Source organism: Panthera pardus, unplaced genomic scaffold, assembly GCF_024362965.1.
Source record: "Panthera pardus isolate Hobbes unplaced genomic scaffold, ASM2436296v1 HiC_scaffold_6, whole genome shotgun sequence".
NCBI lineage: Eukaryota > Metazoa > Chordata > Mammalia > Carnivora > Felidae > Panthera > Panthera pardus.
The window spans coordinates 67,701,722-67,845,900 of NW_026526991.1; the positions used below are offsets into that span (position 1 = coordinate 67,701,722).

The window sequence follows — 144,179 nt, forward strand, 5'->3', positions numbered from 1 at the left end:
GAGAGAGAATAATCTTTCTAAATTCAAGTCTATGGTCCATATTAGAGGCCATCCCATTGACAAATTTAAACTCCCTTGATGGCGGGCACCTTGTCTCTGTTTCTCCCAGGGAATTCTCCGAGCCAACCACAGAGTTTAATACATGGGGAGCTTTCAATAAATGTTTTATAAAGGAATGGAAGAATTAATGAGCAGTCATATGATACTGATCAAAGTTGCCAATGACCATGAGTAGCCTCCTGGTAAATGGTAATATTTTTCTGCACTTACAGCGCTGATTTTGACTGATTTTTGCATCCTGACATGTGGGAAGTAGATGAAGTACATTAATTTCTCAACTGTAAGGTCCAAAGCTAAGCTGTGTTTTACTCATATGCAAGTCAACACAGACTGATGAGGTAGAAAAATTTACTCCTAGTTCAAAGAAATCTGACTTCAAAGCAAGTTAAACTTACTCTTAAGTCAATCTTCCCACATTCTTCCCACCAACTGCAGAAGATGAAATGTCATTGTTCACCGATAGGACTTAAATTGAATTAATTAAATCCATCCATTTTGGTGATTATAAACTATAATCAAACTTATAACAGAATATTAGTTTATTATCTTGCTGTTTCACAATTATCTTGAGATATAGGAGATGAAATGACTGTCTTTGGGGTGAGCTTTTGTTTCATTTTATTCTGAAAATTCTAAGATATGTAGATTCACACCACCTAGAAGTATTTGCTCTGAATTTAATATTTTTGTTGTACAAGGTCACCAAGACACATGATAGCTATAAAGAAAGTAAGTTATTTGGAGTTGAGGAAGCAAAATACATATAGACAAACCATAATATATATGGTTATAACTTTATATGGTTTTACTCATCATATTTCACTCTACTTCAAGTTAATCTATTAGTAAACTCTGGAAATAGAAAATGCAAAATAGGAGATGTTGGTGATTTGACTTCTCAAAATGCTTAGCTTGCTGAGAAAGTTTCAGATAACTTTTAGGCATAGCACATCTAAATTAAGTTGGTTTCAACCCATTGCCTGTGCCTTGGATTGTTGCCCAGCACTTTCTCTAGGGTTTCTGGAAGATGTTGTTTCTTGCCTTTTTAAAAATAGTTGAGATATGATCAAGAAAAGAGTAGGTTTCCATTATTCTGAAAAAAATGTAGAAGCAAAGTGTTTTCCTCCCCAAAGTGGGGGGGAAAGTTGTTTGATCTCAGTCGTTCTACTTGATAATTACTATCTATTTTGTTCTTCGGTGTTTTTCCTTCTTTGTTTTGGCTTAAATCTCTTCATAACTAGTGACACTTGCTGGTTTCCTTCATTATCATTCATTAGATAGTTTAAAAATTACATGAACAGGGGTGCCTGGTGTCTCAATCGGCTGAGCGTCCGATTTAAACTCAGGTCATGATCTCACAATCTGTGAGTTCAAGACCTGCATCTGGCTCTGTGCTGATAGCTCAGAGCCTGGAACCTGCTTCAGATTCTGGGTCTCCCTCTCTCTCTGCCCCATCTCCCACTCATGCTCTGTCTCTGCCTCTCAAAAATGAGTAAGTGTTTAAAAAAAAATAGAATAAATTACAGGAACATCATTTTTTAAATATCAAATTTAAACAAATTTAAACAAATTCTCAAAATAAATAAATACTTAAAAAAATACAGTTGCTCGAATGAAAAAAATAAATGGTCTGAATAATGAAAGGGACACCTAGAAAAGTTGATAATACAGAAAGTAAATTCAAGGAACTCTGAGAATATACAGACAAAGAGCCAACGAAGAGGGAAATAATAGTAGTACTTAACAATTTGAAATGTCATTTACATTACTTAAACTATGGTTATATCAATATTTTACTGGTAGAATTAGATACTCAGCTTGGAGTTACAGAGAAGTAAATAGTTATTGTCATTTATATTTTTCTAAAGAGACTCTTTCACAGGCGCAAGCCTAATGAGTTCACTTTTAATTTTATTCTGGAATCTTTCTGCATTCATATGCAACTGCTGATGTTTCTTGTATCTCAAGTCCTCCTGTTTCTTAGAACCATTTTTTACTATAAATTGAATATTTATATCCTCCCCAAATTCATATGTTTTAAACCTAATCCCCAATGTGATGGTATTTGGAGTTGGGGCCTTTGGGAGGTGGTTTTGTCATGAGGGCAGAGCCTTCATGCCTGGGATTAGTGCCCTTCAAAAGGGATCTCAGAGAGTTCCCTCACCAATTCTGTCACATGAGGTTCCAGGAAGAAGCTGTCAAGACCCAGGAAGCCTGTTCTCACCAGACACTGAGTGTGCCAGCACCTTGATCTTAGACTTCTCAGCCTACAGAGCTGTGATTAATGAGTGTCTGTAATTTATAAGCCACCCAGTCTATGGAATTCTGTGACAGTAACCCCAACTGACGAAGACATATTTTCTTGGTCTGTCTGTTTGAATAGCAATGAATGCTATCCTTTCTTAATTCTCGTATGTTCAATAATGCCTTGATTTTGCCTGCCCACTTAATATTTGTCTGGGTGGAGAATTCTAAATCCAAAACTTCAGAATTTAGGAACCATTATTCCATCGCTACATGTGTAACATCTTTTGTTAACCTGATTCAAGTACTCTGTAGCTAGTAACTTTTGTCTGGAAGGCTTTTAAGTTTCTCTCTTTGTCCTGGAGTTCTAACATTTCACAAGTATGTATCTAAATGCATTAATTGTTAATTATTCTCGACACTTAGTAGGGTCTTTCAAATCTTTCTTCAGCTCAGTACCTTTTTCTACTTTTGTTTCTCAATTATTTATTTCCTTTTATTCATCCTGTTTTCTCCTTTTGGAATTTTGATTAGGTGGCTATTGGACGTCCTAAAAATCTGCTGTATCTCTTAACTTCTCTCCTATTTTTAAAATAGGCAATAGAGAATATTAGTTTAAGAGCAAAGTCTCCGGGGTCAGATTTCCTAGATTTTAATTTCAGCTCTGCTGCCCCAGTAGCTGTGTGACTGGGCATGTTACTTAACTTCTCTGTAAGTAATAATAGTTCTCAGCTCAGAGAGTTGTTATAAAAATTAAATATGTGGGGCGCCTGGGTGGCTCAGTCGGTTAAGCGTCCGACTTCAGCTCAGGTCACGATCTCGCGGTCTGTGAGTTTGAGCCCCGCATCGGGCTCTGGGCTGATGGCTCAGAGCCTAGAGCCTGCTTCCGATTCTGTGTCTCCCTCTCTCTCTGCCCCTTCCCTGTTCATGCTCTGTCTCTCTCTGTCTCAAAAATAAATAAAACGTTAAAAAAAAACAAATTAAATATGTAACAACTAAAGCACTTAGAACAGTCTGGCACATATTAAGTACTACTATTATTTCCCTCTTCGTTGGCTCTTTGTCTGTATATTCTCAGAGTTCCTTGAATTTACTTTCTGTATTATCAACTTTTCTAGGTGTCCCTTTCATTATTCAGACCATTTATTTTTTTCATTCGAGCAACTGTATTTTTTTAAGTATTTATTTATTTTGAGAAGAAGGAAGCATGCACACTTGTGAGCCAGTGGGGGAGGGGCAGAGAGAGAGGGAGAGAGAGAATCCCAAGCAGGCCCTGTGTTGTCAGCATTGAACCTGCCCTGGGACTTGATCCCATGAACCTTGAGATCGCGACCTGAGCCGAAATCAAGAGTCAGGTGCTTGACTGACTGAGCCACCCAGGTGCCCCCCTGGCCCTGAGCTGTTGTATTTTTAGGTGCAATAATATCTGTCCCATTTTCTGATTGTTCCATTTTCATAGCAGCTTGTTCTCATTTTTGGTAGCAAAAACTTTAAGTTTTTATTTAAGTTCCAGTTAGTTAATACACAGTGTTATAATAGTTTCAGCTGTAAAATATAGTGATTCAACACCATAGAACACCCAGTGCTCAACACAAGTGCACTCCTTAATCGCCATCACCTGTCCCTCCCCAACCCCGCCTACCTCCCCCAAACTCAATTTTAATATTAATTGTTTTTTGAAGTATAAGTTCTTTTTTGTTCATCAAGTTATCTCCTCTTTTCTAGAGTATTTCTTCTGTTCATCTTGGTCTTTCTCTTCCACGGTGTGGATTTTCTTTAAATGCCTGGTGACCCTTGATTTCCTTTTATTGTGTATGGATGTTGGTAGACACACATACTGAGCTTGGGTTTCCTTTGTAGTTGTGTTCGATCTGGCTCTACATCAGTCCGAGTCCAAACAGGAAAACAAAAGCACATTAAACATGGTAAACATTCACATAGATCACAGTTAATACAGACATTTTTTACAAGAATTTTGGAAAGTCTGGAGGAGCAAAAGACAGTAGAGTCAAGTTACTTGAAGATTAATAACTATAGGAAACTGTGACCATCTCTGTTTTGAGGAGGCAAAACTTTACCCAAAGCTAGCTCGGATGTGCTGCTAAGGGTCCTGCTGTTGAAGCCCAGCTGTCTGAGCAGGAACCCGGTAATCTGATCTAAATATCCCCCCTGGGACTGGGGTCGGCAAATTTAAATGCCTACAGGGCTTGGTAAGCCTTGAAATATATGAAGCAGGTGGGCTGGTGGGCCTGAAACAGCGAGGGTGGTAGGAAATGCACACCCAGCCGAAAGGCATTTGCATGAAATTTTGCAAAATATTACGGCTGTCTAATAAAACTGATTTTCGGCTAGATTCTATATCTGCCGGTTTCCACTCTCCCAACATATTTTAAATATTTACTTTACAGGACAACTTATTTTCAGGTTTACCAAAGGCCTAATAACGCACACCACAGAGAGTGAGTTTTACTATTATCTGTAGAGCTGGATATTAGCAATTGGTGTCCTACTACATTATTTTGTTAGATTCATATATCGTAGTATGATTTGGGTCATACTGGTGAAAACATTCAGTTGGTGTTTTTGTTCAGCTCTTTTGAGGGTATAGGAAAACAATCTTGTTCCTTTTAATATTTTATAGTCTGCTTTTTGTAGCTCTGTCTGACAAACATGAGCTGGAGTATCATTACGTTTTGGATGCCTCCCAGATATGAATATCACTTTTCAGACCATAAAAGGAGTGACAGGATCCTTGGCAAATGGACTAGGGAGGACTGAACCTCAAAAGAACGGACTTTATGCTGACTGAAACAGTGGAGAAAAGGAAACAAGAAAAAGAAAAGTGGACCTGTCATACGGCCACCTGAATTTTCCCAGATATTATTAAGTTTATGGGGGAAAGACTCACACCAAGACCAAGCAATTACCTTCAACTCTAGGAGAAATGAACCAAGATGTTTTTGTGCCTTAATGCATGCCAGGCTCTGTACATTATCATTTTGTTTTTGTCAAGTTAACCACACATTTGAGCCCATATTATGGATGGAAGCTTGAGGCTCAGAGAATTTAAGCACCTGACCAGTTAAACAACTATTAAGTGCCACCTCTGCTATTTAAACATAAATCTGTTTGATTTCAACCCTTGGGTTCTTTCCTCTACACCATACTATTTCTTTATGAAGTCAGAAGTTAGTAAGAGATTTCAGAAGACCATGGGGAAACTCTCCACAAAGGAGCATTTTTGAGAGCTGTTTTCCCTTGACAATGTATTTTTTTTAATATTTTTTAATGTTTATTTTTGAGACCGAGGGACACAGAGCATGAACGGGGAGGGTCAGAGAGAGGGAGACACAGAATCTGAGGCAGGCTCCAGGCTCTGAGCTGTCAGCACAGTGCCTGACGCGGGGCTCGAACTCACAGACCGTGAGATCACGACCTGAGCCGAAATCAGACGCTTAACCGACGGAGCCACCCAGGCGCCCCTTCCCTTGTATTGTATTGAGACAATGTATTGAGAAAGTGTTATAAATTTTAGACATTTTACTGGTTACTTTGCAAGCAGAGCAATAAATGAGTAAAATTATTCCAACTTCATATCCACTTGGGTAGCTGTTGAGCCAACCAAGTCAGGCGTTGGTGATGACCCGGCAATCTTTGCCCTGTTCCACAAATAGAGCAGTGATGACTCATGTGCACAAAGTTGGTAATAAACTCACTTGCTCACGCATGCACCCTGAGCTGTGGTCCCCAGTGACTTAACGGGTCTCTGAATGTTGACAGCCAGCCACATCTAAAATCGCAGCTAGGAATAGAAGGGAACTGAGAAATCAGATACTGTGCTCTACTTCCAGAACCCTCACCGCACATAATGGAAAAACCAGCACAGGCCTTCAATAGGTAGCTGAAAGACTGAATTCTGGGCTGGTGGAATTAACCAACCTGAAAGGTGATTGTTCAAGGGCCAACTGATCCTGTGACTTGAAGTAAGTAAGAGGCCCTGGAAAGCCTGGCAGTTCATGAACACTGTCTGGTCGTATTCCCTCTTAAAATCAACATGTTGATATGTTTCTGAGCATATAATGGGCACTGCCTAATACCCCTAATTGCCACTTAGTGTCAATCTTGGGCTTATTCTTTCTGTGTGCTTTATGATCCCTTAATTGGTTGATTAGACCAGTGCTGGCTGTGAAGGAGGTAAGTTAGTGTTGCCTTCTGTCTACTCTTGAGACTAGACGTCAATATCCACTACCCTGCGGAGGCCACACCTTGATTTTTCCTTTGCCGTATCTTGTTTTGAAATCAGATACACCTGGAAAGCCCTTTATGCTTGTTAATATTAACTCAGAAGGTCCTAAATAGCTTCGCAACGTCCTCTCTTGCCTCTCTCTAATCCAGGGGTCCTCAAACTTTGGCATGCACAGAATGCACCTGCTAGACTTGTTAAAACACAGACTGTAGTGCCCCAGCCCAGTCGCTAAATCTAGGTGGAAGCCCCAAATTACGCATTTCTAGCATGTTCCTAGGTTATGTTAATGCTACCAGCCAGGTCATTCTTTGCGCACCAACCAGGTACTTCAACTCTGCTCTGGAACACAGATACCTAGCCTTGCAGAAACCCATCAGGAGACTCAAGGCTTTGTGAAAAGCAACACTGAGGAAAAGCCAAACTCTGTTTTTCCCCCTAAGTGGGGGAAAGCCACAACGACCCTCTAATTCCGTGGTTCTCAAAGTGCAGCTCCCCAACCGGAAGTATTAGTGTCACCCAGGGACTTGCTAGGAATGCAAATTCTCAGGCCCCACCCCAGACCACTTGTGTCAGAAATTCTGGAGGTGCAGCCCCGCAATCTCTTTTCCGAGCTCCCCAGAGCTTGTCGTCTACAAGGCAGAGTGGCTTTTAATTGAATTTTTTATTGTGGTAATTGTGGACTCACATGCAGTTGTAAGAAATATTGTGGGGAGATTTCTTGTACATTTTGCCCAGCTCCCCTGAAAAGTAACATTTTGCAAAACGATAACTCAGTCATAACTGAGGTTTTAACATTGATACAATGCACCTCTTTTATTTGGAATTCAGCGGCTTTCCTTGTAGTAATGTGTCTGTGGTGGGCAGACACGCATGTGCATATTAAGTTCTATACGGTTTCATTACCTGTGTTTATTGGTGCATCAACCACCACAAACGAGTTCCAACACCATAAAGACCCTTCGGTTCGTCCTTTTTTTTTTAAATTTTTTTTTAACGTTTATTGATTTTTGAGACAGAGCATGAACGGGGGAGGGGCAGTGATAGGGAGACACAGAATCTGAAACAGGCTCCAGGCTCTGAGCCGTCAGCTCAGAGCCCGATGCGGGGCTCGAACTCACGGACCGCGAGATCACGACCTGAGCCGAAGTCGGACGCTCAACCGACTGAGCCACCCAGGCGCCCCTGTCCTTCTTTTTAAACTGTTCCCTCTAGCACAGCCTGCACCTTCCTGGTTCCTAACCCTTGGCAGTCTCTCTTCTGTTTTCCATTCCTAATGTTTGTCATTTCAAAAATATTATATAAATGAAATCATACAGTATGTAACTTTTTAGGATTGGCTTTGTTTCACTCAGTATAATTAGCTGGAGGCTCATCCAAGTTGGGTGTATCAATAGTTTGTTCCTTTTTATTGCTGAGGAGTTTTTAGGGGGAGTATGTAAGACAGTTTGTTTAAACATTCCTGTTGAAGGACATCTATACTGACTCCAACTTTTTGGCTATTACAAAGAAAATGGCTGTGAACATCCACAGAGAGGTTTTTGTGTGAGCATAAGTTTTCATTTATTTGGGGATAAATATCGAAAAATATACTTGCTAGGTGGTATGTAGTTACATGTTTGGTTTTACGAGAAACTCCCAAACTACTTTTCAGAGTGGCTATACCAATTACATTTTCGCAGCAAAGTGTGAATGATCCAGTTTCTCCACATCCTCACCAGCATTTGGTGTTCTCACTATTTTTTGTTTTAGCCATTCTGATAGATGTGTAGTAATACCTCACCAGAGTTTGAACATACATTTCCCTAATGGCTAATGATCTTGAACCTCTTTCCATGTGCTTGTTTGCTATCTGGATATCCTCCCCAGTAGCATGACTGCTCACGTCTTTTGTCTATTTCTAACTGCATTATTTTTTGTTGTTGCTGTTTTTGCTGTCAAGTTTTAAGAATTCTTTACATATTCTAGATACAAATCCTGTGTTGGTTGTGTGGTTTGAAAAACTTTTTCCTCCAGTCTATAATTTCTCTCTTTGTCCTCTTCACATACATTTTCGCAGAGCAAAAGGTTTTAATTTCGGTAAAGTCCATTATCTCCTTTCATAGAAAAATTGTCCATAGTGAGGTTTTTTTTAAAAGTTTTTTTTAATGTTTATTTTGGGGGGGGGGGGCAGGGGCAGAGAGAGAGGGAGACACACAATCCAAAGCAGGCTTCAGGCTCCAAGCTGTTAGCACAGATCCCGACGTGGGGCTCGAACCCACAAACCGTGAGATCGTGACCTGAGCCGAAGTCAGACACTTAACTGACTGAGCCACCCAGGCACCCCATAGTGAGGTTTTTTTCTTTATATTGTGGTAAGATACACATAACATAGTGACCTTTCAAAACACCTTTCTACAGTGACCCTTTAAAACACAGATCAGATTATGTCGCTTCCCTGTTTAATACCTTTTAATGGGTACCTATTGTCCTTAGGATAAAGTTAAAATCCCTAATGTGGAGTAAAGCCTTCAAGAGTGAGGCCACTCTTCTTTGCACCTCAGCCAAACAGAACTGCTTTTAGTTCCTCTAAGATATCTGGCTTTCTCTTTCTTTCCTCTGGGACCATATTCTCCTATCTTCTTCCCTTTACAAATTCAGGTTTTAGCTGCTATACTGTATATTTTACAGCACAAGCATCAATACTCTCAAAGCACTTCTCACATGGAGTTGTAAATGCACATTTTTCTACATTCCCCATTTGCTAAGCTCCTTGAAGGCAAGAGCTATTTAGTCATTGCTGTCTTTCCTTTGCTTGTAGAAATGCCTGCCACACTATACGGCTAGACCTAAGTCACTAACCCCGGTGAAATACAGCCTTCCTCACAGGACCACCCCTCAGGAAAAGAAAGCAAAATCTAACCCAAACATTAGCCCCAAACTCAACATCACCCTCATCCTATCTGATCAACTTTCAAGACGTTCTGAAGTTACAAAGCAGCCTTTATTATTGAGCGCTTGTGTGTGGCATGGTATTTTTTTTGGCAAAGTGTTTTATAATTAGCTTGTTGATTGTTTCTCAAAACCCTGAAGGAGAAATGTTCCCTTTCTGTAAGAGATCAGGGAACTGTGCCCAGAAAGATCAGAAAACTGCACCTAAAATCGTATGGCAAATCATTAGCCCTCACCACAAACTGGTTTTGTCTACTTGGCTTTGACCCTGATGTGTATTGGGGAAATCCATGGAAACCCAGGGAACACCCAGAGGGGGGTTATCCAATATAACTGTCTTTTTCAGGCTGTTGACAAAAATTGAATGATTATTTTAAATGTCTGTTGAGTGTACGAATCGAACAAATACGAGCCTACTTTTTTATGTGGAATGAGTATTCCTGTTTAAAGAGGTAGGCTTATTATGAGTCCTGCTCCTCACTAGCTTACTGAGTATTTTCTAGTTTATGGACTAGGTCCCGCAAATTAGTATAACCCTATACGATAGCTTCTATAATTAGTATTAGTATAACCCTAACCCTGTAGCTTCTATGACATTGGAAGCAGAGAAAAATCTTCACAATTGGCAGTAGTTAATTTTCGCACAATTTAATCTGGATGTCTTCTCTACTAGCTGAGTGGATTTAAAGATGGACTCAAGCCCTCCATAGCAAGCCCTCACAAAAGGAAGAAGAGCCCTCCTCAAAGAGAGTGGTAATTCAGGAAGAAAATTCAGAAAGAAGGCTGACTAGCTCATCCCCCACACGATACCTTCTAGTATCTTCTAGAAGTTCTAAGGTAATATAGTTTGAAAGTCTACACAGTCTCCCTTGGGGTGACTGTGTTTGGGCTGACTGCAGTAGTAGGCCTCCTTGTTAGACCAAGGCTTGATTGTTGTTGGATCACCGTCCTTGTTGGATCACCATCCTTGCGTTCTTGCCAGAAGGACAAGATCTAAAGAACAGATCTGTCTCAAAGTATCACCCAAACCAGTGAGCCAAGTATAACAGCAGCCCCAGCCTGCCACAGGCTCAGGTCTTGGCCTGCATCTATCTCTCCGGGCAGGACCTGCTCATCTCTGGTTGATCTGCCCCAGGACTATTGCATCAGCAGCAGAAATTTACATCCAAAAGACATATTTTCTCCCCAATCCACTCAGAAATATTATAGGCTCAACGATTTTATCTTGATCATGAAGACAACATTGAACTGATCCTGAGATTCAAAACATTTTTGTAGTCTGGATTTAGTGACCAATATAAAACTGTTGTTCACTTATTTATTCAATATATACTTACTGAGTACTTCCTCTGCTCCAGGCGCTGTGTTTAGCACTGAGGATAGAGCAGTCAAAGCTTACAGTATGGCAGGGGCAGAGCCTAATATTAACCAGTCATACGAGAGCACACATACATCCTTTAAAGCCAGCCTATGTATGTAGCACTTATTCGTTATAACACCATTTATATCTAAAACAGTTTCCTTAAAGTACACACACAGCACATTATATAGTAAACACTCCATTGCAGTGCATTGCGGGTGCGTGTATTTCCCCCACGCTCAATGAGAGCCAGCTCAGCCGTTGGAGCATCAGCCACCAGGCTGCAAAGACCCTCAGCCTGTCTGTTTCTCAGCAGAAACACCGGGCTGCCTACATCCACGCAGAGCTGAATTCTGCCAACAACTCGCATGAGCTTGAAGTGGGTTCCTCCCCAGAGCTTCCAGACACCTTTGACTTTATAGTTCCTGGATCAGAAAACCAGTCAAACCTACGGGATTGCCACAGAGCTGTGGGATAATAATTAGCGTTGCTTTGAGATGCTGAGTTTGTGATAATTTGTTACAGCAACAGAAAACTAATAAAGGAGTAAGGGCGTGGACACGAATCAAGACATGATTCTGGAATTGTAACTAGGTGTTGGTGGAATGGACCACACAACAGTATGAGAGAGACGAGAAATGGTCAGAGTCTATATATTTTGAAAGTAGAGCCCGAACGATCTACTGATGTGGTACATAATTGGGAGTGGTTGAGGGTGACTCCGGGCTTTTTGACTGAGCAGTTGGAAGGATGAAGTCACCTGTAAATGGAGCAGTGTGCAAAGATAAATTTAGAGAGGTGGGGAGGCACTGCATTATGCACAACTTTCCTAGTTACGTTAAGAATTTTGAAAGAGAGTAGATCCGAAAGTTCTCATCGCAAGGGGAAAATTTTCTTTGTTAACTGTTTGAGTTGATGGTAACTTACAACGGTAATCATTTTGCAATATATGCACGTGAAGTCATTATGCTGTATGTTTAAACTTACCCAGCGTTGTATGTCAATTAGATCTCAAAAAAACTTAAAAAAATAACTTTTGGTGTTATCTTAAAAATAAAGGAAAGTTAACGAATACTTTTAAGGAGACAAAGATTACAATCAGATCTGCATTTTAAAAAGAGCACTCAGGAGCCCCACAGTGGAGAAACAGATGCAGTCAGGTACACCCATCCAATGTGAGTAGGTAACTTACACAGTTAGGAACGGCAGCAAAGCCAGGGTCCTCCAAGGTGAGAGCAAGGAGAGCCTCCCAGCTCATTAGAACAGAATTTCTCACACGTAAGTAAGAAGATGAGAGACTATTTCAAAAGGAAAAATCCTCAGAGGCAACCAAGATTTATTAAAACTATTTTAACTACAACATTCCTTAAATATGTAATAAAACTAGGCACAAAGAATGCATAATCATAATTCTTATACCACTATAAAAGCAAATAAATTTACAAATTAAACACTGAGAAACATACCACTCAAACTTAGAACGTTAATACGCTATTGCAGAAGAAACTGTTTCACGGAAACTCAACTGCCAAAGCTTGACTTAACAGTTGAAAGATGCAGTCTGTCTTTTTTTTTTTTTTTTTTTTTTTTTTTTTGGCAACAACAATACAAAGGCAAACACCTGCTCTCAAGTGTGTTGTAAGAAATGATGTTACTAACATCAAAATTTTGCTTGCTAGTTGGAGAAAATCAGATGTCATAGCAGTCAACATTTTGCCACTGGACAACCTTCAAATGGCGTTTTTAATGAGGCACCACTTGATAGTTCTGTAAAGTTTACTTACTGGCATCAAGATGAGATAGCATTGTAATATCTGTAACATCTTAGAAATTTTCATTAATATGACATTTAATAGTCTTGTTGAGCATTCATCATCATATGTTTACCCCTCCACTCACTAACAATGAACTATTGAGAAGAAATACATATATGAAAGTGGAATTTTGTAACACATCTGCTTACAACACCACACAGTTCCTTCAAATTTAGCATGCCTATATGCAAAAAAAGGAAAACTACAAGGACTAGAAAGGAAGAAACAAAATTAAAATTATTTGCAAGTGATGTGATTTTGTACAGAAACACCGCAAAAGATGCTACAGAAAATTAGAAACAGCAAGAGAGATGGGGGCCTGGGTGGCTCGGTCAGTGGAGCGTTCGACTTCGGCTCAGGTCATGATCTCACGGTTAGAGTTCGAGTCCCATGTTGGGCTCTGTGCTGACAGCTCAGAGCCTGGAGCCTGCTTCGGATTCTGTGTCTCCTTCTCTCTGCCCCTCCCCCACTCACTCTCCATCTCTCTCTCCTTCAAAAATAAATAAACATTCAAAAAAATTTTTAAAAATTGAAATAACCAGAGAGCTTTTATAGCAAAGTTGCTGCCAATAAATGTTGGCATGCATTTCACATGCCAGCAGCAGTTGAAAAATAAAATTAAACAGACACTTTTTAAAATAATATAGTTTTGGGTGCAATTGTAAATGGGATCGATTCCTTGATATCTCTTTCTGCTGCTTCATGATTGGTATATAGAAGTGAACCGATTTCCGTACATTGATTTTATATCCGGTGACTTTGCTGAATTCATGTATCAGTGCAAGCAGTTTTTTGGAGTCTTTTGGGTTTTCCATGTAGTATCATGTCATCCGCAAAGAGTGAAAGTTTGACTTCTTCCTTGACAATTTTTGTTGTCTGATTGCTGAGGCCAGAACTTCCAACACTATGGTAAACAACAGTGGTGAGAGTGGACATCCCTGTCGTGTTCCTGATCTTAGGGGGAAGCTCTCAGTTTTTCCCCATTGAGGATGATATTAGCTGTGGGCCTTCCATTTCGGCTTTATGATGCTAAGAAATGTTCCTTCTATCCCTACTTTCCTGAGGGTTTTTATCAAGAAAGGAGGCTGTATTTTGTCAAATGCTTTTTTTGCATCCATTGAAAGAATCAGATTGTTCTTATCCTCTCTTTTATTAATGTGGTATATCACATTGATTGCTTTGTGAATATTGAACAAGTCCTACAGCCCAGGAATAAGTCCCACTTGATCATGGTGAGTAATTCTTTTAATGTACTGTTAAATTCTACTTGGAGGCATCACAATTCCAGACTTTAATTACAAAGCTGTAATCATCAAGACAGTATGGTACTGGCATAAAAACAGACACAAAGATCAATGAAACAGAATAGAGAATCCAGAAATGGACCCACAAATACATGGCCAACTAATCTTCAACAAAGCAGGAAAGAGTATCCAATGGAAAAAAGACAATCTCTTCAGCAAATGGTGTTGGGACAACAGGACAGTGACATGCAGAAGAATAAAACCACTTCCTTATGCCATACACAAAAATAATTTCAAAATGGATAAAAGGCCTAAATGTGAGACAGGAAACCATTAAAATCCTACAGAAGAAAACAGGCAGCAACCTCTTTGATCTCAGCCACAGGAACTTCTTACTAAACATGTCTCCAGAGGTAAGGGAAATAAAAGCAAAAATGAACTATTAGGACCTCATCAAGATAAAAAGCTTCTGCACAGCAAAGGAAACAATCGACAAAACTAAAAGCCAACATATGGAATAGAAGATATTTGCAAATGACATGTCAGATAAAGGTTAGTATCCAAGATCTATAAAGAACTTACCAAACTCCTAGCACCCCCAAAACAAATAATCCAGTGAAGAAATGGGCAGAAGACATGAATAGACACTTTTCCAAGGAAGACATCCAGATGGCTAACAGACACATGAAAAGATGCTCAACATCACTCATCATCAGGGAAATAGAAATCAAAACCACAATGAGGTACCACCTCACACGTGTCAGAATGGTTAAAATTAACAACTCAGGAAACCACAGATGTTGGTGAGGGTGTGGAGAAAGGGGAACCCTTTTGCACCTCTAGTGGGAACACAAACTGGTGCAGCCACTCTGGAAAACAGTATGGAGGTTTCTCAAAAAATTAATATAGACTACCCTACGACTAGCAACTGAACTATCCAAAGGATACAAAAATGCTGATTCTAGAGGCACATGAACCCCAATATTGATAGCAGTACGGCACATGAACCCCAATATTTATAGCATTAAGGCACATGAACCCCAACACATTTATAGCACTATGAACAATAGCCAGGTTATGGAGGGATCCAAAATGTCCATCATCTGATGAATGGATAAAGAAGATGTGGTGTATATATATATATATATATATAGGAGTATTATTCAGCAATGAAAAGCATCTTGTATTCCTGCCATTTGCAACAATGTGGATGGAACTAGAGGGTATTAAGCTAAGCCAAATTAGTCAGTCAGAGAAAGAGATATCATATGATTTCACTTGTATGTGGAATTTGAGAAACACAACAGATGAACATAGGGGAAGCGAAGGCAGAGGGAAGCAAACTGTAAGAAACTCTTAAACACAGAGAACAAACTGAGGGTTGCTGGAGGGGCGGTGAGGGGAAATGAGTTAAATGGGTGATGGGCATTAAGGAGGACACTTTTCAGGATGAGCACGGGGTGTCATATGTAAGAGATGAATCACTAGGTTCTACTCCTAAAGCCATGACGACACTCTGTGTTAACTAACTTGAATTTAAATAAAACACATAAAGAAGTATCTAATATCAAAAATGACATAACATAGGCAAGAACTTTCTGGATAAATGCATAAAATTTTACCGAATGATGTTTAAAGAGGCCTAAGAAAATGGAAAGATAAACGATGTTCATTGAGTGGAAAGTGCAATATTTAAAAAAGGTCAATTCTCTAAATTGATTCAGTGAAATACTAACCATATATCCAACATGTTTTTCTTTTTTGAAAATTAATAAGCTAATTATAAATTCTGCATAATGCAAAGAGCTGAGAATAACTAAGATACGTTTGAAGAAAAAAAAAGGTGAGATGACAAGTAGACATCGTTTACATAAGGTATTATCAAATTAAAGTACATAAGCACACATTGGTGCAGGCAGAGAAAAATAGACCAATAATACAAATTAGACTTCCCAAACAGATACATTAATATACAGGCTGTTGAAATAAGATTGGGGTAGTATTGCAGGTCAACAGGGAAATGATGATTTTCTTTTCAATAAATCATCCTGGGAAATTGATGATCCTTTTAAAGAAAAACAAAATTGAGTGCACTTCTCACAACATAAATAAAAAATAATCAGGTAGATTAAAAATCTAAATGAGAAAGCCAAAATTATTAAGCTTTATAAATGTAATAAAACAGACTATCTTTATGACTTCAAGGTCATAAATTCTAATATTAGTCATAAGTAAATAAAGGTCAACTGCAAACTGTAAATAAAAGTCGCCTTGTAAATATTGTATAAAGTGCATAAACCACGTAAGATGGTAAGATCGATGGACTTAATTACACTAAAGTTAAGAGCTTGTGTTCATCAAAAGACACTGCACAGAGTAAAATGACAATCCACACACTGGGAGAGGATATTAACAAGCCATCAACAAGATGGGAGAGACTAGTGTTTTCTCTCGAGAAGGACCCACATAAAAGGAGATGTGATCATTACCAGCTCCAGGCCTTTGGGGAGGTAAGGTGTGAGCACTTCAGGAGATGCCTGTTTCGGATAACTGTGGCAACACTTGTCCACACCACCTTCTGTTAATACAGAAAGGACTCTGGTGAGCACAAAAAGAAGCAGCCCCCAGGTTGCAAGGGAAATGATGTCACCTGGGGGTTATTTCAGCGATGTGAAGGAGGTAAAGCAACTGTCCAGGAAAGAAGTTGAAGGTAAGAAAGATTGAGGCTTATGGTGCAGGACTTCTAGAGGTCCCAGGGGTGAGCGGAAGGGGAGGGAGAGGCTCAGGTTTCGGTTAACCGATAGGATATAGAAAACAGTATGGAAAGGAGCCCTCAGGAGATGGCAGGTGACCAGAAGACGCCTGCCTGCATTCACCTGGCCCCATAAACTCAATTAGGAGGTTTAACGGAGGAGGTGAGCGCCAAGATTTAGTAGGATTTGGCCATGTCCTTGAAGTAAGCCCAGTGAGTATAGTGGGAGCCGGGTGCGATCTCACTGGCGGTGGCTGCTCCTGTGACCGTAGTCCGGTTGGAAAAGATGCCCAGCAAGTGTGAAGCTGTAATCTGTCAGTGGAAGATAGAGTGGGGCCACCGGTGCCCCAGTGTATTCTCCTCAGGAATGGGTGTTGTCTTACGTATACTTTAAGGGTTCCCTCAGGTGCAAGCTGATAACTACTGTCTTCCTTTTCCTCTTTCCCACGATGAGATAAGCTTAACTTTTAAAATATCTCATTTAGGCTTTGGCAGCTGAGCCATTTAATCTTGAAGGTGGACATTTAAAAGTGTAAGTAAGCTAATGATTTACTTTGGGTCAGGAGACCGAGGCTTTAGATTAAATAGCAAATGTTGGCTAGTTCTGTTATTTGGGGAGGATATTATAAGAGGTCCTATGGTAATGCCAGATAATATAACAGAATGACTTAAAAAGAATTTTAGGGGTTCCTGGGTGGCTCAATTGGTTAAGCATTGGACTCTTAACTTCGGCTCAGGTCACGATCTCACGATTTGTGATATTGAGCCCTGCGACCGGCTCTGTGTTGACAGTATGGAGCCTGCTTGGAATTCTCTCCCTCTCCCTCCCTCTTTGCTCTCCCTTCCCTGCTCTTTCTCTCTCAAAAATAAAATTATATTAAAAGAATTCTATATTTTAAGAGGTGCATAATACTACAAAAAGGCTTATGGGTATAACTGGACACGTGGGTAGCCTTATTATACCAGCAAGGGTTTGTAGCTGTAGACGGCAAACCTTGAAGAATTTTGACAGAACAGAAACCCATGAAAAGGAGCACAGATCGCTCGGGACCAACTGAAGGGATGAGGCAGAGCCCTGCACTTGCCAGCAGGGGGCAGCTTTTTCTTCTCCATGGAAAGGAATCCAGGAGCTCCCTAAGGCCTTGGGTGGGGAATCTGGTGCAGGGTGACAGAGCTAGAAAATGCCCCTGTTCCACGGGAGGGCTGGTCTAAGTGAGCCGTCACTGCCCCCTCTCCGAGCACTGCGGCCTGTGGGGGACAAGGCGAGCGTGGGCTCTGTCCACGCCACTGGCTCTCCTGCAGCTGCTGCAGCCAGAGAGCGCGTCCCCCAAGTCTCTGTGGCCCCTGGACGGGGGCGTGTTGGAGACCCACGCATTCCTTCTGGCCCTCGCTCCAAAGGAGGTGAGGAAAGCAAGTGGCTGACCTACTCAGCTTTTGTAATAATCAGTGTCTGAACCACCCGACCAAGACTCAAAGGTGAGGAACCTCTCAAACACAGGAAAGGGGTTCTGACACTGGGCAACTGGCCACAACACTAACTTGTGACTGTTTCCTGTCCTTGTTGGCTTTTTAAACCTTTATTTGGATTTCACCCTGGCCTTCTACAGCACAGGTGACACGGAGCCTAAATGCAATAGGAGGCTCTGGAAATCAGTACGAAGTTAAGAGGATCGGCCCACGTATGAGTGGGGCCCTTCACTGGAAGGAGAAAGTATTTTGCAGGAAGTGGCGGTGCTTCAGGTCACGGATATGCCTTCTATTCACACGCAAGGAGGATGACAGTGTGACAGGAGGGGCCCAGAAACTGAGGTGTTAGTTTAAAATGAAAGAAATAAAATAATAATAATAATGAAAATTTAAAAAAAATTTTAAATGAAAGAAATACAGGGGCGCCTGGGTGACACAGCCTGTTAAGTGGATTAAACATCAACTCTTCATTTTGGCTGAGGTCATGATCTCACGGTTGTGAGTCGAATCCCCACATGGGGCTCTGTGCAGTCAGCAGATTGGGATTCAGTCCGTCTCCTCTCTCTCTGCCCCTCCTCCCCTTTCTCTCAAAATAAATAAACTTTAAAAAAAAAATGAAAGAAATAGAATATGATGAAGTTGAACTCGACTTCTTATTTAAAAAAATTTTTTTATGTTTATTTATTTTTGAGAGAGAGAGAGACAGACAGAGCACGAGCAGGGGAGAGGCAGAGAGAGGGAGACAGAATCTGAAGCAGGCTCCAGGCTCTGAGCTGTCAGCACAGAGCCCAAGGCGGAGCTCGAACCCACGTACTGTGAGATCATGACTTGAGCCATGAGATCATGACCTCAGCCGAAGTTGGAGGCTTAACAGACTGAGCCATCCAGGTGCCCCCCAATTTCTTACTTATTAACATTTGACCCTGTAATGTTATTATTGCTGCACACACACATGTGGAGACTGCTACACATATACACATAGGTGTAGGAGCATATATACATATAAACGTATGTAACTGTATACCTAATGTAGATATGTACTAATATCCATCTTTGTAATTGTTTGCTCTTCACTTTGCTTTTGTTTTCTCACTTTGTTTCATATTTTGCCTCCTTCCTTTCTCTTTCCTCCCCCAGTACTATTGATCCGACCGGATACCATAGGCAACCGAATTTCAACTGTAAGCCACATGCCCTTGATCCTGGTTCAATTCAATTCAATGTAATAAACATGTATTATTTGCCTATTAGGTGAAACACATACAGATATTTTTTAAAATTCAGTGACATATCTTGTCTCTCCTTGTCTCCCTCCTTACAGCTCATAATAGATTGTTTTTACAGGAGATATCTATCCGGGGCAGCACAAACAAAATGAATGGAGGGAGGCAGGCAAGGTACATACAAAACAAATGAACCAGTTATCTGGAAACTATTAGTGAGATAACTTCTCTTTGTCACACTCTCTTGTTTTCTTATCCCTTAATATCTGAAGACACCCTGATTTTTGTACACCACTCACTAGCAAATTCGAAATACATTTGGAAATCACTACATAGACGATAAAGCCTGTGGGTAAATTAAATAAAGCACTGCTTCCAGCAAGAGAAAAACCTAGGAGATGCCGGTTTTATTTCTAATTCTCTTCTCCAATATTCGGAAAATATATTCTCATAAAATAGTGAATGATACGAAGAAAGGTGCACAATAGATGAAAAATATGTTGTGGGGCACCTATAATTTGCAAGAATATAATTAAGCTGTTATTGTTTAAATATGCTAGGTAAAGCTGGAGTCAATTTATTGGTAATATACTTTTGAGGCTCAACCAGGTGCCAATGCCCTGGGAAGCCAACGGTTCCGGGTTTGCCAAAGCCCAGTGGGGAGGGATGAAGGACTCTCGAGAATCTAATGAGGACACAGTTGTGTTGTTTTTAATCTAAAAATCTATCCTGTCACTTAACGGTCCTGAAGACCCAGATTGGCTATTGGTACAATCACTGTGAAGAGAAGATATTTCTGCAAAAGGAGATCGTTGCTGGCCATGTTAAAAAGAGAATGATGACTAACAGAGTCTAAAGAAAAGGGATTTGCTTTTTGAAAGCAAGTATGCGACACACATGGCCAGCTTAAAATCAAGTTCTGGCACTTGAATCTGGAAACCTTCAAAGCAAAAAGTATGCACAGTTCTGCTCTTGTTAACACGTTCCCCCCGACCCCTTTCCTGCAACACTTCTTCCTAACCTTCAGCAGGCTTTCCAGCCCCCTACCCAGCTCCGTCTCCTTTCTGAGCAAATGACCTTGCCTCCTACCCTTCAGTGAAAGCAGTAGCACTCAGGGCCCAACCCTCCCAGAGTCCCAACTTTTGCACTGACGTAAATAGGTGAGTAATTATTTGCTTAATGTCTGCACATCTCCCCTGCCCAGTGGCAAGCGCCCTGAGATCAGGGATGGAGCCTGTTCACCAGTGTGGCCAGCACATGGCCCGCCTGGGGCTCAAAAGGTATCTGTTGAATGAATGCATGAATGAATGAATGAATGAACACACTTCCTTCCCCCTCATTTATCAGTTTTTGTTTTAAAAACAAAAGTTGTGCTTTTTCCATAATACATCCTCGTGGTAAAAACCAAACCAAAACAAAACAAAACAAAACACGCCAGAATGGTACAGAATCAGACTGAAGAGAAGACTGAAGTCACCCTCCTGGGGAAATTCCTCTGGCTCCCTCCTCACCTCCCCGCCGGCCTCAAAGCTCACCTTCCCCTGCACCCAGATTTCATCCTCTTGATGTGAGCTCCCCCAGGAAACCCTTCTCCTCCACGTGGACGAGTCAGGGAGGGGGGCTTGGCAGGGCCTTTCCTCAGGGTGGCCAAGAGTTGCAACAGCTGAGGGTGAAGGCAAGTAGTGCGGCCAAGGGGAACAGTGGCTGGGCGCCAGGGAAGCTAAATCAGTCATCAGATCTTAAGGGTGAGAGCAGGCTAAAGAAAATAAGAGGCAAAGCAAAAGGTCAGGGCAATGCAGCAGGAGGTCAAGAATGTAAGTGCAAGCGGAGGCCAAGGGAGAGGGTCCAGGGCCATACAGATGAATGGAGGAGGGAGATCAAGAATGCATTTTCTTTTATTTTGGGGTGTACCACGGGGTTGACGACGGCAGGCCTGGCATTCTGATGCCTCTTTAGAACTGCAACCTATTCATTATCCCCTCTTTCTCCAGGCCACTGTTTCCAATTCCTTTCTCAGGCTGTAACGATGCTACGCCTCCTCACCTAAAAACAAAATAAACAAAAAACCCCTCTCTCAACCCTGACTCCCCTTCAAACTACCACACCCGGTCTCTCCTCTGCCAATTCGGGACACATTTCTTGAAAGAATCTCCCTGCCTGTAGTCCTCTCCGCCCACTCACTGCCCAGCTCAGTTGTTTCTGCCTCCTGCACCCCTGCTTTGCTGAAAACCGGGCTTTGCCAAAGTCATCCTTGACCTTCGTATGGCTATCATTAGATACAGAGAATGTGGTTTTGTTGCCATCCGAACTGCTCTTTGGAGCTCTGACCACCGCCTCCTCATTTGGCCTCTCTGACCTACCCCAGCCTCCCAGCCCCACCTCCCCCCACTACTCTGCTGGTTCCGCTTCTCTGTCTCTAGCTCATCCTTTCCTTTGTGAGGCTCTCCACTCATTTTTGTCTATAGCTGCCTATGGACATCAGGTAACACTGCGTGATAGACAGCCGGCTGTGGGTGTCGGCCCATCCTAGAGCCGTTAACACGGTGAAGCTGCTCAAGCACCCGGCCTGGAAACGAAACCTCTTCTGCATTATTGTCCAGGATTGATTGCCCTCCACCGATTTTCAATCCTTTATTCCCACATCGGCTCGCCACCTCCTTTTTCTTACAAGAAAGCATTCTTTCCAGTCATTTTGTCATCTTATTATGGTTACCATTCACTGAGCATTTGCTATTAGGGTGTTTCACTCTCACTAATTGATGCATTAAGTTGTTTCTTTAGTCTGCAAATATTTACCTACTCTTACTATGGTACAGGCGCTGTGGATGTATCATTTCTAGTGATTACAACTCACTTAGAAGATAGCATATTGTCGCTTGAGAGGCTGACACTGAGGCTAGCATTTGTCACTCCTGGCTGACGCCCCAAGAACACTCAAGAGGTACAACAGGAATTTGGATTCACAGCAAGTGAGTTTGCTAAGATTTAACATACATTTTGCTAAGATACCAAAAATTAATAGTCTATCTCTCATCAAGCATCTTATGCCAGGAGCTTTCCTCTCCTTTATCTTATTATACAAGTGGTATCATTAGCTTATGGCCTGATGTTATTTTTGAAACACCTCATTTATTTTTTTTAATTTTTAATTTTTATTTATATTTGACAAAGAGAGAGACAGGGTGCAAGTGGGGGAGGGACAAAGAGGGAGAGAGGGAGACACAGAATCCGACCCAGGCTCCAGGCTCCAAGCTGTCAGCACAGAGCCTGACGCAGGGCTCGAACTCACGGACTTCAGATCATGACCTGAGACTAAGTCGGACACGTAACCCACTGAGCCACCTGGGTGCCCCTTGATGTAATTTTTGAAACAGAGGAAGGAGAGATCATAGCAATGGACACCCCGAATGCCACAACATTATTATCGGCATTATCACGCTTGTTTCTGCATGGTCCCAACGAGGCTACCTATAAATCATGTAGCTTGAGATTCACTTATTTATTCACGTCCTCATTAGATCTTACAATATATTTGTAGGGGATGGAGAGGTGGGAAGATCAATTTTAATCAAATAAACAAGAGAGCATATTATTATATCTGAGGAAAGTCCCGGGAGGAAAAGATACAAACAGATATTAAAGAAACTTGACTCGGATTGGGGGGGTGGGGTCAGGGAAGTCTCCTAAGGACATAACATGTGAGTTGAGATCTAAATGATAAACAGAAGTTAACCCCATAAATTGGTGAGTACTTCATAAGGAGGGAACAACAGCACATGCAGAGGCTGTGGGTAGAATAGGCGTATTGCTCTCTCTCTTTTTTTTATGTTTATTTATTTCTGAGAGCTTGCGCGCTAGCAGGGAAGGGGGCAGAGAGAGTGGGGGGATGGGGGATCCAAAGTGGCCTCTGTCCTGACAGCAGAGCCCATTGCCAGGATGGAACTCATGAGCCGTGAGATCACGACCTGAGCCAAAGTGGACACTTGACCAACTGAGCCACCCGGACGCCCCTAGGCATATTGCTTTCACAGCCTAGCTGCTGGGGCATAGAGTGAGGGTCACAGAAGAGGCCGAGAGGAGTAGCCTGGGCCGGACTACCCTGACCACGCAGCATTCTTTTTCATCTTAAGAATCAGAGTCCAGCAGGATGGGGTCTTACCAGATTTGTGTTCTGAAAATCTTCCTCTGGCTGCTGTGTGGAGAACCTGCTGGAGGCCCCAGGAAAGACAGAGGATAGTTGGGAAGCTGTTGCTACAGTGAGAGAAGTAGATGACACCTTAGACTAGCGTGGTGGTCACAGAGGAAGAGAGAAGTCCCTAAGTGTGATACCTATTTGAGGAGGCAGAATCAGTAGGACGTGCTGACAGAGTTAGAGAAGTAACAAAGAATAAAGCGCCACAGTTCTGTACGTGTCGGAGACGCCTAATCGCATGAACGATGGTGCCATCCACTGAGATGGGGAAGAGCAGTTGGAGGACATCACGGGTTTGCTGGGTTATGTTAAGATGGAAGGGTCTGTGGCACAACAAGGTGACCTCTGGATGTACAAGTCTGGAATTCCAAAGAGAGACCTGGGTTGAAGATAGGAAGTAAGGAGTCATCGGTGGAGGAGACAGGCAGGAGGGGCTGCGGGATGAGAAAAGGTTAGGATGGAAACAGCCAGACTCCACCATCCAAAGGACTCACTTTCCCATCATTTAAAAGAAAAACATTCTCCGAAGAAACTTAGCTACTTCTTAAAATAAAATTTCTCTTAACCAAATTTTAAAACACTAACATAAGTAAGAAGGTTACAAAAAAGAAAGGAAACCCTGCACCTATCTGGTCCCAAATGAATCCGTAATGTTTTATTTATTTAAAAAAAAAAAAAACCCAAAGCATGCAAGATATTGACGTTTGTTTAAGTCGAACAATGGTTGCTTGTTATATGTCTCCATAATTTTCATATGAATGAAATATTCCATAATGAAACAAAAACAGTGACAGTGAAATTGTTCCAGGAAATAAAGCCGAAGCCAATAAAAATTCAGGCCAGAAATTAAATACAAGAAGCAGGTAAGGGAAAATAAAGGATTGGAGATATGGCCAAGAAGCCCCTTGGCCTCAGTAGGAAAGGTGTTGGCTTAACCCAAGAAGATGTGCCCTGAAAGATACTGCTGATACGTGTGTAGGAATTTCCAACATTATAGAGACCATAACACATAAAATCTTGGTTCTGTTTACATTTCAGGATAATGGGAAGGAAGAAGTTGGCCAATACTATTTGTTTGGGCTGCACGTAAAAGTCATTAGTGTGTTTCATGAATAGATGGTACTTTTGTGAGCCCTGTGTATGCAAGAATATACTTAAAATTTGGAAGCGAACTACGTCTGAAATAAGACTAGTGATTTATAAGTGATCTCTAATCAGAAATGACTTTGGTCGTATGACAGGACAATGAACCACTGTCCCCCTCACCTATATCACCTACTACCACAACCACCACCATCTCCACTACCCCCAAGAAAAGGTAAGGGAGGATTGTAGAAGGATATCACCTTTAAAAACTTACTCTGGCCTTTATATTAAGGGATATATGGCTCAGTAATGAACCTCTTCTCACGGTACCTAAATGACTACAAACCCCATTGTTTTGGGAAACTATGCTTGAGAGATGTGGAGACAATTAGAAAAAGAAAGAGGCATAGCCGTAACTCTCAAGGGTGGTGTTATTTCAAAAGCAACTGGGTATGGAGTGCTGTGCCTAGTCCCGATTTTTCTACTGTACTCCATGTTGTCAACCCTACCTTGGACCATCCTGTTGGACTCACCCCCATGGGGTGACTCTAGTAGTAAATAACTCAGACTTAGGAAAATGATTAATGATGACTGGGTCCCCTGAACTACCTTCTGGGGAAAGGGAAGGTCCCTAGGGTGAGGGCAATCCCTGGAGTATTGAAGGGACAGCTGTACCATCGACATTTGAAGAAGGGAGCCCTCCTCCATGCTTCATGGGCCTGAGGTGGAAGATCCGTTACTCCTCGTGTGATGGCTATGAAAGGTTTGATTTCTAGAGGAACCTTTTATTTCAAAAAATCACAGTTAGCATATAGTTGTTTTCCCTTTATATGCTCTAGCTCCCTTTTACTTTCGCCAAGACTTCAGCAAAATCTGATTAGCCCACGTAACTGTGAGTAGTGATGTTGTAGCGGGGCAAAAGAGGATGGCCCCAAATGGAAGTGTTTCTTCACTTTTGGTAATGGGTTGAATAGTGTCCTCCAATAACTCATGCCCCCCTGGAGATTCATCATGTGATCTCATTTGGAGTAAACCTTTGCAGGTATACCTAAGGCAAAGATCTTTAGAGGAGATTACCCTGGATAAGGTGTGCCCTCAATCCAGTGACTAGTGTCCTTTATAACAGACGGGAAGGAGGAAAACATACAGATGAAGAGAAACGCCTATGTGAAGACAGAGGCAGAGATTAGAGAGACCCATCATTAGCCAGGAACAGCAAGCATGGCCCGCAGGCCTCAGAAGCTAGGAGCGGGCGTGGAATTCATTCCAGAAGGAACCAACCCTGCTGAAACCTTGATGAGAGACCTCCAGGCTCCTGAACTGTGAAAGAGTAAATTGCTGCTGTTTTAAGCAACCCGCTTCGAGACGATTTGTTAGAACAGGCCTAACTACCTGCTCCACAAATGAAATGAAACTACCACACCTCCACAAATGCCCTGGCGAGGGTGGCAACATTTGTTTGAGAGTGACTGGGGTCCTTGAGTTTCGGGCTGTAAAGAGCAGGAAAGCAGGCAGCAGCCTGGGACCGAGAGCAGAGGACGACAGAGGAACCAGTGGAAAGTGAGCAGCCAAGGAGACTGCTTAGAATGGACATAAGTGAACTCCCCCCACTTGCCCACCATGCTGGAAGGAGGGGAGCCAAAGGGACCAGGGATACCTGATGCTTGAGCTCTATCAGAATCCTCTTCAGGTACAGGAGTGTCCCTGATGTCCTTGACTCCTCCTCTCTTCTGACGACCTTCAGACTTCATGCACAGTGGGGCCATGCATCTCAATGTGTCCACGTTCGTGTCGTTCTGACGATTACAAATGACGTGGGCTAAAGCAAGCTTAAATTCCTATTAAGGTCACACAAAATGTCTTGGGTCTTGCCAGAGGATGAACTGTCAAGTGAAGCCCCGTTTTTCTCACTTAAAACAAAAAACAGCTTTAAAAACACCAACAACAAAACAGCTTTATTGCGATAATTCACCTATCATGCAATTCACTTAAAGTGTACCATTTCATGGGTCTTAGGATACTCACACATTTGTGCAGCAATTACCACAATTTTAGAGCATTTTCATCCCCGCCAAAAGAAACCTCCCCACCATATCCGTAACCCCCACCCCCATCCACAGCTGTCCCCTCATCCTCGCTTTCTCTCTTTTCTGGTTGTGGATGGCAAAGCAGATAGCCCTGAGGGTAGGTGGCAGCCGCCCTTAAGAAGAAGGCAGCTTTAGCATAAAGCTCATACCACAGGAGGCAACACGGAGACACAGAAAGCTTTTCAAATCAAAGGAGCCAATTATTTAAGCCAATCTGAATTGCATTTTCTGTCACTTGTATGTAGCTAAAAGCATCTTCACTGATATAATGACTAATGATGAAAAGGGACGAAACACAGTAAAAAAGACGCAGGATTTGGATTTCTTGTTTGGCAACTCTTTTTTTTTTTTTTTTTTTTAAGTAGGCTTCACGCCCAGCGCAAGACCCAACGTGGGCCTTGAACTCATGACCCTGACATCAAGACTGAGCTGAGATCAAGAGTCAGATGCTTAACTGAGTCAGCCACCCAGGCGCCCTTGGCAACTATTTCTGATTGTCTGCCAAGGGCCGAGCACTTTACACGCATACTCTGGCCACTTACTATCAATGTGACGTTAGGCGAGTCTTACCCTTTTGTACCTCTGCTTCCCCGTCTCTAAAGGAAGGGATAATGGGAAGGGAGGGAATGGACTTAATTATTTTTAAAAGCCTCTTCTTGCTCTGTTGTGTAGACTTCATTTTAAAAATGAATAATATCACCCCTCAAGCATTGTTAATTCAATCATCCATTCGTTAACTGAAAATAATTGGAAATCTGCAATGTACTGAGATTAAAAGGATAAATAAGACATGGTCCCTGATCCTAATGAGTCCATAGTTATTAGGGAGATAGATATGGAAGCAACTAACTGTAATGAGTGCCACAAAGGATATTAAAGATGGAGGTCACGAAGCATGGTGGCGTCTCCGAAGGGAGTGAGGGTCAGGAAAGGTTGCAAAGAGTACTGCAGTACTCAGTACTCAGTACTGCAGATGAGTAACAAGTTTAGAGGCAGATGGTGGGAAAGACAGCAAGTTATTTTTATAGATGTAAATGATATACATAATATGAATATATATTACACGAACATATCTAATATAAATATAGATAAGAGAGAGAATAGATTTAGAGAAAAGACTTAATTAAAAATGCAAATGTGAGAAAGTATTGGGAATCAATGACAGCAATAGGAACAGTAATATTAGAAAACCTAATGTTTACTGAGTATTTACTACATCAGGCACTATTTTATTCCATTTTAGGTACTGTCTTCCCCCCCCCCCCCCCACATAACCTCATGAAATACACCATCATTCCCCTAATTTTACTAAGGGAAGCACAGGGAAGTAAAGTCACTTGCTCAGTTGGAAAGTGGTGGCACCAGGCTACAAGCCCGGGGGGGCTACCCAGAACCACTGCAGTGCGCAGGTATTCACGTAGGATTCTCCGAATGAAAGATAGGCAGACACCGTAGGGGAAGATTCTTTTTAAAAGTTTTTTTTTATTATTATTATTACGTTTCTTTATTTTTGAGAGGCAGAGAAAGACAGAGTGCGAGTGGGAGAGGGCCAGAGTCAGAGGGAGACACAGAATCCGAAGCAGGCTCCAGGCTCCGAGCTGTCAGCACAGAGCCTGACGCGGGGCTCGAACCCATGAACCGCGAGATCATGACCTGGGCCGAAGTCGGACGCTCAACCGACTGAGCCACCCAGGCGCCCCTGAAAGATTCTTTTTAAACTAATAAGGTGTATTTGATCCAACAACCAGTGAAGGAAGAGTAGTATTTAGAAATAGTTGGAATGTGATGGGGTAAATAATATTGAAGGGATAATATCAAAGGCATAGGCCGGGGATGATAGAGGCACTGATGAATTCTCCCGGTGCAATGTGCTGTGTGAGCCTCCTAACATGGGACCTGGAATATGGGACAATAGAGCTTTTATCTCATGAGGCAGCGTCAGAGCAGGGTGGACAACGTGCAAAGTGCTGGCCCTGGTGCCCAGCACATAGGAAACAGCCAGTGAACAACTATAGGTTTATAGAAGTTCTTGCTACAGGATGCTCTTCAGTAAAATCAGCAGATTTAATGAGAGAATGTACAGAAAAAGCCCTTTGGGGAAGGATACGGTGCTCTTCAGAGACGGTTTCATTACTATGACTGATTAAGTGGCACTTACAAACTAGAAACCTTGTTTTCCACAGGTGTTCATTCACTTCATTTATCAACAGAAGCAAGTCTCTCTTTTGCAGTCATGAATTTTCTCCTTCTAACTTGGCAATCACTAATTGTAGCATCAAGATGTTTTCAGATGTAGCTCCATTGTCAAGTCACTAAGCAACCGATTAACTGTACCTGAACTATTTTTTTTATTTAAAATTTTTTTTTAGTTTATTTAGTTTTGAGAGAGAGAGAGAGGGAGAGAAAGCAGGGGAGGGGCAGAGAGAGAGGGAGGCACAGAATTCGAAGCAGGCTGCAGGCCCTGAGCTGTCAGCACAGAGCCCGACGCGGGGCTCGAACTCATGAACCGTGAGATCATGACCTGAGCCGAAGTCAGCACTTAACCGACTGAGCCACCCAGGCACCCCAGATACCTGAACTATTTTAAATAAACCTGTCCGGTGAAAACACATTCTGGTAAGTGCCCCTCAAGGAGTAAGAAAAAAATATTCCTCTAAATTGAAACCCAAACTCTTACATTTTTGCAATGAAATATTGTTCTGTGGGACTCTGGTCCGATGGGAGAGATTCCTCTGGGGTCTATGTTAACCTTGGTCTGTCAGCAAAACCACGCTGCCGTGAGTCTCCATCTTTCATGATTCTTTGAGACTCAGGTGTTATAGACTGAACGTGTTTCCCCAAAATTCATCTGTTGAAATCCTAACCCACAATGTGATGATAATCACCTTGATGATTATGACCTCATAAATGGAATTAGTGCCCTTATAAAAGGGACCCCAGAGAGTTCACAAGCCCTATTTCTGCCTTAAGAGATCACACTGAGGAGTGGGCAGTCTGCAACCGGAAGAGGGGCCTCTGCTGGCACCTTGACCTCAGACTATAAATCTCAGAAATAAATTTCTAGTGTTCACAAGCCATCCAGTCTGCGGCACTTTGGTATAGAAGCCTGCATGAAGGCATCAGGTTAGGACACCTCTCACTCCCTCCTCCCCCAGGTGACATTCAGGGTCTGGTTCTGGGCATACACCTTAAACTTAGCACGCCTTGGAATCTTGAGATGTTGCAAAAAAAACCCTGTCATTTCTATTTTCACTTATGAAGAGCAGCTGCTTTATAGAGAGAATAAAGTTAATTTGCAAAACCCTTGCCCATTTTAATAACAAAAAGGAATGTAAAAAAGAACGTAGAGGATAGCACATAACTAAGTAGAAACAGATGGCAGTGAAAACAATGTCACTCTAGAGGAACTTAAAAAAATTTTTTTAATTATTTTGTTGGTAATTTGTGTTATGGAAATTAGAATAACAAAGTTTTTAATGTGAAATTAAGCAAAAAGACAAATTCACCCAATGTCTCTTTCTGCATGTCTAATACATAAAGTCATTAGACAGAACTTAACATCCTAAAAATTATGGTTTTTCATTCATAAATGTTCGTAAATATTTATTGCCAATTTATCCTAAGATACAGTGTTGGATGTACCACCATATAAGCCTAAATTGAATAGAGGACAAATAATATTATCAGATATGATACAATGTACGACATGTAATGTAATACATAACATGTTATAGCATTTGTTACATAATGTATATTATGTTATTTACATGATATATACATATATACACACATATACATTTATACATATGTGTTACATATTATATACATATGTACATATATATGTATATATGTGTAAATGCAATCTATCAAAGTAACAGAAGGAGCTGGTTCCTTTCTTTTAAAGTGCCCCAGTCACTTCCAAGTAGGTCCAAGGGGACACCTCACACGTTTCCACAGACCAATCACTGTGGTCTGCCTCAGTCAACATCCTGTTCCTCCTTTCCTCCCCTGGTACCCACTCCACCATACGTGTTCAAGGAGCCATTTGGAAAGCTCAGAGGACATCCTGGCCCACATTCACAGGGTGGAATGAATACCAGTGTCTCTCAGGGCCCAGATTTGCAGGGGCAGTGGTGGAAAGAAGGGACTTCTCTGTTCCTTGGGCCCTGGGCAGGAACAGAGACCACACCAGCCCCCCTGTCCTCCTCCTCTTCTAGCTCAGCCTCTAGCGCTCAGGCCATAAAAGCCTCCCCTCCACACACATACATGTTAATGGCAGGAAATGGGACAAGGGGCAGGATGGGAGAAGGAGCTGGGACCTGGAAGCTTCCAGACTGATAGCAACCAAGCCCAAAGCATGACTTTATCAACTGCTGAACCCATGCTTGGGATATGTTTCAGCACGGGAGAAAATAAAAGAGTTAATACCTATCCTTATCAAACTATTCCAAAACATACAAGAGGAAGGAGAACTTACAAATTCATTCTATGAGGCCAGCATTGCCCTGATACCAAAACCAGGTAAAGACACCACTAAAAGTGAGAACTACAGGCCAATATCCCTGATGAACATGGATGCAACAATTCTCAACAACATACTAGCAAGCTGAATTCACCAATACGTTAAAAATATCATTCGCCATGATCAAGTGGGATTTATTCCCAGGATACAAGTGTGGTCCATTATTCGCAAATCAATCGGTGTGATGCATCATATCAATAAAAGAAAGAATAAGAACCATATGATCATTTCAATAGAGGCAGAAAAAAGTATTTGATAAAGTACAACACCCATTCATGTAAAAACCCTCGACAAAGTAAGTTTAGAGGGAACATACCTCAACATAGTAAAGGCTATATATGAAAAACCTACACAGCTAATCTCATCCTCAATGGGAAAACCTGAGAGCATTTCCTTTATGGTCAGGAACAAGGCAAAGATATCCACTCTCCCCACTTTTATTCAACGTAGTACTAGAAAGTCCTAGCCACAGCAATTAGCCAGTAAAAAGAAATAAAAGGCATCCAAATCAGTAAGGAAGAAGTAAAACTCTCACTATTTGCAGGTGATATGATACTATATATAGAAAACCCCAAAGACTCCACCAAAAAATGGTTAGAACTGATACACGAATTCAGCAAAGTTGCAGGATACAAAATCAATGTACAGAAATCTGTTGCATTTCTATACACCAATAATGAAGCAGCAGAAAGGGAAATCAAGGAATCAATCCCAATTGCACAAAAAATAAGATACAGGAATAATCCTAACCAAAGAAATGAAAGACCTATACTCTGAAAACTATAAGTCACTGATGAAAGAAACTGAAGGTGACACAAAGAAATGGAAAGACATTCCATGTTCATGGATTGGAAGAACAAATATTGTTAAAATGTCTGTACTACCCAAAGTGATCCTTGGTACACAATTAATGCAACCCCTGTCAAAATACCAACAGCATTTTTCACAAAGCTAGAACAAACAATCATAATGTTCGTATTTGGCTATCCCAAATAGGCAAAGCAATATTGAAAAAGAGAAGCAAAGCTGGGAGCATCACAATTCTGGATTTCAAGTAATAGTTACAAAGCCGTAATCATCAACATAGCATGGCACTGGCACAAAAATTGACATATAGATCAATAGAACAGAATAGAAAATCCAGAAATAAACCCCTAATTATAGGGTCAATTAATCTGTGGCAAGCAAGAAAGAATAGCCAATGGGAAAAAGACAGTCTCTTCAACAAGTCATGTCAGAAAAAATGGTCAGCTACATGCAAAAGAATGAAACTGGACCACTTTCTTACACCATACACAAAAATAAATTTAAAATGGATAAAAGGCCTAAATGTGAGACCTGAAACCATAAAAATTCTAGAGGAGAACACAGGCAGCAATCTCTTTGATATCAGCCATAGCAACTTCTTACTAGATGTGTCCTGAGGCAAGGGAAATAAAAGCAAAAAGAAACTTAAACTATTGGGACTACATCAAAATAAAAAACTTCTGCACAGTGAAGGAGACTGTCAACAAAACTAAAAGGCAACCTATGGAATGGGAGAAGATATTTGCAAATGACATATCCAAAAAGGGTTAGTATCCAAAATATACAAAGAACTTATAAAACTCAGCACACACACACACACAATCCAATTAAAAGTGGGCAGAAGACATGAATAGATATTTTCCCAAAGAAGACATCCAGATGGCTAACAGACACACGAAAAGATGCTCAACATCACTCATCATCAGGGAAATGCAAATCAAAACTACAATGAGATACCACTTCACATCTGTCAGAATGGCTAAAACCAATAACACAGGAAACAACAGGTGTTGGTGAGGATGTGGGGAAAGGGGAACTCTCTTTCACTGTCGGTAGGAATGCAAACTGGTACAGCCACTGTGGAAAACAGAATGGAGGTTCGTCAAAAAGTTAAAAATAGAACTACCCTACAATCCAGCAATCACACTACTGGGCATTTACCCAAAGAATACAAAAATACTAATTCAAAGGGATACATGCACCCCTTTATTTATAGTATCAGCATTATTTACAATAGCCAAGGTATGGAAGCAGCCGAAGTATCCATCGATTGATGAATGGATAAAGGAATTTATAACATACATTATATATATATATTAAACAAAACAAACAAGCAAAGGGAAAAAATAAAGGAAAGACAAATTAAGAAACAGACTCTTGGGGTGCCTAGGTGGCACAGTTGTTTAAGCATCCAACTCTTGCTTTCGGCTCAGGTCATGATCTCATAGTTCATGGGTTCGAACCCCACATCAGGCTGCGCACTGGCAGCACAGAGCCTGCTTGGGATTCTCTTTCCCTCTCTCTCCGCCTCTCCCCTGGTCTCTCTCTCACTCTCTCTCTCACTCTCTCTCAAAATAAATAAACAAACATTTAAAAAGAAGAAGAAAGAAATAGACTCTTAATTATAGAGAACAAACTTATGACCATCAGAGGGGAAATGAGTGGGATTAGGTGATGGGGTGATGGAGTAAAAAACAAAACACTCCACAAAGCTCAGAACCTGGGATTGAGGTGTGACTTTGTCCTTTACACATTCAATATTGCAGAATATTGCAACACATCTTTCCTAACATACTACATGCTGCAATATGTCAACATACGTTGAAGCAGAAATGCAGGGAATGACTGTAAATCTCACTTCCAAACTGACTTTACCATTTTTGTTTAAGGTGTAAAGGAACCCCTGTTTTTCTTTCTGTAAATGGAGGTACTCAATGTCCCATGTTTGGGGTTTGTTCCTTACTGACTCACTCAGATGCCCCCTCCAGTTTATAGTCAGACTTTTTACAAGAACCAGAACCTTTTTTCCTCGTGAACTCTTCGTGGCAAGTTGAACTAACAGATCCCTGCCTCTCCTGCCTCAATCATTAGCAGAGGGTCCTGTATCAAAAAGATTCCATAAAGCTTGATCATTCCTTCCAGACAGCAAAGGGAGAGGCCACTGACAACTAACGTACTATGACGTTTACTGCAATGTGGCTGAATCAAAAGCACCGTGTTGCGGGTGGGATGAGATTTTCTATTCTTCCTAAAGAATCAAGCAAAAGGAAAAGTAACTCTGGTCATCCCTAGGTGAGTAAAGCACGTCTCTGAGACGTGTTGATTCACAGGGGACCAAGAAACAGACCGGCCAGCCCATGGCTCTTACTGGCAGGGAGACAGAACAGGGAATCAGAATCCCACATTATCTCATTTTGGAGAGAGGAGCTTGTCTGCCTCTGAAGAGGAGTCCTTCTAGCTACCCGAGATGGATCTGCCCCTCCGCTCTCTCAAGCGCACCAGTTCAAACGCGGGCATGGGCTTCGCATGGGCATACAAATATGGTAAAGTGACTACTGTCTTAAGAAACAAAAACTTTCCTCACACTCATCCTCAAGAGTCATTTCCTCAGGGAAGTCTTTCCCTGCCCCCAGTGCAGTCTCTGTCGTTTTATATTTATTTGTGTCGCACGTTGAGTAAAACGTTTTCTCTTGCCAAATTATAAACTCCACAGGGATTATGTCTGTTTGGCTCACAGTTCTGTCCCTAGCACCCAGCACCAAGGGGGGGCACCCAATAAATGTCCACTAAATCAGAAGATGAGCAGATACAGACAGGACTGGGTTTTCTGAGGGAGGAGATGGAGTCACCAGGATTGAATGGAGGGCTCTCTGTGCGCAGGCAGAAGCCAGAGGGGAGGAGAGTCTCCAGTGAAGGCAGCAGTGGAGAAGCTTTGTGTCAGGGCCTTCCTCTGTACAGTCAAATTTGTCACAACTTCAGCCTTCAAACTTCCACTTCGGAATACTCTTCTGGGATGTGCCTCACTCTTCAGAATTTAACATATCTACATAGTCCTGTGTTTGTGGCTGTTGAGAGCTGGCCAGGTAGGGCTGCCTCAAAGGGAAAGGCCCAGACCTCCTACTTTGCTGAGAGTCTCATCAGAGAAGGGACTGGAAGGGCACTGCCCCACTGGGAAGAATGGAAGGAAGAACCCCCCTTGGTCAGTGGCCTTACATGCAGTGACACAGAAGATGATCTCAATATTGAGTCTTAATGTCCCATATAGGTCAGGAATATCCTCCTTCCAGAATGACATAAGATAGGTCCTCAGTAACACCAAATTTTAAGACCAATAATTTCCAAAGTCATCTTCATGGTGGTATTTTAATTGGAAATGCTTTTTGATAAAAGCCCATTCTTTCAGTAAATTATTACTCAACTTTTCAACTTCTCGAAAACAAAAACAAGGGAAGCATCAATGGATTTACCCCTCCGTTCATTTATTTATTCAGCAAATACATCTTGACAAAAACAGCTACAGAACTTACAGTCTCAAGAGGAACCGTGCAAACAACCTATTCTTCAATGAGAAAGAATGAAGCAATACTACAGCATTGGGATGGCCAGATGCTAGAGGTCAATGCGGAAATCAGCACATAATTCTGACCTCTTTCACACCATCTCTCTCCTCCATTTGAGCACAAGTTCAATGCTTTCATGGAACTTTGCAAGTTTTGTTTTATTTCAGATTCAGTCTTCTGAAAATTAGGAAGTAGATTAATAATAGTTTCCTGCCATCCATCTCTTCAGAAGGCAAATAGGACACTGGAGTTTTGTTGTGGAGACAAGGGAATAAAAGAACACCCACAAGCTATTCGTTTGTAGAATGTAGATCACACAGGACGCGAGGATCAAATAGTCTGCCCTTTTGTACTAGGGATGAGCAAACAGGCCCAGGGGAATAGAATAAAATTCTGGGGTAATTATAAGAATTCTTCACTGACAAATGATATGACTGTTAGCATTTTCCATTTGAAAAGGGGTATGTGGTGTGACTTAATTAAACTTTTCAAAATAACTCTATGAATAGGTACAAAGTGTTATCCCCAATCACAGATGAGAAAACTGAAGGATAGAGAGGCTGATAACTTGCCTAATTATCGTACAACTAATAACTAGTTATTAGCTAGTAAGTGTCAGAGCTGGAATTCAAACCTAGGGAATCTGGTTCCAGAAATCAGACACCAAGTGTTTGGGGCGCCTGGGTGGCTCAGTTGGTTAAGCGTCTGACTCTTGATTTGGGCCCAGGTCATGATCTCACTGTTTCATGAGTCTGAGTCCCACATCAGGCTCTGCACCAAGAGCATGGAGGCTGTTTGGGATTCTCCCTCTCCCTCTCTCTCTCTCTCTGCCCCTCCTGCACTCTCTCTCTCAGAATAAACTTAACAACAACAACAACAACAACAACAACAAGTGTTTAATTTGTTTAACTTTACATGTTCTGTCTCTTTTAAATTTGGAATTTGTGCATATATTTTTGTACATGTGTATATTGGACTTTTGTACATATATTTGTACATATAAATGTATTTAATGTGGTAAGTCTCATTAGACATGTCTGGGTTTTGGTGATAAGTCCTCTCATCTGATTTTCCCAGATAAAGCAAATACGAAGTGAAGACTGACATGACTAAGTTACTAACTCTTGGAGGAATGTCACAAAGGGTAAAATTTGCGTCTAGAGTAATTTGATATCATTTTCTCAAAGCCGTCATGCTACTGTGTTACCTGGCGACATCAAATCAATGTCAATCTCTGCTCAAACACCAGTTGTGCAAAACATGTCAGCATTGCTGGTAGCCTGGCAGATTTAATCATTGTCTCTCTGAGCACCAAAATTATAGTGGGACACCTAATCATCGTGCCTCTCAACTTTGGAGAAAAAAACAAACAGAAAAGATACAAATTATCAGTAGGGACAAACAACAGGTGATTTTACTTAATAACTCTGAAATAGACAGTGTTTGTTACAATATGCAAATCACAGGGCATCCTTCATTCATTCTCTCACTCGTTCGACCTCTAGCGACTGAGTACCTAGGTATCCGATGCAATGGAAATGCCATGAACACAGATAAGAATGAGATTGGCTGCTGAGGAGCTCAAAGTCTAATGGGGCCAAATAATGTATTATGATCTATCTCTGGAGACCAGATGAGGGCAAGTTTAATCATGGGACAGAATGAGGAGAGCTTTGGAGTCACGTATACCTGAGTCCTAATTCAGATTCTGCCTCTCGCAAGCCACTTAACTCAGACTCAGTCAGAGAGTTTTCTCATCTGAAAAGTGGGGATAAAAACATCCACCTCACAGGGTGGTTGTAAGTACTAAATGCCATGCCCAAACATGCTGGTTCTCTTTTTCTACCCTTCTTAGAACTCTACCCCACTCCCACCCCATGTCCCCAACCTACCAAGAAAAAAGAGAACTGGAGGAGTTGAGAAGGGTTTCTTTCATTCACTTAAGTGGCGACATTGAACAGTGAGTAAAAGGTGAAGTTGACAGGCAGAGCCAGTGGCAAGGGATTCCAGAAAGTGGGCATAGCGCACTCAAAAGCTCTAAGGCATGGAAAACCATGGTATTGGTGCTGGGGGGTGGGGGGCAGTAAGTGGTTTAGAATCAGGGCTGTGTAGACAGGTATAGTTGATTGGTGCTTTGAGTGTCAAGTTGGAAAAGGAAGGTGGTGTGTTTGGTAAATACAACTGGTCGGGTGTCTGCCTGTAATGCCATTTCCAAAGGCTGACTTCCCTGGGGCTGGGGTTGAATGCTGACCACACAATGCACAATTCTCCTCTCTGAGCTGCCCATGTGCAACATATGGGCTCTGCTCTCCCTGTCACCTCCTGGATGGGACCTCGAGTCTGGTCCCTAACATCCCAATATTGGCCACTAGACTTGGATCTTCTAGGATCCTAGATCTAGTTTGATATTTCATTTTGAGATCCAGATGCTAGTTGTTTCATCAGGTGGGAAACTGAGATGGTAAGTGATCTATTCAGGTATCTTCTTCCTAGAGCCAGTAAGAAATAGTAGCTCATTTAGAGAGCATAACACTAAAAAGAAACTCAACCACAAATATAATTCCTGGTATTACTCAGTGTTTCACATAAATCAAATTCAGATTCATATAAAATAATGTCATTATAAAGACATTAGAATTTACAAAGGCTCATGCAATTATGCTGAAGAGATCATTGCTTTTATAGTAATTATTTTAAAAATCATAATAGTTTCGCTAAGCATGCCATTTAGGGTTGACTACATTGTAGGCAGGAAAACAGTTATCAGTCTTAGAAAAGAAAATGCTCAGAAGTAAAGGGAGGTGAGCTGTGGGAGATATTGAATTTTAAGCCAGTGGTTCATATTCCAGTCTGTCAATTATTAGCTCTGTGTCTTTGGACAAATCACTTAACCTCATTTCCCTTTCTCGCTGAATGGGGAAAATAATACTTAGGTTATTTTAGTACCAAGTACCATAATATACATTAAGGTGCTTCATAACCTAAAGTCAGTTTAGAATCATAATAATTATTAATTGGGGCGCCTGGGTGGCGCAGTCGGTTAAGCGTCCGACTTCAGCCAGGTCACGATCTCGTGGTCCGTGAGTTCGAGCCCCGCGTCGGGCTCTGGGCTGATGGCTCAGAGCCTGGAGCCTGCTTCCGATTCTGTGTCTCCCTCTCTCTCTGCCCCTCCCCCGTTCATGCTCTGTCTCTCTCTGTCTCAAAAATAAATAAACTTATTAAAAATTTTTTTATAATAATTATTAATTGGAAAAACAATCCATGTTAAAAGTCTACTATCAAAGAAAAAAGTTTATACGCGTCTGCTAAAGTCACTGCTATCAAACTTCTCAACAATAGTCTATAAACCAAGGAAATTTAGAGTCTTGCCACGGGGTGTTTGGATAATAACTGTGTTCTATTTCCTTCCTCAGGCATTCATGTGTGCTAAAATTTGGCAATGGGTATACTCTGGATCATCAGACCTGAGAGATATTCCCCCCAAAGGGCTCTAGTCATGAAAAAATACTGCGTGCTCCATCCCAACCTAGAGAGACTGATTAAAACTTCTGAGGAATCCCACAAGAACTTTCACCACAATGTTTTCCAAACTTATGGGAGCAGAGAACTCTGTTTTCAAGTATTAATTTTGGTTCAAAAGAATATATTTGGGGAGTATTTCCCCATATAGACTTTTCTTAAAAATGAAAGAATTCCCAACTAAACCAATAACATTCTTAGGTCAATATAATTTCAGAGCAGAGAGTTTCCATCGAGTGAGCTTTGTCCAAATGGTACTAAATGCTATCTGCCGCGTAAGTTTTTCTTGATTGCAAACATTTCATTTGTCTCCATCCCTAGGTGAGTTTTTAGTGTTGTCTGAAAATAACAAGTCAGGAAAACAATGTGCCAAGAAATGTTCTCCATTTTTCAGGAGACTGAGTCACCAAGAGCTTAAGTGACTTGGCCAAGGTCACATAGCTGGTAGGTGGTGGCTCTGAGATTTAAACCTAAGCTAACTGCTCCAGAGCCAGTGAATGATTTGACAACAAATCAGAATGTGTTTTACACTGTGGTCCTGCAGGTGTATTCATGTCGCTGGCGAGGGCTGCTTCTCATTGTTTCCAAGACTGGTTGAGAACAGACCTCGGAAGATTGGCAGGAAGATTCAACAGAGCCGTCAACGGCTCAAGGTTTGGATTGTATCAGGGAAGATAAAGCGTTGTCAGTTGTCTCGTACTATCCAGAAGTCTCTCTGAGCTCTTCGTAGACTCTGATGATGGACCGTAGCTCCAAGGGACGACACGCTTGGACCTTGTTCAGCACGGCACCGATTCACAGATGAAGGCAGCTCGTTTCACCTCAACCCACACCTGACATTAAGAGTTTATATAGGTGGGTAACCCACAGGACTCCAGCAAATTCGGCAATGAAACACCATTTTTTATCTTTTCTGTACTGAGATATGGATGCCAAGAACTGAATAAGAAGCTGTTCATTACAAAGTTGAGCAGTGGCACAGTTAACTAGTATCTGCCTTACAATTGCGTGATGTCATCTTCATCTGGTTGTCTCTGAAAAGGCCTGTCATTTTAGAAACCTGGGTTTTGTCTTTTTTTTTTAAATTTTTTTTTAACGTTTATTTATTTTTGAGACAGAGAGAGACAGACCATGAACAGGGGAGGGTCAGAGAGAGAGGGAGACACAGAATCTGAAATAGGCTCCAGGCTCTGAGCTGTCAGCACAGAGCCTGACCCGGGGCTCGAACTCATGGACTGCGAGATCGTGACCTGAGCCGAAGTCGGACACTTAACCGACTGAGCCACCCAGGTGCCCCCTGGGTTTTGTCTTTAGTAAGCATTAGGCAGAGAGAAATGTACGTCCGTCTTGATCTCCCACTAACCCTCTCTCAAGCCTACCAATTTTGACAGTTCAGTAGCTTTACAAAATATGCTTATGTTTATTAAATAAGAATCAGCGGAAAGTGTGGTAGTATAAAGATAATGTAGTTTCAACAAGTTTAAAGGGACCTGAAAATTATTCTGATGTAGTCGAATTTCTCAGAATGGAAATTTCTTGTTATGACAAACTAAGGAGGTATACTAGGTGGGCGGTCAGGTGGGCGATCATCAGCTTTCATAAAACAAGGATTTTTCTAGATACTGATTTTTATGTATGTTTCGTGTCCAACACAGCAACCCCAGTGAAGGTATTTGCTGCATCATCCTTCTATTGAATTTGCATTGTTGCGCGGTTTTAGTACAATTCGATGTGTCTGGCCAGGTCAGAAAGCAATTTGTGTTGCCTGGTGAGTTTGCTGCACTGTGGAGTCAGATCGCCATTGGAGAGTATCTTTTTCCCCAAAGAACGACACATGAGTACGAAAATAAACACAGGGCTATGAACAAATGGGTTACAGAGGCCTTCTTTGAAATAAGAATTTTGCTTACCATCAGAAAATGGCTTTGACATGAACGGTTTTCCTTGAAATGGCAGGTTAATGCCTTTAGTGAAGAGAATTAAAATTATAGTGCTATTTATCATATCCTAATTCCTTCTCCATACATACTGAGGGTTATGCGTAAATTGAAATCCCAGAAAAGAAATTGCCGCGAAGATCGCCACTCATAGTTAAATACTACCAAGCCACCCCCAGCTTCACTGATGCATGAAGGGGCTTTAATGGTGACTGACGGGTTTTTCATTTATACCCCTTCCTCCATTTTTCCCCCCTTTTACGTCAGGCTCAGGTTCGACATCCCCAAACCTGGAGGCAGTTTAGGGATACCTACCCGAAAGACTTTTTTCCTGACTTCGAAGGGAAGATCAACATGCATTTCTGCATGTAGGGCAGACTCAACAAATGCAACCTTGACTATTGAGGAGACTTCATTACAAAACCACAAACAACCAAACAACAACCGCGAAAACCCGAACTCACACCAAGGTATTCTCCGCTGTCGGGGACCCAGAGAGGAGGGAGCAGGGGCCGGCGGCTCCCAGGCTTCACTCTTGCGGGACAGCTGGGCAACTCAGCCCACCTGGGAGGATGCTTCTGTTTACATCTCAGGTTGCCGCCTGGCGATTGGTGGCTGGGCTGGAAGGGAGGGTCCTCAGGAAAGGCGACACTGGGGATGCTGCCCCCTATCACATGATGGAAATTTCCACTCTTTAGAAAGGCGAAAAGAAAAGAAAGGAGGGTCTCTCAATCCACCCTTTTCCTATACTTCCCCCGGATCCCAATCGGCAGAAGTAGAAAACGACTCAGGTGAGTGACACTTTTCTAATCTCTGCTAGACTTAGAGACTTGTCAGTGTGCGAACTGGTGGCTGGATCCCAGCCGGTGTTGGTGTGGGTGCGCGTGTGTGATTGCGCGCACAGGGACACGCACGCGTGTGAGGTCCGTTTGCTCAACCTTCTGGGGCTTAGGTTAGGCATTGCGGCTCTTCGTAACTTGTTTGTTGATTGACCCTAATTCTTCTTAGATTTTCTAAAGGATCATGCTTTGGGTGGGTTATTGCAGGCTAATGACCGATTGACTAGAAATTAAGTAAACCAGGGCATACAGAGGTAAAGGGAACTAGCTGGGAAGGCTCGTGTGTGGCTCTCTTTGCAAGAGAGGTGGCGGTTCCAAGGTAGCCCATTCCCAGGAGGCGGGAGGGGGTGGCTGGGGCTTGCCCTCCCCCCCCCCCCCCCCCCGGATTTCCTAGGCCCTTGGGATTTCCAGTTGGGTGTCCAGCGACCGCCTTGCACAGCGGTGGCCCTGCCACCAGCCTCGCTCGAGTCGGGTCGGCTTGCGATCAGTGCTGGCAAGTGCTACCCAAGTCGCGGGGCCGGGGCCGGTGTCCTCAGGGCGGGGACATTGGGTGCTGGACCTAAAATAGACCCGTTGTCCCTGACAGCTGGGCTGCTTGGGCCAGGCCAGCACGGTTCCCCTGGTGGGGGGCTGTGGCCCCAGGAGGAGTCCCGAGAGTGTCTGCTTGAGGGGAGGAGGAAGGCGAGAGCCTTGCTGGGTCTGGGGGCCCTGACTGCGGGCGGCAGCAGCGGGTTCGAACACTGAGGCCGAAGTTCCGACGGAGGTGTCCAGCGCCCGCTCCAGGGGACCGGAGAGCCCGGGGCGCACAGGAGAGAAGGGAGGAGAGGTGCAGAAACGCGGAGCGGGAAAGGCGAGTAGAATCGAGGGGACGTCGAGGGGACATCAGAGAGAGGGGTGAAGGCGAGAGGCGATAAGAGGCCAGAGCCCCGGAGAGCGTGAGGGTTGGAGGGAAAATGGAGAAAAGAGAATGAATGAGAAGAGCGAAGGGAGCGCACACGCAGGGAGCTCCTGGGGGTGACCTGGGAGCCTCGGAGTCCGGAGTCCGAGAGAGGAGAGAGGTGACCGGGGGGACGAGCGGGCTGTGTGCTGGGAGCGGCACGGGGAGTGGCTTTTCACAGGCAGTGGCACCGGTGGGCGCTGCGCCCTGGCCGCTGGCAGGGGTGGAGGCGCCGAGGCACGCGGTGCACCCCTCGGGGGCCCCAGCTTCTCTTAGCGATCCAGCAAGGACAGGTAGGGAGAACGCCCCTCCGGTGCCGTGAGCACCAGGACGGCCCAGGAGATGCGTACCCGCCTGCTGACTTGGTCAGAGAAAGCGATAAACTAGGAAGCCCAGCCTGGGAGGCTTGGTGGCTGGTGTGCCAGGGTGGCACCGGGCAGTGACGGTGCAGTAGTTGGGTCCTTGAGAGACTCGGCGAGGACCTAGAGATCCCGAGCCTCAGTTCTAAGCCGAGTGTTTAGAGACCTGGTCCTGGTTTCACCAGAGGACGGAGTGTGTCTGGATGTCAATTTCTCAGGGCAAAAGTGCATCTCTACCTGTCTCCGGGCATCTTACACCCTGAGAAAAGAGGCAAAGGGGTAGCTGTGGCCCTGAAGGTATAAGCAGACCCTGGCCGCCCAGGCGCGTCCCACAGACACCTATTCGCCAGGGGCCCCTCCCCACTCCTCCCCCCACCCCCAGCTCCTGGGCCGGCTTTCTTTGTTATGCATTTGGGAGCGGTGCAGCTTCTCACCCCTGGGGAAGGAAGGAGAGTTGGCCCGTTTCCCAGTTTACTGCTTTCTTATATTCGTATTTGCTTCCCGGCAGCGCAGACACAGTCATTATGACTGAATTGTCTTACATTGTAAAAAGAACACGCTATGCCTGGATCACAATCTCCAGGGCCGGTAGCTAGGGCTCTACTTTGGGTTTGGTTCAACTTCGGTTATAGCCTTTTATAGAACTTAATTTGGGGGTGAAGTGGGGGGGATAAGCCCCACTGCAAACAAGTCCCTAAGGAGTCATCGAGGTTGGTAGACTCTCTCACTTGGAACACAAGAAGTGTGTGTGCGTGCACGTGCGTGTGCACATGTGTATGTAGCTTCGCAAATGCTAACACATGAAATCTACAGAAAATCCACAGTCTGGGTAGAAGTTTGTTAAGGACAGAGAAACTGAAGACTATGTGAACTTTGCCAAATTATTGAATGCCATGTGTTCAGAGACAGAAAGCTTTTATTGGGTTGATTCTGTCACAAAACACTAAAACGAAGGGAGACTGGTGTAAGGGGACAAATGGTTTTCAAGGCTGCAGGGATGGGTGAGTATGTAATGCAAGGTGCTCCAAGGAGGCTAGTCTGTACTGGATTAGTGATGACAATGACTTACACATATATATCCGTTATTATATTTATTCTGTTTTGCTTTTTTATGTGAAGTCCTCATAACCACCTTAGGAAATAGACTCTATTATTATACTCATTTTACAAAGCAAGATTGGGACATATACAGTGCAGGGAACATAGAACCTCTTTGGAAGTCCTATTTGGGCAATTACTTGTTCTTAACTCTAAACGAACAGTTCTCTTTCACTTTGGACTTTATCAGGGGCAGAACCGGACAGGTGACTTTCAGGGACCCAAAGCTGGCTGTTTGGCCTGTTACAGACCAAACCGATGCTAAGAAAGCCAAGGCATGATCATACAGCTACAGACTGAATCTTCGCAGGCCCAGAACTAGATTTTTTCAATAAGTGACATTTGAGAAATGCATAGTATGCCTGTGGTTACCTGTCAGTTTATCAAATGCTGAGGACGAGCATGATAAATACAGCTGCTGTGGACTTCTGTGTTAAATGTTTTTCTTCTTTCATGTCATTGCCATTGTTTATTTCCTCAGTGTTTTTCAGGCATCTATTTCTTTTTCTTCCCCCTTATCTTTTGTACTGACTTACTAATATTTTCTAACTATTGTTAAAAACAAGGGGCGCCTGGGTGGCTCAGTCGGTTAAGTGGCCGACTTCGGCTCAGGTCATGATCTCGCGGTCCGTGAGTTCAAGCCCCGTGTCGGGCTCTGTGCTGACCGCTCAGAGCCTGGAGCCTGTTTCAGATTTTGTGTCTCCCTCTCTCTGACCCTCCCCCATTCATGCTTTGTCTCTCTCTGTCTCAAAAATAAATAAACGTTAAAAAAAAAATTTAAAAACAAAAAAACACCAAGAAGGGCTTAATTTAATTTTTACTCTCCAAAGCAATGACTTCTATGAAAAAAAAAAAAATCAAAGGAATAATGGGGTTTATGGCTACTTATATATTTTTGATATCTATCAAAATAGTACAGTTTGGTTTTTTTTTTTTTTTTTGAATGTGCTTCATGTATCACCTGAAGTTATCCTCCTTGCCACAACTGCCCTGGGGACATCTTGTAGGAAGGGTAAGGGGCGGGAGTAGGGGAGAGAGAAAGAAAGGAGAGGAGAACTCTGTTAAGAGCCAGACTTTTATAGCTAAGTCCTTATGTTCCAAATGTGAATCACCTTTAATCTTCACACAGACTTCCATGGTATAGGTGTTTGTTATCTCCAGTTTACAGAGGAGGAAACTGAAGCTCATAGAAATGGAGGAAAGAGCCAAGGGTCACCCAGCTGGTAAGTGACAGTGCTGGCATCAGAACTAAGTCCCTTCCGTGCCTGAGTTCCTGCCTCCATTTGAGCCAGCACAAAGAAAGAGGACTAGAAAAACCAAAACTTAAGGAAAAAAGAGGTTTAGAAAGATGTTGCACCATAGGGTAGGATATGCACGATGGGAGAAATGAACTGCCAATTCCCTTTTGTATGACTGCTAACCTTCTTCTGGTCCTCCTTCTCCTATTTTTGTAGTGACTTAATTCCATTCGTTCATTCCACAGTCACTGAGTATCATTACCTTCCAGGAACCCTGTTAAGGAGTTTCTTTTATCCCTGTTTCCCTAACACCTACCACTGTCCCGGGCAAATGTGCCCAAGAGATGTTTGTTGAATAAATGAATTAGTCTAGTCAAGGAAAGAATAAGCAAGTGAACAGTCACACTAACAGCATGTTGATGGCCAGGAAAAGTTCAGACTGGAGTATGGCACCACTGAAGCTGGCTTAGGGAGGGGGCCAGAGAACATTTCAAGACTAGGTAACACCTGAGCTAGGTTATGAAGTAGAAATAAAAGTTAGGCAGGCAAAGAAGTGAAGGAAGTGGGAGAAGATTCTCAACAGAGACCAGCCTGAAGGGAGAAAGGAGAAAGTGTGAGCCACTTAGGGAGCTTAGGAGTTCAGTACTGGGAAGTGGAACATGTAAGGGAAGAGGCTGGGAGGGAGGAGTGTCCTGTGAGGTCCTCACTCATTCTGTCTGCAGGGGTCCCAAAGCTCTGCCTTGCCCTTGCATTTCAGAAGTGAACTGTCCCAACAAGGAACAAAATGACTGAATACAGGAATTGGCAACACATTTTATTATTTTATCATTTGATTATGGTCATATAATAGAGAACTATAATTTTTTAGACTCCTTATAATGTTAGGGTTTGAAACACTGTGCTCAAATGGAAAGACCAGACTTTGGTGTCCTCTGTATGGGAAAATCAATTATTTTTCTAGTTCTTGAGGGGATATTCCATTTTAACAAAGATACAATTTACACAATCACAAAAAACTATTTCCAAACAAATGCTTTTCTGTGTTTTTCTGACGGGGAGGGGTAGCTGGGGAGGATTTGTCTCCTTATTTTAGTTTTTAGTGGTTTTATTTATTTTACTGTGTTGCAGAAGAGTCTGGAAGGAAAATGTATTAAAAAAAAAAAAAACAAAAAAAACCCAAAGTGAGATAGGGAACGGAGTGACAGTAATGATGTCAACCTCCTAGCTCCAAAGTAGATGTTTATGCCAGTTTAGATTCTGGCTTTTGATAACAGACTTGGAGAATTTAACTCCCACAGTCTCTTGTTTTGTTAGGGATCTTTTATGCCAGTTTTTCATCCCAGGCTCAGAGGTCTGCCTGCCTCTTCACCATTTCCACACTTGTAAAATACTGTTACTCAAACTCTTCTTATTTGGAAGGGAATTCAAAGGGTAAATGAAATCTACAAATAATCCAAAATCTAATTTCAGTTAATACATTAAATCCTCGACTTTTTAGCATTATATCCCTGGGCAATTTTTTTAATCTTTTTGAGCTTCTCTACAACTACAAAATTGAGATCATAATAGCACCTACCTCATGGGATTGTTATGAGGATTAAATGAGTTAACACATGTAAAATGCTTAGACTAATGCCTGACTCATAGTGAGCACTCAATATGGGATTGCTATTATTGTTAATGTTATTTATTCTGCCACCCAAAGCATTATTTGAAATGCTAACAAATGTCTATATGTTCTTTGACCATGTGTTTTCCTCTGTCATAACTAAAATGAAGGAAGCAGAAGAGAGGAAATGAAAAAAGGGATAAATAATAAACAGGATGGTCCAGCCCAGAATAACATCACTCCCTGCATAATAAGATTGAAATGTTCCCTTATTTCCTGTTGGCTATTTGCCCTTATTTCTCCTGATAAATCTCGTGTGTATCCGTCATCAAAATGAACATCATCTCCAATTCCCTTGTTTTCTCTTATTTTTGTCTCCATGGTGCCTCACACAGTGCCTGGCACAAACAAATACTCATGCATGTCTGCTGAAGAAAGGAAGGAAGGAAAACCTGTTGTTTTTTTAAAAAAAAAAACAGTATTTAATTCTTTAAAAAAAATTTTTTAACATTTATTCAGTTTTGAGAGAGAGACAGAGTGTGAGCAGGGGAGGGACAGGAAGAGAGGGAGACACAGAATTGGAAGCAGGCTCCAGACTCTGAACTGTCAGCGCAGAGCCCGAAGCGGGGTTCGAACTCAGGAACCATGAGATCATGACCTAAGCCAAAGTCGGCCGCTTAACTGACTGAGCCACCCAAGCACCTCAAAACAACTTATTCTTCAAGCAAACTCTTGAAGCAACTCTTCAAGCAAGCATGTTTTCACTGAAATATTAAAGGCTTTTGCAAAGTGAATTTGTGCCTTACTGACCATCAATGTAAACCTTTTTAAATAAATTACTTATTCAGTGTGCATTATTGCACACCATTAAGCATGCAGGCAGGGAATCAGGGCGTGTGGACAGGAACCCCTGCTCCATCATACAGCTGGGCTTCCTGGATTCAGGTCTTGGTTCTATCATCTGGATGTGCTGGCTTCCAGTTTGGCTCTCCCGCTTTCTACCTGAGTGGCCCAGATAGAGCTAGTTACTTAACCTCACGGCTTCATTCTCTTCCTCTATAAAATGAGGGAAACGTTTCCCACTTCATAACGATTTCATGAGGATAAAACAATTATACGTGGCACATGGTGAAATTTAGGAGTGTTTGTTAAGCAGCTAAAGAGACTAGTTTTCGAATTCGATGTAATACTAATACCAGCCTTATAGAATTCGGGTGATGATACTGCACGGCACATTATAAATGGTAATGTTACCATGACTATTGCTATTATGGCAAATCCTTATTTCTATGTTTCTGCTATGAGGAGTTGGGGCCCTGACGTGGCTTTTCCATTTTTTGGTCCATTGAAAATCATATTGATTCTGCCTTCTGTTTCAGGGTAACTTTTCCTCCCCACCCACCCTGTGTTTGTCCTGTCATTTTGCCTTGCGTCATTCATGCGCTTTTCACACTGCATACTCCTCAGGACAAGGACTTTGCTCTTTGTTTTGGCATAATTTCATACCACTGGGTACACTCATGGCACTATAAAAATGTTAAAGAAAAAAAAGAAAAAAAAAAAGATGTAATCCCCCCAAGAGGCAACTTTGGCCACCGCTGTGTCTGCAGTGTTGCTACTCGGAGTGCGGAGTGTGCTGTCCAGAGCATCTCTGGCAGTGGCCGGTGGCTTATGGGCGACGCGCGTCCTGCTCAGCCACCCCCGTTTGCGCGCTGGGAGCATGAGCTGGGTCGCGGCGCCAGGGAGGACTGCGGGAGGCCACCACGTCAGGGACAGGCGCTGCTCACGACTTTGCCTGCTTTTGCTGAGACTTCACTAGAGAAACCAGGCGAGTGAGGGAGATGGACTTGGAAAGAGAAGTAGAAAAAAAAAACTGAAAAAGGAGGGGAGAGGGAGGGCAGCCCTTTCTGGTTTTTAAGAAAGGTTTCCTGCATGCGACATGGGGCTACCCATGCTATAGTCTTATTTTCTGGAATTTCTCCAAATGGGAGGAATGTGGTACATAGATGCCGAATGTTCTTATGAACTGTATGATCAAACTGATCTTGATTGTTAAAGTGGTCTAACTAAAAACATTCGTGTTTCCAACCTTGCTTCATGAATGCCTGAAAAGCAATCCTATGCTTCACAGCACGACATAAATGGAGCGATTTCATTATAGTCCAGAGAACACATTTCATCACTGTGTTACTCCTTTGTGGTTTTTGAAGCAATTCTTTAGAAACAGCACATTTAAAAAAATCTGACACTTTTTTTTGGCATGTGTCACGACGCTGTATGTCATTATACTTGCTGTACAGAGGAGTCCGTGCTGTTGGTGGACTTCCATACATTTAAGCTTCTTATTTTGAAGTCATTATAGAGTCACAGGAAGCTGTAAAGGTAGCACAGGGAGGCCCCATACACCTTTGACCCAGTTTCCTCCAATGGTTACATCTGACAACTTCCGGGCAATATCAAAACCAGGAAATCGATGTTGGTACAATATGTGTGTACAATATGTATAGTTTCCGTGTCATTTTATCATGTGGACAGATTTGTGCAGCCACCGCCAGAAACAAAACCTAGAACTTCCATGACCCGGATGACCTCCTTTGTGTGATTCCTTTATAGCCACACTCACCTTCTTCTCCCTTTCCCTGACAATGAGAGGTTTCCCATCTCCCTATTTTCATTGTTTTGAGAATGTTACATAAGCAGAATCATAGGATATGTGATCTTTTTGCAGGTGATTTTTTTTTTTCATTCAGCATACCATTCCTGAGATCTATTCAAGTTGTGTCAATATTTGGGTCCTTTTCGTTGTGAAGTAGTATTCCGGCTGCTTCGCCATATTTGGTGGTGAGTTTTCTTCTCAAATGATGGACTTGTCTAGAACGCCAGTTGGATTAAAGGGATACTGAGGGTACTTGGGGAAAGTGTGAGGACAAATTTGGATAAGTTTTTAACTTCAAAATGACATGTGTGTGTTACAGGGCAAAAAGATGTGTATAAACTACATTTTTATGTAAAACAGGGATGACTGGCCAACTGGAAAGGAGAAAAGGAATATGGCAGAAAAAAAACTATGAATTTAGACAATAAGATATAAAACATGGCACTTTTTAAGATTTCTACACCGATAGGATTATGTGTTCTGTGCCTTTATCATTAGTTAGGATAACTCTGGTTTCTTGAAGCTAATTTTAAAAATGCTTCTGCAGTAGGGATTTCCCTGCCAGTCTGTGCTCAGTCACATAGCTGATAACTCAGGGGGCATGGCTGGAAATGACTGAGTGGCTCTCCAGTTTGACAGGGGTCGCTGAGAGTCAAAATAGCATCTTTAGCCCCAGGGCATTTATCAAGGGTCCTGAGATTGTCAGCATTATACTCTTCTGGGCATTCACCCCATCTATCAGTGGGGGGAGCATCTCCCAGAGTTCACTTAAGTCAGGTTTTTTTGTTTTTTTGTTTTTGTTTTTTAATGTTTCTTTTATTTTTGACAGAGAGAGAGAGAGGGACAGAGAGAGAGAGAATGAGAGAGCACAAGTGGGAGAGGGTCAGAGAGAGAGAGAGGGAGACACAATCCAAAGCAGGCTCCAGGCTCTGAACTGTCAGCACAGAGCCCGACGCTGGGCTTGAACCCACAAACTGCGAGATCATGACAAGAGCAGAAGTAGGACATTCAACCACTGAGCCACCCAGGTGCCCCTCTAAGTCAGGTTTTGAAACAAGGATGTTCTTCTTCACCTGAACACCCAGAAGCATCGGGAACCTGGACTCCAACAGCTGTAACTAGCTCAGGGAAGTGCAGCACTTCTGAATAGTACTTAGAAGAGTTAGGCTTACACCACCCCCCCTTTCGTTGGCACCTAAAGTTCTCTCCCCCCGCCCTGTCCTCCCCAAACAGTGGAGGGAACAAATTATCTACCAGCATCTGAAAGTATAAATACCCATTTGTGTTTTTAGAATTTCACACTTTTCACAGACATATTGTCATTTCACAAAATAACAGTCTAGAGCCCTGACTAGATCCAAGTCTAACTGAAGGCATCATGCTAAGTCACCAATTTAATGATTTCTGTTACCAGAAACATATTCCTTATTCCAAACTCTGCCAGAGGATAGAGGGTAGGTACAGGATGCTGGTTCCAAAGCATAAACATAGATGGACTGTCATAGCTAAAATAATTTAGAACTCCTTTTATAGGCACATCTGCTCTCCTGAATCTTTCAAAATGGGGCAGAATCTTTGTACCATCTATGTAATTTATTTTATTTTGTGTGAATGTTAGATACCTCACATCGCTTTGCAGGCTGTTCTGCTGGGTTACATCTCCTTTATGGGGACCCTAAGGTCCCACAGCCTGTGGTAGGACAGAATGCAGCCTAGCAATCTTGAGGGAGTGAACACTCTGTTGTAAGTCAGGAGACTGAACAAAAGGCTTGCTGAATTTTGTTCACCTCTCTTGCTATTATGCTATTACTTTTTTTTTTTTTAATTTTTTTTTAACGTTTATTTACTTTTGAGACAGAGAGAGACAGAGCATGAACGGGGGGAGGGTCAGAGAGAGAGAGCGAGACACAGAATCTGAAACAGGCTCCAGGCTCTGAGCTATCAGCACAGAGCCCGACGCGGGGCTCCAACTCATGAGCCGTGAGATCATGACCTGAGCTGAAGTCGGACGCTCAACCGACTGAGCCACCCAGGCGCCCCGGTATTACTTATTTAACTAATGATGACAGTCATTCCAAGGGTGTGATGTGAAATGCAGACATAGACTACGGTTCCCAACATTGCGGATTTTGGTTTTTTTAAGGGATAACTGAGGGGGTTTGTTTGTTTCTTAAACTCTTTCTTTAAAGCGAAAAAAAACCCAGAGCTTTTCTGAAAGAAAAATAGAAATGCCTCATGTACTATATCAGTGTAGACAAAACCCAAACAGCTGTACAATTACTTTTGAACAATTTTGTAATGCTAGGGCAGTATCCACACTTTACAGAATGACACCAAATATAATGGTTTACATTATTCTTTATACCAGAATTCCGTAAAGTTCAAACTCCTTAACGTGGCCGTCAAGGTCAACCTCAGCCAGACTCTACACAAACACTCCATGTGAGCTGCAGTAGACTCCAATTGTCTTGGTATTACTGGGGCCAAACTTCTGATCCCATTTCTCCTGCCTGGAACCACCCTCCTCTCTCTGGCGTCATACCATTATTCCTCTATGAAACCTGTTCCATTTGTCCCAGTTCCCATGCGGAGCCCTCCAGTTCAGTTCCAGGTCTTGAAGACAGGTATCCTGTTATGAATAGTGTCCAACAAAAAAGTAGGTACCCAGTAGTGATGGAATGTTGTCAGGAGCTGGGCTCTGCAGTCAGATGTGGGGGGTGGGGGTGAGTCCCGGCTCAGTCACCTGTTCACCAGCTTTGGTCTCTGGGTAAATTACTCAGTCTTCTTGAGCATCGGTTGCCTTACATGTAAAATGGGGATAATAATACTACCTACCTCAAAGGTTAGGGTATTACTGATTTGATACATGTAACATGCTTAGCATAGGGCTGGCTGTCATGTATATGGTTACTAATGAGAACTTTAAAAATGAGCTTTCAGACTTTACAAAATTAACAGGCTTATGGTCTGAGTGGAGGATGCAGACTAGAAAACTTAGTAGTTCAGGCTTCTCTGTGTCTCTCAACCCTACCTGCTGTCATAGGAAGGGACAGTGTCCCTTTATGCCTATCAAGGAAGGCAATCTCTAATCCCCGCCCACTAAGATGGAACTCAGAGTGAAGCAGAGAGATTCTTTCCTTCTTAGATCTAACATAACTATGTGCAGCTTGGCATCGATTTTATTTTTAGTAAGAAGTGATCAAATGATGAGTACATTTCTATGAAGGGAACAAATACTAGATGTTGACTTCAAAGAGTAATGAAAGTAGTCATCCATCCTCGAAGCTATTACCAATACAATCTGTAGCCTTAGAAAAGTGAAAAGTTCGATGAATTAACCGGTTGTTGAATCTGCATAATGCCAAATTAGTAGGTTTTCTGATATTCCCTTACAAACTGGTTGATATTTCACTGAAGCGTAGGTTCAGTCCAATCAAGGGCATAATCATTAGTGCACTCTGTGTTCACGGGTTTCTAAACAAACCCTTTTTGTGTCTTGAATTACAGATCTAAAAATGATGGGTTCAGTCCACAGCATGCAATTACAAACAGAATGGGGATACTTTAAATAAATAGCAAAGTAGATTAGTTTGGGATGGGGTGGGAGGGGGAGAGTCACATACAGATTCTGATTTTATGTTGTTCTTGGGGCCATACCTTAAATACTACTTTTTGCCAAGTAATAGAAACTCTATGTGTACAAGTATTGCAAATAACAACCCCCCAACCCCGAAGATGTCCACAAAAATTTGGTGAGGTGCACATGTACACATGGATATTTATAAATTTCACAGGTGTAGAAGAGAAAAATTCTGTTCAAAAGTCTCATTTGTTGGGGTGCCTGTGTAGCTCAACCGGTTGAGCATCCAACTCTTGATTGATTTCAGCTAAGTCATGATCTCATGGTCTGTGAGATCGTCCCACCTAGCGATTCTGTCTCTCCCTCTCTCCCCACTTGCTCTCTCTCTCTCAAAAGAAATTAAATATAAAAACAAGTTTCATTTGTTTAGCTAAGGAGATAGAAAAACTCTTACATAATTAGCACAGTGTTCTGGTTCAGAGGAAGTTATACCTATCATGGATTGTCAATTTTCAAAAAATCAGAATACAGCAAGATCCATTTTAAAATTAGAATTTTACTCAACATGATTTAATCTTTTGTTGACGTCATCAATAATGGCAAAACTCAAAAATGCTAGGTAATAGGAATTTCTGGTTAGTTGAAGGAATTTAGAGTATCTTCCTTCTGCTTTCAACCTTTTGGTAGGAATACCAAGAAAAACATATGGAAAAGTTCTAAACTAGGAAACGTAAACCTTTTTAATATGGTTTCTAACATATTCCGAAGTAGAATATAGACAATGATACTGCATCTTTGCAAAACTTCAACAGTTATTAATACTTGTCTGTTATATTTCATCCATACCCATATCTTTCCTCCCTGTTACCCTTACCACAACCATTACTACATTATTTCCAAGAGAATCCAAGTCACCAAATAATTTGATCCATACATGATTCAATATGTATCTCACAAAGATAAGTCTTGAAGAATAACCAAATCATCATACCTTAAATAAGCCATTTTCTTAATATTACCAAATTTCCAAGCAGTGTTCATATATGTCTGATTATCTCTTTATTTTACTCCTAGTTTGTTTGAATCAGAATCGAAATGGGCTTCACACACTCTTTGGTTGATATGGATTAAAAGAGGTTTAAGAGACAGACATAAGTTCAGCCAATCCTCATCTCTTTTCTCACTTGCAATTTATTGGACAGTGAAACCAAGTCATTTGTCCTATGAAATTTCCCATACTCTGAATTTTGTTGATTTCCAAACTTTTAAAATGTCATCCTCAAGTTTTAATAGTCTGCCTTCTTTAAATCTAACCCTCATAAAATTGCTTCTCTCTCTTTTAAAATGTTTATTTATTTTGAGAGAGAGAGAGAGAGAGAGAGAGAGAGTGAGCGGGGTGGGGGGGACAGAGAGAGGGAGAGAGAGAATCCCAAGCAGCCTCCACAGCACCGTCAGCACAGAGCCCAACACAGGACTCAAAATCATGAAGAGCGAGATCATGACCTGAGCTGAAATCAAGAGTCGGATGCTCAACCAACTGAGCCACCCAGGCACCCCTAAATTGCTTCTCTTTTAAAGAAAAATTATACCTTGTCATTCTTTGCCTGTTTCTTTGAGGATCCTCCAGCCTACATTTTGCCTAATTTTGTCCAAATATCCTTCATTTTAATGCCTATGATTTACCTAACACTTCTTCCTGATAGAACCTGTCCAACCTGGAATGCCCTTAGGTCAGATTTCAAAATGTGTACTGGCCTCCTCACCCAGGTGCTTACTCAGCTTTCTCTGTATTGTCTCAAGACATCACCAGTAAACACTAGGTTGCTTTGAATTTAAAAATCATGCCACATGGATCCTGAGAAACGTAACAGAAACCCATGGGGGAGGAGAAGGAAAAAAAAAAAAAGAGGTTAGAGTGGGAGAGAGCCAAAGCATAAGAGACTGTTAAAAACTGAGAACAAACTGAGGGTTGATGGGGGGTGGGAGGGAGGGGAGGGTGGGTGATGGGTATTGAGGAGGGCACCTTTTGGGATGAGCACTGGGTGTTGTATGGAAACCAATTTGACAGTAAATTTCATATATTAAAAAATAAAAAAAAAAGAAGTTAAATAATATAAAAAAAATCATGCCACATGACTGCTTTTTAAAAAGTCCTTTTTGATTACGACATATACAAGTATATTTACTAGGAAATTATGTATTTGGGATTTGCTTTAAAATCATAGGGGAGTAAGAGTAGTGATTTGGATTCAGGAAGACTGCCACAGTTGATAACTGTTCAAGCTAGATAGTGCATCTGTGACGTTTCACTACATTATCCTATCGACATTTGTATAAATTTGAGGTTTTCCATAATAAATGACATATACTATATTACCCAAGCTAAATAATGAAACATTTTAGGGGCCTATGTTGTGACACCTTTGCTAAAAATCATCAAAAAAATCATGCCTAAGGGGGCGCCTGGGTGGCTCAGTCAGTAAAGCGTTCAACTCTTGATATCCGCTCAGATCATGATTCACAGTCGTGAGTTCAAGTCCTACATCAGGCTCATGCTGCACATGGAGCCTGCTTGGGATTCTCTCCCCCTTTGCCCTTCACCTCCTTTCTCTCTCTCTCTCTCAAAATAAATAACATTAAAAAAAATTGTGCCTAAGGAACACGCACTTGCTTATCCTATTCCGGAAGTCTGGTTTGCCTAAAAACAAATCAGTTTTAAAGTAAAATGAAATCATCAGATAAGTAATATTTAAATAAAATGGGGACATGGTTTGGAATGATTTGAAACAGGACTCATGCGGAGGTGCTTCATAGGTTTTGTGGTCTGTCTTAAGACTCTGGTGTGGTAGAACTCACTGACGTGCCCCTGGAGCCTACTAATAGCTAACGAAAGACTCCCAGAAGAGGAGTGAACCAACTTATTTGATTATCCCATAAAAAAAGATTCTAGGATAGATTATGAAGGTCACACTACCTCTCCCTGCTACTATGCTAGAGGAACGTGCAGGTCCTATTTTCCAAGGTGAAAAGTCAAACACAAACTTTTTCAAAAACCTATCAGCTTTTAACTTTAGTCGGATTTCTCTTTATTTTGTTCAATTGTTGAAAAGAGAACTTAGCACCTTATGCTTACATTAGTCATATATACTAGGAAATGCCTTTTAAAGGGCATATAGCCTTTATCAATAATTTTCTGTTAACTAAATGTAATACAAGTAAAATAATTTATGATGGCATTTATTTTTTTTTTTTAATTATTTTTTTTTTTTTTAACGTTTATTTATTTTTGAGACAGAGAGAGACAGAGCATGAACGGGGGAGGGTCAGAGAGAGAGGGAGACACAGAATCGGAAGCAGGCTCCAGGCTCTGAGCCATCAGCCCAGAGCCCGACGCGGGGCTCGAACTCACAGACCGTGAGATCGTGACCTGAGCTGAAGTCAGACGCTTAACCGACTGAGCCACCCAGGTGCCCCGGCATTTATTATTTTTTTAAACTTACATCCAAGTTTATAATCAGCCATGCAACTACAAAACTCTCGTATATAGGGACCTGCTTCATTACATCTTTTCTGAAGTTGCATGAATTTAATCCCATACGGTATATACGAATTCCCAGGCAGTCCAGTTGAGAATAATTAAGGGAAAGAGTAAGAACTGAGGCTGAAAGTGGAAAGGAAAGGAAAACGGATGCACAGTAAGAAGAAATGCTTTTGTGTGAAGGCTTGGAACACATAAGTGGAACATAGGTCCTAGGGTAAGGCTTGCTGGGTTCTCACTTTGAGGGGAGGGAGCTACAAGCAGCGTGAAGGGGGGCTGGCAGCGTGTGTTCATGTCTCAGGTTAGAAATACCTGCTTCGAGAGACAGAGGAATAGGCTTCAGAAATATCTACTCCTCTAGGCCTAGTATGTTACTGAAAGGCTTCCAGAAGTTTCTCCATCTCAAGCGTCTGTGTTAGTCCTGTTTCTGGGCCCACACTGAGAGATAGCAAGCAGGAGACAATGCCTCTAATCCGTAAGATCAGAAAGACATTAGACATTTTATTAGAATGAGGTCATACACTGAAAACGTACCCTGGTATATGTAGATTTATATACAACAAAGCAGTGGGAGTTTGCAATTGTTGGAACTCTGGAAGAGGCCCTAGAGACATTTTCATGAACAAAAGGTGACAAGTCTAAATTTAATTATCCTCATGATTACCAATTTAAAATACGCAATAATATCATTGGTAACACTTTTACTTTTATGAGTATAAAAATATTATACAGAGTCACACGGGCTTGGCTTGACCCTAATCCCAAACTATATCTTCTCTGTAAGCTATTAAGTTACCCGACCTGGAATTCTCCTGTCACAGACTAAGAATTTGATCCTCTCAGCGGGTGAGAGGTTATTCTGCACTCAGATCCCCCAATGCCTCTGAGCTGTTACTTCTTACATAGTCACTTTTTGAAACATTTTTAATCAGAATTGAAATAAAAAGCCAATCATAATTCATCCAGCAAAATTATTATTTATGTATCCATTTCTGAATTTGCAGATTTGTAAACATTTTAAATTTGGCAAAAGATTTAGGAAAACAATTCAGTAGCCCATGTGAGTACATTGTTATTACTCCTTTATTCTCCACCAAAATTAGTTGAGAAAAATAAATTAGGAAGCACACTTTTGAGTAGGGACAGGACAGAAATAGTCAAGTGGGATGGGCTTCAAATTCCACGGGACTTTGGTCACCAAATACACTAATTGAGGCCAAAAGAAGGCCCAGTCATTTGCCCATCAGCCATAAAACAAATAATTTTCTCACAATAAATAAAGAAATGTTTTACATTTGCTCCTTAGAAATTGTTTGGGGTTCTTTTTGGATTCTGTGGGTTTCACTTTTAACAAACTCAAACTTGTATAGAAACTATCAGACAAAATAAAAATAAGGCATATTTATATGTCATGCGTTTAATAAAATGATAGTCATTAGCCCAAACTCTTACACTGCTGTGGTTGTGTCTTCTTTGCCAGAGTCCCTATTATGCAGCCCAATATACTAAACCTTTAAGATTCTTTTTGAGGAAAAAAAAGTAATGAAAAGTACTTAGGAATATTCTAAGTATTTCTCAGGATTATCATGGTCTCCTATGAAAATATCACTGCATACATTTCCATTTTTCCAAATATCTAAACTATCTGTACATCTAACATACTTTTTTGAATGTTCCTTTAATAAAAAAAAAAAAAAAAAAAAAAAAAGCTCTCCTTATCGTAGAAACACATATACGCTTTGTGTTGCAGTGGTTGCTATGACAAGTCTGTATATTTTATTAAATACCAGACCAGAGCAAACAGACGTTGCAACAGAGGTGGTGCTAGGGGCATCAAGACCTTGTCAGCATGTCTGTTATAAATATATATTTTTTCAGGGTTTCCTACATGTGAAATGTTAACTCTGTAACAAGGTTAACACAAGACAACAAATGCTATTGCCCAAATGGCTGAATGTTTTAAGGGGCCCTAAAATAGGAAAGAAAATGAAGCCATTTCTTCTGGAGATCTGTGAATATTATAAATAACAAAAGTTTGGAGACCATTCCTGAAATGGCCAGTAGGCCTAGAAATTCAACTTGCCAACTGGTTTTCAGCCAAGAATACAGACTAAAATTTTTCAATTGCGGTTTGTACATGACCATTATTCTTCTGAATCAAAAATAATCTCCTGCTTAAGAGTAGGTTCTCATAAAAATTTTAAGGACCTAGGCTATTTTATGTGGTTCACTGATTTAAAAATATACAACCACCACCAACAATAAATAATATTTATTTAGTCCTTACTGTATCTCAGGTCCTATTCTCAGCTCCTTACATGTTATTATCTTACTTGGGGAAACATAAAGCATACGTATGCCTTCTTTAATCAGTTACTGTTCTGTGCAAAAATAAGGAAGGAACTAAAAAATAAAAAGAGGTCTTAATTTACCCATCTACCTAAGACATAAAGTGAGGGCATCTCCATAAGATTCACAGAGTCAGAGGGGGAGACAGATGCCCTCTGAACACCAAGAACCCTTGAAAAACTGTTTTCTTCCCCCATCTAGTCAATGCAGGCATCCTCTCTTATGTATCAGTTGTGCCAATTATCTTCAAATGATTTCAGTGACCACAACATGGAATAACTGATGGTGGTTAGATGAGATAATGCAGTGCTTTAAAAGAAAATCCTTTCCTAAACATTTTAGGTGAGAATGCATGTGCCACAAAGCCATACGACCTCCTCTTTTTCTGCATACTAAAAGTGAATCTGTTTATACACCTAAATATTCCTCTTGGGGATATCAAGACATCTGTGACCACGTATATAATAAAAACTGAGTGCTTTTATTTGCTGAAATCCCAGGAAAAAGAATAAACAGAGCCCTCAGTTTTTCACTCCAGCTGGAATGATTCAGCTTATTGAGGTCATCATGAGGAGATTTCTCTAAGACATCTGAAAATGTGTTTCATCTTTTTGCCACATATTTCTCAATCCTTATATTAGTGTAATAAAAATAAGTTGTGTCGGATATTTAAGAAATATTTAAATAATGTTTCTTGTGATCCAAAACCTGACCAGAACACACTTGAGTACAATCCTAGGGAGTCTTTCAACAATTCACTCTGGCCTCCTCATTTTCTCTTCTCTTTCATTACTTAGCTCTTGCTCCTATTGTTTCTCTTCTTAAAGGGGCATTGGCAGTGACAATGGCGCATGGGAGTGATACAAACATTGTGTACTTAACAATTGCCCCAGGCAAACCAGCGTATACATTGGGCTGTAACTAATTCAGCAGATTCGTTTTGTTATCCTACCACCAAATAGTGGGGCTGACTCTTTTTTTTAACTAAATTTACCTTTTACCTTAAAACTTTTTTTTTTGTTGTTTTTTTTAATGTTTATTTATTTTTGAAAGCAAGAGAGGCTAAGCATGAGCCCGGGAGAGGCAGAGAGCGAGGGAGGCAACAGAATCTGAAGCAGGCTCCAGGCTCTGAGCTGTCAGCACAGAGCCCGATGTGGGGCTCGAACTCGTGAACCGTGAGATCATGACCTGAGCCGAAGTCGGACGCTTAACCGACTGAGCCCCCCAGGTGCCTCCCTTATGACATTTAAACTGGGTTGTTGAGACCATGAATCTTAGTAGTCTGGGTAGGTACTACCATAATGACACCTAACGATGCCTAAAGATATCTATAGTCATGTAATAAATATACTTCAATATTACTGTTTTGGAGGACAACAGGGACTTGTTCATGTCAGTATATTCACACTGGTGTGGAAACAGCTCAGTATGTCAGCAACTGGAAGAGCAACTGTCTGTTGTTGTTTTTTTTAATGTTTACTTATTTTTGAGAAAGAAAGGGGGGGAGGGGCAGAGAGAGAGGGAGATAGAGGATCTGAAGTGGGCTGTGCGCTGACAGCCCGATACGGGGCTCGAACTCACAAAGCATGAAATCATGCCCTGAGCTGAAGTCGGACGTTTAACTGACTAAGCCACCCAGGCGCCCAAAGAGCAACTATCTGAAAGGGGAAGAGGTAGAAAGGAAGTAAAATACCAGCGTACACATCACCAACTTCCATCAGCAGCACACGGTCATTCACATTTGTACCCATACCACCTAATGGGTAAAAAAAAAAAACAACAAAAAAAATCAACAACAAAAAAACCTGGTATGTTTCCCAAATAGTGTTAAGAATATTTTATAAGAACACTAAAGATTGTAATCAAATGTTATTTTTAATGTCTATAAAGCATTCTGTATGAAAACACCTGCATGTATGCTTTCTCATTTCTAACAAAGACCGAATTAAACTGGAACTCATACAGGATTTGACAGCACAGTCTCAAAGACTTCAGTTCAAATTCTAAGCAGTTGTATCCAGGTGAGCCTCAAATTAACGAGAAGGAGCCTATGTGCATGCTCGTAAGACTTGTTCGTGTTGAAGAGATGTAAAGATGGAAGTGATGGGGTCCTGTTTGATCAAGAAGCTGCCTCAGAGAGCCCTTCATGTTGCCTGCTTGCTCAGCCATGCACTGATTGATAATGATGAAAAGGATCTTGCAGCTGAATCAAGTGACAACGATTGGATCAGAATTGTAGCTGAGGAGAGTAGAAATTATAGTTGAGAATTCGTAGAAATTAGTATTAAAACTAATACTAGTATTAGTATTAAATCGGTATTAGAATTAGTATTAGTATCAGAATTAGTAAAAATGCCCAGCAAGATCTCAAATCCCAGAGTATAAGCAAAATGTAGGTCACTTCCTTTGGCATTTGGAAAATGTGTTCTCGGTATATCTGTGGGTCTTCATGTTTTGTTAGTGTCACCAAAGAAATAAAAAATAAATAAATAACCCAAAGCCAAGCCAAGCCAACCCTCTCCCTCACCCAAGTCTACCAGTACATTTACATGTTTAAACACTGGCTCTGAGGACAGGTTCAGGGGTAAATATGTACCATGGGGCTGTTCAGCTTCACAGGTTGGTTAATGTTAAACAAACACATATTGCAAATCATGTCTTATTACGAGGTTGTTTTCTGAGATTCCACGGGTCAGGGTCAAAACCTGCCATTTTCTAGCTTTTCGACAGGGCTAATCAATAGTGTAACAAGTGGAATAACGGTCTAATTAAACAGTGACAATACACTTCCAAAGCAAAGGTGTCGAAACTATTTTATGATCAATCAATTTTGCTAATGTCCTATTGCCCTTATAAACAGCAAAAAAGAAAAAAACACACCTACCTTTTACATTTATAATGATTAAATATCCATTATCTCATTTACCTCTCAAAGTAACCTGGGATAATGGTTTCTGTTAGACCAGTTTGAAAGAGAAAATTGAATTCCAAAATATTTACGTGACTTTATCTGCTTATTCAACAAAGATGTATTAAGTGGGTGATACTGGGTTTTGAAGTCAGAGACAATTCTTTAAAGACACAAATACTCACATAATGTTTACCATGTGCCACTCTTCTAAATTCTCTACAAATATGAACTTAGTTATTCCTCATAACAGCGGTGTAGGGCAGGCACTATCATAACCTCCTCTTTACAGATGAAGGGCCTGAGGCAGGGAAGTGGCCAACTTTCCCCAAGTCCGACAGCTAATAAGTGACAGAAATTGGATTTAAATCCAGGCATTCAAGCCCCAGAATCTATACTAGTTGACCCTGTGCTATGCTGAATAAGGCACAGCATCTGCTCCCAAGGACTTTCAAAGTCTAAAAGGGCAGACATGTAGACAAACGTGTCAGTACAGTTCGCAGGAAGCAGAGGGCGCGGAGGAGGGATGATTAACTCTAACTTGTCCAGAAGCTCTCAGCTGGCAGGCGGCAGAATGGGAATCAGATCCAAATCCATGAATTTGGACTCCAGAGTCCGTGTGCTGTCCATTTCATAGGGCAGGCCCATATTTGATAAAAGGGTTTAGAATGACAATAAGAAAGCAATGCACTTATAGGAACATAGCATGTGAACCAAAGGATAAAGACCATGCTTCTCTAAATAGGAAAAAGAAAGCACTGTGGTTCCTAACAGATATAAGATACAGGTATACAGATCTCCCTCTCATCATCTGTGTAATACATACATGTATAATACATACAACACATAATTTAATATATATGTAGATACCAGCAGAACTCTCAAGTATATCAAATCAACTGCAAAATTCCTCAGTTATTCTAAGGCTTGCAGTCACTCAGAAAAAAAAAAACAACAACAGATATTCTACTCGAAAGTAGGAGAAAGGCCTAAAGACATGGAGACAGTGATGAGCATCATTCTGGGCATATAATAGATATTCAGCGATTACTGGCTGACTGATTGATTTACTGAAAACAAGAAAGAAAAAGAAAAAAGACTAGAGATGATGCATTCTGTTGCTCACCTTTTAACCTTGCTGAAAATTTTGATGAGAATTAGGTAAATTGAAACATTTAGAATCAGGATTTCATGTCAACATACCAATTTTATGATGGACAGGTCTCTATTGGACAACCATTTTGATATTTCTTTGACCACTGTATAAGCGTGGCTACCAACTATTTACATTTCTATGTTTTGTAGTCCAAGCAGTGGCAAAAAGAACTCCACAGGAAATAAATATTTGGCCAGTTTGTAAGTGTACTTGTAAGTGTATTTTTGGCACATAGTAGTTGTATTTGTAAGTGTATTTTTGGCACATAGTAGGTCCCCAATAAATGATAATGTGAAGTTCATTTGCTCTTCCCAATGGTCCTGTTATTATCCCAAGAATTATATACTTTTTATAAATGAGAAAATGAAGACCCAGAGAGTTTACCAATTTGTTGATAGTTCCCATAGCTAGTGAATGATGGAATTAGAACTTGAACCCAGATTTCCCGAATTGCAAATGTCAAGTGCTAGCATAACAAAGGAAGAAGAACTTGTTCAGCCATTCAGATCCTTTTGGGTATCAAAAACTTTCTCCAGGTAGACTGCAAGGGATGAATAGGGATCCTTTCAAGACAAAAATGTGAAGCTCTTTTCAGGCCTCCTATGAAAAAACTAACGTTAAAAGTCTTATGCAAGATTCAAAGGAAGTGCCATCAGCTTTAAAACTTAAGAGCACAAGCACAATAATTTGAATCTATGTGATTATCTTATGCACATGTAAATATCAGATCACCCATAATTAAGAAGTATCAGTCTTTAAGCTGTTATTTATCATACTACTCTAGATGCTATAAAAAGGAATTTGAATATAGATACTTACAAATTAAGATACCAATATTACTGGATAAATTACTCATAATTATGCATCAATCTTTACTTAGATGTATTTTAAAATAATTAAGTTTAGATATGTTGAACCTTAGATTCTAAAATTAAAAATAACCTTCAAATAGCTAGGAAAGAATAGAAAGAGTCAAGATTTCTATAGTTAAAACTTCAATTTCTGTAAGACTTGTAATTAGCTCCTTTCTCATGTATTTTACATGATATGAAGCAAAATACCTATAAACCTAAACTTTTCTGCTCTTAGCCAAATTATATGATAACAATCCTGATGGTCTAAACACAAAGCAGAGGCCCCAGCCCACCTGAACACTTTCTCCAAGAATGTAATGCAGGCAAGAACTGCCCCAGGCTACCCTAGTGGTGTGTGTGTGTGTGTGTGTGTGTGTGTGTGTGTGTGTGTGTGTTTCCTGTTTGCAATCTTTATTATCACAATTTCTAACACATTTTCTTCACGTATCTGAAGTGTCCGCACTGTTCGGCTGCTCTTTTTTATAAGCTCATTTGAACAAAACAACAACAGAAAGACAAGGCACCCAAAGCCTGGTGAGATCCCACCTGCTACCTCTCCCATCGCTTGCCTCCAACTTTGCTGCTTCTTGCCTCCTTTGCCTTTGCTCATGCTGTCCCTGCGCTGGTGGTCTGCTCCCCATCCCTCGGATCCTGGCCAGCTCCTGTTTATTCTTTTAGTCTGAGCCCAGCTGTCATCTCCAGGAAGTCCTGTCCATCTTTCTCAAACTGAGTTGGGTGCCACACTTATCCTTCCCCTCAGTTCTTACAGGCATCTCACCTACTACCTTACAGTGGCCTGACCTACATAAGCAGTGGATTCCCTTGAGAGTCCAGGGCTTCAGAGACTGGATCTTCATTTTTTATTGTCTCTGTTGCCTTAGCCCCTCCCACAAAGTCTGGTTCATAGGTGTTCAATAATGAGTGAGTAGATGAAGATAACTCCTTCCACTGTAATAGAAATCGACTATCTCACAGCATTATGCTAGAAATAGTGATGTCCATTTTTCTCCACAATATTTTGAGATCTATTAGCGTACCTCCTGCTGGTGGGGAAAAAGCAATCCCTCCTTTCAAACAAACTGGACATGTATAATTTTGTCTTGACTCTAAATAACTCATAAGTGCCCATTCAGAATCGAAGATTTTTCAAGAGGGTTGATTATTGCTGGTCAAGCACCCAAAATACTCTCACCAGAAATAGACATTTATCCGGGATAAAGAATTGTTACAAAACCTAGGAGAGGAACTCTTCATATTGTTTTTGTCTTTAATACACGTTTATTGTTTTTCTTATGGTGAAAGTAATCCCTAATTTTTAAAGATTATTTGCAAATATTGATGAGAAAGAGATTATCCATGTTTCCCCAACTGGGAGATAACCACTATTCGTATTTTGATAGGTGTTCTTTCAGGCATTTTTCCTTTGAATCTGTTTGTGTACATATATGTAAGTTTAAAAACACAGGGATCATATTACTATTAGATTTTGTGATTTGCTTTTAAAACCTATAGTTACAATTTTTGCATACCTTTATTATTCCTTGAATATTCTTTGAACACATGACTGGTAATTATTGCTTTATATTCTGGGAAGGCAGTTCTCTATAAAAGGACTAATGCATATAATATGAGCATTCGCTTTACCCCACCTTACCATTGTCTCTGAGAAGAACAACTCAGGAACTATTGCATTTTAACATATCACAGGATCCATCAATTGAAATAATTATTACAATGTTTCCTGTTGCAACCTCATATATAAGTTCCAAAGAAAGGTTTTGGAGGCACAGATTGAAATCATTGTCCTTAACAGAGACTTTCATTAATTCAACATTTATACAGTGCCTATTATAACCCAAGCATAGGCTAAAATTAATCAAGGTAAGCAAGCAAAAGAAATTGTTTACAACTAAATTGGCTGTCTAGACATACTTGAATCCATCCCCAAACCTCCTAAACCATCTGACTGAATGTCCCCCCTCTGCTGCTGTCCTGCTAAGTAAGGTCAAGACATTTACTTTACCTGAGTCAATTTTCCTATATTTAAAGAAAGATTGATGCTACCAACTTTACACCCAGCTTTCCAGGAATTATAATTCCTCGTTCAAGCCACCCACAAAGTACAAAAAAACTCAGGTAGTCTTACTGCCGCTGGGCACTGGTAACCCTTGTAGCAGAGAGGATGAGTGTATCAGTCTGTAAGCGCCCTGCAAAGAGCTCTGAGCCTGTGGCCCTGCCCTGGAGTTGCTGACAGCCCAGCAGGAGAGATGAACATTCCTGGCAGAAACCTGCACCTCATTTACTGCACAGACCTGACGCAGGAAATCCTCCGTGAGAGACTCAGGTCCGTGAGAACTGTCATTGTCAACTGTGACAGATCTCACTCTGCTCAGATTCCTTTGAAAAACAGTTTGTGGTAGACATGCACACTTTATTTCAACATTGAGGCCAGCCTGACCATATCGCTTGTTAACAGGGACACTGATTCCTTTACAGCACAAGTTCATGTCCTCACCTTTTGGGAGCCCCCTTCCCATTAAAGATCCCATTGAGTGTTCTTCTGCCTCCTTACAGCCTATTGGGTCACAGCTCAAGATACTGTTGGGAGTCCAAGTTCAGGCAAGATGGCACCAGGTTTACAATCTCCAATCAATGATAAAATTACAAAATCAAAATGTCTAGAAAATGTTGTGGTAGAGAATTTGCTTTTAAAGGAAAGGGATGGATGGGAATATAAAGGAGAGCAATGGAACTTACTGTGCTGTGGCCCCCAAAGAATAGTTTTTAAACCCTCAATTGCTCTTCATTAGAAAGGCAGTCAACTCAAGCTCCCATTGTGTTAATACTGCATTCTGTACAAAGAACTGAGATGAACAAGGTGATTTAGCTGGAAGTGTTGTTATCATTATAGTTCTACATCACCTTCCTTCCCAGGGCTGACTCCTCAAGCAGGCATTGTAAAGGGTAGGACTCATTCTTCAAAGCAAACTTTTAAAAGCTCTAATTTAGCATTTAGAATTTCGGTATATTATTTTAAATCGTAACCAGCCATAGCCTCACAGACCTTGTTATCTTTTACCCCGACAGATCTGCTCAGGCAGAAGTTGGAATGAACTTTTGATACTGTTTTCTTTGCATCATTTCAATGTGGGATCAAAAAATAAAGATTGACAAGAATTTGAGTTGCTGAAAAGACAAATAGCAGAGAGCAAAAATAACAACATGAGCTGTCTTCTAACTAGATTTTTTGTTTTTTTGTTTTTGTTTTTTGGGTTTGTTTTTTTATTTTTGTTTTTTGTTTGTTTCATTTTGTTTTTTGGTTTTTGTTTTTGTTTTTTGGTCAGCTGAGGCTAAAAGGAATCTTCTATTTAGGTCTGTGGCAAAGTCTCTTAAATTTGTCAACCTGCTCCAAACTTGTTTGCTAATTTTGCAACATAGTAGTTGACTATGCAAACATTTCCAAAACATTCCATTGTATAACTGTAAAGGTGCTGTAGGCTGGGTTGAAAAGAGGGGCAGGCCATCAACTAAGTCACTTTCTCAGAATGCATGGGTCATTGCATTTTTCTTGGTCAGGGATTTTTTAGAGCAGAAAAGCAAGGTCTCTTCCAGGGGCCTGGGCTGGGAAGTCCTTTGAGGTCTCTTATTTGAGAGTGTTTCGAGTTTCTGAAGGTATCCCCAAATGAGGCTATTGAAAGTCGTTTGTATGGTATGTGGGTTTAGGTGTTAATTTGCTAAATAGACACGTTGATAATGTACTACATTTAATAAGCCTGTTTTGGGCTTTAAGTAAATTTTTAAATATATTTGGAGCCTTAAAAAATGGAAGTGGCCTAAGATTCGATGGATATGTGACAGGCTGTGCTGAAGGAGGATTAGACAAACATTAATCTTTAGTTCTTTTTTTTTTTTAAGTTTATTTATTTATTTTTCAGAGAGAGAGTGAGTGAGGAAGAGAGGGCCAGAGAGAGGGGGAGAGAGAGAACCCCAAGCAGGCTCCAAGCTGTCAGTGCAGAGCCCGATGTGGGGCTTGAACTCACAAACCATGAGATCATGACCTGAACCTAAATTAGGAGTCGGATGCTTAACCGACTGAGCCACCCAGGCGCCCCTTAATCTTTAGCTCTGCGTCTGCAATTAATTTGGCATGTGGCTCTTTGGGGGTATTCAGTTTTATCTGCCTTTATTCTGTATTTTTTATTCTGTGAGTTGAGGTTAATAACTATAAAACCATAGAAAAAGACACCTACAGCAATACCTAAGCTTTCATCATTCTGCAAGTGATACAAAGACTATTGTAGCTCAAGTATATACACAGTCAACTCACCTTCGGGATCATAGAATTCTGTTATTTGAATTATTTAGGAAGATTTCTGTAACATTTCTGTACGGAATTTTTTTTCTTTCATTTTTTTTCTTGTGTCCATATTGAGAGATAAAATGAAGAATTTGGAGCGCCAAAGCATGACGTCAAAAAAAAAAAAAAATCACAAATTCTCTTCAACACTGTAAGCCTGAAAATGAAAATCCAGAGGGTAAAAACTCCATCAAAAAGAAATAATCAAGATCTTGTTTCTGACTGCAGTTGTCCTAGTATCTATTTTTAAGAATGACTTGGTAAATCAGGTAGACATTTACCCACAATACGATAGGAAATAGTTGGATTAATGTAAGTGCCCATATTTGGAAGCACTAATATTGACTGTAGGATGATGGACATATAGTCTCGGGACTTGATCTACTTTATTAGAGTTTGAGTTTATGAAGCTAAAGGCTGAAAATGATAAAAAAAAAAAAAGTAACTTCTTGGAAAATAAGGCATCACAAAAAGAACGTAGTTCTTTTCTGCTCTAAAAGAGTGTCACTTTTTTAGCAAGGATAAAAAGAAAGATGAGAAAAAGGTAGGTGACCTAAAGAGAAGTTAAAACAGGAGAAAAGAAAAGGAAGGGAATGCAGGTACAGACATGATACAAAATTATTAAAAATTAGGTAATTTGGTTTCTTCTTAGTCAATACTGTTTCTACCCTCTTCTGCCAGTTTGGCTATAATCAGATCATATTTCCAAGTATTATTTTGTCCCATGACTAAAATTAGAAATTTGGGTGCAGTTCTGATGAGAACAAGAGGTTATCTTTCTCAGTGTCATTGCAAAATGCCATGATGGTCTGGCTAAGGCATTTTTTTTTTAATTGTTGACTCATTTTGACTTGATCCAGCTGGAACTTTCTGAGGACAGCACTGAAAGTGGAAATTTTAAACAAGATAATCAGTGATTTTAAATATAAGCAAGAAAAATTTTAATTCAATGTATAGGTAGGATCTGAACTTATTTTGAGCCAACAATTTTGTACTTTGAATAGATAACATATTGGGATATACGCTCTAAGACCTTCTCTGTACTATCTGAAAATGATAGCCATAGATGGATGGATGAGGTGCCAAAATGGATGCGTTATCACCATGTAGTCTCTTCCTGTATATAAAGAAAAATGAAGATTGTATTGCAAGTTTCTTGTTTTTCATAGGATAGTCACATAAAATTCATGGCATGTATGGTGAGCTAGTAAGAGTGATAAATCGGAACAGTAGTATAAGAAAGAGTCAAACCACCAGTGACCTTGGTTTAAATCCTTTCCATTTGCCTTTTCTTCTGCCATTATCCTCAGATAGGTAAATACCACCAAAGCCAAACTATCATTCAGCCTCCTCACTGACCTCCGTGTCCCTGCCTCCATCTCCTCCTTCTTCCTACCTGCCTCCCCTTCCTGCTGATTTTATAATTTTTTTTTTCAGAAGCCTTCAAGAGATCCTTATCATTAAAATTCTGAGCTTCTTTTACAGTCTGGACTATTCCATTCTATGCCTTTTTTTTTTTTTTTTTTTTTTTTTTTTTTGCCAGAACACGCTTTAGTCTGTTTACAGTTTTCACCCAGGATGCCTTTCCTTTTTCTTTCTACCTATTGGGATCTCATGTGGACTTTGAAGGTCCTCCTCAAAGTCCATGGGCTCCATAACTCCTTCTTGGATGGTTTCAGTCCCAGGGGACTCTTCATCTTCCAGAGTCCTGTGCAATTATGCTGACATTAACTGTGTTATAGTCTGGGAAGTCAGGTATCCCTTCATGTGGACATATCTTATCCCTTGGGTCCCCTTTCCCCTTAACCCACGTACCAAGTCTCCTATATCTGCTCCTGGTAACACTTATATGAATTCCTTTTATGAAGGATCAGTTAAAGTGTTTGTCATCTTCTTGCCCAGACTTGCTTCATTTTTCACTACCCACAGATTTTTCATTGTATTCACTTTTTAAAGTCGGTACATATTCTGGTTCATTACCTCTTCCTAGAGTGGTACTGGAGCCAAATCAGAGACTAAATGAATATGTTGCATTTGCCATGCTTTAAAAATCAAAAGAGCAAAGACCTATTACCAAATGTATATAAAATTACATCACGAATGATTTTAAGAAATATGTAGAACATGAAACTATAGCGTTAAGTCTGTTTTCCTGATGAAAGGCAAGTTACAATGAGTTTCATCAAAAGCAGACTATATGTTTTTTCATTAATTGAAATACCTAAACATGTCAAAAATTGAGGGAAGAAAATAGTCAAACAAGCTCCCAAGCTGTTTTAATTCAGCTAACTTTTATCAAATTAATTTTCATATGTATATATTTGAGTTTTAAGTCAGTGTTAGCAAAGTTTGTGATAAGAATTTTGCAATTAGAATAGATTCAGAAGAAATATAGACCTCTCTTATGTGTGTTTTTTATTTTAATCTAATATGCTAGTTTACTATAATTTAGCGTATTTGAAGAAGATCTGAATTATAAATGAAATCTAAACTAAAATTTTAAGAGAGGTAAACTTTAGTTATTTATACATTTATCTCTATCCTTTTTAATATGAAGATACCATGGAATGAAATTCACATATTAGATTTTTTTTCAGCTGACCCACTATGAAATGGAATGTTACTAGAATACAGATATTTAATCTTCTAACAATTAGTGCAGGTTTTTGCTTGTTTAATCTTATACTCATCTGGTAACTTTTCAAAAAGAAAAATCTTAAGTTGGAAAGATCACAGTTTAAACAATGGAAGTGCTTTGAAAAGGAATAGTCTTTAAATTTTTCTGAAGTTAAAATTAATATATTTGTTATAATTTTTCCCTAGACCATAATAATTTTCACAAAAAAACAAATCTACAGAGTGATTTTGAAAAATAAAGAACAAGCTAAGTAAGACACAAATACAAGCCAAGATACCATATTAAAGTTAATAGACCAAATGGGCACATTTGAAAAGGAAATTAGAAAGGGGTGAATGGACATTTTACTTAAGCTGCTGCAGGGCACTATTAAGAATTTCTTACTCAAAGAACAATGCTTAGTTGTGTTTTTATAGAAATAGAGAGCTGACCCATGTGTTGTAATCTAACATTTCTTCTGATTGGTCATCAGATTGTTCACTCATGTCATAAATATTTAAAAGGCAAAGAACCCTGAATTCTGGATTGATTTTTAATCTTTTTTTCACCTCACTCTGATATGTGTAATTGATACATTTTCATAACAGAACAAATTATATGCCAACACACTTTGACTTTCTCTAATTTGTGGAAAGCCAAATAGATTTCTTTGAAAAGGAGGAAATGCTCATTTAGAAGTTCTTTACAAACTCCAAACAGGGGTGCCTGGAGAACTTATTTGGTTGAGCGTCCAACTCTTGATTTCTGCTCAGATCATGATCTCAGGGTCGGAGGAGCCTGCTTAAGATTCTCTTTCTCTCTCTCCTTCTGCCCCTCTCTCCCACTCGTGTTTTCTCTAAAAAAATTTTTTAAATAAAAAACTCCAGATAGCATTGTGCTTATTCAGCACAGTGCCTTTGGAATGGTAACAGTGGTAGACAGAGCTTACGATTTTCAATCTTGCGGTGCCTTAAGTAAGTTGGTGCCATTTGGAAGTGTCTGTCATTCTATAGAATTTCCTCCAAATAAGCCAGAAATTCAAATATATTTGAATATATATCCCCTATACCTAATATTTTCTATGCATTCTGATTATAATGCTTCAGTCAACAATCAGACTCCATAACTATTATTATTGTATTATTATGCTTTGGCTTCAGTTCATACACCTAGAAACATCAATTTTCCAAAAGCTTTATCAACCGACTTATATGATCTTCATACAGAATGAGAGCAGTCAAGATAAAACTTTCAGTAAATGAGTATTTTGCTGTATAAAAGCCAAAATTCTACAAACAAATAGAAATTGGTGTAACTGATGTTTAATCCAAATGTACAACAGTCAACTGAGTTAGCTGCCTCTTTTTTTTTTTTTTTTTTTTTTTTTTGAGAGCTGACGCAAGTTGGACAGAGGGAGACGTTGGGGCAAGGTGGTGGTGGTCTGATTGGCCTGTCTCATTCACGCCCACTGGTCTTTAAATCATTGTCTAGAGCCCCAAAGGTTCATATAAGTCAACACTGTCGCAGGGGTCTGCCATTTCAAACAATTCCAGAAAGATCGCACAGGACTGGATAAATAATTAAGGTAAAGTTCTTTTTACATGAATAGTTGCAGTGTTAAGATAATGCTTCCCTTCTTCTTTTTATGGTGTTGATTATTTATTACAAATCAGATGTTTGAAAATAGTACTTGGGCAATTCTTTTCTCATTTAAAAAAGATAAAATTGGAATTATTTACCCATATCTTGACTGCAGCTTTCTTTTGCAGATAATTTTAGGTTTGAGCATAAAATTAGGACAGTGGATAATAGAAAAGAGAAAAAAGGGTTAGGTAACAAGTATTTAGTTATTTACATCTCCTGGTTAACCACTGAGTAAAGAGTTGACATAATTTGTCTTAGTAAAATTATAAGGTTTTAGAAGTACATTCCAAATGCTATAACATTAAAGATTTTCCTTGTCTTGAAAACAAAAATGCCCACAAAAACCAATGAAAGGAGGAACATCCCATGACTGCAGCAGGTATCAATGGCTAAGAGTTTGGGCTGCACCATTGGTAAATGCAAAAAACACAGTTGTGTTTTACCTTGCTTCTTATGTGTCCATTTTAATGAAGGAGTATTTTTAGAGCAAATTTACTAAAAGAAACTGGAAAAGTGAATAGAATATAAGAATATATATGAGAATAAGAATAGAAACATAGCTTTAGATTTTGAAGGACTAGAATCAATGATCTAAAAATAAAGCTATATTCCCCAAATTTATCAATCAGATGGGGGAAATTCTCCATGGATTTAAGTATCTGCATATTTTGGGTATCTTGCTGAACATCAAGTAAGGGTCTCACCTAAATTCCCAGGTGATAGCAAAGAGTGTTTCCTAACTCATTGAAAAAAGTATTTAAACTGATGATATATATCACATTCATGGTCAGTTGGCTGAAAGTTTGATTTTTGACACACTGAAGAAATTTAGGTGTGTTTTCTAGAAAAGACTACCATTTATTTTATAGGCCAAGCCCCTCCAGTTGTTCAGATTTATATTTAGATAATGTTTTCAGATTTTCTTGAAAGTCTTTATTTTTCTACTCCTATGAAGTATATCAGTAAGATTTAAGTACTGAGAAATGCAGTTTTGAGGACTAAATTCTTGAGTTTTCTATAACCATGTTTTAATATGAGTTGTTTTACAAAAAGTAAAATAAATTATTTTAAAACAGTACCTCTGAGGGTGATCTAGTATCTATTATGAAGGATGTTGACATTTTAGAATTTATTGCATCCACAATTCAGGTTCTGAAATATCATGCTTTAATACATGAAGCATACAGAATTCACTCTGATATATCATATGGAACAGATCTTTCTACATTCCTGGAAACTACTGTTTGAGGAAATAGGAACTGAAACTTATGCACGAATATAAGAGGCTTCTTCATGTTTAAGATGATAGAGAACCTCTGTTACCATCTAAGAACAGAGCTAGAAATGCTATTTTGCTTATAAAATATAAGAAAATAACATTTAACACATTCAGATTTTATGAATTGTCCTTTATATGATTCAAATGACTGCTTTATGCTTATATCAGCAAGCATTTAATCTTCTTACAAAAGGAAAAGATCTCAACATAGGGTTATTTCTTTTAACTTTTCTAGTTCTCCCCAGGTACTATTTCTAAGCTATGGCTGAGTAGGGGAAAGGAATGGAAATGTTAAAATATTAGCACCAGCAATAGAAGTAGTCAAGTAAACAGTTTTGCTGTCATTGGCAGTTTCTTTTCTAAGAGGTACCTCAGACTGAATGATACCAAATGCTTTTGTGGAAGCTAATTTCTGTGAAAAATCATGCCACAGACTAACAAGCCATCTGACTGTCAATATGTGACCAGAAAGACACCGTTGGGGAAACTGTTTAAAAGAATCTAATATAAATAATGTTAGATTGACTCCATTGTTAACGCTGTATTCATTTACCTGAGGTACATTTGGGGTGTGGATTTAAGTCCATTGCTTGGATGCAAAGATCATTTGGCTCTTAGAAGTTGTATGACCAGCTACTTCCCACTTGCTCAACCAAAGGGTAAATGAGATGTCAGGCTATCTGCTACCTAAACCTAGATTTCAGGGTAGATTCATCAGAACTTGGCATGAAAGACTAGACAGACTGGATGGTGGGAAATGCTCTGCCAGTGCTAGCTTCCTTTTCCCTTTCCCTTATCAGGTAAAATAAATGTTTACAGTCACTAGGAAAGGTCATAACTTTTGCCTCTTGACTCAAGGACAGTTTGGCTTCCCAGATTTGAGGTCTTTCTTTGACGTTGAACTACATAAGTAACACACAAGTTTGCTTTTCTGAGAATCTTCCAGCCTGCATTTTTTGGGCACCTATTCAAACAAGGCACAATGTTTAGTAACTAGAATTTGGATATAAGGAATCAGCTATGATGACATTTAAGATAGCACTTAATAAATGTGAAAAAACAAAGCCTTCTAATAGTAATAGTATCCTAAATACCTTCGTTTCAAGTTCTGATTTTGTATCTTCACGAATGAGTGAAGCAACAATGCAGATGACCACCCCCCCCGGAATGTTTAGTCCATTTCTGCAAAGTCTCTGTATCACAGAGAAACTTCCCTTCATTGAGGAGCAAAGCTAGACTACAGAAAGTTCTGTCAAACCAAATTTGATTTTTCTTTTAGAATAATTTTGAACATTCTTTGTGCAACGATGCTGTTCTTTCTCGTGATGACCAGAGGGAAACACTTCCATGCCACTTTGAAATATTAACCTGTAAAGGGGTAGCAAGAATGCATACTTGTAACTATGAAGGAGAGCATATACGGTTGCAATGGCCTTAGGAGGATATAATACGAGGCACGGTGCCACATGTGCTGGGAATACGTAGGTTCCCCACGCTGTTCCCACTTTCATGAAGCTCGCCACTTAGTGGAACAGACGGTTCTTTATCAAAGAATCACATAAAACGTAAGTGCAAAGTGTGATAAGTAGGTGAAGGAAAGGAGAACCTACCACAAGAGCGTATAACAGGGATCTAGTTTAGATGGCAGGCCTCTCTGACCACATTTAAAGATTTCCAGATTCTTTTAACTTTGGCAGACACCTGGGTTTAAGAATGTGGGAAAGAACATTCCAGGTGGAAAGAACAGCATGTTAAAAGGTCCCGAGGTGGCAAGGAGAAATGAAAAGGGCCCAGGGAATGAAGGGAGGTATCGTTCAATTTGGGCCTAAAGAGCAACATGTGTGTTCAAGTAGGCAGATCTCTGTAACGTAGTAGGAAATTTGACTTGATTCTAATGAGTAATGAAAAAAATCGTTTTTTTTTTAATTTTGAAAGAAGGATTGATAGGACTTGGTGATAGATTGGACATGGATAGAAAGATTCAGGATAGAGAATGAGAGGTGTCAATACCTGTTATAGCCAGATTCTTCTTGTGAGCAATTGGGTTAATGACAGTGCTGTGTACTGAGATGGGGGCAGGAGAATGTGTGTCTATGAACATTTTATTCTATTTTAATGTCACATATAATGTACCGTATATAGTATATTACATATATTATATTTTTCAATCAAGGTATATGCCAACATCATTCTTTTCTGGTCTGCCCATGCAATGATTCATTGATTGTTCGAGAAGTAGCTATTTAGAGAAAAAGTGAAAATGTAAATTATGTTTTAATAGTTCAAAATCTGTTTTTTCTACTAAACAGTTCATCAGCTACAGCAATTCTGTCTTAGTCGTGCTTTATCTTTCAGAGTTTCTGGCCCACATTTCATTCTCAATATTTGTTGAATGAATAAATACCATCTGTAAAATACTTCCACACTGAAGTATAATCATGTTAGTAAACTTTAATAATTATGCACTGAGTGTTTCAAAGTATGTACTTTCTGCTACAGGCACATGATGCAGAATATTTAGTTTCTCATGTTCTAATTCTTTTTAAATTTTGCTCTTGGCTGTTTCCTTGAGTGGCCAGTCATACAATCTTTAGAGCTAAAGATATGAGATAGGAAGATGTGTTCCAGCTTTTATGAGAAGATATCCCTTCGCCAGGACCAAAATCAGGATTAGGGGCCAAAATCTTAAACCACTAATTCATACTTCATGGGCTATATTATCTCATCTTCAAAAGAGAATGTAATGATTTATATATGGTACAAACAGCACGAGATTAAGTCTCGATTCCCATATTTTTAAGGATACCTACCTTGCTTACATTTTTTCTGAGTTTGGAGAACTCTAAAGTCCTCTTTTATGAAAACTGTAGATATACATATAAGATGCTATATATGTTGGCATGCTGATAAAAATAGCAATTAAATTCTGATTATTAAAAGAAAGAACAGGAATTTACTACTACTCCGTGCCAAACTTTGAGGAGCATGATATCTCCTAAATCCTGATAGCACTGCTTTGTGGTAAATAATATTACCCTCATTTTACATACGGGAAGACGCAAATGTCAGAAGTTAGTTACTTCGGCCAAGATTTATGCCCGGTTATATTTATCATCAGAGCCAGAGTTTCTGTTCCTTGTTAATAGATATGAAGCTCTATAACAGTGTCGGCATGTGGTAAGTACTGCCGCATTTTATATACTTTTTTATATCAGGTTAGCTTAATATGAATAAAATCAGTGAGGTTCCTTTGAATAAATATGCAATGAAATGGAATTTAACTGAAGCCCCCAGGCCTACTGCCACATATATTCTGGGAACCCCCTAGAGGGGTTGACTAAAGCACAGAATACAGTGCATTCCAGGTACCGTGACTCAGCTGTGCAAACGGCCTGAGGCGGTAGAGAACCTGTTGAGTTCCTGCAACTGCACCAGGGCTGATGAAGCTAGAACACCGAGGTGGGGAGGAGAGGGAACCAGAAAAGAGGGTGAACCCTGCAGAACCATGTTGAGAATTTAGATTTTCTCCTAAGAACAAGGGGGGGGGGGGGGACAGGAAAGGGTTTTAAGCAAATAAATATGATCCAGGTTTTGTTTTTAAAAGGTCACTCTCGTTTTTGTGTGAAAAGCAAATTGAGGGAGAGGAGAGGCAAGAGAGGGTTCAAGGACAGGGATTAGGACTGTTACAGTTGACAGCAGAAGAAATGATGGTAGCTTGGACATGACTGATGGCAGAAATAGAGAGTAGTAGACTAACTTGAGAAATACTCTGACTAGGTGTAAAATCAACCAGACTTTAAAAAGGACTGGATGTGGGGGGTAAGGTAGGAAAACTTTTAAGAGAAGACTCATGCTTCCGGTTTGAGTAACTTGATAAATGGTAACGATATTCTCCGGTTAGGAAACATCGGAAGAAGAGGACACTGTTACAAGTTAGATTTGGGTCACATGGAATTTAAACTGCCTTTGAGATATCCAAGTATATACATCAGTTAGGACACTGGACATGTGCAGCTGGAGAGGAGAAGAGAGGCCTGGATAAGGATGTCACTTGAGCAGTCCTTGGGATATGAAGTCTTGGGAGTAGATTGGAAGACTGGGGGGTTTAGGACCTAATGTTGAGAAATTTAAGCAATGAAGTGTTAAGCAAAATACTTTTTAAAAGAAAAAAACCAAGAAGTTCCAAAAAATATCAGTGTCATTAATAAACACAAGTTTGGAAGCATTCTTCGAAGGCAGAGAGCAGGTATTTTTCACTGGAAAAGTCTGTGAAAGAGAGAAGGAAGCCAGGGTAAACCAGGGTAAGTGGGCTTTTTTCCCCCAGAATAAGCCTGGCAGCAGCTCCAAGTTAAATCAACGTATATGAAGAGAAGGTGTGGATCACTGGCAACCACTGACCAGGGGGTCACCAATGAACCTCGATCTGGACATTTTAGCCCATTTGGGCTGCCGCCTTCGCTCAAAGGATAAGGCTGTGATCTAGGGCCTTTACAGAAGACACTAGGGCCTCCACAGCAGACAGAGAGGAGTTACAAGCGGGAATGGAAGCTCCATCCACGAGGAAAACACATGACAGCATTTTGCTCCCACAGAAACCTCTCCTAGAGTGCCCCCCGTGGCTGGGAGTGGGGTTCTCAGGGGATGCTCCATACACAGACATCTGCAGAGAAGCCACTTACAGGACCTACAAGAGAGCAACCCATCAATGAAACCTGCAAGATTTAAGAGCAACCTCAAGTACTACCTAAGTTAACCCACATCCCCTTCATTCACAAAGATAGACAACCTAAGGTCACTAAGAATTTAAGGAAAACCAGCAAGCAAGAGAAGGACCAAGTTGAACAAACAGAATTAACTCCAGAAAAAAAAAATACATAAATTTAAGGAGCAAAAGAAGCTTTTGAAAACTTCCAATCAATGTCCTTAGAAAGATTTGAGGAAATATTGCACCTGTAAAACAAATATAAAAAGATAGGATGAAAAAAAGAGGGAGAAGTTCAAAACCAAGTTATTATAAACTCAAAACATGACTGTGAAAAATAGTTAGTGGACAGGTCAAGAAGTAAAATAGGGGGCACCTGGGTGGCTCAGTCGGTTGGGCATCTGACTTTGGCTCAGGTCATGATCTCACAGTTTGTGGGTTCGAGCCCTGCATTGGGCTCTGTGCTGACACCTTGGAGCCTGGAGCCTGCTTCAGATTCTGTGTCTCCTCTCTCTGCCCCTTACCTACTTGCAGTGTATCTGTCTCGCTCTCTCTCAAAATAAACATTAAAAAATTAAATTAAAAATAAATAAAATAGATATAGCTTAAAAGTAATGTGTGTTATATAGTAGAATACTACTCAGCCATAAAAAGAATGAAATCTTGTCATTTGCAAGGACATGGAGGGAGCTAGGGAGTATCATGCTAAGAGAAATAAGTCAGTCAGAGAAAGTCACATGATTTCACTCATATGTGGAATTTAAGAAACAAAACAAACGAGCAAAGGAGGAAAAAGAAGAAAGCAAACCAAGAAACAGACTTAACTATAGAGAACAAACTGATGGTTATCAGAGGAGAAGTGGTGGGGGCATGGGTGAAACAGGTGATGGGGATGAAGGAGTGCACTTGTGATGAGCACCAAGTATTGTATGGAAGTGTTGAATCACTAAATTCTGCACCTGAAACTAATATTTACATTGTAGGTTAACTCACTGGAATTTAAATAAAAACTTAACAAAATAAACTGTTTTTCTACTTAATACTTCTTCAGACCAAGTCTGAGGGCAAAGCCAAGTCATTTTTCCAATGTGAAACAACTCAGAAATTCTGTTTACAAACATGGACACACTGTGTAAGAGGAGTCAATCAAGGTGGATTCCAGCACGATGCAAAATGAACTGAAGAAAGAAGATAGAATGGTGTTCAGAGGACATTGGCAGCTCAGTGAGACCCAGAGTGTGGAGGAGGAGACCATTCAGAAAGTAACAGTGATGAAAAATTCACTTTCAAAGTTTTAATCACAGACGACTTCTATATCATTTATTATGCTGTCAAATATACCACTGGTTCTTTGGAGCATAGTATTAACACAATCATAATGTTGTAAATGCTGATTGTTGGTTTTTAGTGTTCAAAACAACCTACAGAAAATTACGAGACTTAGTTGTTTTACAGAATAATATGAAAATATTATGAGTCTCAATATTATAAAAAGCATTTCATTAACCACAACAATTAGAAGTGCGTGAGAGGATGGATAGAAAGAAGTACGCTAATTTCCTCATCCGTCATATGCACGAGTCTAGAATTGATAAACCAGCTCAGAGGTTTTAGTGAATAATTTAGAAGGACTAACTTTATATAAAGAACTAAAAATAGAAACGGTCATTAATGGTTCTTGCTCTCAAGCGAAACTGGTCTGTGTGATGGGTGAGAAACTTTTTTTACTCATTTAATACAAGTTTCTATTTTTTTTCTTTAACCATACACATGTCTTCCCTTCTTTCTTTGACTTTTATAGTTTTTTATAATTTTTCATTTGTTATTATATACACACACACACACACACTACCTCATGTTCATGAATATATTCATTTTTCTTTCTTCTACTTAAAATACATACACTATGTGGTTTTTTTTTTTCTTAATCCTGAGAGCTACTATCTTTTTTTTGGTTCTGGACAATTCTCTTCCATTATGTCTTTCTATTTTGTTTCTCCCTGGCCTTACATGTTTCTCATATTAGGAGAGCTATTAGAATATGTTAAATTTCGGGGCACCTGGGTGGCTCAGTCGGTTGAGCGTCTGACTTCGGCTCAGGTCCTGATCTCACAGTCCGTGAGTTTGAGCCCTGCGTCAGGCTCTGTGCTGACAGCTCAGAACCTGGAGCCTGCTTCTGATTCTGTGTCTCCATCTCTCTCTGACTCTCCCCCCGTTCATGTTCTGTCTCTCTCTGTCTCAAAAATAAATAAACGTTGAAAAAAAATTTAAAAAAAAGAATATGTTAGATTTCTTATTCTTGCTTCCCCCCACCATGTCTCTTAACTTTGTATTTGTCTTTACCTATTTGTGATATGATTTGAGTGACTTCCACGGACCTATCTTCCAGTTTCATGACTCTCCCTTCAGCTGAGTTCTCTTTATTTCAATGACTTTTTTTTTTTTTTTTTTTTAGAATTCCTTTTTGGCTCTTTTTCAAATAAGCCTGATCTTTTACAATGTTCTTATTTTATGAATTTTGTTTCTTATTTTGAATCTTCCTATTACTTTTTATTATGTTGTAAAGTCTCTTTTAAGTTGCTTTGCCATCTCAGGGGCGCCTGGGTGGCTCAGTCAGTTGAGCGTCCGACTTTCGGCTCAGGTCATGATCTCACGGTCCGTGAGTTTGAGCCCCGCATCGGGCTCTGTGCTGACAGCTCAGAGCCTGGAGCCTGCTTCGGATTCTGTGTCTCCTTCTCTCTCTGTCCCTTCCCTGCTCTTGCTCTGTCTCTCTTTCTCTCTCAAAAATAAACATGAAAAACAATTTTTTTAATTAAAAAAGAAATAAGTAAATTGCTTTGCCATCTCTAGTTACTTAAGTATGAATCTTATATCTCATGCTTACTGATGTTCTTCCTGAGTTTTCATGTGGCTTTTGTAATTTAGGGTTGTGAACTCAAGTGTTTCTTCCACAGATGTGCTACTAGAGTACTGGATTGCAGAGGCATTTCCATGTGGTTGTTTTATATCTGTCAGGGGACTTATGGATTTCATGAGTTTGAGCAATTTTTATGTTAGTTTCTGTGCTCAGGATTTTCTTACCAAATAGGTAGTGCACATTTGAGAACACCTCCCAAGAGTGATAGTATTTCTCCCACTATAACAGTTAAAGAATGGACGGGGGCGCCTGGGTGGCTCAGTCGGTTAAGTGGCCGACTTCGGCTCAGGTCACGATCTCGCGGTCCGTGAGTTCGAGCCCCGCGTCGGGCTCTGTGCTGACAGCTCAGAGCCTGGAGCCTGTTTCAGATTCTGTGTCTCCCTCTCTCTGACCCTCCCCCATTCATGCTCTGTCTCTCTCTGTCTCAAAAATAAATAAACGTTAAAAAAAAAAAATAAAATAAAAATAAAAAAACAGTTAAAGAATGGACTGATTCTAATAGTAAAAACTTAAAAAATTGTGTCAACAACATATGATGGATTCACAGTTTTTTTTTTTTTTTTTTAAAAACACAATGCCAGTCCACCCCTTTTTATGTTACTATGAAAGTGAGGTAAAAAAAAAAAGAAAAGAAAAGAAAAGAAAAGTGCTGGGATTCAAAGCATTAAAGGCAGAATAGAACCTAAAAGCTGAGTCTCTTTGTTGTTAAAATGCATTTTAATTTTTATATGGATGTTGACTGATGCTTGCTCAAAGATCTTGGCTTCATGATCCAAGTGCCTGGAAAGCAGCTCCCTTAGCATGATCCTCCTATCCTGTGTTGCCTGTTATCAAGCATTTTAGTGATGTTAATTCTTTCATGCCCAATTAGCAAATTCAAGCAGACCATTAGATTCTGCTTTGTTAGGTCTTTGTCAACAATTCACTTTTCCTTTCTTTTAAACCATGCAATTTGCTTACAAACAGAAAAGCTTCTTGAAGATCACAGCCAGGTGTTATTTTTTTTTCTTCCCACAGTGAATAGTAAAACACTTGCCATGTTGATATACATAGGCACTCTATAAATATCTGCTGATTGAGCAATTTATTAATGATTTTCCTTCTTCTCTTTGATTTTCCCTTTTTTTGTATTGGGTAAAGGAAACTTGCCAGACATATTTATATGACAGTTTCAGGAGTTTATTTTCTTTCCATGTTTTTATAGAGACCATACACAAAGTAGGTGATTCTATATTCATTTATCTAGTTTAAAGAAAATTACAATGGTTTATTTTGTGTTCCGCTCACAGAACAGAGTGTTCTGAACATCAGCCCAAAGAGGAAGAACCTTAAGCTGAAGGTACAGCCTACTGTTTACACTGAAGGAGCTTGTGTGTGGACAAGAAGCGCTGACAGCTGAAATGGATCCCATGGAACTGAGAAATGTCAACATCGAACCTGATGATGAGAGCATCAGTGGAGAAAGTGTTCAAGATGGCTACACTGGGATGGGAAATTTAGAAAAGGCAGCAATGAGCAGGTATGGGGTTAAAGATGACCAGGTTCCATGGAAAAATGAGAGGTTTGTGGATGTGAGAACAATGTTTTTCAATTCATTACCTATTTGAGAGATAACAATGACATCGATGTTAACACATCAACTTTCTGATCCTAAAGTATTCATTGTTACATCATTATTCTGTGTCTCTGATTTAGACTGTGTGTGACTAATTTAGAATTGAAGTTATAGCATTCTTGTACCATTAATATAGGATACTTCGAGTTATATTAGCCTACCGTTTCTTTTACCTCTTGGACTATTTTCTCTATCCCTCTTCCTTTGACTTCCCCTTAAATGCTGCTGCGTCTCCAGAATTCTGTAGGGATTCTTTGGTCACTAAAAGTGTCCTGTGAGCAAGCTCATTCACAACTATCACGGTCTCACCCACTGAACGTGTGCCACGTCTTGGGCCTGTTAGACATCTCCACTTCCTTTCAGATCGTTATACCCAACTGTGTGCTACACATCTGTATGGGGTATCTCACATGTCAGAACTGCCTCATGTATAAAGTCAAACTTGTAATGTCTAATATTGAACTCCTATAATTCTCTTCCAAACCTGCTCCTCCCCCAGGAGTCCCCAACACAGTGAAAGTCACCACTATCATACAGCAACACAATCTGAAGACCCCGATTAACAACCCTGAGTTGTCCCTTCCCTCGAACCACACATCCAATGTTTGATTGTAGTCAGTTGGTTCCACCTCTTTGAATACTTGAAATCCACCCACTTCTGTGTACCCATTCTACTGCCATCTCACTTTAGGTCCTTATCTGTCACCTATTAAAACAGGCTGGTTGGTCTCCCTGTCTTACAGTTTGCTCTCCCCCAACTAGCTCTTCACATCCCTGCAAAAGTCATCTTTTACAGTTGCCAAGGGACTGCTGTTCCATCCCTTGGTAAAGCCTTTCAGTGGTTCCCCATTAGCTATAAGACAAAGACTGGGCTACACGTTGCTTGGCAATGATCTGTCCCTTGCCTAGCTCTCCTGTTCATCTCTTGCTCTGCTCCCTTTTTGTAGGGAAGCCTTGTTGAGCCACTCCCAGTTCCCTGTGCCTTCACTCATTCTGCTCCATCTGCCTGGAATGTCCTCTTTTAGTATCACCCACCTACCTGCCCCTTTCTCTCTATTGATACCATTCATCCTTCAAGACACAGCTCAAAGTCAGAACTCTTATGAAGTCCAGAGGTGGAAGTGACCACCGGCTCCTTTGTGTGCCCTCTCTCGTCATTATACTGCTACAACAGGCTAATGGCTTCTGTGGCCCCAGCACAAATCACACGGCCTGGAATGTGATACGTGCACAATAGCCATTTGATAAAGTAAACTAACTCCTCACCATATGGTATATAACATGAATGATGCACGACTTAAGACACTTAGAAGGAAATTTTTGACCAAATCTCGGCCTGAGGTAGAGAATATCCTTAGACAAGGACAGCTCATTTCATTTCACAACATCCAGGAAAGGCCGCAGGAGGAAGCACTGGTCTTCCTCCATGGAGCCAGTGGAGTAAACTTTCATGCTGTTGGACCAGAGAGGCCACAGACATGCAAATCGTGGTGTTTTCTAGGTTGAGCAACCCTTGAGAACGCACGATGTGGCAGAACACAGGGCTCTGGAATCTGTAGAGTGGATATCTGAGTTTGGAGACGATATGTATCTTCTGGAAGCCTCAGTGAAAAATGCAGAATGACAAACCAGCACCTAACATTCTCGGGGTGAAGTGAATACCTGAAAGATCGCTGATACTCAGTAAACCTTGTTTCTTTGTCCTCCACTTCGTCACCCTTAGTAAACTGATCAACTCTGATGGCTCTTGTTTCTGAGAAAGATGAGCATAGATGTGATCTCTGCAGAGGTGGCCGAGCTGAAGGGGATGCCCTCCCGAGAACAGTCCTACAGGGTCATTCGATTTGGGCTCTGAAAGCCATAATGGAAAGAGCAGGAATGCTTTTGTTAAAACTGTATCGAGTGTTCTGGGCCACTTACAGTGCCTTAGCTTTTAACTCCTGACTCAAACACAGGTCATCATTTTGCAATTTTACAATCACTCTTAAAAGATGGGTTTTGCTTACATTTGGTTTGGATTGTTCCCCTAAATATGTCTAATTTCCCAAAAGTTCACAATTCATTTATTTGAAATCATTATACTTATGTTTTCAATACAGGCTGGGTTCAGTATCAAAACATTTAAGACGTTCAAAACATTTCTCATATATTTTATCCAATATTGTCATGTGTTATTATAATTCATCACACGCCAAAATAAAAACTTACGAATGACTCAAGAAAGAAACTCTTACTTACTTTTACATTTTACATTTTAAAAACTACTCCTGGACTGAAGGATTCTAATGTATTGATTAAGGTTAAAAAAAAAAAAAAAAGAATGTTGGCATTCCAGAGTTTAAATCCAGACGACACTTTTGCTTTATAATCCTTAGGCCTGCTTTAGGCTCCATTTCATCTTATTGTCTGTTTCCAACTATGAGCATTAGGTACCAGTCTCCACGCAGCAAGTATATTAACTACCGACGATTAAAATAAAGCACCAAAAGGGAGCAGGGGGTTGCGGGGGTTAGTGCAGGGATGAAAGAAAGCAGCATCTGAGGGCACGACGCTCCCTATAAGAAATAGGAGGATGCCAGGAAATGTTCCTAACTTGTGCACAGGAAGCATCTGGAAAAGCACATAAAGCTTAGTAATTTTGTCAGCTGGTCCTGCATACACTTTGCGTTGTTCCACATTCTCAAAAAGGAACCTGGTTGTCCCTCTTGCTCGCAAGATATTTTCAGGATTAGCTTCTATTACAAAGGATAATTTGTACAGATCGCCTGTAATTATTAGTCAAGCCTTTTGGAAACGTGGTGGTAGTAGATCTATATCCTCAAGACGCCTGGCAGACAACTGTGGGACCTGTACAGGAAGGCAATGTGCAGTTGCCAGCCTCTGCCCAAGTAGCCCACAATCACCACGGTGTTCACAGATCATGACATTTTAAGGTCCTGCTTCCTTCCCGGCTCTTCCAATTTCATGGGTGTCTTTAATGCTTTTCTTCCTTTCTCATCGTCTAATAAGCCAAATGTATTTCCAGAGCAGTTAAAATCCTCACACTCAGACACAAAAACCAAACACGACACAGAGCTACCATTGAACTACATTCCAGCACGGGATAGGTGAATACACAGGTGGAGCAAAAAAAAAAAAAAAAAACAAAAAAAGGAAAAAATACCAGCTACAGGGCCCTGCCTGGGGCTGCAGGGCGCCATGGAAGACCCTAGACTTGGAGCCTAGTGGGTGTAGGCATGGTACTTCCCTTTTCTGAGCCATGGTCACCTCATCCTCAGAGTAGGGGCGTGAAAGTTCCTCTCACAGGGATATCCGAGCATCGACTGAGTTGAAGATCAAAGGCCTAGGCCCTTAGCAAATATCTGCTGAATTGAGAGAATCATCTGATTATGGTGGGGCAGGAGTTGAGAAAACTCAGTCACTGCTCCGGTACCCTCTCTTTATGAGGGTGCTAAATGGAAACCGCATTAGCTGTCATTCTCTTTCTTGCAGAGTTAATGTGGGAAGAAGAAATGTGGCTTAAAAAAAGGTGCCAACTGAAAAACTATTTTCTCCTTTCCTAACTTCATCTCTCCTTCCCAAAGTACATTCATAAGTGGAGGGCAGTTGTTGGTCTGGGGGGACCACTGATATGAAGAGAAGGGGGGAAGGAAGGGAAGGAAGAGAAGGAAGAGAAGGGGGGAAAAGGTTTCAGCGCCTTGTTTTTCCTCCCTGATCCAGTTACTTAGGTCACCCGAAACAAGTACAATTCAGAGCATTTACTTAGATGTTTTTACTTTATTTCTTTTTTTTATGTGCATTCAGTCAATTTACTAACGAAGATGCTGAAAGTCAGAAATTCCTGACAAATGGATTTTTGGGGGAAAAGAAGCTGGCAGATTACGATGATGAACATGTAAGTGAATCTCTGCTTTCAGGCAGTAAACAGGACTTGAGGGTGTCTGATCTACCTAGGTCTCTGTGGGAAAACAATGTGACTGAAATTTTCCAAGCCTTGATCAGCACATTCTCTGTTTATTCAGGCCCTTACTGGAATAAGGACTTGTTTTTCCTGTTCGCCATATGGCTACATAAATCATTTATGAAATTCATTTGTTTTTTGGAGAAATCATTCTAACCCAAATGTAGTCTGCAATCATACATGCTTTCCTTTCTTTATGTTACTCAGCCTGTATTTTTTATTTTTACTGAGACCCCTGCTAAAACCAAGCATTCCATTCCATTGAAAATTACATGCTTTTACTGAAGTAACAGCTTTTGTTCACTGTGATTTTATCTTAGTCTTCAATTTCGAACCATAATCTCCTCCAGCAAAGATAATGTGAGAATAAGAATAATTTGAAAAAGGTCACCCTTTTGGCAAATATTTGCTTCAAACGTGCCCCTTTTTCTTTAAGCATCCTGGAACCACCTCCTTTGGAATGTCTTCATTCAACCTGAGTAATGCTATCATGGGAAGTGGGATCTTGGGCCTTTCCTACGCCATGGCCAACACGGGGATCATACTTTTTATGTAAGTATTTGGTTCAAAGCCCATGCACACCTGGTGTTCTTTCAGTTAACAACCTCAAGTCTGATCTTTGTGAACAATAATGCTCTGAGAAAGTATTAGCATATTCTTGGGCTTATATAGATAGAACAGCAACCTGAGGAATGATCAGAGCATACCAATCCTGGTGCTTGTTCAACCAACTGCCCCTAACCAAATGGCAGAAAGTATATGTGCTCAACCACCTAGAGTGCTGGAACAGCCCTACCAGTCCATAGAAAGCAATTCACAAAGTGATTCACCATAAAAAGATCTTTCCCAGCAGCAGATCTGGCTTTATCACACTCTTAGGAAAGATCCCATTCCAATCCAGGCCTACAGATCCCTGCATGCTCCGATCTCTTCTTGTGCCCCATCCCCTACGCCCCCTAAATGCCTGATAACGATGGGCACACTGGCCTTCTCTCCATCCCAGAAGTTGCCATATTCCTTCTCACCACAGGGCCTTTGCACATGGTCCTAGTATCCTTTTCCCTTTCTTCCTCATCTAGTTAACTCCTCATAGCACATCTCCCCCTCCCCCTCATCGATACCTTCCCTGACTTCCATGACTGGGACAAACACTCCCCACAGTTTTAATATTTTAGTGCAGTTGTCTGATATATTTGGTTAGTGTCTATCTTCTTCCTTGCTAGACTATAATCTCCAGAGGATGGAGCCAATGTCTGTTTTCACCCACTAGATGTCTGTATCCCCAAGACCCAGCATAGTGCTTGACATGGAAATATTTGCAGAGTAGCCAAAATGTATTCCTAGACCTATGTACTTGGTCAAATGCTGCCTAAGGACAGCAGCGCCACATAGCTGACCTGGAGGATGGATATCACATCATCTATGACAGACGGCCACAGGTGTTTGTGTACCTTACGTACAGCCTGGTATTTTCCAAGACACAGTTGGCAGTAGTGAAATTCTTCACAGGGATAAAGTCTAATATTAGTCAGGCATCCGTGTGAATGCAGATTGCCACCCCTAATGCAATGCCAGGGTGTTAAATAACTGTCTAAGAATGCAATGCTTATATTATATATAAATATATGCTATTTATGTTTTGAACATCATTTGTGATTATCTAATCACACAGCTATTTGAGGGCTAAGGATCAGGCAGGACTATAAATATTTATATTGTGTTAGTGCTTTGGCCTGTTTTAGGTATAACATTTTTTAGCTGAATGGATTTTTATGTCAACCACTCTTTATGTCATGTTTGAAATAAAGGGTTTTTTTTTTTAATTCTCTGAATCTTAATGGCTTAGAGATGTGTTCGTATACATAGTCATATACTTCTGTAATGTATGCTATCTCTAAGACTGCCTTCTCCTTATTAATTACACATGCCATTACAATCAGAAGTTATCATCGCTTACTGATGAACAGAAATAAGAAACTCTTCCCCCGATCCTAGGGCCACAAGATTATTTTCAAGGAAGAAGAGTATTTCACTTTTAAAACCGACAGCCTCATTTCAGGCCTAAACAACATTTAACAGATTAAGATGTCCAGAGCAATTAAACTGTTATACATGATGGGGTCTGTTCTGTGTATCCAAGTGGCACAGACTGAATGCAGCCGTCTCCCTTAATTCTCAACAAGTGACACAGGATTTCACTGGTTTTACTTTTAGTATTTTTGGCCAAAGCAAGTATATGTTTAGAATACAGGGAATGCTCATTATTTTTCCAGGAAACAAAATTATGCCATCTGAATTGCATCTTTAAAAACAGGGAAGTTCACAGGGCATACGGAAAAATTTACGAATAAGTCATTGATTACAGTACCGGTAAACAGACTTTGTGGAAAGCAAGAGCACAATATAGCTAGTTAGAAACACTTGAAACTCGTGGCCCAAACGTACATTTGCAAAGTTGACTTCGTCAGGAATTACCAAAGAATTAGATCAATTGTGGCAAAATGTTTATTGTTGTGTAAAATAAAGAATAAGGGTGTTGTTGTTGTTGTTGTTGTTGTTGTTTTGTTCTTTAGGTTTTAGGTAAAGGTTAGTATTGTTCCTTTATTTATTATATAGGTGCTTCTATCTATGCTCTTATTTCTGCTTTCCAAATCTTGTTTTTGGAGAAACACTGATCACTGTACAAGAATCCCTACATGCCTGTGGACATGTGGAGGAGTCTGAACCAGAAAGGATTCTTTCTGAACACATATAAAGGCATTTTCCTGCACCCTATACTTCCTTCTCTTTTTTTCTATTTTACAGGCAATTGCCTGAGCTGTGGCTCACAAGTATCTTGCCATCTAACATGCAGGATCAGTAGTGGAGTTTAGACTCTGTATGCTTTGGTGTCTGTATTTCTAGATTTTACATTAAAATTTAGCCAGGCCGTCAAATAGCCCTTAAATTATAAATGTGGCTGAGACTATCACACACACCTGATGTACATATACCCATATGCTGAGTAAGTAGGCATAGTGTTTGCTAATTTTGCTATACATTCAGCATCTAAGTTGTAAACCAGATTCCACTAGTGGAAAGTTTAGGAACTTCTGGTGGTACGTTTTAGCACATAAAATATAGCAAATTCCCGTTGTGTGACAGGAAAGGGTATGTGTAGAGTTCTGAAAAGAATTTCTCAGCTTCCCCCCAATCCACATACTTTCGGAAGGTTAATGACTGAAAGGGCCCATGTGATAATTTATTATAATATCTAACATGAGTTGTGTCTTCTTTATTATAGACATTTATTTTCTACTCTCTATTCCCTTCCTAGAATCATGCTGCTTGCGGTAGCAATATTATCCCTGTACTCAGTTCACCTTTTATTAAAGACCGCCAAGGAAGGAGGTATGCTACCCCTTAAGTCCAAGACGTCCTATTTTGATTCTTGTTAAAGGTATTTCAGTCGATAGCTCTAGAACTGGAGGATGATTTTAGTTAATTTCACATTGCATTTTCTCTGACCCCAATGACACGGCCTCTCAATGTTTTTAGTAATTTGGGCAGCTCAGGGAAGTGAAAGGCAACTGGCTCAGGTTTAAGCCAAATAGAAAAAAGGAGCCTTGATGGATGACAGAAATAACAGTTCTGACGTGCTGCACAGAGCTAAGATGAATGAAGCCATTGCTTCTTGTCTGGAGAACATGTAACATATTTGGTATTGGCTTTTGAGATTGCATCTTTTGGGTTTATAATTTCTGTGTGGTGTTTATGTACACATTTGAGACTCCAGTGTGCAATTATAGAAATATTTTAGTCATTAAAACAATCCTTTTAGGGGCGCCTGGGTGGCTCAGTCGGTTAAGCGTCTGACTCTTGATTTCAGCTCAGGTCATGATCTCACGATTCATGAGATCGAGCCCTGTGCATGGAACCTGCTTAATATTCTCTCTCTCTCCTTCTGCCCCTCTTCCTCTCTCTCTCAAACAAACAAACAATCCTTTTAAAAGGTGTTTTATTTTTTATTATAGGGTCTTTAATTTATGAAAAACTAGGGGAAAAGGCATTTGGATGGCCTGGGAAAATCGGAGCTTTTGTTTCCATTACAATGCAGAACATTGGAGGTAAGGGCATATAGCTTTCCCTACCACTTACACTTTCGAGAGAATGTTCAATAAATAAGAAAACTCTTACAGCAATGAACAAGCACTTTAAATACAGAAAAACAGCTGCTTTACATTCAGAAATTTAAAAGACAAGAAGATTGTTAAGTAGATTTACTGTTCCTTAATCAAAAACAATATCTAAGAAAATATTATATAAGATCCCACCAAATGTATTCTAGAAGTATAGAACAAAACCTCTTGATATCAAATGCTATCATGGCCTTAATTTTACTTAGAAAAATTAAAGCATTAGTGCTTATTTCATTGTTCGAACAGTTGAGGTTTCCTACGTATGATGGGGTTTATTTTGTCAAACTGAAAATTAAGTATCTGAGGGGTATATCCAAGTATGGGGTATCCTTCAGATAGCCTGTACAGAACCAGCCCATTGGAGTGTGTCCCGAGAAATTGTGCCAAAGCAGAAATTCGGCTAGACATCAGAAGCATTATGATAAAACCACAAATCCTTGGTTCCACAGATTCTTATAATTCCTACTAAATTATAATTTCCACAGCCTAGAAATACGCATTTGTAATAGTGTTCCAGGTGATATGTTTGCCCACCAGCTTCACTGGTCCCGTGGAGTCTTTGACCCCCAGAAGGCATCCAGACCCATTTTCCTATGTCCTACTGTCTATGTCCTCTTGCTTGGCCTGGAAGCTATCATCACACAGCAGCACTTCTTTCCTCACCTCTCCTGTCCCCAAACCTGCCATTCTATTCTTTTCTTTCTCCTCTCAATGAATACCAGCAACATCCAGTTTCTTAAGCCAGGAATCTTACATATCATCCTAAACTTCTCCCTCTCTCCCTAACCCTGAATGTCCAAATACCACCTCCTGTCCAGTCTATTATCTTACCTGCCTTGTGAAGCTCTCCTCTCTTTCAAGTCTCTCCCCCATAGTTCAGGTGATCATTGTTTCTGCTCAGACTCTTGCATTAGCCTTCTAACTGGGCTTCCTGCCCTGAGTTTCTCCTGCTCTGATCTCCAGATCAGATTCAAATCTAGTGTTGCTTCTCACACACATAAAATTCTTTAGCATGCCCTCATTATTTTCAGGGTAGAGTTTAAACTCCTTGGTCTGACATAGAAGGGTCTTCATCTGCCTATTTTTCTGATACCTTTCCTATCACCCCCATATCTACCTAGCTACCTAGCTTCTATATGTCCTGTCATACCATAACAAACCATATTCAGTTCCCCTACTTTCGTAGGCCTGCCACCCTAACACACACACACACACACACACACACACACACACACACACTCATTCTGTTTGCTCCCATGACTTCTCCAGATTATAAGGTACTAGTTCCCCTGGGCTCCCTTGCGCCCCCATTTATATATATCTGATATGTTATTGTTTTTAAAAAATATTTTAAAACCAATGAATAGAGAATAGGCTTTTAGAGTCTGATGCACCCAAATGTGAGTCTGTTTCTGCCACTGTGACTTTACTCCAGTGAGTCTAATTTGTCCATCTATGAGAATGGGAGTATTATTCTATCTCACAAGGTCATTTTGAGGATGAAATCAGACAACATATGGCACATAATGAGGGTTCAGTACATCCTTTCCTCCCCAGTTCTCAGATTCAATGTCACTGGAGCCCTCCTGATTTTTTTTTAAATGGGCATAATTATAAGACAAATACATACTAACTGTGAAAAACTGGAACATGACATAAATACATAAATTTATGTAGATTATAAAGATATATGTAAATTATAAAGAGATGTTTATATAAGTCACCCTTAGAAATAACTACTTCAATAATTTCTCTATGCAAAATTTAATAAGTATATTGTTACTGTTAAAATTGGATCATCTTATAATACGGATTTGCAGCTTCCTTTTTTCTTTACCTGACAATATGCCTTGAATGTATTTGCATATTCTTTTTAATGGCTTTGAATTTTCCATTGTACAAATGTACCATAATTGGTTTACTGAATCCCTTATTGACATTGTAATAGTGAAAAACTGGAAACCATCCAAACAATTACTACAATAAATAAATTTGCACAGCAATCTTGCAAGGAGGTAACCCTTCTTAATAAAATCACTGGAGGGGCGCCTGGGTGGCTTAGTTGGTTAAGCCTGAGTTCAAGCTCCTTATCGGGCTCTGTGCTGACACCTTGGAGCCTGGAGCCTGCTTCAGGTTCTGTGTCTCCCTATCTGTCCCTCCCCTGCTTGCACTCTGTCTCTCTCTCAAAAATAAACATTAAAATGTTTTCTTCATTAAAAGAAAAATAATAAAGTCACTGGAGTTATCTAGGATTTCCCAAATTCAGCAATTCCTTTAGTAACCTTTATTCAATTCTAACTGCTCCTGCTAAAGGACAGTCAGTAAGCAGATAAATAAAATCCAGGCATACCTTCATGATTTGTATTTATTTCTTTTCATATTTGTATATATTAAGATCACAGCTCCGGGTAGAATTTGGCAGGAATTCCAGGATTGTTTCATTCATTTTACTGGGTTTGGGCCACAAGCATAGAAGCTCCCCATCCCCACCAAATAGACCGCTTTACATTTGGTTCAAATTTTTAGCCTTTTCAAGGCTTAAAACATCAAGCATTTCATAGTATCACCTCATAGCTGATCTAACTTATTTGTTTGAATAACTGAAATACCCTGACACATATCTGGCCCTAAACCCCAAGGGCTGGGGGACAACCACAACATCTGTGGCTCAAAGTGTAGCTACTAAGTAATGGAATAAACTATAAAATGGCCTCTCAAGATGCACACACATGAAGGAAGTATGGCTTTAAGGCGCTAACACAAAATTTCATATACCATTCCTGAAAATGCTCTCACTTTGGTTACTCTGTGTGATTAGTAGTTATTTTAGCCTAAGGGAAATCACTTGTATTTCTGTATTTAGCAACTCCACATTTAGAACATTTAACTTTCTCAATCCCCTGAAAAATTAACATTTACCACAGATGTTTCAACATTAGCAGAATAATGTTGACATTACCCAGACAGGTCTGGATCATTCTAAATTTTCGAAGACCAAACACATTAACAGTGGTGACATCACTGAAAGTCAGCAATTAATAGCTCTAAAATTGAATGGTACCTCACTGAGCCAGTTAATCAGAAATATCTCCTCTGTTTACGCACCGTAAGATTTAGCTTTAGCCAAGGTCTTTGTAAAGATTAACCAAATAATATTTACAGAAGACACATCAGGTATTGTAAAAATCATTTCACTTCACAATAGAGGAGAAACACTGGCCTGGGGATCAGGGATCTTCTATTTTGGATGTGGTCTGTCGTTTTCAATCTGTGTGATCTTGGGTATGTCATCTAAGCTTTCAAACCTTTATGGCCTCAGCTGTGGAATGAAGATAACATACATCTTGCTGATTTACAAGGCTTTTCAGCTGATCAAATGGAGTGAAGTGCAGTACTAAACAACACAGGGAGTTATTATCACCATTATTACTTGTTCGAGGTTAAGTATTTTGAAACTACTAATAGCACAATTTGCAACCTAGAAATCTGCTTTACGTGTCTGTGAGCAAAACTTCACCAGAAAGATGGAGAACACACTTTTTTTTTTAGCAATGCAAAACCCGTCAGTTTTGTTTTTAAGTTAATAAAATGTATTTTTATTTTTAAATGCTTTCAATGTTTATTTACTTTTGAAAGCGAGACAGAGTGTGAGCAGGGGAGGGGCAGAGATAGAGGCAGACACAGAATCAGAAGCAGGCTCCAGGCTCTGAGCTGTCAGCACAGAGCTGGATGTGGGGCTCGAACCATGAACCATGAGATCATGACCTGAGCAGAAGCCAGATGCTTAACGGACTGAGCCACCCAGGTGCCCCAAAATGTAGTTTATTTTTAATTTACTGGACCATGTGTCAAATTAGCATTCTACTTCACGGAGTGGATGGACTTAGAAAAGATGTTGCATAAATCCCTATAACTTTTGGCAAGATTATATGTTATGCATATGTATACATACATCTTTTTCCAGGGAGAGGGTTTATAGATTATATCAGATTTTCAGAACAGTACATGATCACACGTGGATCATTTGTCAAGATGCTCAAGAGCTTTTGCCACTTGGTATAATTTCTTATTTGGTCAAGAAGAGACTGGGATATAGAGAAGAGAAAATTCACTGACAAAAGTGGGAAAGCTATCATCTCTTTCATTCTTTTATCAATCCAGTCAGCCTCCAGTTTAGACAATTAGTGGTCTGAGGCTTTGGGTGCCCATCAGGGAGGTTACAGAGGACTAGACTAGCACCCACCCGGGGAAGCCAGAGTGACATATAATCTACACAGCACCGCCCTACAGTTCTGCCCTCTCTCCTCTGGCTGATGCCTGTTGTTGCCAGGCCCCTGCCCAAATGATGGACACAAAAACAGGCACACTTAGTACAGGCCATCATGACGTCTAACTGATGGAACAACTTTACTAAAAACCTCAGAGCTGGATTAAAAACAGAATCAGCATTGATACTGTCAGCAAAGGTCCATGTGTAAGAGCCAGAGGGCCAAATACCTGTTTTTGAAAAGAACGTGGAAGCAGTACAAGATATACTGGGTGGCTTTTCTTTCTGTTCAGGGGATCAGATGCACATCTGACGGGAAGACTGAATGTCCCAAAGGCCAGGACTTCTCACAACTTGCCTGTGACTTTAGTGCTATGTGCACCACTAAGCTGTCACGTTTTCCATTTTAGCAATGTCAAGCTACCTCTTTATCATTAAATATGAGCTACCTGAAGTAATCAGAGCATTCATGGGACTTGAAGAAAATACTGGGTATGTCTTATGTTCTCTCTACAACATCCTTTGGCTGATTCTACTTGGTCTTTTCTGCTACTAACATTCTTGACGCTCTTTCCCTTGTAGAGAATGGTACCTCAATGGCAACTACCTCGTCATATTTGTGTCTGTTGGAATCATTCTTCCACTTTCTCTTCTTAAAAATTTAGGTAAAGTCATCTTTAGTTTTTATTTTCATTTCCTATTCCAATAGGTAAGTCAATTGTAGATACTGTATTCACCTAACAGAATTTCTCTGCTAACTTTTAGGTTACCTTGGTTACACCAGTGGATTTTCTCTTACCTGCATGGTGTTTTTTGTCAGTGTGGTAAGTGATTTATTGACATGATCCTTGTAGGTTGGTGAGCATGAGACACATAGTCCCTGAATTAGTGTCCTCATTTTTGTTCAAGCAATTCACTAGCATGAAATACTTCTTGCATCACAAGCCATTTTCTTATATTCTAATTTGGAATGAGAAAAGAACAGTCATGATTTTAAAAATAGTTGAGTTAGAATGTCAAGGCCATTGCTAATAGTATGTTCTAAGCACACTGGATATATATTTGGACAAAAGGAACCCTTCAAGCAGTAACATGACAATGATCTAGTATTTAGAAAGGTGGAGGAAGACGTGAAGAGTCCCAGAAATCAGTGAGCTATAGAATTATTCATGTCTACATCAGTCAGCCATTTTCTCCTACACATTCCACCCATGAAAAGAGGGTAATCCCAGTGGAATTAAAGAAGAGATCCTTCTCCCCATTGCCCCCACTCCCTGCCAAAAAGGGAAACTTTTGTAATATCCTGGATGCCAAAATGTATATAGCATTTCCCCAAAAAAGGCAAAAGAAGATGGGAAATTTTTTGATAATCCATATTAATTTGAAGAAATAAAAGATATGAAATATAGCAAGGAAATGATCATCTTTATCACAGAAGAATATGGATGATTCTTAGAAGAGATTCATGCAAAATACTGTCCTATTGATTCTCAGGGACAACCATCCTTCCAACTCTTTCCTTAGAGCAGAGGCTAGAGAGTCTCCATTGTCTATTAGCCTAAAGGGAATCTTCAGCAGAGGCCCCTCACCACTACCCCATAAGCTATATAAATTGATTTTTGTTTCCCTGTTCTCCTCAAAAAGCTGATTTTTTTTTTTTTTAATGGCTGGGCCTAGGTGATTTACAAGAAATTCCAAATACCCTGCCCTCTGCCTGTTCTGGATCACAATGTTGGAAATCTGACATTCAACAATACACTTCCAGTGCACATGGTAATATTGCCTAACAACTCTGAGATTAATGGCGTGAACTTCATGATGGATTACACCCACCAAAATCCTGCAGGGCTAGATGAGAACCAGGCCAAGGGCTCTCTTCATGGCAGTGGAGTAGAGTATGAAGCACACAGTGATGACAAGTGTCAACCCAAATACTTTGTGTTCAACTCCCGGGTAAGTGATGAGCCTACCAAAATGGCTGGGTCTTCATTTTATAAGCTGAGATGGCTTGGGATTGCCATCTGTGTTGAAAAGCTACACATGCGTTGTTGTCTTTGTTTTTCAGACGGCCTACGCAATTCCCATCCTAGCATTTGCTTTTGTGTGCCACCCTGAGGTCCTTCCCATATACAGTGAACTTAAAGAGTAAGGCAGCCGTCATTTTAACATTCTAACTTGTTTTGAAAATGTGCTCATATGTTCAGAGGTGCTTTATACAAAAGCATGGTTAATGGCTTTCTCTTCAGAGAAGGTTTGTGGTACATACCACTCATCAGTAATGTATTTTAACCAAAAAGGTATGAATTAGCCCCCTCCCTACACTACTGTATCTGCTTCCTTCTCTCCCATTTCTTCATCCTAATGGTCCACAAGAGGAATTTAGGTCAGGGGGAGGAAGAGCCAATGGCTAGAAGAATTTTGGCAGGAATGAGAAATTTGAATTTGAAATTTGCTAGGAATGATGTCACCTCAGCTATAAATGACCGCACCCATGAAGACCAAAAATTATGGCTAAGGTGACCTCGCTAAGCCATTGATGTCACTTGTGCTCTGTCTTTAACCCTTGTCTAGAAGACATTCACCACAGGGATGTGCCAAAACCTGGCCTTCATTGTCTTATCTGTACAATGGAGACAATGGCTAGACAATCTTGTTTCTTCTAGCTGAAATTCTAGGATTCGTTTGTAGTCTTTTCCCTTTGAGGCTGTTGACATCTACTTAGGTATGTAGTGTGTCTGAGCCCTCTAGCACTGCTTTCCCCTTTACCTTTAGAGAAAGGTGGCCTATAGTAATTCTCACTTTATTTAATCCGGGTATCAGTAACCTCACTCTTTATTCTCAGTACATAGCAATAATTGCTTCACAAATTCTGATTTAACTTATAAAAAATTTGGGGAACACTTTCAATTATTTTCGCTTTACTTGGAAAATCACATGTGGCATTTACTCTACACTTGACCTTAACCGAAGACCAAGAAGTGATAGCAGTTACTCCAGAAGCCCGGCAATTGACTTTAAGCAGCTGGGTGCCCTCCAGAATGGTTTCCAGACGCTTCTAGGCTCTCTTGTGGTCTGGACTCATGCAAGTTGTGCTTTGCTGATTCTAGTAGGTTTGTGTCCTCCCACATGAAATATGAATCCCATCTCACTATGAAGTATGAAAGCTTCCTACATTAGCAGACAGTTTGATCTTTGTGTTAATTACATTCTTGCGTACTCAGTAGACAAGTATATTTATCAACACAAAATAAACCAGTCTTCTTCTAGGAAAATAGTTGTCTCTAAGACTGACAGAGTAGTAGTTAAGAAAAATGGAAACAAACCCCCCACAGCTCTCTAGGACAAGTTTAAAGAAGCTATGTTTCTGTATGAGATATGTGGTTTTATAATAGTACACAGACACATTCTTTCACTATTTTAGACATTTTTTTACTAAAAAAATGATAAAAAAAAAACACTGAGCTTTTTTTTTTTTTTTTTTTTTCATTTCAGTCGGTCCCGGAGGAAGATGCAAACAGTGTCAAATATTTCCATCACAGGAATGCTCATCATGTACCTGCTTGCTGCCCTCTTTGGTTACCTAACCTTCTATGGTAGGTCACTCTGTCAAAGTCATTCTCTTTGTGCAAATCCTAGTTGGACTGATCATTAACCCGGGTAGGTATAATTCTTTTAATTACCCTCTATAAGCAGCATGATCTATAGTCCATGTAGTCAACTAACATGCTATTTTAGCCTTGTCACTTGACCTAAGAAAATGGGACCTGAACCAGTCTAGCTAACAAGTTACAACAATTTGTGAATTCATACATGTTTTATGAAAAACCAGCCCTCAAATCTACATTATTTTCCTTACGGGATAGATTATATTTCCTTGACTTACACTTCTTAGGCCATCTCATGCTAGAAGCAATCACAGTGAATCCAATCGTATGTTGTAAAGCTTTCTTGGTGGAATAAATAACTACTAAGCAAATGGTAGGGAAAGTGCAAAGTCCTTGAGTTGGAACCTGCTTCTTGTTTACCAGTCAAGTGGGATCTGGGGGCTTGGAGCATTAGGTAAATTTTCTGGCTTATCCCATTCTATTCTGTTATAGTGAACAGTTTCCTGAGAAAAGACGACATGACAGAGTTCCACTCAATCTGGGAGTGCACTACCAGAAACAAAAAAAGTTACTATGGACACATTAGATTATGCCTAAAACAATTTGTCTATGGCATCTTAATGGACACCAAAGTAGGATTGTTATTGCACTCCATTGAAGCATAGCCTAATAGACAAATTTCAGGGACTTAAACATTGACCTGTTACCACTAATCAGTGTAATCAACATAAATAAACCTTTTGTTTAAACTTCTCTAACTTTTTAGTTGTTTTTTTCTTCTGATTCACTAAATTAAATTGATTACTAGACAAATTGTGGAGGAAAAGACTGGGGAGGGAGCACCATTTACTTGGTTTTTTTTCTATTTGACTAATAGTTGGCTATTAACCAAGCATTCACTTTAGATTGGGCATTAACTGCTTGTTGGTTGTGAATTAATAAAAGTTAGATCAATACCACTGAAGGTATTTTTACCCCGTTTCATCTGATTTGGAGGGGCGTAGGGAGAAAAATCCAACTACATCTGATTCTATAAGCATCTCCATGTCATTTGTGTCTGGAATTCTGAGTGAATAAGCTTTCCAGGAGCATGGCATCTTAATCTTAGATCAGTATTCATTGGGAGACCCTGTTAAAATCATGCTAATTCATCCTTGAATGTTACTTATACTGATTCTAATGAGTTTCATAAGATAAGCTTGAAAAATCCCCGGAAGTATCTGTATTGGTATCATGATAGACTCATAATTACTGAACTTGAAAAAATATTAAAAATCGTTTGTCATAAGGTTTCCATACTAGATTCAGAGAAGCTGCATCAAGGCTCACTTAGCAGGTGGGAATAGAGGGGGGAGTGGGCAGGATGTAAGGGACAGGCTGGTGGGGGCTTGGACCTTTCATCCCCTTCAACCAGAGCACCTCAGCTTCCCGTCTCTTGTGAGGCTTCTGTACAAACTGAGATAGACTTATCACGAAGCAAATGAGCCAGAGAGGCATCTTCACAATTTTATTCTAGCTTCTTTAACTTCATAAGCTTCACTGGCCCCCTTGTCCATTTGAAGAAAGATCAACACAAATAATAAATAAGCTCAAAGATAGGATAAAAACAGGTGTCTAGATTCCCAGACCTGGGTGTTTTTTTCCGTTGTACTGTGTTCCCTTTGTAAAATGTTGATTTTGGTAATCAGTACTGACTTGGAAACACCAAACTGGACCCATTCTCTTCTTCTTTGTAGGAGAAGTTGAAGACGAATTACTTCATGCTTATAGCAAAGTATATACATTTGACACCCCTCTCCTCATGGTACGCCTGGCAGTCCTTGTGGCAGTGACACTAACTGTGCCCATTGTCCTGTTCCCAGTAAGTACCTGAAGCTTTGATGGAAGAATCCTGCTTAATCTCCTAGCTTAGATATGTTCCAATTTGACATGGATTTAATTATGTGAGTTTGCACTTGCAATGCCTGAAGACGTTATTTTCACACAGCATTTTGGAGCCATTTAAGATGGACAATTTAATACGTAGATTCAACAAATATTTTTTGATGTTAAACACCTTTTAAAAAGTCTTTATTTGGGGGGAGAGGGAGAGAGAGAGAAAGAGAGAGAGAGAGAGAGAGAGAGAGAGAGAGAGGGAGAATCCCAAGCAGGCTCCATGCTACCAGCACAGAGCCCAATGCGGGGCTCGATCTCATGAACCATGACATTGTGACCTGAGCCGATATCAAGGATCGGATGCTTAACCGACTGAGGCACCCAGGCGCCTCAAATGTTAAACACTTTTAAAATATAGGAGGAAAAATATAATCACAAAATTTCTATTTATTTTCCAACTTTATTGAGGTCAAAGTTTTTTGTTAAACTTCAATTCAAAAAGAAGATCTTGGGTTTCTATCTTGTGGGTTAGCAGAAATGAGTAGGAGTTCATAGAACTTCTGGAACTTAAAAGGCAAAAACTATATTACTTTTCAATTTGTTGCATTTTCACCAGTTCTGAAGGTATTCAAATTTCCCCTACAGTTTTGTTGCAGTCACATTCAAATGTTGCCTTATTTAATCTGATTCCTTGAAGACCAATGAGAAGGGGAATTTTATTACGTAAATTACTACTAGAACTAAATCTCTTGAAAAATAGCTATATTTTCCACTGTATATCTTTTCTACTATCCCTAACACTGATACATGCCCTTGACTAGACTCATACTGCGATCACCCCTTCTTGGCATTTGCCTTTGGCATCACTTGTCCTGGGATCACAGAGCAGGGCTGGTTGAAGAGATTTGGGCTGCCTGAGTTAAAACCACCACCTATGGACAAACACAGGTCCGCATTCTCCTGCCAGCTCTTCTCCTTTCATAAATACTCAATTTACTCATTCATTAAGGGGGGAAAATAAGCGACCTAGTAACCAGCACCATACTGTACAGAATGTTCCATACAGGGCCCAGCATATAAGGACTACTCATATAATGACACTGTGGTCACTTTATTTTTTTTTTTTTTCAACGTTTTTTATTTTTTTATTTTTGGGACAGAGAGAGACAGAGCATGAACGGGGGAGGGGCAGAGAGAGAGGGAGACACAGAATCGGAAACAGGCTCCAGGCTCCGAGCCATCAGCCCAGAGCCTGACGCGGGGCTCGAACTCACGGACCGCGAGATCGTGACCTGGCTGAAGTCGGACGCTTAACCGACTGCGCCACCCAGGCGCCCCGTGTGGTCACTTTAAATGCAGCTTGTGTGCTGAAATATTTTTTAACACATTCCTTTTTCATGAGTGCATGAAATCAGATCCTTATTACTATGAGGGCTAATATTTTACTCCTAAATAATATTTTGCCTCACACATGTCTGAAAGTATTTCAGATGACATGCATACAGCGTTAGCCTAAAATCAGCTCCATCATGGGTACGAGGCAGAAGACAGCTATTGACAGAAAGTGTACCATAAGGTAAAATTTCTAAGCAAACAGTGTCTCTGAGGAACCAAAGTTGAAAGCCCTTTTTGTGTGTAAAGAGCTAATTTTTGGCACACAGTAGGTATTCACATCATTATCGAGTCAAAGCATTTTATAGAAGAAATTTGTTATGTGGCTCTGTATTGCTTTATTCATAAGCCCTAAATATAGCACTTTGAGGTCATGGTCTTGGGAGATAAATGGACTTGCCTGTGGTCATGCAGTTAGTCACAGTTGATTAATGCACCGCTCACAGAAGGACACTGATGTCTGAGGTCAAGATAAAGGTCAAGATAAAGGAAGTGGAAGTCACACTGATGGTCATTTTACCTCGACATTTAAAATCCAGATCTCCCCATAGAAGTTCTTTCTCTTGTGACAGGGCACGGATATAAATTTGACCATCAGGAACAGTAGTGGTTTGGAAATGTCTCCCATTAGATGTCCCTTAGAATCAAAATGGATCACGGGAACCAAAATTTCAAAACATAACTCATCCTTAAGTATTTGTACCCAACGTTAGCATTTACGAAACATGCTGCACATAATTCTGTCTTTGACCCTAGAACATTATTACATTGAGATAATCTGCGTAGGTGTCCACCTTATCTCCTGGTTTAAAAGTCTTAAAGGTTAGGAATGTGCACAGTGACTGGTGCAGGAGAAGTTTGACAACAATCGCCCAGAAAAATGGTCTCCAAATGAATCTTGCCTTTTGAGATGTGTAAACTGCTTTTTCTAGCAATAGCATAAGCTGTTCGCCCTGCCAACATTTGCCATGAACTTTAGTTTGGGTCAGGAGCTGGGCTAAATGAATTAAGTGTCCATGGGTATGATGCAGAACATAAAAGTAAACATGGAGGACAAAAAAGTCTCCTCGTCCCAGTCAAACCCACAAGACTACCTTCAGACACTTTCTCCCTAAAGTGAGAGAAGTTATTAGTGATGTGTTTGTTTCTTATGATTTAGAGCCATGATTTCCAACATGTCAAACGCTAAGCCATGCACAGCAGGGTTCTCCCGGTAGTTTTTTTGAATTAAGAAACTCTTGACCAATAAGAAGTTTATTTACTTTGCTTTGATATCCCCATATACAAGTAATCAAAAACAAACAAAACCTAATCTGGATTAAAATCTCTCGATTTTAGGCATAATTGTATATTCTACTTCTTTCAACAGAGGATAATAGGCTCTTTTTCTTAGGAGCCCAAGAAGACACAATAAGGAAGGGCGTTGCTGTTATTGGTTGACTAGATGGATTTTCCTTTGATTACTCTATTACCTTATTTTCTGCAGTTAGGCTAGTTTTTTCCATAATAAAAGACATATTGAGTGCAGAAATGATTATTGAACAGATGAATAAATGAAGTGAATTACTTTTTTACTAGTAGCTCAACATTTGTTGCTATTGTTGGGGGTGGGGGTTTTATGGGAGAGTAGTCTATTATGGGACTACACCTCCTTCCCAAAGACTATTAATTCCATTTTCAGCTTGTACTCCCCTTTATGCAGTAAAGTTCACCCATTACATGAAAAACAGAAAACCAGATCATCCTAAGGAGTTTATCAAGAACACACAGACTCACATTCCATTTGCCATACCTTAAAAAAAAAAAAAATTCACATCTCAGATTTTCTAGCTACTTCTCTTTTATTCTGTGATGGTGAAATCATTTTTCCCCACATATGTTGCCATCAGATCTGTTTTGAATCATATGCAGATATAGGCATAGAAATATGGCAAATGTTGCTGTGAACTGGAATAGAGTAGTGGTCCACAGATATTTCCAACACTCCTACCCTAAGCAGTCTTACAAAATGAAACTGATTCGCTTCTAAACAATAAGATTGATTTTTTTTTAAGAGTTCAGACCTAAGGTTCCCACTTTTTACTCTGCCTCCCAGTGGGTCCCCAGATTAGAACATAGCAGCACCTCCTATTCTGAATACTCTCTCTGGAAATAACAGATGTTTTCTCTAGAGCTGCAAAGGACCTTTCTGGAATCCTTCTGGGTCAGAGGGCATGGCTGTTGCTAAGGACTTCCCCACCCACAGCATCTGACCCACATTTCCAGGTTCTTATCAGTTTGTGTCAGTGGAGAAAAGGCACTTAGATAAGTGGAATAGCAGGCAGTGCTTTGTGGGTAACACGCCAGAGTTGCCTCAGTCCTGACATAGGTAAATAGAACTGTTCAGGACCTATTGATCCAGGCTCACCTCTCAAGGCAGCATTTTAACATAGAATGACCGGCAAGTTTTCTTCTATTCTTTTCCACCACCACCAGCCCCCTACTATCTCCCTGCTTGCCCTATGATCCTTTCTAGGAATGCATTGGTAATTCTACATGCTTTCAGTTCTGTTCGGGATTTTGTTTTTCTTTATTTGCTGTGAAGAGCAAGCTTTCACCATTTATTCCAATGATGATTCCTGTAAACCTTCTGTACTCTTACATCACCAAGCCAAATCTTAGTCTTTCTGGGAGCCATGAGACCTTAGGAAACCACATTCACATTCAGGGGACCTGCACTTAGAGGTTTACCTCTAACTCAGCTTATGGAATAGAGTATTCCTTTAACAAAAGACCAAAAACAAAAAACACAAAAAACAAACAAAAAAAACTCACATATATAAGTCCTCTGCCTGAAAATAACCTGTATTCTACTTGTTTATTCTGTAAATTTCGCACTTTCAGACAAGTAAATCTTTAAGCCATAAGGATGTACCATGGAAAGCTTATGTTGAAGCCTAATAAGACTGGTTTGGACAATATCCAATAAGCATGGAGTGTGGATCATAATGTAGAATTAATGGACAGCTGGGGAAAATGTAATCAAGGCATTTGCTTTCTTCAGCCTACTTTTCAGAGCGAATTTCATAATTTTCACTAATCCAATTTTTAAAATCCTTTACAAAGTCACTCTTAAACCATTTCCAGAGACTATCTGGTTTGCCATTCTGGAAATGAAATTGCTTTTGAAACCTAAACAGATGGCTTTAATTTTGGTGGACCAGTATGAAAGGAATGTCACATTAGACACTACAAGCAATTCGGCTCAAAGTTTTCGTCGTTCATACATGTGTTTCAAAAATGTATTTTACATTTTTGCTTTTACATGAGTTCCCATCTCTCCACCAGTAAGAGACTTCAGAAGTAAAATTTTAAGTGGAAAAATCAATGCCAGCATTTCTAAAAATGTGAAGTCCGAGCTTAATCGGAGTGTTCCCTTATTGAAAAGCCAATAGAATAATGCCACTGAGTCAAAAGTGTCCTCTAAAAGATTCTAAAGATGAGAGTATTTTCTACTTTGTTAAGCTGTTCAAACATGCAGGGCATTCCCTCCACCCACAAGGATCTTTTTATTATCCAGTTATAGCACAGTAACTTGAAAGACTGCTACAAATGGAGCCTCTCTTGACCCTTCACCTACTTATTGTAGCTGCTGAAATAGGGCTGAAGTCTGTCAAGGCTCCCGAAGGGTGGGAAGGGATTCATTCTGTTCAACTTAATTCAACATGTATTGAGTGCCTGCTGTGTGCAAGACACCAAACGAGAAACTCTGAGGAATGCTAAAATTATCAGGTCCTATTCTTTGCGTTTTGTGTGCATTTATAATCTGTAATTGGGAACGGAGGGCAAAAGGGCAAAAAGAAATACAAAGAGTATCATTTTAAAAAACATTATGTGGCAAAATAAGCATTATATGCTAAATACGATGCCAAATTTTTAAAAAAAACCCAGATTTGTAAAAATCACAAGGAGTGCAAATCAATTCAGTGCTCGCCCTTAATACTTAATCCTGTTTGACAACACATGTTTAGAAATCAATAAGGGTTTTACTGTGTCCCTGAATTCTGTCTTACCTGTTATTTTCTCTGAGATAACTTTTAAGAAAACATTCTGAAAGCTGAGAAAGTGAGCACAAGGAAAATAACTATCTCAAAGAAATATCAGCATCAAGGCTGCACAACAATATCAACATACCTTTTTTCTTTAATGGTTAGTTTTGAGAGCGTGCAAGCAGAGGAGGGGCAGAAAGAGAGGGAGACAGAGGATCCAAAATGGGCTCTGCACTGACAGCAGAGAGCCTGATGCAGAGCTCAAACCCACAAGCTATGAGATCATGACCTGAGCTGAAGTCGGGGCTCAGGTGCCCCAATATCAACATAGTTAATAACTGAACTGTACACTTAAAAATAGTTAAGATAGTTAACATTATGAATATTTTACCACATTAATGAAATTTTGAAAAACAAATCAGCATCAAGATCTTTTCTGGGAGAAAAAGGAAAAACACAAAGTGCTTTAGAGTGACAAGAATATTTGAAATAGTAGACGAAAATCAACAACAAATTAGTAACCTTGCCTTTGAACTTTCTTGTTGCAGATTCGTACATCAGTGACCACACTCTTGTTTCCCAAAAGACCCTTCAGTTGGATAAGACATTTCTTGATTGCAGCCATACTTCTTGCACTTAATAATGTTCTGGTCATCCTTGTACCAACTATAAAATACATCTTTGGATTCATAGGTAAGTTTGAGAAAGGTTTTTATTTAATCAGCTCAAGTGGATACCTCCTTAAGTGGCAGACAGGGAGCTGGTGGAGGGGAAGTCAAGGATCCCTGCTCCATCTTTGACTCATGGGATTCTTGTGAGCCCAGCCAGGCCACCTGGTCACCTCCCCTCCCTCCCAGGTGACTCTGGAAGTTGATCACAGGATCAGAAAATGTCAACAGTAAAAGCTACCTTATAGGTCATCTAGTCCAGCTGCCTTTTCTGATGGAAATGGAGCCCCACAGAAGTCAAGTCATATACAGTTCCCCACTTCCCCTCCATCCAAAAGTAGAACATTATATGAAATCTTTTGTAAGCCTTGATGGCATAAAGCTACGAAGAAACTACGATTCATTCATATGGAAGCATTTTTGAGCATCCTAGACACAAAAGATAACCGCTCTTGGACTCTTCTGATAACTTACGACACAATATTGCTAACAAATGCAGAAAATAAATCGACCTAAAACACAGATATTCACAACGGTTCAAAAGCCATGGCAACTTAATGCTGAGATGGAGTGTAGTTCCCAAGGAAGAGACCTGGAGACACCTCTCTCGCTGCTCAGGGGGCGCTGCCTCCATAATGTTCACTGCAAAACAAATTCTGGGTGCAACTTTCACCTTTTAATTTTTTTCCCCATAAAGACAGAAATCTTCTTTGGATTTCTTTCAGTTAGGGAAGGTAGGTGCTAACATAGGTCCTTCCTAAAAGTGAAGTGGCATAACATGAACTTTTGCAAAGTGGGGAATACCTGTATCTTGGACTATTGCAGGATTTGAATTTAGGTCTTAACTCTGCATCAAAAAGTAAGGAAGACACAGTCTACCTATAGGATGCTTTCTCGAGTCTGTCAGTATCAGCTGAGCACTGATGGCCATCTTTGGAGGTGGAGAAGGTTGGTCTTGTAAAGCAGATTTCCTTAACTGTGTGGCCCGTTAATATAGTTTTCATCTGCTGATTTGAGGGATTACTCAAATTTTAAATACAATATAACATTTTTTTGGATTAGGTGTCAGCAACTTGAAAAGTTGGAAGTGGATAAGAAGGATGTATGATGAGTTCAGCTTCCTTAGTATGTGTTTCTATTGTCAGTTTCCTATAAATTTTTAAGTCAGCCTTTTTTTTGTTTACTATATGTTATGTGTACTTAGGATACAACTATGATGTTAGGTATATTTTAATTTTCTTGATAAACATTTGAATAAGCAACCAAGACAAGTTTATAGTACTTTCAGTGCTAAGATTAGGGTAGCATTAGACTTTTAAAGTGCATGACCTTGAGTCTCTGCCTTGCTGAGTAAGACATTGACCTGTCCTGTGTTTATCCCCTCAGGGGCTTCTTCTGCCACTATGCTGATCTTCATACTTCCAGCAGTGTTTTACCTTAAACTTGTCAAGAAAGAACCTCTTAGGTCACCACAAAAGGTTGGGGTAAGTAAGGCTTGCAATCTCCCCCGTTATAAGTTGCTCTTTAACTGAGAGTAAACCGAAAATATACAATTCAAAAAGATTGACCAAGAACTGAAAATCAGAGATGGGCTGGAACTTTAGTGGAGAGAAAGGAGGGTAGATCTCTGGTACTGAGATGATTCCAGGATTTCTTCCCGTCATAAATCAAGAATCTTGTGTTAAGTCCTTTCTACCCATCAAACACTAAGAGTTTTCCCACAGGCATATATGGATACCAGTTTCCACCACCAAGATTGTAGCACTATCCATAGGAAATTATGTGGGAAGGAATGAGGCTCCCTGACAGTGTTATGAAATAATTGAAACATTTTAGTCATATTTTTTTAGGTTAGGAAGGCCAAAAGAAAAGATGCTGCCTGGTTTCCCCCTCCATAGTACCTTGGAGTGGACTGAGATCCAGAACAAAACCATTGTTTTCCAGTTAACCTATTTAGATATAAAATTTAATTTTATTAAGCGAGAGCATATTTCTTTTCCAAAATGATGTTATAGAAACACACGCCAGAATGAATTGTTTTTCTAATTATTTCTTTAATGTTTATTTTTGAGAGAGAGAGAGACAGAGACAGAGACAGAGTGTCAGCAAGGAAGGGGCAGAGAGAGAGGGAGACACACAATCTGAAGCAGGCTATCAGCACAGAGCCCGACACAGGGGTCAAACCCACAAACTGCAAGATCATGACCTGAGCCAAAGTCAGATGCTCAGCCCACTGAGCCACCCAGGCTCCCCTTGTTTTTCTAATTATCAAATAGTCATTGATAATATTTAAGTATATCTTCCATTTAAGGCTTAAAAACAGTGCCTCTTACTAAGTTATGCTGAATGTTGCCTGAGAGTCATTCACTCCTCAGGACTGTTCAGGGACTTCAGGACAGTTTGGTATCCAAAGCTCCTCCCAACATCTCCTCCCCACCCCCGCCCCCGAATTCCTAGCCTCTCCAGTCTATTTTGCTTGGACTTTTACAGAAGGGTGACCATGACAAATTATTTATCCTGTTTGTGACCCATTCTGAGTTTGATGTAAAAATGAGTAAAATTGTCCCCTGGATCCTTTCTAGTGAAAAACTTCACCTGTTGCTTCCTCATAGATTGAATGAGGTGGTTGATCCCAGTGATGATAATATATAAGGCCCCTTCTAGTGTTTTACACACACACACACACACACACACACACACACACACACACACACACACACGTTTTTAAAGGAATATGTAACATAGATTAGGCTTTTGTTTTTATCTGTTTACTTTGTAAATTTAATCCTGTCCTATAGACTATAATATGCCCTTCACCTAAAAGATTGTGAGCACACTCAATGTCATTGTATCTTTTTCTGTCACTTTTTTTTTTAATGATTACAGAGTATTCCATCATTTTGATGTAACAAATCAACCATTTATCTATTTTGAAGACTTAGATTAAATCTCTCCACTGTATTCACCCTCTTTCCTCAACTTGGCTTCTAAATTCACTGAACTGCTAGGCATAGACATCTGAGCCATAAGAATAATACAATTCAATATGCCAATCAGATTGCTGTCTTGGGTAAACAATTTCTAAGAGCAAACTGTGCTAAATATGGTTTCTGTGTTCCCTAACAAGCTCTCTGATTTACAGGCTTTAATTTTCCTTGTGGTTGGAATCATCTTCATGATTGGAAGCATGGCACTCATTATAATTGACTGGATTTACAACCCTCCAAATTCCAAGCATCACTAACCCCCCAAAAAAATACCTTTTCTATTGGAAATGGTTGCAAATTATGCTGCAAAAGACATTTGAGTTCTATTGATTGGAATGTTATTCATAGGAAATAACGGGAAGATTCCAAAGATGTTTATAGTAACATCACCAGGCACCTGTGGAAGAAAAAAAAGCATCATTTTTGTCAAGAATTGCTGTTTATAGGTTTAAAACCTGCGGTGCACATTTCTACCCAGGTTTTCCTAAAACAGTGTGAGAGGATGCATTTTTGCTGTTGCACAAGCAGAATAAGGGTAGCTGCATGGAATGGTCATCAGATAATACCTTTTCCCCTCCCCCTCAAATTACCAAATACTTGTATTCTCAGAACATCCAACAAAAATGCCCTGGTGGCAAAGCTATCACCGCTTAATGCCTTCCCCCAATCCAGCACCAAAAACTCTAGGTCTATTTAATAACAGAGGCAAAAGCCATGTCTTAGGAACTGTCCCCGTAAGGTACATGAATGATCAGACAGCCGGCTAGAACATCTTATTGTCAACAGTGAAGGAATATTTGCCCATTTTGTTTGTAACACTGAATTAATGAATTCTTCATTCAATAGATTTTTGGTAAATGTTAAAGACATCTTATTAAACACAGGCATATCTCGTTTCTTGTGCTTTGTTGTGCTTAGCACTGAGGTTTTTTGCGGGTTTTTTTTCCTGTTGGTTTTTTTGTTTGTTTGTTTGTTTGTTTTTTTACAAATTGGTGCATGACAACCTTGCGTGGAGCATCATTTTTCCAACAGCATTTGCTCACTTTGTGCCTCTGTCACATTTTGGTAATTCTCATAGTATTTCAAACTTTTTCATTATTATATTTGTTATGGTGATCTATGATCAGTGATTAAGACTTGCTGAAAGCTCAGATATGGTTAGCACTCTTTAGCAATTTTTTAATTAAGGTATGTACATTTTTTTAGACAATACTGTTGCACACTTAGTACACTATAGCATAAGCATAACTTTTATAGACACTGGGAAGCCAAAAAATCTATCTGACTTGCTTTATTGTAATACTCGCTTTACTGGGATTGTCTGGAACCCAACCTGCAATATCTCCGAGGTATGCCTACATGTCTTATCAACTGTCCCTGAAAGGTACATACATGAAAGATCAGACACCAGTACACCTTATTGTCAACAGTAAAGGAATGTTTCGCCTCTTCTGTTTGGGACATTGGAGTGCCTTCTTCGTTCAATTTTTTTTATGTATAAATGTTAAAACATCTTCTAAACAGAGAGAGGGGCTTTAAATTACAGAGCAACAACAAAAATAATGCTTATTGCTCAACTGCCTGTTCTGGAAGCATTTGTTCTTCAATATTATTCCTAGTCCTCTTGTCATGCTTTTTTGTCACTGAACAATGCTCTCCCTCTCGTCTTCCATTGTCATTCATAATTTTTAGATAGACCACGATTCATGTGGAGCTACATTACCCAGTATTGTTTGATACATTTTTATTTGATAAACATTCAGTGCAGGAAACTGTGATTGCTATATGTGTATGTATATAATCTTATTCTGTAGTCATCAGAATTTTGATGTATGGTACATTTGATTTTTATTTTTTACATGTGTAGTTTTCTCTCTTCACAGTCAAAACGTTTATGTTATTGAGGGTGGGGGCAGGGAATTATGTTGATAAACTCAAAAATCCATTTGTATGTATCTGCCTATTGGGGATATTTTAAATTTGAAACCTAAGTTATATATAGTTCAGTAATGCTCTTCAATGTTTACAAAAACAACAATCATCTACAAGAAAATAAGTTCCTTGTTTGCAAATAATTGTCAGTACCAAAGTTGTTCTTCTAACTAAGCATGTCTAAAATAGGATTTAGTTCATTTTAGCTTGCACAGGAGTCTGACATTCATTTGCCATTTAATGCAATGTTGAATGGTTCTCCATAAAAGTGCTAACACTACAGAGATGCAAACTGGTACTCTTGCTCCCTTCAACAACATGCTCACATAAAATGGATTTAAAAACTAGCACTTGCTGCCCAGAATTTCTAGACTTTGCCACTTCCTCCCCCCCTAAATCGGTAGGAAGAACATTTATTGTAGATTTTTATATTTTAGTCAAGCCAAGTATGAAATACAAGTATCGGCTAAGTATAATATTAAATCATATTTCAATAGGGTTTTTTGTATTGTGCCTTAAGAAAACGTACATTTGTTTTATATATTATTTTCTAGAGGCATAATACTGTCAAATGGTGCACTTTGTTATGGAAACTGAGCATTACTAGACACTATCATAACTTTGGAGTCACTATTATCGGAAAATACTTGCCAAATAGCATCTTCAAGATAGGTTTCTATTAACGGTCACCTAGAGAGTGTGTCAAAATAAGAAAATGGAAAAAGGTACCTTCTGAGTGTTAAAGGTTTAATCTGAATGTATTTAAATATAAAGATGAAGACTGATTCAAAAATTGGGGAAGTATCCAATCTGTATTAGTCTGAATACTTTACCTTTGAAATTACGAACTTGAAAATATCAACGTCTGTAATTATACAGATATTCAAGAGCAATACTACAGTGCCAAATAATAAAGCACCATTTTTTTCTCATGGCAATTTTCAGGATTAGAGCTCACATAGACTGCAGGGCAGGCTTACATATGGTATCTTGTACTGGTTAATTTAACCCCATTTATAAACAGATGAAAGTTTTATTTTCTTATTTCATTTATAAGATGGTTCAATGTACTGGGAGGCTTTTTTTTATTACAGAAAGTGTATATTGGTATATAATAAATGAACTTTTCAAATGACTGATTTGATTTTCTTTCTACTGTTGAAGGCTATAAATTATTTGTACATGAGAAAAAATTTTTAAGTCTAAATATTGTCTTCTACTGGTATATGTTCCATTTTCATTGTTAGTCTTGACATAACTAAAATTTGTAGCTGTCAAAACATAGTTGCCATCTTATTTTGGTAAAATACACAGCTAATCCTGAAGTTTGTTTTAAGTTTTTATTTAAGTAATCTCTACACTCCTCATAAGGCTTGAACTCACAATCCTGAGATCAAGAGCCACACGCTCTTTCCACTGGAGAAGCCAGGCACCCCCTAAATCATTTTTATTTATGTCATCACATACGTATCTCCTAGAATGAGTCTCTATATAGTTGATCAGGAGGAATTCATTTGTGATGGAAGAAGAATAAAAGAAATATGAAGATTAGTAAAATAGAGACATGGAAGGTTTGGAGAAGGGAAAGCAACACGGGAGTGCAGCAGATTAGGTAGAAATGGACAATTGCTGGGATATCAGGTCAAACGCTAAGTTGAGTGCTGGACTTTCTAAGAAACTTCCAAATAGTTCTCCAAGGTGTTTCCACCATTTTCATTTTCATCAAGAATATATACAAGCCCCAGTTGCTCTACAGCCTTGCCCACATTTGGCATTGTGGCATTGTATTTTGTAGCCTTTCAAGTGGGTGTGGAATTGTATTTTTTTAAGTTTATTTATTTTTGAGAGAGAGGATCCCAAGCAGTTCCATGCTGGTAGCACAGAGCCTGACACAGGACTCGAACTCACAAACCATGAGATCAGGACCTGAGCTGAAATCAAGAGTCATACCCTTAACTGACTGAGCCACCCAGGTGCCCCATGAAATGGTATCTCATTTCCATTCCCTTGCTGACTAGTGTTGGAAATTTTTCATGTGTTCACTGGCCATTCATGTTTCCTTTTGTGAAGTGCCTGCTCAAATCTTTTGGCCATTTTAAGAGTTAAGTTGTTTGTCTTTTTATTGTGGATTTGTCAGTTCTTTATATATTCTGGACACATGTCCTTTGTCAGATGGCAATGTATTTTCTCAGTCTAGGACAAGCCTACTCATTTACCTAGAGGTATCTTAATTATATCTTTCTGGGGCCATGTCTGTATAGCTTACTAGAATAATTCCTGTCTTACTAGAATAAAGTTAGTTAGGATGGTATTGTTATAATTAACATTTAGATTTTCAGATCTGGAGAGGAGGTCTTCTTCTCTTTTTCAGGCAGAGCATAATCTGTTTTCTTGCCTTCTAGTGAGCTTTATTGAATGTATACTAATGTAGTTTTTTTAATAGATAATTGACTAATTGCTAAGTCACTTTGACTCTAGGTTAGGAGACCCAGTACTACTGAGATAGACCCAGGACATCAAAAACCCTTCCTGGCTACTTGTAATCAAGTTCATTAGCTTTCTCAGTCCTTGTTACAGGCATATACAGATGAAACAGGAGAAATTACTTCATGTGCAGAAGCAGTCCGCAGGGCGTCTGCTTCTATGGCATGTGATGGTCTTTTCCCAAGAAAATATTGGGTACTAATTATCCAATAGACCATATTGAAGAAACTGATTGAAAAAAGAAAATTAGCTTAGACCCTTCCTTCACATCATACACCAAAAGTGGAAAAAGTCAGTAAGTAAGGCAAAAACCTAAGCAGCGACATTTTAGGAAGAACGACCTGACAGCTGCCCAGGGAAGTAAGACACAGTGGAGGAAATTACAAGGGCATTGATGGATCGTGGGACTATACAGTAGTACATTAAAGAGCAATTTAGAAAACACCAGTTACTGGGGTGCCTGGGTGGCTCAGTCAGTTAAGTGACCAACTTCAGCTCAGGTCATGATCTTACAGTTGGTGAGTTTCAGCCCCGTATCAAGCTCGCTGCTGTCAGCACGGAGCCCTCTTTGGATGCTCTGTCTCCCTCTCTCTGTCCTTCCCCACTTGTGCGCTCTCTTTCAAAAATAAATCAACATTAAAAAAAAAAAAAATACCAGCCAGTATCAAATACAAACCAATATACCCTTAATGTATGAATACATAAAAAAAAAAAAAAAAAAACAAGGATGGGCACCCAGGTGGCTTAGTTAGCTAAGTGCCCCGACTCTTGGTTTCAGCTCAGGTCATGATCTCGTGGTTCATGAGTTCGAGCCTAGCATTGGTCTCCGCACTGACAGAGCAGAGCCTGCTTGGGATTTTCTCGCTCTCCCTTTCTCTCTGTTCCTCTGCCATGCTCTCTCTCTCAAAATAAACTTAAAAAAAAAAAAGGAAACTAAGAATCTAATAGAAGAATGGGCAATGGACATGAAATCACAGAAGAAAAATGGTGAATGAGTGTAAGTCATTTGACCTATGAGTCAAAAACAAGTAAAAACACAAATATAATTGTTTTGTCTGTCACATTACTAAAATAAGAAAAATTAATCCTTTGTGCTGGTGAGTGCAGGGAGTTGAACACTCGTTCAATGCTGGTGGCAGAAATCCTGGCTTGGCTTATCTGGAAAGCATGCTGGCAACGCTTAAAGATCCCTAAGGATGTTTGTAGTGGGCAGACAGACCCCAAAAGATCTAATCCCATGAGCCCTTAAAATCAGAGAACTTTCTTCAGCTGAAATCAGAAAGATTCAAAGCATGAGAGGGACCTCAAACTGCCACTGCTGCTTAAAGACAGAAGAGACCATGTGGAAACATAAGGAAATGAATTCTGCCAACAACTTAAATGAGCCAAGAAAATGGTTCTCCTGAGTCTCCAAATAGAAGCCCAGGGCACCAATGCTTTGATTTGAAGTTTGTGAGACCCCAAGCACAGAACTCTGCCTAGCTAGCCAGACTTCTGACCCACAGATCTAGCAGATAGTAAAATGAGGCTTGTTTTAAGTTGCTAAGTTTGTGACAATTTGTTACAGCAACAGGAAACTAGGAAATACAATAATGTTCATGTTTTTTGATCCACTAACTCTTCTAAGAAACTATTCTGAGGAAGAAATCAGAGAAGTGAATTGACTTCTGTCTACTAATGTATTCTTTCAACATATAATGGGATACATTTTTGAAACACTCCAAAAGTCCAAAATTGTGGAATGATTTAATAAATTCTAGTAGCTTCACAGCCTGGAATAGGACATAGTCATTAAAAATGCTTTTGAATCATTACCAACAAAATGAGAAACTATGGTATAAAGTGAAAAAAAAAAGAATGCATGCTTCATTATACCAATTTTACATATTAAAAATGCATGGAATAGAACAGAAATAGGAAAACGGAAATAGACATAAGCGTTAAGAGTAGATATGATAGATAACAAGATAAGTGAGGTTATTCTTCAACCTAGATTTGTTATTTTCTAAATTTTCTACAGAGACCATTCCTTTTACAGTTATGAAAAACTCAGAGAAACATTTTTTTGTCAATTTAGATTTTCTGGAAATAACTAAAACATGCTGCCAATTTTTATGTTTTCAGCTGAATCTAAAGGCAGAATTGGAGAATACAATTCACGATTGGGGGAACAGTCACGGATGACTGAAGCAGAAGTAGAAAGGATGGGGCAGACCCTCGCCAGAGGGGAGGCATGGGAAGGACATAAAGAAAACAGTACAGCAGAGCCAGTAGGCCAGGATTTCAGTCCCAGATCCATGGTTTGGGAAAGTCATTCAATTTTACTGAGCTTCAGTTTTTTCATTTCTGTTGGTGTAATTTCTACATAATGCAATTCCCAAGATGACTTAGCTTAGAATCATTGGGAGTATCAGAAAGTCCTTATATCTCTAGTGCACATACTTGTCAGCCATAAGGAAGGGATCCTCCAAGTGCTCCAAAGCATACCCTGCAGCAATGATTTCTGCAGCTGGGTTCTGAAAGTGGGAGTTAGGTTAAGTCAACTGCTCCCGGGGAACACTCCACCTTGCCACTCAGGCTGAATAATTTAATGGACAAACCCTTATTCAGTGCAGACCGTGCACCAGATACTGTCCTAGGCACAAGAATACAGAGTAGTCCTGGTCTTTAAGGAGCTTATAGAGGAAGGGGCCCATGTATGCAGACAGTTATAATATAAAATCGAAAATACTGGATGGAACTAGAGTATATTATGCTAAGCGAAATAAGTCAGAAAAATACCACATGATTTCACTCCTATGGAATTTAAAAAACAAAACAGATGAACATAGGGGAAGGGAAGGAAACATAAAATAAGGTAAAAACAGAGGAACGCGTCATAAGAGACTCTTAATGATAGAGAACAAACTGAGGGGTTTGGAGGGTAGAGGGGATGGGCTAAGTGGGTGATGGGCATTAAGGAGGGCACTTGTTGCGATGCACACTGGGTGTTGTATATGGTGGATGAATCACTAAGTTCTACTCCTGAAACCAACACGATACTATGTGTTAACTAACTTGAATTTAAATAAAATCTTAGAAGAAAAAAAAAGTAAAACTAATTACATGTGTGTGTGTGTGTACGTGTGTGTGTGTGTATGTACATACATATGATCCCATGGAGTCTCTAAGGGGAGTACCCAAGTCAAGCTTGGGGAGTGAAGAGTACTCTGATTTCTGGCATCAGATGCCTGTTAATCCTGGCAGTTGAATCCTAAAGGACACACTGAAGTTATCAGATAAAAGATGAGAAGCAGAACAGCACAGACAAAAAAATGATTGCTCCCATTGACTCCCCACTCCACACAGACACATGTATGCATACACCTCCCACGTACTCTGTATTAGATTCCTTTTGCTGCTATAACAAATTACCATAGTCTTAGTGACTGTAAAGAACACATTTTATCATCTTATAGGCGGCTCCAGCAGGGATCAGTAAACCAAGCAGACCAAGTAAAACAAAGATTCTTAAAACTAAACTGATAAGCACTACAGCCACAAAGTAGGTCAAGACCTGTGTATCAAATCTAAACAGAGTGGCTGCCTGCTACAGTAAAAGATTTTAATAGAATGTTTGATACGCAATTGAAAGTCACCCACCACACCAAGAACCAAGAAAATTACAGCTTGAATAAAATGAACTGATGCCAACACAGAGATGAATCAGATGTTCAAATTACCTAGCAAGAATTTTTAATTGTTTTTAATGTTTGTTTTTGAGAGACAGAAAGACAGAGCATGAGCAGGGGAGGGGCAGAGAAAGAGAGGGAGACACAGAACCTGAAGCAGGCTCCAGGCTCTGAGCTGTCAGTGCAGAGCCCAATGCGGGGCTGGAACTCATGAACCACAAAATCACGACCTGAGCCAAAGTCTGACGCTTAACCTACTGAGCCACCCGAGCAGCCCTCCTAACAAGAATTTTAAAGTAGCCATTCTAAAAATACTTCAATGTTAATCATAAATTCTCTTAAAACAAAAAAATAGAACATTCCAGCAAAAAAACTGAAGTCTATAAAAATAATTAGAAATTACAAATGGAAAAATATAACAGAAATTTAAAGAAAAATTCAGGGGCGCCTGGGTGGCTCAGCCAGTTGGGAGTCTGACTTCCGCTCAGGTCATGATCTCGCAGTCTGAGTTCGAGGCCTGTGTCGGGCTCTGGGCTGACAGCTCAGAGCCTACAGCCTGATTCAGATTCTGCGTCTCCTTCTCTCTCTCTGCCCCTCCCCCCTTATGCTCTTTCTAGCTCTCAAAAATGAATAAACATTTAAAAAAATTCTTTTTAAATAAAGAAAAATTTGTTGGGTGTGCTCAGTAGAATGGAGATAGAGAATAGAATCAGCATACCTGAGTAAATATAAATAGAATTCATCCAATTTGAACAAAAAAAAAAAAAAAAAAGAGGAAGGAGACTAGAAAAAGAAACAATAGAACAGAACTGGACTATTGACCTCTGTGACAAAAATGTCACATACATTTTTGTATTAACAGAGTCCTAGAACATTTGTATTATCAGAGTCCCAGAAAGAAAAGAGATAGATTAAAGCTAAAAGACAATTCGAAGAAATAATGGCTGAGGGACTTCCCAAATTTGGTGAGAGATGCCAAGCTATATACTTTAAAACCTCAGTGAATTCCCAAAAGGAAAATCCAAAGAAATCCCCACAAATACTTGTCAAATGCTTGAAAGCATCCTGAGAGGAACACGTTACCTATAGGGGAACACTTATTTAAGGTCTGAGGATTTCTTATCAAAACATGTGGAGGTCACAAAGAACTGGCACATTTTCAAGTGCTGACAGAAAAGAAGTTTCAACGTAAACTCTGTATCAAGCAAAACTAGCTTTCAGGAAGAAAGGGGAAACAGCATTCTCAGAAAAAGGAAAATTAAGTGAATGGCCTACCCGTAAAGATGCGGCAAAGAATGTTCTTCAAACGGAAAATAAGTGATAAAAAAAAAAAAAATTAGAGAATCAGGAAAGAGCAAAGACCAGAAATATGGATACATGCAGTAGACCATTCTTTTCTTCACAAGCTTCATAAATAATTTTTACTTCAATCAGAAAATGTATCATCTAATACTCAAGGCAATGATTTTTTAAGTGGAGAACCAAAAAAGACTTAAACAGAAATGAGGTTTTCACAATTTGCTGCTGGTGGTAAAATGTTACCAGTAGACTGTGAGAAGTCACTCATGCATGCTACAATAGCCAGAGCAACCGCTATAAGAACTATACAAAGATTCACTCAGAAACACCATAAGTAAAGGTGAATTTCTCAAAAATATTTCAGTAATCCACTGGAAGCCAAGAAAAGAGAAACAGGAATGAGAATCAGAAAAAAAAAAAAAAAAAGACAATAAAATGGCACACTTAAGCAATAACAACAAATGCCTTAAATGTAAGTGGTTGAAGTACATTAATCAAAAAAAAAAAAAAAGTTAAAAGAATGAATAGGGGCACCTGGGTGGCTCAGTCAGTTAAGCATCGGACTCTTGATTTTGGCTCAGATCACGATTTCACAGCTTGTGAGATCAAGCCCCATGTCAGGCTCTACACTGACGGCACAGAGCCTGCTTAGGATTCTCTCTCTCTCTCTCTCTCTCTCTCTGCCTCTCCCCTGCTCATGAGCTCTCAAGACAAGTAAATAACCTTAAGACACATAATAAATGAGTAAAAATCATGACCCAACTACATGCTAAGAAACTCACTTCTATTTCATTGACACAGGTAAGTTGGAAGTAAAAAGGAGTAAAAAGATACACATTAAAAAAAAAAAATCACCCAGAAAAGTAGGCATGGCTATATTCATGTGATAAAACAGACTTCAGAGAAAAGTTATTAGAGACAAAAAGGTGTTCCTTTGCCTCTGCCACGTACATAATAAAAAGATCGATCCAGCAGGAAGACCTACCAATCCTAAATTTGTACACACACACCAAAGAACAGAGCCTCAAAATACATGAAGTGAAAACTGACCAGAGAAAGATGAATCCACAATTATAGATGCAGACTTCCCCACCCATCTCTCAGAAATCGATAGAACTACTAGACAGAAAATCAGCAAAGATCTAGAAAATCCAAACAATACAATCAAAAGGTTCTGATGCACACAGAACACTCCACGAGCAGCAGCACACTGCAGTTTTTTTTTCCAAAGTATGCATGAAACATTTACCAACACAGATCATATCCTGAGTCATAAAACAGACCCTCAAATTAAAGAGAAGTGACATCACACAGAGTGCATTTTCTGACCATGATGGAATCAACTAGCAACTATTAGCAGAAAGGTATGGAAGTCAAATAACACTTCTGTATAATCTTTGGGTCAAAGTATCAAAGGAGAATTAAGTACATAGAACTGAATAAAAATTAAAAGAAACATATCAAAATATGTAGGATGCATCTAAGGTGGTGCTGAGAGAAATTTGTAGTGCTAAGTTATATTAGAAATGAAGGGAGGTCTCAAATCTCTAAGTTCCCAAGGTAAAAACCTAGAAAGAGAACAAAATAAACCAAATGGAAGCGAAAGGAATTTACTTAAAACTTTTTTTAATCTTTATTTTTGAGAGAGAGAGAGAGAGAGAGAGAGAGAGAGAGAGAACGCACGGGGGAGGGGTAGAGAGAGAGGGAGACACAGAATCTGAAACAGGCTCCAGGCTCCAAGCTGTCAGCACAGAGCCCAAACAACTGAGCCACCTAGGCATCCCAGAAGGAAGTTAATAAACATAAATGAAACCAAAAACAGGAAAATAGGGGAAAAAGAAAAAAGTGAAACAAAAGTGGGCTCTTTGGAAAACTCCAAGTTGATAAACCGCTAGCAAGACTGATGAAGATTTTTTTTTTAATTTTTTTTAACCTTTTTATTTATTTTTGAGACAGAGAGAGAGCATGAATGGGGGAGAGTCAGAGAGAGAGGGGGAGACACAGAATCTGAAACAGGCTCCAGACTCCAAGCTGTCAGCACAGAGCCCAACGCGGGTCTTGAACTCACAGACCGCGAGATCACGACCTGAGCCGAAGTCGGACGCTTAACCGACTGAGCCACCCAGGCGCCCCAAGACTGATGAAGATTTAAGAAAAGAAAGCATTAAGTCTCAGTTGGCATTTTTCCTCTTCTATTGGTACATGAAATAATGGTGCATCTTAATGTAAGAATATCTTTAATACTTTCTGTGAAGGAAAAAAAACCCAACAACCTTATTAACATTCTTTGATGCAAAGAGATGGGTTCAGTTCCCCCCCACCCCATCTGGAGATTCTGTCCATAGTAGTACAGAGTGTTATGGTTACCATCACCACGTGCCACGTTAGTTCCAGAATGGTTGTGTGCGTACGTATGCCTGCATGCGTGTGGTCTGGATGGGTGCAGGCCAGACCAGACGAAGGTTACAAGAGGTGACCAAATAAAACATGAACTCAACTGTAATCTGCGTTTTTCCAGATCAGCCTAATTTTGGTCAAACTGGGTAGCTTAATGGACTCATAGGAAAATATAGCTATTTTACCAAAGGGAAATTGAGACCAGGAATGGAAGGATAATAGCAAAATGACCTCCACATTGCAACTGGCCTTCTTGGTCTGAGTCCCAGGTCTGGTTCAGGCAGCGTGTAGCTCTAACAATAAGGTTCCTAGACAGCAAGCTTTATGCTTAGTTTGACATTAAGTGTACGTGTCACTAAGCTGGAGTTTTCCCACCAGCCCGGGGAGGTGCAGGGAGAAAGACAGAAACCTGATTCTTCCCTGTTCGTCATGGCTCAGCCTCCCTGGCACTGGATCCTAGAGCATTTTATCAGGGTCATTTGTGAATAAGCTATTCAAGAATGATTATTTTAAGGTCAGGTTCTTGGTATTACCTTTCTCAAAAGGAAAACTTGACTGTTCTCCAGATAGTGATGGGCATATTTGTTTTATTACTGCCAGCTTTGTAACTTAAAATTTTGGAAGATCACCAGGTTTTTACTTGGTAAGAGATTGTCTAAACCTGGTCTCCAGCCCAAACTTCTGTTCCCAGATGGTTAATCAGCATTTCTTTCAACCTATGCAATTCAAAGAGAACTAAATCCACTTGCAGCTTTGCATTTAGCTCTTTTCCTAAAGGTATACACCTTGGCCAGCCACTGAGGGCCAGCCATTGCTAGAGGAGGAGAGCTGCTGCTGAGATGGCAGTCCTCTCACTGTGCAAGAAAATGAACAGAAAATGGACTATTTCAAACAATTCACCTGTGAAGGATATTCATCACATGGTTCACTTTCTAATTTGATCATGTTATGAAATGAAGCACCGTTTGGTAGAGCTTTATGAAAGTATTTTCCTCCTTCTTGTTTAGTAGACCCAGGGATGTACCACAATTGGCTAATATGGCCTTCAAGAGCCATATCTCTATAATTCCATTCGGTGAGATCATGTTGGTAGCATGACATTAATGGGAAATCTTTACACCATGAAAATTGGCAAATACTGCAAGTCAGGGGGAGGGGGTTCCTTTTAGTTCAGTTTTGTTTTATTGGTAAAATCAGTCTTTAAACACTTAGCAGCACACGACTTTTTAGATCCCTCTGCAGTCCTCCTGTAGCACCTTCCTTTTATCGTATTTAACACATCTTACACTTGCCGGTTCTTCGTCTCTACAACCCACCAGACTACAACATCTATAAGGGCAGATTTTGCCCGTCTTGCTCACTACTGGTACATCTAGTACCTTGCATAGTATCCAGCTACACTGTTGTCAGCAAATATTTTGGAATGGATGACTTCTTGTTGTTCCCCTCCTCCTGTATATCTGACATGGCCAATAACCTAACTGTGGCCCAGAAAAGAATGTGGTTAAAGACACTTCTATTCCAGGCAATGAACACCTCTTCAGAAGCTCAGAGCCAGGCTCTGGGCAGCATCTGTGAATGGAGAGCTCAGTCCCTCCAGGGTGACAATACCCTTTTATCCCCAGCCAGCTTTTAAGAGGGTGGAAGAGGTGCAGCACTTAGAAAACTATGAAGTGAGACTCAAAAGCAAGGCTCTGGAAAACACTTCTCCCACTTATTAATGCCTGAACTTGCCCTAAGAGATAAATTATTTCTTGCCACGACCAAAGAGATATAAATAACTGTCCTGTTAGAATGTTGTATCTGTTTTAAATTCTCAATTAAAGTAGAAGAATCCTATAAAATTTTCCTTTAAAAGTAAGCTTTGATATAGGAGCAGGAAAAGGAGCCGAGAGCCAAAGGATGTTAATTGGCCAAAACAAGGGGAGGGAAATGGTGTGCAGTCTACAAAGATGGTTGTCATAAATCCTACCACCACCAACTCTACCCATATGCTTGCCACTTGCCCCATTAAGAAGTGAGGTTCTCTTGAATCTGGGCTGGTCCTGAGACTTGCTCTGACCAAGAGCATGTAGTTGAAATGATCGTATACCTGTTCTCTAAGAGGCCTGGAAGCTTCTACTTTCACATTCCCAGCGGGAGTTGGTATTACGAGCTTGCTGTGTATCTTTCCAGACTTTGCCCATGCATTTTTTTTTAACCATGGATAAAAATATAAAATTGTTTTGTCATTTTTAAATATAAGTTTATATACTATGTTCTATAACTTTATTAGCATATTTTTTTAGAGTTTATTTATTTTGAGAGAGAGAGATTGAGAGCATGGAAGGGGGCTGAGGGAGAGAGAGAGAATCCCAAGCAGGCCCCACACTGTCAGCGTGGAACCCACTGCAGGACTCGAGCCCATGAACTGGGAGATCATGACCTGAGCTGAAACCCGGAGTCGATCACTTCACCGACTGAGCCACCCAGGCACCCCAGCATAATTTTTAAAATTTTTGTTGATTCATATAGATTTGAATTTATTGCCTTAACTACAGTAACTCCATTGCTTAATATAGTATGTTTATTACACTATTTCTGGAGTCACAGTCATTTGTTTGTAATTTAGTCATTCCAAAAATACTGTAGATCATAGTTCATTATTGATATACGTAAGCCAGGCCAAAGACCACATACAACTTTAATACAAACTGTCAAATTATTCTCCAAAATAACTATCAATTTATTCTCTCACTGGTAGTATATTATAGTATTCATCTCCTTATAATTTGATAACTCCTTAATACTGTCATTATTTAATAGTTGTCTTTATGATGGGGAAATACAGAACTTTGTTGTTTTAATTAACAAATTTTATACATATTTAGAGATATGTTTATAACCACTGTTTCATCACTGGAAATTTGCTTATGTTCTTTACCCTTTTCTATTAGAATATTTTTTCCATTAATCTGTATTAACAGTTTCTTATACACACTGTGCTGATGTGAGTTTAAAATGACCTGATCATAACCTGTCAGAACTGAAACAGGAAGAAATAGAAAATTTGAACAGACTGATTACCAGCAATGAAATCAGAATCAAAAACTCCCAAAAAACAAAAGTCCAGGACCAGACATCTTCACAGGGGAATTCTACCAACGATTTAAAGAGTTAATACCTATTCTTCTCAAATTATTACAAAAAATACAAGAGGAAAGAAAACTTCCAGATTTGTTCTATGAGGCCAGCATTACCCTGATACCAAAACCAGATAAAGACACCACAAGAAAACAGGCAAAAACAAAAACAAAACAAAAACACTATAGGACAACATCTCTCATGAATATAGATGCAAAAATCCTCAAAGTATTATCAAACCAAATCCAATGATACATTAAAAAAAAAAAAAAAGACACCTTGATCAAGTGGAATTTATTCCTGGGATGCAAGGGTGGTTCAATATTCACAGAACATAACAAGTCACATCAATAAGAGAAAGAATAAAAATCATGATCATTTCAATAGAGGCAAAAGCATTTGACAAAGTACAATATCCATTCATGATAAAAACCCTCTGCAAAGTAGGTCTGGAGGGAATACACCTTTTCACATGATAAAGGTCTCATGTGAAAAATCCACAGCCCGCATCATACCCAATGGAGAAAAACAGAGCTTTTCCTTTAAGGTTAGGAAAAAGACAAGGATGCCCTCTCTCACCATTTTTATTCAACATAGTACTGGAAGTCCCAGCAACAGCAATTAGACAAAAGAAGTAAAAGGCACCCAAATTGGTCAGGAAGTAAAACTCAGTATTTTCAAATGACATGATACTACATTAGAAAACCCAAAAGACTCCACCAAAAAACTACTAGAATAGAAGAATTCAGTAAAGTCACAGGATACAAAATGAATGTACAGAAATCTGCTGCATTTCTATCCACTAATAATGAAGGAGCAGAAAGTGAAATTAAGAAAATACCATTTACAAATACACCAAAAACAATAAAACATTCAGGAATAAACTTAACCAAGGAGGTAAAATTAAAGAAATAAAGAGCATCCAAATCTGTAAGAAAGAAGTAGAACTCTCACTACTTGAAGATGACATGATACTCTATATAGAAAACCTGAAAGACTCCACCAAAAAAATGGCTAAAACTAATACACGAATTCAGTAAAGTTGTAGGATACAAAAATCATACACCAATAATGAATGAAGCAGCAGAAAGGGAAATTAAGCAATCAACCCCATTTACAATTGCACCAAAAATAAGATACCTAGGAATAAACCTAAACAAAAAAGTGAAAGATCTATACTCTGAGAACTATAAAACACTGATGAAGTAAACTGAAGACAACAGAAAGAAATGGAAAGACATTCCATATTCATGGATTGGAAGAATACTGTTAAAATGTCTATACCACCCAAAAGCAATTTACAGATTTAGTGCAATCCCTCTTAAAATGCCAATATGAAACTAGAACAAACAACCCTAAACTTTGTATGGAACCACTAAAGACCTCAACTAGCCAGAGCAATCTTGAAAAAGGAAAGCAAACCTGGAGGTGTCACAATTCCAGATTTCAAATTTATTACAAAGAGCTGGTAATTAAAACAGTGTGGGGCTGGCATAAAAATAAACCCATGGATCAGTGGAATAGAAGACCCAGAAATAAACCCATAATTATATGGTCAATTAATCTTTGACAAAAGAGGCAAGAATATGCAATCGGAAAAAGTCTCTTCAACAAATGGTGTTGTGGAAAACTGAACAGCCACATGTGAAATAATGAAAACTGGACCACTTTCTTATACCATACACAAAAATAAACTCAAAAATGGATTAAAGACCTAAAAATTTGAGACCTGAAACCATAAAAATTCTTGAAGAGATTATAGGCAGTAATATTTGTCATGGGCTGTACCAACATGTTTCTAGTTATGTCTGAGGCAAGAGAAATAACAAAAATAAGCTATTGGGACAACATCAAAAAACTTCTGCACAGCAAAGGAAACAATCTACAAAACTAAAAGGAAACCTACTGAATGGGAGAAGGTATTTTCAAATGACATATCTGATAAAGGGTTAGCATGCAAAATATATAAAGAACTGAAACATTTCAATACAAAAAAAAAATCCAATTTAAAAATGGTCAGAGGACATGAACAGACATTTCTCCCAAGAAAACATCCAGATTTCCAGCAGACATATGAAGAGATGATCATCACTCATCATAAGGGAAATGCAAAAAACAAAAAAACAAAACAAAAAAAAAAACTGAGAGATCACCTCACACCTGTCAGAATGGCTAAACAACAGGCATTGGTAAGGATGTGAATAAAGGGGAACCGTCTTGCACTGTTGGTGAGAATGCAAACTGGTGCAGCTACTCTGGAAAGCAGTATGGAATTTCTTTAAAAATTAAAAATCGAACTACCCTACAATCCCTGGGCATCTGGGTGGCTCAGTTGGTTAAGTGACCAACTCTTGATCAGCTCAGGTCATGATCTTGCATTTCATAACATAGAGCCCTATGTCAGGCTCTGCACTGACAGTGCAGGGCCTGCTTGGGGTTCTCACTCTCCCTTTCTCCCAAAATAAATGAATATTAAAAAAAAAAAATAACTACTCTACAATCCAGTAGTTGCATTACTGGGTATCTACCCCCAAAATAGAAAAAACACTAAGTCAAAGGGATACATGTTCCCTTATGTTTACAGCAGCCTTATTTACAATAGCCGAATTATGGAAGCAGCCCAAGTGTCCATCAAGAGATGAATGGAAAGATGTGGTGTATATATATATATATATATGTATATATATAATTGCAATCTAGGATTTTGTTAATTTAAAAATCCATTCTATCTGTATTTTCTTTGTTGTAACTAAAATAAGGATTTTGACAGTTAACAGAAATGACTTGCACAAAGTCTTCTGAATGCAGGTATCTTAACACAGGTAGTAATTTAGTCACCTGATTTGATTACAAATGAGAACATATTTAAGAAAATAATGAGAAGATAGGACAGAAAACCATGTAAGCAACACCCTTCTGAAATAAAAATTTAAAAAGTAACATCTTATTTTTTTAATGTTTATTTTGAGAGAGAGGCCAGAAGTGTGAGAGGAGGGAGGGACAGAGAAATAGAGACACTGAATCCAAAGCAGGCTCTAGGCTGTGAGCTGTCAGTCAGCACAGAGGCTGATGTGGGGCTTGAACCCACAAACTGCGAGATCATGACTTGAGCTGAAGGTGGATGCTTAGCCTATGGAGCCACCCATGCACCCCAAAATGTTAACTATTTAAATAGTTTGTCCTGAGATTTTAAAAATTATGTAAGGAAAATCTCCCTTCCAAAGAAAATTGCAGCTTAAAATTTTGTATATTGTTTTTGTTCTCACTATCTCGCAAATGATAACATCAGTATTTCCAAATTTTCGTATGTTAGTTCATTTGGAATTTTGATATCTTATAATTTCTCCCTAATACTTAGTGTGGTGCTATTACTATGAAATAGGAAGCACATGCCGAGAAGAGGAGCCTAAAGAGTTATCGTGCAATATGGAGCTTTTCTAAGTTTAGCTTTTAGAAAAGTTAGGTGACTGCAGATGGAAGAAAAGCAGGTCAAAGCAAATTTTTTTCTGATTTCAATGTTTATTAAGCACAGAATCAAAACAAATTTTGCATGTGCATGATCAAAGTTCTCCAAAGTAAAATGTCGGAGTCAAGACAGCAGGGTCAAAATGGAGATGTAAAAATAGCAAGATCAAGTCATCTGTTCGTTTTTTTTTTTTAAGTTTTCATTCTAAATCCAGTTAGTTAACATACAATGTTTTATTATTAGTTTCCGGTGTACAATATAGTGACTCAACACTTCCATACAACACCCAGGGCTTATCACAAGTGTACTCTTTAATCCCCATCACCTATTTAGCCCATCCCCAATCCACCTCCCCTCTGGTAACCATCAGTTTGTTCTCTACAGTTACGAGTGTTTCTTGGTTTGTCTCTTTTTCCCCTTTGCTCCTTTGTTGTTCCTTAAATTCCACGTATGAGTGAAATCATATGGTACGTGTGTTTCTTGACTGATGTATTTTACCTAGCATCATACTCTGTATCTCCATCCAAGTCATAGCAAATGGCAAGATTTCATTCTTTTTTATGGCTGAATAATATTCCGTTGTGTATATATGCACCACCTCTTTATCCATTCATCAACTGATGGACACTTGGGGTGCTTCCAAAATCCAGTTATTATAAGTAAGACTGCAATAAACATAGTGTTGCATGTATCCCTTTGAATTAGTATTTTTGTATTCTTTGGGTAAATACCCAGTAGTGCAATTGCAGGATCATGGTTAGTTCTATTTTTAATTTTTTTTTTGAGGAACCTCCATACTGTTTTCCACAATAGCTGTACCAGTTTGCATTCCCACCAACAGTGCATGAGTGTTCCTTTTTCTCCACATCCTCACCAACACTTGTTCAAAACAATTTGTTGATTTCATCATGATTAATACCTACCTTGTATATATTTAGCTTTTCACAGCACATTCACCTATACAATATACCCTTCAAAACACTTGTAATTTCATGAACTACATACCGGATTCCACAAGAAATTTGTTTTCCATGCATTCTTTGACTTCCTGAAAGAGTTTTGTAGGAATATGATCTACCAATTAAACTTGTATTGCTGAATCTCTAAATGTGCCCCTCACCATCAGAACATGATTCTGATGTAACAATTAGCATCTGGCCTCTTGGCATCACATGTGCCCACCCTGTCCGTCAGAAGCCCCAAAGATGCAAAACTCTCTGCCGTCCTTGCTTCTGTGAAAACCTGCAGCTAAACTAGGGTCTGATTCTAGTCATTTATAGCTATGGCTAAATTTAAGCCAATCGTTTCCTTCTTCCTGGAGCAGTTACACACACTGCTTCTGTCAAACTGAGATTTAAAGCTCTGATTTTTTTATTGTGGTAAGAAATCTAACAAAATCTACCATCTTAACCATTTTTTTAAGATTACAGCCTTCACTATAAGCACCTTGTTGTAGGACAGATCTCTAGAACCTCATCTTGCAAAACTGAAACTCTGTACCCACTGAACAACCCTTTCCCCTTCCCCACAGTCCCTTAGCAACCACCATTCTACTTTGTTTTTAAGCATTTCATACTTTAGATACTACTTCAGATGTAAGAGGAATTATGTAGTATGTATCTTTATGACTGGCTTATTTCACTCCTAATGTCCTCAAGGTTCATCCATGTTGTAGCATATGATAGGATGTCTTTCAACATGCATTAGGAATTAGAAGACCTATAAAAGACAATTAGAAAGTGGTAAGTGGAAGCACCTTAAGAGGTGCTTTATGGTCAATTTTATCAACCAGGAAGTCCATACAGTTCAGACTCGGCAAACCTTCCATGGGATTAGAGTAGTTGGTGAATTGGTATTCCTTAAAGCTCAAAATGGATGGACTACTTATTGCTGTCTCCAAAATATCAGAACAAAAATCCATAAAAGCACTAGAAAACCAGAGGCCATGTCATTAGCAGACCAAAATACTAAGGAATTTCTGTATGAATGATATAAAGCAAATGGACTTGGTTACTGGCAAAACCAAACAGTATGTAGGAATCTACTTTCCAAACAGTTGCCTATGGCATTTGCCCCTTAGGGCCTCTTCTTAGGACTGTAGACCTAAGAATACCTCTCAAAATAAGTGAGTTTACTTCTAGGGAATGCCTAGCACGAGCCCTGGAGGTGGAAAGAGAAGTAGGGTAAGGTCCTAGATCACTGCCAGCCTCCATGCACATGGAGCCCCAAACCCCAAAGATGGGCTTCTCCAGCCTTCACACAAACCCACCCAATATGGATTCAGGCCCCAGTATTTGAGGGGAGAAAAAAAGTCAATAAATGGACCAAGTAGAGGAACTGTCCTCAAGGAAAGCACTATTAATGCAAGAAAACTAAAATCTTAAACTTATAGAAGTGTCTGACAATTTAAGAAAATCATTGCCATTAAATGAGAAAGGAACAGTAGGAAATTTAAAGCATGAGAACACTAAATAACTTTCAGAAGCTAAAATTCTGGTTGCTAGAATGAAAGTTGAGTAGAAGGACCGAATAGAAGACTACAGACGACGGGAGGTGTCTTAGGCAATCTGGAAGCTTGAGCTAAGGACTTTCCCCAAGAACACCATTCAAAAATAAGGAAAAACTATGAAAGGAGTTAATACACATGGAGCTATATCCAGACATCTAATATTTACCCAATAAGTGAACAGAGCATGGAGGGGGAAAAAAAAGAAATAATGGAAGAAATTTCCATATGCTAAAGAAGGACATGTACGTTCAGATTGAAATGGCCCACCATGTGCTTTATGCAAATGTTAAAAAACACGTTTTGGTGATTTTTATGAATTCCAAGGATAAAAACGTTACAAACTTTTAAAACCAGAAAAAGGGTAGAAGGGAAGGAAAAATTACAAAGGACTTAGAGTGAAACTGGCACCAGACTTCTGACTAGCAAGTTGAAAAGCTAGAAAATCATGAAGGAATTGCCAAAATATTCTGAGAGGAAAGGATTTGGAAACTTTTCCCAGGCAAATTAGCATTCAAGTATGAAGGCAAAATGAAGATAATTTTGAACATGCAAGCAATTTAGAGATTTTGCCACCCACATAACCTTCTGAAAATATTACTCAAAATAAAAATGTAATCCAAGAATGGGAAGGAGATAGGACACAAGAAATAGAACAGGAATAGAAGAATTGAACAAGTAACCAGTAAAGCATATAATTGGTACAAATAAATTCTTGTAGGGTGGCCGTAATATGTATTGTAATTGTTGAGCAAAGAGTCCCAAGATAGAAAATGTAACTTAACAATGTGGAACGATAGTTGCAGCAGCAGCGGCAGGTAGGAGATGGAGCGGACTGGGGAGGGCAGAAAAGAGCTAATTGATGCCAATGCTCTTGAACAGTTTTAAGGGAAGGCTAGAAGGGGAGCATACAGTGCTTAGAAGGGTATAGATTAGTGGGAAGGAGGGGGAGCCCATTGTCACTGAAGATTCCATTAAGTTCCCAATTCAACTAGCATGAATGCCGACTATTTATCAGGCCTCCAGGAACTCTGTAGGGCAAGAGCAGATCTGTGTATCCTGTGTAGCTTTTTCCTGACCTCTTACTTGTTTAAGAATAAGTTGTCCATAAAGCTTATCATCCAAATCTAGATATACTTGAGATTGAACGGGACTATGAACTGGCCCAATGCAGCACAATATGCAGGACTGTCCTGGAAAGTGAAGATATATAGTCATCCTACCTGTAAGGTAGTCATCGGTCAGTTACACTGACTAGGCTGGATAGGGTATGCTCAGGTTGGAGAAAACAGCTGGATCCTTGCTTGGCAGCAAATCATGGGTTTTTATCAGTGTTGTTGATGAACTTGCATTCCAACCTATGCATTCTATGTAAGGGACGGTTTGCAAACATCAGGATCTGTTCTTGAATCAAGCTCTGCCACAATGTTTATTCCCAAAGTAAATCTAACAAAAAACACCACATTTGAGGTCTGTTGCAACCCTTGTTTAAAATGATCATTTCCTGAGGTGCCCGGGGGGCTCCATCGGTTAAGCACCCGACTTCAGCTCAGGTCATGATCTTGCAGTTCGTGGGTTCAAGGCCTGCATCGGGCTCTGTGCTAACAGCTCGGAGCCTGGAGCCTGCTTTGGAGGCTGTGTCTCCCTCTCTCTCTGCCCCTCCCCTGCTCATGCTCTCTCAAAAATGAATATTAAACACAATTTCTGAATAATCATTTCCTCACATTCCAAAACTGACAGGCAGAAGTTGTAAATGCTCCTTTCAAGGGACTTAAGAGATAATTATTGCTATCTCAGAGGTGGAGAGTTCTGCAGTATCCATATGGGCTGGTCATAGCGAAGGAAAATATAAGGAAGCGTGTGTAGACAAAAAGACCACCAAATAGCCTTATTAAACCCTGCCTGAAGTGCAGGAAAACAAAGCAGCTAATAGCTGTAACGGCCCCAGGTGAGCCAGAATCAGGGTTTCCTGACTTGCGTCCTGCAAATCTTAAATAACATCTTTACAAGCAAGGCGTTCCCGGATATGGTCTTCCCAGGATTGGGGCTCTGAATGCAGGTTCCAGTACATCCTCTCAGATTTTAAAGTGTTCTATGTCAGTGTACCCCTTTCTGTCTTCAAGGCCCTTAAAAAGACACATTTAAGATAAAATTAAAGTTGTCCAAAATATAAACATATATGATGAATAGGTGTGTAATTCCCTTTCAATTATTTCTGGATTCTTCTGGAAAGCCAGTATCCAGTCTTTTTTTTTTTTTTAAGTTTATTTTGAGAGACAGCACAGGTGCATGCACAAGCAGAGGAAGGGCAGAGAGAGAGAATCTTCAGCAGGATCTGATGCAGGGCTCAAACCCATGAACCATGAGATCATGACCTGAGCCAAAACCAACTGTTGGACACTTAACCGACTGAGCCACCCAGGCACCACCAATATCCAATCTTATTAAGCAGAAGTACAAGCAAGTGTGAAACAACGTGTTAAGAGAAATCCAAAATTGAGCATGTACAACCGGGTTGTTTTTATTTATAATACTTAGGTTGAACCACATGAAATTAGACCTGATGCTCAGCATTAGCTTGTTCTCTACAGCATATATGGGGGGTGGGGGGCTGGGACTTTGCCATAGTAACACTGAATTATCCTCTAGTGTTCCTCTCCAGAACAAGACTTAGTATAAAATAGGTCCATCTTGGATCGCAGCCAAAGTGATTTAATTCCTGAAGTTTTAAAAGAACATCACTATAAGGCAAGGTGGGCCCCAAAGTATGCCTAAGGTAGGTCCATTTTTTAGTTAGTAAATTAAGTTAGTAAATAAAAGTATTTCAAACAATGCTTACTGTGTGCCTGGAATTGTTTTAAATGCTTTACAAATATTAACTCATTATGGTGAAGTCAAAGACTTTAAGAATATAAAGTGCTTTTAATAATGTAAAAAACCTTATTTTTAAAGGCAGGCAAGGGAGACAAAGAGGGAAGAGAAAAGCAAGAAAGAGAGGAAACCAGGAAATTAACAAAGATGAGGAAAGAAAGTGGAATTTTTCACTGGGAAATTGAGGTAATTGATGGAAGGGGTTAACGATGAGAGAGACGGTGTGCAAAGTTGCTCATCGAAAACCAAGCCCCTTCCAGCACTGGTATTTTGGGAAAGCCGTTTGTAAGAGCACAACACTGGTAGCAGGAAGAAAACAAAGGTGCGTTTCTACTCTGGCCTGAAGCAGCCTCAGATTCCCCCCATCCTGGAGTCTGCCTTTCCCCCATTGTTGAGCAATGCCAGACCAACAATAAAAACAGCGTGAATTGAGCATTATCCATGTTTCTGGCACGTTTCCAAGCAGATCACGTGCATTTTAGCAGATAAATTCCTTCATCTCTATTCCCTTACAGAGGATGCTGAGGCCATTGGGCAACAGATACACTCTGTGAGTCAGGAAATAGAAGATGAAAAGTGAAAAACTACATTTCCCTGATTCCTTTATAGTTTAGCCAGTCATATAGCTTAGGCCAAGCAGATACACCTGCATGAAATTTGGAAGCTTCAAATTCTAGGGTATCTACAAAGATAGAAGTTGTGCTCTATTAACTTCTTTTGGAAATCACTGCCACGAGGGTATTTCGGTATCAGACTTAGAAGAAGCTGGTTCTTTGGAGTATCCGTAGCTTTACGGGGTTGAGAGGTAAGGAGCAGAGGACTCATTCACCCAGTCCACATCATGGCAGAAGTCAGGAGCGAGACGGTTTCTAGAACCGGCAGTTGTGGAGGCAGCTTCCGAGTTCCCCAGCTTCCTAATAATGACAGAGCATAAGCTCACTCACTTCGTAGACCAATTCTGCAGTACCATTTTGGGAGCTTGCCTGGAGCCTGTTGCTTCCTCTTTGAAAGTTTTATAAGCATCTAATCCCCCAACTGAAGCTCTCCTTAAACTGGCTCAAGTGGATTCTGTTGTCTACCACTGGATCCTTATTGAGGTACCTTGGCTGACTGGAACCGGTTATCTGATTTGGTTGGGTTACACAGTAGTGAAGATTCATTTGCCATTAAGGAATAGAATACTTATAATTCACAACGTGGCAGTGGCAAAATAGCTACTTAAGCCATCCTAGCCATACGGAGAAAGTGCCTATTAAAGAGATTTTGGCATATGGGGCCTACCTCCACAGCACGGTAGGAGAATCACAAGAAATAGAGGAGTGCTGGGCATTAAATGCTTTTAACTACGCTTCAGAACTTAAAGAAAATTGAGGCTTAGTGTCAACTTTTAGATAAAGACAGAATCATGGAGTTTCTTGCATTTTCTAAAAAAAAAAAATCTTATGAATGACATAGCTGGATAAAATATAACACATCGATCGACAGAATACAACAGATCGATCAACTGGCAGACTACATTAGCAGATCGATTGGTCCATAAATGGATCCATAAACAGATAAAAATCAGAGTGTCATTGTGCAGGGTGGGGAAGTAAATTTTCTAGTGTATTTTATGTGAAACAGCACTGACTGAGAAAGAGTGGAACCATGAGAATTAGAATGGTAACGTTTGGGAGGAATAAGGATTCTGAGTTATCCAAACTCTATTAATCACCCTGTGAGAGCAGAGTTACTGCTGAAAGTTGTTCCTGCTTGAAGTCTCCTCAGGTTCCATCAATTCCACCTCTCATTGCCTTCAGACTTTTAATTATAGCCCAGCATTCCCCAGGAGACCAATTAGAAAGTCAAATCCAGGAGAAGAACACTCAAATGCCAAAAAAATTACATAATTAGCTTTACATATTGCTACATAACATACCAACCCAAAACTTTGCAGCATAAAGTAACAAAAGTTTTATCTAGCTCATGAGTCTGGTTATCAAGCGGGGCTGAGAAGACCTGGGTGGTCCTTCTGATCTGGGTCAGGATCAGCTCTTCATGTCTGAGTTCACTCATGTCTGGGATCTTAAGTAGATGGCAGTGCACTGTTCATATGGTCTCTAATTCACGAACAGGCTTGCTTGGGTTTGCCCAAAGGTTTTGGGATGGTTTCCACTGCTTGGGTTTGCAGAAGCTGCAAACCTTCGTGAAGCCCAAATTCAGAACTTGAGTAATGTTGCCTTCTCCACATTCTTTTGGTTGAAGCTGGTCAGAAGCCTGTCAAGAAGTAGAGAAATAGATTCCGCTTTTTTGAGAAAAAATTTTTAGTGTTTATTTTTGAGAGAGGGAGAGGACAGAGCATGAGTGGGGGAGCAGCAAAGAGAGAGGGAGACACAGAATCTGAAGCAGGCTCCAGGCTCTGAGCTGTTAGCACAGAGCCTGACGCGGGGCTTGAACTCACAAACTGAGATCATGACCTGAGCCGAAGTTGGCCACTTAACCGACTGAGCCACCCAGGTGCCCCAGATTCCACTTCTTGATGGAAATGGGGCAAATAATTTGTAGGCCTTTTTAAAACTACCATATGTTTACGGTGACAAGTGACAATCAAACTAAGGTGGCAAAAAATAAGGAAATGGATTCTGATGGTGCTAGAGCAGACCAAGAGAGGGTGTAGATCTATACTTTTTCTTTTGGAGCATTTGTTTCACATAAGCAGCATGGAATGAGCAGAAAGCATCAGATAACAGTCTGAGAAGACAAACAGCTTTCAGGAGTCTCACTTGTCGAAAGAACAAAATTCAGGACCCACAAAAGTAAGAGGCTGTTATAAACTTCATGTTTCTAGGTAGACTATTATACAGCTAAATGTAGGAGCAAGAGTGAACCAGAAATAAACAGGTTTCTACAAATGGTGAAATCCACCTTCAAGTCAGATCTATACTTGACTGCATAGAGGTAATCTACCCTGTTCTGTCTGCCAGAAGAAAATTAAATTCTCTTGGGAGGAAAAAAGACCTCATCCCAAATCTTCATGGTTTTTCATATTGTTCAACATTCAACTTAAAAAGTTATTAGGCATGTTAACAGAAAGGAACAAGAAAAAAACCCAGAAACAAATCTACAGATGATCTAGATGTGATTATCAAGTTATATTTTAAGAAGATGAGGAGTTTCTCCAAATAAGTGAAGTCTATTTAAAAGAAAAAAAAAAAAAGGAAATGGAACTGTAAATTAAATAACTAAACTTAAAAATTCAAGAATTCTTTAACCACAGCTAGTCATAGCAATAGACAGGATTAGTGAACTACAAGATAGATTAAGAGAAAAATTACAAACTGAAGCATAATATTGCAGGTCAGATTCCTTAGGAAGCAGACTCTAAAACAGAGAGTAGAATTCAGAAATTTTCAGGGGAGAGCTCTTTGGGATAAACATTTGGAGGGAAGTAAAGAAAGTGAAGGGCAGAGAGAAAAATCGCATCTCAATAGAGTCAGCCAATTTCACGGGAAACGCTCAAGCAAGGGGGGGGCAACTGGGCCCATCTTTTATACTCCTGCATTGATCAGTCATTTGATAGGCTGTTCCCAGGATGAGGGCATGGACTTCAGGGAGGTGGTTAGCTTCAGCTGAATTAAATTCCTGGAAAGAACCAACACGTGAGAATTGTCAGCACCAACATACCCAGCAGCTGGGAAAACAAGCCTCTCAATCAATCGTAACTGGGAAAGGTGAGTGTGATGCAGTGCAGCAACTAAAACATAAGAAGATGGGCACCTGGGCGGCTCGTTCGGTTAAGCATCCAACTCTTGATTTCAGCTCAGGTCATGATCTCACAGTTTGTGGGTTCAAGCCCCATGTCAGGCTCTGCACTGACAACATGTTGCCTGCCTGGGATTCTCTGTCTCCCTCTCTCTCTGTCCCCCACCCCCGCTTGCACTCTCTCTCTCTCTCACTCTCAAAAATAAATAAACATTAAAATAAATAAAACACAAGGAGAGAAAAAAAGGTTTAAACAAACAGAAAATATATTTGTAAGACAGAGATGGGATATGATGAAAGGGCCTAAGACACATATAATTGGAACCCAGAAAAAGAATGGGGCAGAAGGAATATTTGAGATTTTTCTAAAACTGACCAAAGATATCAAATCACATATTTTAAAATCCTATGAATCCAGGAAAACCACACCTAGGCACATCATAATCAGATTGCTGAAAAACAAATTTAAAGCAGCCAGGATAAAAGACACATTACCTTCAAAGGAACAACAATAAGTCTGAGAGCTGATTTATCAGTAGAAACAATGGAATTGAGAAGACAAAGATAGAATATGTTCAAAGTATTGAAAATAAGTAACTGCCACACAACCTGAAGAAAATACTGTTTTAAAAAACTACACACAACCTGAAGAAAATACTGTTTTATAAAATGAAATTGAAACAAAGACATTTTTTAGACAAAAACTGAAAGCATTTGTTGCCAGTAGACCCTTTACTAGAAGAAACACTAAGAGACTTTTTAAGCAGAAGAAAAATAACCCAAGATGGAAGCACAGAAATGAAGAATGAAGAGTATTAGGAGTAAATCTAAGTCAATGTTATTTCTACAAAAACTGATAATATTGTCTTAAGGGGATTAGCATATGTGTAGAATAAAAATACAGGAATAACATAAAGGATAGGAAGGGTGAACAAAGTTGAACAGTTCTCTGGTTCTTGCATTACCCAAAAAGTAAAAGTGACAAGTTATATTAGTCTGCAGTCAGTCAAGAACGCATGATGTAATCTCTAGGGCAAGGTGTAGAAGAATAGTATTAGAGTATGTAATTAACGAAATAATCAAGCAGAAAAGTGGAATAAAAAAAAATTTGATTAATCCAAAGGAAGTTAAAAGTAGAGAAAAATAGAACAGGTGGGTCAGATAAACACAAGTAGTAAGACAGTCATTATAAGCTTAAATATATTAGTAATTATAATAAATATAAATAGAACAAATAGTTTGACTAAAAGACAAAAATTGTCAGACCCAATTTCAAAAACCCACAAATACATGCTGGTTATAGGAGATACATTTTTTGAGAGAGAGAGAAAGAGAGTGAGAGAGAGAGAAAAAAACACAGTGGGGATGAGAGGTAGAGTGAGAGAGAGAAATAGAGAGAGAATCCCAAGCAGGCCCCATGCTCAGTTTGGAGCCTGATATGGGGCTTGATCCCATGATCCTGGGATCATGACCGGAGACGAAATCAACTGACTACACCACCCAGGTGCCCCTAAGAAATACAATTTAAATATAAGAACAAAGAAAGAATAAGATTAAACAGAATGGAAAAGTATAAACCATACAAACACTAATCAAAATACTGGTAAGTCTTAACTATTATCAGAAGGATAGTATTTAAGAGAACAAGCATTACAAAAGATAAAAGGGGCATTTATTCATGTCAAAGCAGTTAATTGACTGTAACACATAAAATACTAAACCTGTAATCATCTAATAACTTAGCTTCAAAATACATACAGCAAAAACTTATAAAACTAAAAGAAAATTTACATAATCCATAAATATAATGGAAGAATTTAGCATGTATCTCCAAGTAACTGATACAATAATCAGATTAAAAAATTGTAAGGTTGGGGGGGTGGGAGGGAGGGGAGGGTGGGTGATGGGTATTAAGGAGGGCACCTTTTGGGATGAGCACTGGGTATTATATGGAAACCAATTTGACAATAAATTTCATATATTGAAAAAAAATAAAAATAATGATTAAAAAAAATTGTAAGGATATAGACAATTTGAATAACATGCTTATTAACAAACTTTTCCTAATCTACACATACAGAACTCTGCACCAACAGTTTCAGAATATACCTACTTTGCAATTGTCTATGGAATAGTTACCTTAATTACTCACAGACCTCAAACAATTTTAAATATTGAAGCCATACAAAGTATGCTCTCAACACAGTGGAATTAAGCTCAAAAACAATACAAAAATAGAAGTTAAAAATATCCAACTGCTCAGAAATTAACTACAAATCAAGGAAGGTATAAAAGTAGAAAATGAAAATATTTTAACTTTTTAAAATTTTAATGTTTCTAATTATTTATAAATTTATAAATAATTTATTAATTATAAATTATTGATATTTTAATAATTTTTTAATATTTAAAGGTTAATAAAAATATGGCAAATCAAAATATGTGGGATACTGCTAAAGCTGTGCTTGTAAGAAAAGTTATTGTGTTAAATGCAGATATACCTAAAGGAAGTAAAAAAGAAGAAGAATAAAAAGCAAAAATTGTTAAGATAGAAAACTGGTACATTATAGAAATACTCAAGAAATTCAAAGGTGGATCTTTGCAAAGACTAATGAAAAGAATAAATTCCTAAGAAGACTAATCAAATATAAAGAGAAAAAAAGTGCAAATACAATATCAGAAATGGAAAAGAAACATCACTATGGATCCTACTGATATTGAAATGATAATGAAAAGTTCTAAATAACTTTATGTTAATATATTTGAAAATGTAGATGAATTAGACCAATTCCTTGAAAAACGATATTGAAAACTTAAACAATTTTATGTTTATTAAAGATGTTGCAACTGTAACTTAAAACCATCCCACCAAGGAAACTCCCCACCCAGATAGATTTTTTTTTTTAATTTTTTTTTTTAATGTTTATTTATTTTTGAGACAGAGAGAGACAGAGCATGAACAGGGGAGGGGCAGAGAGAGAGGGAGACACAGAATCGGAAGCAGGCTCCAGGCTCTGAGCCATCAGCCCAGAGCCCGACGCGGGGCTGGAACTCACGGACCGCGAGATCGTGACCTGAGCTGAAGTCGGACGCTTAACCGACTGAGCCACCCAGGTGCCCCCCCACCCAGATAGATTTACTCATGAATTCTTCTAAACATTTTAGGAAGCAACAACAATTGATTTTATGTAGTTTTTCAGAGCATAGAGAAAGAATATTTACCAGCTTGTATTATAGGACCATATAACCTGGACATTAAACCTGGGTATGGACATAAAAAGAAAGGGAAATTATGGATTAGTATTTTTGCAATAATATAGATACAAAAACCTCGAATGAAACATTAAGAAATGAAATTCTGGGGAGCCTGGGTGTCTCAGTCAGTTAGGTGTCTGACTGTGGCTCAGGTGATGATCTCACGGCTCATGAGTTCAAGCCCCACTTAGGGCTTTGTGCTGACAGCTCAGAGCCTGGAGCCTGCTTCAGATTCTGTCTCCCTCTCTCTCTGCCCCTCCCCTGCCTGCGCTCTCTCTCTACTTCAAAAATAAATAAACATTAAAAAAAATTTTAATGAAATTCTGAAATGTGAAGGAAAAGAAAATATATAATGACCAAGTTGAGTTTGTTCCAAGAATTGGAAGTTGGTTTACCATTCCAGATTCAATCAATGTGTCTCACTTACTTTAACAGAAAAAAATAGAAACAGCTTGTGATCAACTTGAAAGATGCAGAAAAGCACTTAATAAAATGCAACACTTTTCTATGATAAACTTTTAGCAAATTAGGACTCAAAAGGAAATTCATTTTCTGATAAAGAGGATTATAAAAACTGTATAGCATATATCATACTTAATGGTAATAATTTTCAAGTCAGAGAATATATTTTAAATACACATATCTGACAGAGGACTCATATCCAGAATATATAATGACCTCCACAGCTATAAGGAAAAGGCATGTAATCCAACTTTTAAAAATGGGCAGAAGACTCGAACAGGCATTTCACAATAGGGAATATTGAAATGGCCAGTACACGTGAAAAGACGATCAAGTTATTAGACATCAAGGAAATACAAATTAAATCCACAATATGTTACCAGCAGATATCTATCAGAAAGAAGAGCTAAAGAAGGAGGAGAAGGTGGAGGAGGTGGAGGAAAAGGAGATAGGAGGGAGGAGATATAGAAGGAGAAGAAGGATAAGGAGGGGAAAGGAGGAGGAAGAGGAAGATGGAGGGGAAGAGAAGGAAAATGAAGGAGGAAGGGAAGGAAAAAGAAAGAGGAAGAGGAAGAAAAGTAGACCACAAAGACTGAGAAAGAAGTGGGAGAAGAAGAAATGCACAAGTTATGGATGCCGTCAGCAACTGGAACTCTGATGGTACTGCAGATGGGCATGTAAATCGGTACAACTGCTTTGGCAAACTGTCTGGCATCATCTTTTTAAGCTGAATCTACATACACCATATGATCCAGTAATTCCACTCATAAGACTATACAACAGAAAAGTGTACATATACTTACCAAAAGACTCTCACAAAAATACGCTTTTACCATTTACAGCACCATTCACCAAAGCCCCAGACTAAAAACATCACAAATATCCATCAACAGAAGAATGGCTAAAAAACTGTGGTATATTTGTACAATGGAAGAGCACAGTAATGAGAATAAATAACCTACCACTACATACAAATTCACAGATCAATCTCACAAATTTAATACTGAGCATAAGAAGCCAGACACAAAAGAATGCATTAATAGAATTCAAGATGAGGCAAAACTAATCTATGTTGATAGAAGCCAGGGTACTGGTTGCCTTGAGAGGGGTAGGCAGGCACTGCGAGAGGGCTTCTGGAGTCCTGGGAGTGTTCTGTTTTTTTCATCTGGTTGCTGATTACAGTTTATGTAAATTCAATAAACTCTACACTTAGTATTTTGCTTCTTTATAGATCCGTTATTTCAAATTTAAAATTAAATGTGTTTAAATTAAACACGTTTAAAATTAAATGTGTTTCCTTATAAAATATATAAAAATTATTGATTTTCTATATATTCACAAACTTTAATCAGTTTTTTAACATTACCTATTTTCAGCATCATGTCTGGCTATTTTTTCTAGAATGTATCTTTTTAACTATGGTGTTTACAAAAATTAAAATGCCTACAATTTTCCTCAAATTTATATTTTATGGGTATTCAGTGTTAAATTATTGATGCTTTAAAATAATCCTGTTCTGTATATTTTCTCTACCTGATAAAATCTCTCTCTACTGAGGTACCTGGTAAGCTCAGAGCAAATTCTGCTAAATTTGGGATACTCTTAAGTCAATACTTTTATATTGAAGTATGCAAATTTAGAAGCCCAGATATTTTCTCAGAAATTATCTCTTGGCCTGCCTTCAGGATCTATTTCTTTGATGAATATTTTTAGAGGACAGAACTTGTCAATTAACTTTATGATTCTTCTGAACGTTTTGCCAGATTTAGATACTGAAAAATAATTTTTATTAAAATATGATTAGTCAATCTCAGAGCTTTGTAGTTCCCCTAGGTTCAGTCATTGGGGATTGTCCCTTGCCCCTCCTTCTCGCTGAGGTGGCATCTATATTGGGGTTCATGTACCATCATGGCATGAGGGTAGACATCTAGTCTTTAATCATCTGTCCACAGCCATCTGCCCAGTCACAACCATGGTCATTGTCCCACTTCCTTGCTGGAAGCTTCTAAGCAGTCACATTCTTAGTGATTTGGAGACATACCATCCTTTGATGTCTTTTGATGACATCCCCTTGCAACTGATAGAACAACTTTAGGTCTGCCAGTTGGCCTGTAGCTATTTTTGTGCCTATTTTTTATAGACAAATTCTGCTCTCCTTCTAACTCCTTTGTCTTATACAATGGGTTGCAGGAAACCCACTGGGGCTACCTCATACCCGTCCAACCCTGCTCCCCATGTTTCTGTCCCTAAGTTTATGGTCATGGGATGCTCCTGAATGAATAGTTCCCAGGGTTCTAGACAGGAAGCAGAGCATGTGTCCCCTCTACTCAAGGTTTCTCATGTTTTAGAGAGTTGTTCTAGTTTTTGTCTTTCCCCCCATGTTAGAGCTAACCACAAGGCAGGGGAGCAGGGCATACCACACTTGTTTAGAGATCTTCACCATCATCCTGCTCTCTGCTTCTACTCTAAGTTTTCCCCTAACTCTTAAGACCCCACCCTGTAGGGCGCAGAAGGGCTAATGAACAGAGTCCGCAGGTTTAATAGGATAGGCTTTATGACACTTAAATACCAAGGATTTAATGCTTTTATCCTCTGACTCTGCTGGGCTGACATCCGCTCAGGACAATGGAAGCCTGTGGTCCAGCCCCAAGAGGGGCATGTCACAGGATAAACAAATAACCTAAATAACAAAAACCACATGGACGAATACG

At 39.7% G+C, this 144,179-nt stretch overlaps 1 protein-coding gene and 1 long non-coding RNA gene across 3 annotated transcripts; one reads left to right on the plus strand and one right to left on the minus strand.

The window, feature by feature from the left end:
• Positions 1-21,216: 21,216 nt before the first annotated feature.
• On the minus strand, positions 21,217-29,510 carry LOC109249010 (uncharacterized). The gene is made up of 3 exons (XR_002072402.2): positions 29,381-29,510; positions 26,274-26,499; positions 21,217-21,381 (listed from the first exon to the last, which is right to left on the minus strand). It is a non-coding gene; the product is annotated as an uncharacterized LOC109249010 (long non-coding RNA).
• Positions 29,511-41,722: 12,212 nt separating this feature from the next.
• SLC38A4 (solute carrier family 38 member 4) lies at positions 41,723-113,328 on the plus strand. 2 transcript variants are annotated; one of them, XM_019419129.2, is made up of 16 exons: positions 41,723-41,839; positions 82,975-83,204; positions 87,105-87,195; positions 87,698-87,813; positions 90,578-90,651; positions 91,275-91,367; positions 96,117-96,198; positions 96,289-96,371; positions 96,472-96,530; positions 97,384-97,659; positions 97,772-97,851; positions 99,199-99,299; positions 101,048-101,172; positions 107,155-107,299; positions 108,661-108,758; positions 110,417-113,328. In XM_019419129.2, the coding sequence occupies exons 2-16, from the start codon at positions 83,086-83,088 to the stop codon at positions 110,516-110,518; spliced, it is 1,644 nt and encodes a 547-aa protein (XP_019274674.1). In that variant the 5' UTR covers positions 41,723-41,839; positions 82,975-83,085; the 3' UTR covers positions 110,519-113,328. The 2 variants fall into 2 exon arrangements, with proteins under 2 accessions (XP_019274674.1, XP_019274673.1); XM_019419128.2 differs by lacking the exon at positions 41,723-41,839 and adding an exon at positions 72,610-72,728.
• The last annotated feature ends 30,851 nt before the right edge of the window (positions 113,329-144,179 follow it).

What these genes read in the sequence shown, in the direction of transcription:
- SLC38A4 (XM_019419129.2), top strand. Translation starts at nt 83,086, where the DNA reads ATGGATCCCATGGAACTGAGAAATGTCAACATCGAACCTGATGATGAG. An exon ending in GGACTTGAAGAAAATACTGG is followed by an intron (nt 96,199 to 96,288) that starts GTATGTCTTATG and finishes TTTCCCTTGTAG; the next exon opens with AGAATGGTACCTCAATGGCA. An exon ending in ATACATCTTTGGATTCATAG is followed by an intron (nt 107,300 to 108,660) that starts GTAAGTTTGAGA and finishes TTATCCCCTCAG; the next exon opens with GGGCTTCTTCTGCCACTATG.